Source organism: Mya arenaria, chromosome 11, assembly GCF_026914265.1.
Source record: "Mya arenaria isolate MELC-2E11 chromosome 11, ASM2691426v1".
Taxonomy (NCBI): domain Eukaryota; kingdom Metazoa; phylum Mollusca; class Bivalvia; order Myida; family Myidae; genus Mya; species Mya arenaria.
The window spans coordinates 28,819,534-28,963,712 of record NC_069132.1 but is presented as its reverse complement, the minus strand read 5'-3'; the positions used below and the strand labels follow the sequence as shown (position 1 = coordinate 28,963,712).

The 144,179-nt window shown below is 35.3% G+C and overlaps 3 protein-coding genes and 2 long non-coding RNA genes across 10 annotated transcripts in view; 3 read left to right on the top strand and 2 right to left on the bottom strand.

Annotated features, from left to right (window-relative positions):
• LOC128207451 (uncharacterized) overlaps window positions 1-4,611 on the bottom strand; it is a 7,280-nt gene extending 2,669 nt beyond the window's left edge. The window contains exons 1-4 of the long non-coding RNA XR_008256703.1: window positions 4,472-4,611; window positions 4,057-4,138; window positions 3,148-3,278; window positions 1-2,100 (exon numbers count right to left, since the gene is read on the bottom strand). The exon at window positions 1-2,100 is cut by the window's left edge and continues 2,669 nt beyond it. This is a non-coding gene — a long non-coding RNA (uncharacterized LOC128207451). The remainder of the gene's footprint in view (window positions 2,101-3,147; window positions 3,279-4,056; window positions 4,139-4,471) is intronic.
• A 1,273-nt stretch (window positions 4,612-5,884) lies between these two features.
• Window positions 5,885-12,482, top strand: LOC128207664 (uncharacterized). Of its 3 annotated transcripts, none has more exons than XR_008256745.1 (4): window positions 5,885-5,905; window positions 9,365-9,476; window positions 9,775-9,898; window positions 11,486-12,482. It is a non-coding gene; the product is annotated as an uncharacterized LOC128207664 (long non-coding RNA). The 3 variants fall into 3 exon arrangements; XR_008256744.1 differs by lacking the exon at window positions 5,885-5,905 and adding an exon at window positions 5,947-6,007; XR_008256746.1 differs by lacking the exon at window positions 5,885-5,905 and adding an exon at window positions 5,954-6,007 and having other exon boundaries at window positions 9,365-9,447.
• A 13,043-nt stretch (window positions 12,483-25,525) lies between these two features.
• Window positions 25,526-132,690, top strand: LOC128208159 (guanylate cyclase 32E-like). Of its 3 annotated transcripts, XM_052911573.1 has the most exons (22): window positions 25,526-26,141; window positions 45,914-46,100; window positions 112,157-112,287; window positions 113,557-113,729; window positions 114,467-114,613; window positions 114,863-115,035; window positions 115,240-115,381; window positions 116,026-116,177; window positions 116,783-116,882; window positions 117,487-117,559; window positions 118,014-118,128; window positions 118,453-118,779; window positions 119,103-119,174; window positions 119,568-119,733; window positions 119,990-120,139; window positions 120,929-121,100; window positions 124,063-124,203; window positions 124,916-125,039; window positions 126,106-126,349; window positions 128,201-128,299; window positions 129,027-129,118; window positions 129,548-132,690. In XM_052911573.1, the coding sequence occupies exons 4-22, from the start codon at window positions 113,612-113,614 to the stop codon at window positions 130,100-130,102; spliced, it is 3,162 nt and encodes a 1,053-aa protein (XP_052767533.1). In that variant the 5' UTR covers window positions 25,526-26,141; window positions 45,914-46,100; window positions 112,157-112,287; window positions 113,557-113,611; the 3' UTR covers window positions 130,103-132,690. The 3 variants fall into 3 exon arrangements, with proteins under 3 accessions (XP_052767533.1, XP_052767531.1, XP_052767532.1); XM_052911571.1 differs by lacking the exon at window positions 45,914-46,100; XM_052911572.1 differs by lacking the exon at window positions 45,914-46,100 and having other exon boundaries at window positions 129,489-129,637.
• LOC128208160 (uncharacterized) lies at window positions 28,374-35,680 on the top strand. 2 transcript variants are annotated; one of them, XM_052911574.1, is made up of 10 exons: window positions 28,374-29,044; window positions 29,632-29,724; window positions 29,950-30,051; window positions 30,366-30,473; window positions 31,112-31,195; window positions 31,715-31,808; window positions 32,125-32,449; window positions 32,760-33,282; window positions 33,895-34,081; window positions 34,484-35,680. In XM_052911574.1, the coding sequence occupies exons 1-10, from the start codon at window positions 28,667-28,669 to the stop codon at window positions 35,203-35,205; spliced, it is 2,616 nt and encodes an 871-aa protein (XP_052767534.1). In that variant the 5' UTR covers window positions 28,374-28,666; the 3' UTR covers window positions 35,206-35,680. The 2 variants fall into 2 exon arrangements, with proteins under 2 accessions (XP_052767534.1, XP_052767535.1); XM_052911575.1 differs by lacking the exon at window positions 28,374-29,044 and adding an exon at window positions 29,084-29,445.
• Window positions 36,639-38,026, bottom strand: LOC128208161 (P2X purinoceptor 7-like). Its single transcript, XM_052911577.1, has 3 exons — window positions 37,736-38,026; window positions 37,136-37,366; window positions 36,639-36,925 (listed from the first exon to the last, which is right to left on the bottom strand). The coding sequence occupies exons 1-3, from the start codon at window positions 37,930-37,932 to the stop codon at window positions 36,775-36,777; spliced, it is 579 nt and encodes a 192-aa protein (XP_052767537.1). The 5' UTR covers window positions 37,933-38,026; the 3' UTR covers window positions 36,639-36,774.
• Window positions 132,691-144,179: the final 11,489 nt, after the last annotated feature.

Below are 144,179 nucleotides of genomic sequence, written 5' to 3'. Positions count from 1 at the left end.
ACATTTCTAGAGGCTTACCATGTGCTCCAATATGTATGGAACTTAATAACCATGGTTTTATTGAATTTATACTGTCATATAGGGTAATGTGCAATATAGTTAACAGAACACTCAAAAGTACAATGAAACATTTAGGTTAGAAGTTAAAATATAATAAGACAATTAGCCATAATTGACCAAGTCAGTATGGAAATTAACAACAGAACAAGGTAACTAAAAAAAAATATAGATTAAAAATAATAATATATGATTTGCATTCATTTAATTCAAGTTTAAAACAAACTTTTAATAATGAGCTAGCTCAATTGTTACTAAGCAATGTGCTTTATTGCTCCCCTCAGAACCAGACACATTATTTGTTTCAATAATATGTTCACAAGCTTTTATTCACTAAAATATGTGCCTAAGTATTAACTTTTTACATGTTATGCCTTATTTGTTGAAAAGTATTGCTGGCTAAGTTGTGATTTATGATGAGGAAACAATACCTCTATGAATAGCAACTTTTAAGGTTTTTAATACTTGACTTAGTGACTCCTGTTTCATATTACCTACATTCATTCTTTAAGGAAAGCTTGGGAAGAGAATATGGCCTATAAAACTAGAACATAGTTTTTTTCTAAAACTTGACCAAATTTCATTCATATGAAGTGGAACTTGAGGCCACTCTAATCAAACACATTTTGACCAATAAACAAGTTTCACCTAATATTATTTAAATGTTGACGAGAATAAATACTGACAAATATCATGAAAAATTATATATATAGTTTCTGAAGCATTTACAGTTTATATTATTAGAACAAACAACCTACATGCTTTTTGTCCAACCTGAACAGTTATCAATCTCTACTAAGATTTTTTTGGTAAACATATTCTGGCCAGTATAAATAAAGACCAAAGAGACAAGAGCTGTCACAGAGACAGCGCTCTCGACTATTCCGCTGCTTTTCAGTGTAAGGATTGAAAAGTTTTGGCGAAACATGCATGGATCACTGTTAGATTAGATTTCAATGCAATACATGCGGAGATATTAACATAAATGTGGTTACATGCAAAATTTTAACCAGAATTTTTATCTAACTTGATTATTCAATTAGGTTGGGTGGTTGTATAAAGTCTCAATGCAATTCATCCAGTAGTTGCTGAGATATTAACCTACATGTATGTGTGCTTACATGCAAAACCTTAACCAGAATTTCTGAGTGAAATAATAAAGGCAAGTATTTGCATTAAATGCAAACTGTAGTTATATAACTTGGAAAATTAAGTAGGTTGGATGGTTGAGTACCATTGTATCAAGTCTCAATGCAATACCTCAAGCAGTTGCTGAGATATTAACCTATGTGTGCTTGCATGCAAAACCTTAACCAGAATTTCTAAGTCAAATAATAAAGGCCTATTATTTACATTAAATGCAAACTAGAGTTATCTTACTTGTTTAAATAAGTAGGTTGGATGGTTGAGTACCATTGTATCAAGTCTCAATGCAATACCTCAAGTAGTTGCTGAGATATTAACCTATGTGTGCTTGCATGCAAAACCTTAACCAGAATTTCTAAGTCAAATATTAAAGGCCTATTATTGGCATTAAATGCAAAGTAGAGTTATCAAACTTGGTTAATTAAGTAGGTTGGATGGTTGAGTACCATTGTATAAAGTCTCAATGCAATGCCTCAAGTAGTTGCTGAGATATTAACCTATGTGTGCTTGCACGCAAACCCTTAACCAAGGGGTGACGCCGACGTTTGGGTGAGTAGTATAGCTCTCCATATTCTTCGAAAAGTTGAGCTAAAAATGAGTCCCCATACTAAAGTGTTAACACTGTATGAAACTGTTAATAAAAATGAAGGACAGACTATGATCAATCACAATAGTTCAACATGAGCACTTTGTACTGTGTTGAGGTAAATGTTAATCATCCAACTTATTTAAGGGTGATCTATTTTCAAATCTATAATGTATTTGTCTGTTAAAAGTTAAAATTGGTATATCATTCCAATTTTAGTGAATCTTTATGTGACGGATGTCTTGTCCATTAAGTTGCCTTCAATGAAGATTTTGAAGTCAGACTGTCTCTTGTTGGATGTGGGGAGTTTTCTGAAAGAAAAAGGAACATTAAGCAATACATAAACACAGTTCCATTGTTGGCTTCAAATATTGAACTATTAAGGAGCTTTTCATTCATTTGTGCCATTGGCTTCAATGTTAAAATTTGATAGTTACCCCATATAAGTATCATTTGAAAGGGCTTTGCATACTGATTACTTATATGTAAAATCAATGACAAGAACATATTTTCACCTTGAAAAGTTATTGCTGGCATCCCAAAATCACATTATTGTTCATCAGATACATTAAGTTATTATCTATCTTGCAAAAGCTCTATGGTTGATTTTGAAATATGATAGTTCTTATACATATTATATCTTAATATTGAAAATTAGCCACACTTTTTGTGATATAGATTTTATATATATGCACATAAAAATATGTAACAAAAAATATACAAATAAATAAGAAATGATAAAAACACACAAATCTTAGTTTATTTTACATTGATAGATAGATAGTTCATATAAACTTTGCTAAACACAGAAAGAAAATAATTGTTTCTATTACAGGATTTGAACCTGGACAATTAATTTTAATGTGAATGAGCATATTTGAGCATGATCACAACTGTGCATTACACCAAAGGATAACATTGAAAACTAACAAAGGGCAACTACTACAAAAAAAATCTTGAGTTATGGTTTCTGTGCACTGCACTTCTGCTAAATGAGATCTATCTGTACATATTTGAAGTTTGAGATCAACACTTCAAAGACTTTTCAAGTTCTGCTGCAGACAAAAACTCAGTATGAAATATAACAAAGGGTTATTACAAAAAGAACTGCAAACAGAGTTATGGTCCCTTAACACTGCACTTCTTCTCAATAGGGATCTATCTGTATATGAAGTTTGAAGTTAATACCTGGGGGATTTATGCTCAAGATTACATTCCGTGCACACGCACACACACGTGCACAATTACACAATTACTGTATCCACTTTGCCTTTTGGCAAGGGATAATCAATAGATTAGTCCTCATCATCACGGTCTTAATCAAACATGATGAACATAATCTGGAATAAAAACTGTACCTAGATGAATTTGTAACAGGTGGCGATCATTCATCACTTTCCTGTTTCCTGTTTCTCATTGTGTCATTCCTGTATCTCATTGTGTCTTAGTTGGTTTAGTACAACTCTGGCCTGGTCCACAATTGCAACAACTGAAAAACAACTGAACAATTAGCAAAAGAGAACTTATACCTTAAATGTACATAATATATTGCTAATAAAAAATTACTCATACTGTCAAACACTTGTTTCCATGAAAAACTACAGCTATCACCTATTGTAATAAGAGGTTTCACTGAGAGTGATGTTTGCTTTTAAGCATACAGTAACCAATTAGGCAATAATTTTAAAACTGCCAAGCACAAAATAAACATAAGAAAATAATCCTTAATATACCAAAAACAGAATAGTGTTTTGTTAAATTAAAGTAAAAAATGAAAAAAAAATTATGAAGAGAAGAAAAAAAAATAAAAAAATATAAAGATAATAATCAAAGGTTTACAATTCTTTGACTACCATACACAATTTAATGATTCATATGCACAGCTATTTTTCTTATCACGTCCAATATGTGCATGAAGTTTGAAGTTAATACCTCAAAAACATAGAAAAGTGAAAGAAAAATAATCAAAGACCAATAACTCTAAAATACCATAAACAAAAATGTTTTTTGCACAGCACTTCTCCTCAACATATTTAATATGTGTTAGAAATCTCAGAAGCATTTGGAATTATGGATAAAAGAAGACTTGTCCAAATGAACCCTAACCATCAAGTTGTAGGAGTATAATAGCAGAGACAAATCATACATATGTCTTTATATTTAATATGTCAATGTATGTTTGAACAGAATAATTATGTTAATTCTCATTTCTTGGCTTACCTCATATTTATATTGTTATACATAGAATTAATCCAAAGAGAACTTACCATTCACTGACACGATTTCCTCATTATACACAGGAGTATCTTCATACTTTTAGAATCTCTCCATTTTTCTTCTCCATAGGAACTGCAATGCATAACACATAAGAAAGGAAATCAAACAATTGCATTTTTTAAAACAATTTGTAGAGAAAAATAAAACATGACTTCAGACACATGCAGAATTATTTGCATTTATTTTAAGCAAGTTACAAGAGTAACTGTACCCTATGCCATCTGAGTAAAATCTGCATGCAACAAACATGTGCATGCAAAATTGCATGGACTTTCATTTATTTGCTTAACAGTTTCAATTAAACCTAACAACCTGACCAAATACTTGAAATATCTTATACTTGAATACATTATGTTATACTAGTAAATGACATTGAGTACATGTAAATATGTGTTAAAAATCTACCTTTCAAATCCAATGTTTTCTTTGCATTAAAACGTTTGTCTGTTTGCCCTTAAATTGGTCCCTCAAGAGTATCTGGTCTGAAATAAATATAAAATTCACCTACTTTTAAGCTAAAATTAGCTATAATACTAACTTGGCTGATCTTAGGAAAAATGAGTCTTAAAGCTGCACTCTCACAGATTGACTGTTTTAACATTATTATTATCTCAGAGAATCAATGCCTTTAATTGCTAACAATAAAACAGATGTCATGTATTGAGAAATCTGCTTATTATTTCATTTTTCTGAAAGTGTTCAAATTTAAGTCACAGAACAACAATTATGAACGTACATATGAAAAACAGCTATCTGATATTTTTTCAGCAGTTTTAAATCATAGTTCACGGACATAATTTATGCACTAACATTGCATGATTCATTCCATGATGAAAAAAAAAGTTGTCAGAATGGTAAATCTGTGAAAATGCAGCTTGAATAACAATCCCCAACAGTTCCTCCCAAAGACTTGTTTAAAAGGGGCTGTAATCTGTTTAATGAAATAGCGGAAAAAAGAAAATTGACGAAAACTGACATAAACTTGGTATCTATGTGTACAATGCATTAAAACTTACTAACTGAAGTACCACATAATTTACAATAAAAAAAATTCGCCAATATATTACAAGTTAGGTATAAAGATTAAATATTCCAACTGTTTAGGATAAGCCTTCATAGCACAGTGGATACAACACTGGACTGCAATTTTGGCGACACCGGTTCCAACCCATTCTCTGACTTGATATTTTTTTTTACATTTTGCATTTTGGTTATTTTTTTTTACCATTATGATATCAAAGATCAAAAGATTTTTTGAATAATTGTCCTGAGATTCTTTACAGAATTTTTTTTTTTTTTTGTGGGGGGGGGGTCCCACCCCCTTTCTGTATCCGCTAGTGTGGGTTACTCCCGTAAAATGAACTGAATTTAATTTGGTGCAAAGCTCTAATAAAAATTTGTGTATTCAATTAAATTCATAAAACTAATTAATGTAAACAAACCATTTGCAACTATCCCTGAATAACTTTTAAATGATAGTGATTATTTTCATTTGCAAGATAACTAAGAAAATATAAAATAACACTTGAGTGTCCTGTATGGTATCCCGATATAGTCAATACTTACAACTTACATGTGCAGGAATCAGGAAGGAGTTCCATTCTACCAACTTAATACCATTCTAATTTGTCGTCTTCTTAACCGGATGCTTGAATTTTTGTAAACAAACCCAATGAACCCTGCATCGTTCCACTAGACTTTCTCGCTTAATATTTACGCTCGAATGTGCCTGTATCGAAGAAAATGAAGACCAGTCCAAAACATTGCGTCATTTAGTATTTAGCACGCGCTAGAGAGATTCAAAACATCGAATTTGACCGACACTTAGTCCAAATAATTGTACGTTGACGGATTTTTTTTAGATTTTTGATATGGCAAAGGGATTGGAAGAATCCCGTATAACACGTCTAATATTTTAGACTAGACCGACACTGAACAGAGGTAAATGGCTATTTTCTTTGAAAATATAACACTTTCTAGTTCAAAGGTCACAGTTTAACGAGTATATTTAATTGATATAACGAAGTACTCCTTAAAGCTGCACTCTCACATACATGTATTTTGACAACTTTGTTATTTTTTATTTTTGTCTTGTAGTTTGAATGAGCCAGTTTCTGTGTAAATATATGCAAATAAGTGATATAAGCCTGCTGACAAAAGATCAGATCGCAGATTTACATATTCCGTTAAAAGAATTGTTTTATGGCTAAAAGTGCTACTAACAGTTGGAAGAAAAATGCTTAAAACATCATTTTCTTAAAGCTGCACTCTCACAGATTGAACATTTTGGCAACTTTTTTATGTTTTGTCTTGGAATGTACTCATTTTGGCGAAAATCCATGGAAAGCAGTTTTATACAGAACAGAACAGAATATTTATTTAGATACAAGCATATACAGCTTATGATCATAAACATTAGGAATATTTAGTAATGCATGCACATACAATACATATGATAACATAAATGGAGTAAACAAAAAGCAATTGAGCAAATATTAGCAAAGTTAGAGTACATATTTTAACATAATTTTCATGAGAGTAAATTTCTTATCCCGGAACGTTTAAATAAGCATCTCTATGTTCATTTGCTTTAAGAATAAATATCGCTAATCTGTGTAGCAAAGTCTTCTTGCTAGTGTTCAATAGTTGCACAAGTTTAAACACACTTGGTCTATTAAAATAAAAGCACGGTATATATATTTATAAGACTGCTGACAAATATAGATCGCAGATTTTTATATATACCAGTTCAAAAATTGATGTTTTGTTCATTTTTCTAAAACGTTTATTAACGATTTTAGCCATAAAACATAAATTTTCAAACGGAAATATGAAAATCTATGATCTGGGTTTTCGTAAGCAATCCTATATCATTGGTTTGCAGATATTTATACAAAAATTTGCTCTTTCCAAGACAAAAAATAAAAAAGTTGTAAAAATGGTATATCTGTGAGAGTGAAGCTTTAACTTAAATATATATGCAATCCAATGTTTTTTTAAGCAGTCTTGTGTCACTGTTTTTCTTGCACTTATGCATTAATTGGCTTGTATAAAGACAAAAAATAAAACAGTTGTCAAAACATTTAATCTGTTAAAGTGCAATGTTTATTTAAATATACTTGATGCTTGCCTCAATCATTGCCGCTGACAGATCATCAGATGACAGCACCAACATCCAACAATGCAGCGATATTTTTAAAGTCTCTTTCACATCATTCTGTATCCTAATATTTTAATTTATTTAAGATAGTTGCTTATCAAGATGTTGAATGCATATTTTACAGCCTTTTAGGCTTTAGAGTGTATTTAATGTCATTTTCAGACAGAAATATCTTGATCGAAGCTAGGACCAAGCTCACAACTGGCATTAGTGAGTCATGCCTGTCAAAACTAATTTTGGGGTACATGCATGTGTCTTTTAAAGTAGAACAGTAGACATCAACTTTACAATGTACATGAATACATTGCATTCATGCTTTAGTTATTTATGTATTCATGTACATTGTAAAGTTATTGTAGATGTAGATCGTGTCGATGAGAACCAGCCGTTCAGTTAGCTCAGTTGGTTACAGCGCCATGATAGTGTTCCAGCAGTTGTTGTTGGTTCAAGCTCCACACTGGGGCACTTCTCCTCCCAGGTTTACTTAAATGGTGGCAGTGGTACATGGCAGGAGTGCCTCCGTCAGCTTTAAACTACAGTCGAAACTCGATGGCTCGATATTCTAGGGACCAGCCAAAATACTTCGAGCCTCGAGAATATCGAGCCAAGCGGGATTGCTTACAGAATGTTATTTTTTTATTATTCGTTACAAAAAGTCTTGTTTACCTCGTTTGTTATTGGCTATGCTATCTCCGCAAGAGAAGAGTATTAATTGGACATAGTTACACCTCGTAAAGTTCGTAACATCACTTATTCGATACTTAGAAAATATTATTTGATTGTTTTTATTAATTATAAAAATTATGCGAAAACAACAAACAAGTAATTTTAAACAGTGGGTAACAAAAACATAGCTTATTAGTTATATCAGGATGCATTGAAATTTATACATGTATAACAATTAGGGAAAGAACTTAGATAAAGTGATGGCATGTTTATTCAAACTGTTACGTCATTCAAATTTGATAATAATTATAATAAATTGAATTAATTTTTATCGATTAGCGCCGTGTGCTAAATGAAGCCAACAAAACAAATCAAGGTGTGAGGTTCTTACCTGAACCCGCGAAAATGACATCGACCCAAGCAAACAAAATTGTGAAATTCTTACTTGGAACCGCGAAAATGACTTCGAGCGTGGAGAAATATCGACCCTGAGACAATATATCGAGCCATCCGATCAAATTTTATATGAACAAAGAGTTAAACAAAATCAGTTCTTTTAATCTGGTTCAAGCCAACGAGGATATCGAGCCATGAGATATCGAGCCAACGAGTTTCGACTGTAATATATATATAAAGGGTTAATGGAGAGGAGTGGAGTGTATTGTGTGTCACTGTCAGTGTGTAAGAACCAGCCGCTCCGATGTGGAAATACTTGTACCATAATTCATGGTTTTTAAGTTTATTGTTTAAAGTTCCATTTTCTAGTTGTTTTGACCTTAAAGGTGCACTCTCACAGATTGAACGTTTTGACAATTTTTTTGTCTTGGAATGAGGCAATTTTTGCGAAAATCCATGGAAACCAGTTATTTAAGACAGCTGACAAAAAATTAGATAGCAGATTTTTATATTTAAGTTTAAAAAGTAATGTTTTATGCATTTTTCTTAAACCATTAGTAATGGTTTAAGCCATAAAACATTAATTTTCGAACGGAAATATGGAAATCTACGATCTGATTTTTTGGCAGCAATCATATATCATTGGTTTGCAGATATTTATGCAAAAATTTGCTCTTTCCAAGACAAAAAATAAAAAAGTTGTAAAAATGGAATATCTGTGAGAGTGCAGCTTTAAATTTTATGATTTAATGACAACTGCCTTGAAATAGATACCTGATTTAAGCATTATGCCAATTTTTATAAATTTCTATTATATTTTACTGTGAAATAATGTAAATATATACATATAATTGTTTGTGTTAGTTTAAATTTGCTTGATTTATCATTAACCTAATTATATATTATTTCATTTTTTTTTTGTATTAACCCAATATTATGTCATATAATATATCTATGGGTATATAATACCAGGGTAAAGACATGTATACAAATCACTTATTATTATGTATAGATAGTTTTTATTTCCATGTAACTCATTTGCCTACATACATTTTGGAAAATGTGGTCCATTACAGATAAAACCCAGATGTATACATGGCCTGGATTTCCATATTATGCTGCCCAGAATAAAAGACGATGCAGTCCAGATAAAAACATTGTATGGCTCAATAATCTTTACCAAACTTGGTAAAAAAAAACTTTGTCATATTATGAGAAATACCTGTTTTTTTGTTAATTATGTTCATTCACAGTATATGCAATTCACCAAGCAACACAAGACTTAATGTCCACTTGACACATTTCTAGTATATTTGGCTTGTACATAAACATCACTTTTTCATAAGAGAATAAATCTCATGTAGGACATTTAGATTGCTCTAGAAATAATTGCCAAGATGTTTTGCATTTGAATCATGTTTAAAGCATACCCAACATTATTTGCATTTATTGTGTTCATGATTGTGTTGTATTCTTCCTTTTTAAGATGCATCAGATGAAGTCTTTGACTATCTAGAAAGGGATTATGTAAGCTAGTACTGGACATGAAGACAGTCACTTGGAAATGATGATTGTGCAACAGCGGTTAAACATATGCAATACATCATATGGTAATTTCTTTTCACCTCAATGAATATTTAAGTGACCTACCCACAAATAAAGTGATTCTCTAATAGTTCCAATTTCCACTTTGATTTTGTAATCTGGTATTCTTCATTACTACTACCCGTAACTGGTATCTAAAAATAACATTATAATATTCATCAATAATATCATAAGACCATGTGAATATTCAGTAATTTATATATGTAATCAATTTGTTTTTGTGTATGTGGTGTTTATATGTTGGAGTTTGTAGTTCATTGTCAGTGATTTTTTTATTGTGAAAAACTCCATTTTCCCCAAAATTAAAAAAAATTACATTACATTCCGGATTAAAATAGCAATGAATTTCTTGAATTATAAACAAAATCTTGACAAGTCTTACTCTTTCACAGCATAAGGTATGCATAAAAAAGTTAAAAAATGTATATTTGCCATTATATAAGCAATTTTAGCCTGATTTTGTATTTTTCCCAAAGTTGACTTTTTACCGAATTTGCGAGGTACATTGTACAGGCAGTAAAAAGAATTCATAAAAAATCACTGATTGTTGTTAAGTGTTTTTTTTATGAATGTTGTTCAAGTTTCGTCCTTGGGGTCAAAGTTGTCCCAACCAGAGTTCCCCTGTTACTGATAGACTTCTAGAACAAAAATTGATACACATTCAAATCAGGCAATGACTTCTGCAGTAATGTATGAATTCCTTAGAAACTGATGTCTAAACTAAAAGGTATTTAGTTTCAAAGATTATGAAACAAGTTGTTACAACAATATAATAATCACCTTTTGGCAGGATGTTAAGCAAGGTTTTGCCTTGTTGAGGAAATCGTAGACCTCGTAGTACCCTTAAGGAACCCACTTGTCTGACTTAGTGCCTACAATCCAAACTCACAATGTCTTCCTTAACAACCACTTTATAAGAAACCAAGGACATCCTTATCAAATACTTCATTTACAGCAGCCAATGACTTCCATAAAAAATGATGACTTCCTAAACAATCCTTGGCTTCTTTATCAACCAATGATTGCCTTAGCAACTACCTTCATCCATAGCAACAAATGAATTCCCATTCAACCAATGACTTCCTTAGCATCCAATTCCTTCCCACGCATCCATTAACTACCTTTATAGGCACCAATGCCTTATTTAGCAACCACTTTTTTCCTGAGCAACAGCCAACATTCATAGCAACCAATTACTTCCTTAAGAAATCATTTACTTCCATAGCAACATTCTGGTTCATTACCGTAACATCCATTGACCATGGGAACAACCAGCTTACCATACTTCTCATTTCTGTTAACAAAGAGCAGCCTTCTTTGAGGAGTCCTTATCAACCATCAAATAACACAGCAACCACTAACCTGCTAAGCAAATAGCAACACCTTTCATAACCAGTTGTTACCTGACTGACTTGTTCATGGTCATTTTAATCAGGTGATCAATTAAGGGCCATGCTGGCCCTTTTGTTTTGAATGTACATTTCCTTAGCTTATTCATTTAATTCAGCAAATGTATAAACATAGTGTACAATTCTGGATACTTTCAAGTTTTGTCATTATTATATATTATCAATGTTTTAATTTTCAAACAGGTGACCAGACAGGGAGGAAACTAGGGAAATGGTTATCCACCAACAGCCCAAGTGCTTGGTTGATAAGAGGAGCCACAGCATTAAACATTACTGCACAAAGTGGTGTGCTTTGCTAACACTTATGATTGTGATTTGATAAAAAAGCAATGAATGAACGCTCATTATTCATAACTATAACTAAAACATTGATGTCAAAAGTTGTCAATTTTCAACATATATAGTATTTGAGATCCTGATCTATAGTTGTGTGCAATGGATTATCAAAGAAAAACAAAAGAGTGGGCAACAAAATGAATAGCATAATGCACCAGTCAATTGTAACCACATCCCGCGCCCAGGTCCGGGGACTTTTGACTTTTGGTCCAGCCTACCCCAGGTTAAATTCCCTGAACTGATCCTGAACTAAAATCCCTGCCAAATTCCCCCGCATCCAACATACCATTGGTAAGACAAAACCACCGCATTCACACCCAGTATACCCCCAGACGGGGGTGGTGGTGGTTACAATTGACATGTGCATTACCCACTACCCATTTACACCAGTAATTCATAATTATATTTGATAGACATGCCTCTTGTCGAAGGTTTTGAAGGGTATGAACGTAAAACTACCTGCCTATGGCCTTTCAAGATTTTATAACATTGTTAAACTAAAGAAATTATTATTAAGTTTATACTAGATCTTTGTTAAGAGTGACTCCTTTGATAATTCTGGAGAAAAACTATTAGGATTAGGTTCTGTATTTGTCCATAATTTGTCATATGACATGTAAGCAGGAGTTCATTCCTTCAGAGAATTGTGAATCTTATATAATTATGTATTTGACATCTTATGAATTTTATCACACTTTAACCTAGAGGCAGTTCAAATAAATACTGCTATGATTGAACCAATACTGAATAAGGGGAAGAATTCCAAACAAGACAGTATACATCTAGTATCATGTTTGTCTGATAATTTTGAAATCATAGTGATTAAATCTAAAAGGATGTTAAAGCTGCACTATCACTGATTAATAGTTTTCACATTTGCTTTGAAAAAAATAATTAAAATAGTCTGACTTTTGCATGAATGCCTTCAATCCAGTCATATAAGATAACTCTCAATGAAACAGAATTCAATTGTCTGAAAAACTGCCAAAATTTTCATTTCTTCTCAAGCATTACTAACCATTAAACATAGAGTTTTAAATGGTAATAGGAAAAACTGTGATTTTGTATGCAGTCTCATATAACTGTTATCAGACATGTGCACAAAAGTTTTTCATTCCAAGTTAAAAATAATAAAAATTCATATATCTGTGAGAGTGCAGCATTAACAATGAAAACAATTATTAAAAATGGTATTTCCAACTGTGTATAATAATGCAACAACAATTTACCTTCTACTAGCACATTGAATTACAAGTTCTGCTTTTTCAAAGAAAACAGGCATATGGGAAGTACCATCACTTCCAGCGATATTTTTGTTGTAGCTTTTTTTTATAAGAGACATTTGCAAAAACTGTTCATAGATTGTGTTTTAAGGTGTATGTTTTATAGACAGTACTCCAATTCTCTTTAATATATAATATATGTTTGTTTCATTTAAGGCTTTTGTGTGTTTTAGGCCTGTTTCAGACCATTCCTGATATCGTATTTTCATATAAACCCGGCAATCATAATTGCATACCTCTTTGCAAAAGAATAATAAACATTCACAGAAATTAAACAGTAACGGAATTTTTCGAATTTTTCTCAACATAAGAAGAGACTTTTGTATTTTGGCCCAGCTAATGTTATTATATTGTTGACTAACATAAGCTTACAAGCAAATTAACAGGCAGAATAGATAAAGAAAAGATGAGCATGTAGTCTTGTTTTGCATACAGAAGTAAGGGGCTTAGCTAGCCCTTTTTATGTGGATTCATAATTGCTAGGTGGGTCTCGGGGCATGCCCCCTCAGAATATTTTGAAAAACATGGTGCATTCTGGGCGTTTTGAGGTGCTTTATTTTGTACTGGAAAATAAAAATGACATTTAAAGGATCATGTAGTCAAGTACGCATACTGCAACTTTGGCTGATTTTTTTATGTTTTTATCAGAATCATGTGGATTCATCCGCATACTAGTGTTATATGCAGCTTCACGCCTGGTATCTCAGACAGACATTTTTAGGCTTATGTAGATGTTTGCAAGGCAAGGCTTGGCAAACCAAAGCGCCTGTCTCATTATATTGGTTACAAAGTGCTTTTGCATGTTGTTTGCAATTATGCATTTTGCGTGACTGGTAAATATCTGCAATATAAAAACTTAAAATTCATTGATGCCTAGGTGACCAAATTTCATTTCATTTGTCAAACATTGTGCCCCAAAAGCACATTTCACATAAGTATGTAGTTTTTTTACTTAAGGTCTATTATACTGTAATATAAAATATATTTAAAAACAGTAATTCTGGTAATTTTATTGCAAAATTTGACAAAGTAATTGGCAAAATGCAGAATTTTTCAATTTTTTTTCTAACAAATTTACCTAAAAATCATATTTTACAAAATACATAGTTTGTATATTTCAAGTGTCTTATAATGTTATATAATATCTGTTTTAAAAAGTTATTTTGGTAATTTTATTGCAAAATTTGGCTAAGTCCAGAAATTCTCATTTTCATTTAATTTTTAAAACATTTTGCCCAAAAATTATATTTTGTACAATGTGATTGTATTATACTTATAGTATATTAAATGTGGTGTCTGATATAACACAAAACCAACAAAAAAAATCTAAGCATTTTTCTCCCATTTTTCATTTTCACTGGACAAAGAATAAATAGAGGTGATGAGGTGTTGAAACTCTGCTTCAACACCTCTCTATTCAAATTGAGAATAGTGCACGTCACCACCATGTATATAGACTATAACAGGGGTTCAAATCTACAGATAGAGAATAGTCCACGCTACCACAATGTATATAGACTATAACAGAGGAGTTGAAGTAAAGTTTCAAAATCTACATTGCATAGAGAACAGAGGTGTTGAAGCACTGCTTCAACACCTCTGAGAATGAATAGAGTATAGCGCACGCTACCACAATGTATATAGACTATAACAGAGGAGTTGAAGTAAATCTTCAAAATCTCTGGCTGTATACATTGTATAGAGAACAGGGGTGTTGAAGCACTGCTTCAACACCTCTTGACAATGAATAGAGTATAGTGCACGCTTCCACAATGTATATAGACTATAACAGAGGAGTTGAAGTAAATCTTCAAAATCTCTGGCTGTATACATTGTATAGAGAACAGGGGTGTTGAAGCACTGCTTCAACACCTCTTAACAATGAATAGAGTATAGTGCACGCTTCCACAATGTATATAGACTATAACAGAGGAGTTGAAGTAAATCTTCAAAATCTCTGGCTGTATACATTGTATAGAGAACAGGGGTGTTGAAGCACTCAACACCTCTGAAAATGAATAGAATATAGTGCACAGTATATACTGGTATAGAATATAACGCCAATGTACGTACTGTCACGGTATATCGTCCATATCCATATAGTGTATAGGTCTATGCACTGCGTTGACATCTAAGATCTCAATCTCAACTTGGTCTAAGCATTCTAGATTTAATATTTTTTTCTAGATTCAAATAATTCACTGTTTAAAGGAAAAAAGACGAAAAAAAGAGGCCATAATTACGAACAATCTCAAGTTCAGAATCAGAATAGCGTTTTTTTAGATTTCAAGAAATCATCTTTATTAAATACGCTTTTCCAAATTAAATGTGAATAATTGTTAAATGTTGAATACAAATAGTAATAAAATAGTACTGAAATGTCATCATCAAATCTCAACAGTGAGGAAAGGTACACTGAAATAACGATTTAAACTTGTGCCGCTTGAGTCTGAGTTCAAGCTTGAGACTAGTTGTTAAAGCTGCACTCTCACAGATTAAACGTTTTGACAACTGTTTTATTTTTTGTCTTGGAACGAGCCAATTTTTGCGAAAATCAATGGAAACCAGTGATACAAGACTGCTGACAAAAATTAGATCGCAGATTTTTAAAATTATGTTCAAAAATTGATGTTTTATGCATTTTTGTTAAACCGTAGTAACGGTTTAAGCCATAAAACATTAATTTTTGAACGGAAATATGAAAATCTACGATCTGATTTTTTTTGTCAACAATCTTATATCATTGGTTAGCAGATATTTACGCAACAAATTGCCCTTTCCAAGACAAAAAATAAAAAAAAGTTATCAAAACGTTCAATCTGTGAGAGTGCAGCTTTAACTTACTCGAGAACTCCGACATCAGAATGTAAACAAACAAAACATTCACTATGTGATCGTTCGGCATGTTTTGAATATCTGAAATACCTTCTACCAAGAATATTATCTAGGATATCATTTCGCAAAAAAACCCAGATTCATTGCAGAATTTCGAGATTTGATGTTAATACAAATACCCATATTCTATGGGTTAAGTGCAAAAACGAAACAGGACATAAGACAGTTCTGCCTTAGGAGGACAATATTTCCTTCGAAAAAAACCCACAATCTTAAGTTCATTATTCAAATTACGAAATTTGGGCATAAGACCTATGCCTTTTGCACAATAAAAATAAAGGTTTTCAAGCTTTCTTTTTCGAAAACATGAATGAATTGTATATAAGTTATTTTAACTTATTTCTATTTAGCTCGGTTATGACGAAAGCTGGTAGCTTAATAATCTCACGTCTTTTTCACGAGAAGAAACCAGTACACGGATGGCATTCAATACAGTTCTAAATTGGATCTAAGAACGATGTAGCTAATCGGATTGCTCGATATAAATAACGGACTTATACAGTGAATGTATTCAATAATGTATGATCCTTAGATTGACCTAAGTTGCATATTGAATACCACCCTGATGTCCATTTTGACAGGCCATGAGAAAGATTCCACGAATGAGATCGACCCAACAACCTCTTAGGTGAGCGGCGGACACCCATACCACTAGACCACACTCACCCCGTGTCTTTCTGAATATTGTGAAATTTAGTGAGATAAGACAGAATGCCACTTGGGCGTACGGTTAAATTGTGGCTAAACTTAAGTGTACATAAACATATAGCCAATCAACGAAACTATGACACTTGCATTATTTCACCTCGCGACATTTAATGAACTGTGTCAGGGTTTCTTTCATCTGAAGGGCAATGAGTAATTTCGTACGTATGAGTTATTTTCAACAGTGAAATACAACTGTCTAAAATACCTCCAGGTTAAAAAAGATCCTAAGATTCTTGAGCTCCTGCCATAAGACCGCTTCTTTTACTTCACTTAGTAGTACTTTTAAAAAAGTTACTTTTTTGCATTATTCTCCTGGAAAGCAAGTATGACAAAGTGTATTAATAACACACGTTATTTGACGATTTAATTAGAAAACAAAAGTCCGGAGTGCTTTAAAAATATGGAATGCTAATGAGTTTTAATGTCTTTTCGTGAAAATGTATTTTTCTGCTATCAAAATGGGCCATCCGTGAGGAGTTCTATGTGTTACATACTGGTACAGGGAGCTTTATGCATTGCTTCCTGGCACTGTTGGCTCCTTGTGTTGTGTCATGACACAGGGAGCTCAATGCGTTGTGTCTTGGCACAGGAAGCTCTGTACATCGTGTCATGACACAGGGAGCTCCATACGTTGTGTCCTGGTACAGGGAGCTCTGTGCATTGTGTCCTGGCACATGGAGGTCTGTGATTTGTGTCATGGCACATGACGCTCTGTGCATTGTGTCCTGGTACGTGGAGCTCTGTGCACTGTGTCCTGGCACTTGCAGCTCTGTGCAGTGTGTCCTGGCACATGGTGCTCTGTGCAGTGTGTCCTGACACATGGAGCTCTGTGCATTGTGTCCTGACACATGGAGCTCTGTGCATTGTGTCCTGACACATGGAGCTCTGTGCATTGTGTCATGACACATGGAGCTGTATGCATTGTGTCCTGACACATGGAGCTCTGTGCATTGTGTCCTGACACATGGAGCTCTGTGCATTGTGTCATGACACATGGAGCTCTCTGCGTTGTGTTTTGACATAGTTGTATGCGTTGTGTCAAGTTAATTGTGTGTTGCATCCTGACACAAGGAATTATATGTGTTGCATCCTGATACTAGTAGCGTTATATGTTGCATCATGTCACAAGGAATTATATGTGTTGCATCCTGACACAAAGAGCTCAATATACTGCTTTCTTACACAAGGAGCTCTATATGATGCAAGGTGACACAAGGAGTTATGTGTGATGCATCCTGACAATTGGCTCTGTGGTGCGTATAGACAAAAGGAGCTTTATATGTTTCATTCTGATACAATTACCTCTATGTGTTGCGTCTTGCAACTTTGACTGTAGCCGTGCTATCAGGTGTGTCTTGAATGTACGGCTTGGACTTGAGCTTTCAATCGGCTGTTTTATTGTTGACTAATGAAATCGGCTTTCTTAACGCTAATGACGTAATTCGATGGCTGTCAAATATGATTGAAAGTGAAAGTAGATATACCGCAAAAACAACATTCAGTTCGGATAAATATGCTCATCGGATTCATAACAATAGCGATGATATTTCAGCTACTTTTTGTAATACATGCGCAAAGATTGCATGTCAGTCAGTACATATTTATGTAATGTTAGTAATATGTGTTTTGAACCCTGGGTGAGCTCATCAGCCCAGCACGTATGAAACGACAGTGTGTAATCCATCTGAGCAATGTCTGTACAGGGCCATTGACAAAAAGACAGTTTGAACTTAACCAATGGGGGCTGAATTATTTTGGGAACGTAATTTCAATAACTGGTATTTTAAATAAATTATATTTTATTTTTTATTTTTCTGTTGTTTTTTTCAGTGAAGAAAAACAGTTATGAGTCAATCTGGATGTGGATGCTGAAAGTTTGCAGGCTGGATTTCAACAATAGAGTCATTTGGATTCGTATTCCACTAACTAATACCCGAACATAATCGAAAATAGTATCTTTTTACCGTATGCAAGAAGCGAAACAACTAATTCCAGGTTTTGTAATATATAAATCTAATAATGATGCGATAACAAAAACTCTACTGCGATACCGGTCTCTGAGGTCGACTTTTAAACATTCCATTATTCCATTTGATCACCGTTTTGAATTTAAAAACTTGCAGCCTGCTTTACTCTCTCAAAAAATGTATTGCCCTGGTGGTCGTTTTAGAGAAAGTTTAACAGGAGAATTCCGAGATAGCTCATAGATAATAACACGATGAACTATTCAGTCAGGGAACGTCGTTAATCAAACTGTCAAATAACGAAAATGCTGACGATAAAAGCCAGTGTAATTCGATGAATGTCTAATTGCCTCGAGTTGAAGTTCGAAATTCTAAATATGCTGCTGAAGAATGCCACACATGCTCTCAAAGTATGATTTTGGCTGAGAGTGTAATGGTACGACATCGGGAGCTCCCCGCCAACCCCAAGCACCCATTAATTTAAATGGCCTCCAATTTTGCCGAAACATTTACGATTGATATGTTTATATTGGGCCTAAAGGAACAGAAAAAATAACTACACTGCGGGCGAAGTTTTAAGTCAATTTCTGGTCAGACATGGAGTAAGTGAATATTTCGTCCACATTATTACGTGTCTGCTTAGTTAGAAACGGAAATAGATTTCAAACAACATGTTAACGCGGACGAGTGAAATTTTTGATTCTCTTGTCCTCGTTTAATTATTTTTGTCAAATCATTGGCTATGATTTAATATAGGTTAGTTAAAGATGCGGTTGGTTACATGGCTTGTCATTGTAGTTTCCATTGAATGTTTGTATAAATAGAGTTTGAAAAAAAATGCGATACAGATACAACACTTCAATTTGCCATGGGAACTGTTACAATTTGCCATGACAACTGTTACAATTTGCCATGACAACTGTTACAATTTGCCATGACAACAGTAACTTTTGCATTTCTTCCTCAGGGAGAGGAATTCACATCACTGTTTTCTTATCCCTTACCCATTATTGTAACTTGACAATTGCACAAAATAAATGTACACGCTATATACGTTTAAGACAATAAAATACCGAGTAGGTTTCCGTTCTTTCGTACACAAATAAAACAAGCAAAAACCCTAAGTATGTTTTCTCATATATCTTCCACCTGTAACGATACCGGTTGAACAGCGTTTGATATATTACGACAGAGGAACATATTTTTCACCAGCTTTAAACTGTTGCTGGGTCAAATGCTGATTTATTTTTAGAAAACCGTTTACGTTACGTTAATAAGACAGCAGGTTATTCCGAACTTGAGCCTGAGTCGAGGTATGTGTTCAATGCTGCCCGATAAACATGGCATGATTAAATATTTCTGAGGAAATTGTGTAAACAGTTTATATCTAACTATGAAAATGAGCACATAGTTGTTTGTTGCTTCAAGTGAATATGTTGAAAAACTGTATTATTTTGTGAGGCTACGTGTTTCTTGTTAGGTGTCTGTTTAATCAATTATGTTAAGGACTTGTTTATCATACCTTTGCCAAGGATCATGGTTAAATGTTAAGCTGTTGGGCTTGTTCATCAAGCGTTAACAACGAATTATGGTTAAAGGTTAACCTTTTGGGCTTTTTCATGTTACCTTTACAACAGATCATGGTTAAATGTTAAGCTGCTGACCTTGTTCATGGTGCCTTCACAACGGATCATGTTTAAATGTTAAGCTGCTGACCTTGTTCATGGTGCCTTGGCAACGGATCATGTTTAATTGTTAAGCTGCTGACCTTGTTCATGGTGCGTTCAAAACAGAGCATGGCTAAATGTTTAGCTGCTGACCTTGTTCATGGTGCCTTGACAACGGATCCTGGTTTAATGTTAAACTGCTGGCCTTGTTCATGGTGCCTTCACAACGGATCATGGTTTAATGTTAAGTTGCTGGCCTTGTTCATGGTGCCTTCACAACGGACCATGGTTTAATGTTAAGCTGCTGGCCTTGTTCATGGTACCTTGACAACGAATTATGGTTTAATGTTAAGCTGCTGGCCTTGTTCATGGTACCTTGACAACGGATCATGGTTAGATGTTAAGCTGCTGACCTTGTTCATGGTACCTTGACAACGGATCATGGTTTAATGTTAAGCTGCTGGCCTTGTTCATGGTACCTTGACAACGGATCATGGTTTAATGTTAAGCTGCTCGCCATGTTTATGGTACCTTGACAACGGATCATGGTTTAATGTTAAGCTGCTGGCCTTGTTCATGGTGCCTTGACAACGGATCATGGTTAAATGTTAAGCTGCTGGCACTGTTCATGGTACCTTCACAACGGATCATGGTTAAATGTTAAGCTGTTGGCCTTGTTCATGGTACCTTGACAACGGATCATGGTTAAACGTTAAGCTGCTGGCATTGTTCATGGTACCTTGATAACGGATCATGGTTAAATGTTAAGCTGCTGGCATTGTTCATGGTACCTTCACAACGGATCATGGTTAAACGTTAAGCTGCTGGCATTGTTCGTGGCACCTTGACAACGGATCATGGTTAAACGTTAAGCTGCTGGCATTGTTCATGGTGCCTTCACAACGAATCATGGTTTAATGTTAAGCTGCTGGCCTTGTTCATGGTACCTTGACAACGGATCATGGTTTAATGTTAAGCTGCTCGCCATGTTTATGGTACCTTGACAACGGATCATGGTTTAATGTTAAGCTGCTGGCCTTGTTCATGGTGCCTTGACAACGGATCATGGTTAAATGTTAAGCTGCTTGCGTTGTTCATGGTGCCTTCACAACGAATCATGGTTTAATGTTAAGCTGCTGGCCTTGTTCATGGTGCCTTCACATCGAACCATGGTTTAATGTTAAGCTGCTGGCCTTGTTCATGGTACCTTGACAACGAATCATGGTTTAATGTTAAGCTGCTGACCTTGTTCATGGTACCTTGACAACGGATCATGGTTAAATGTTAAGCTGCTTGAATTGTTTATCGCGCCTTTATCAAGGAGCATGGTTAAACGTTGAATTGTTTGGCTTAATAGAATTTGTAGTTGTATTGTTAGTGGTAGTTCTGCTGCTGCTGCTTTGATGTTTGTGTTGTTGTTATTAACTTAAGTGATAAGTTAAGTCAGGAAAAAAACGTCGCTTTACCCCGATGAAGTATTTGGACTACCATGAATTTAGGAATGATGTTCCATCGTTACAAATTTGATGTAATGCCCAACCAGACAACACTATATTTCATCATTAGAGCACTTTAAGATCGTTTTCGTATTTTAGATAAGTTTCCGAATTACTAAGCCGATGGAGAAAGCGATAATAAGATTATTTGGAACATATTTGTCAGACAAATTAATGGAATGTAAATCAAATGATTCGAGTTCGGTTAAAGATTTCAAAGATAAAGATGTTCCTTGGTAAACCTATTCCAAATCTCATCATCATGGGATACTAATCATCGTCCGTTCGTTTACATTACTTTGATTAAAACTCAGTAAATGTATAGGCATTTAAATTTATGACATATTAGTGTTCAGACATAGTAAACATGAACAATTAGTTTCCATTTGATATGTTTAACGGCTTGCTAGCTCTGGCATACATAACAAACGATCAGTAATGACGATGTCGCCACCATGGACATGCATGACAAGAATATTTGATCCACCTCGGTTTCTTTCCTTCAAAAACAAAAACATATAAATCCACTTATTTGAAAGGAATTATCGAATTCATATTTGCAATAGAATTTACCATAAAAATGGTTGAAATAAGTTTCCTTTCCTTTTAATAACACTTGAGTGCGTGAGGTTCTAATCTTCTTTAATAGACGAGTTGTTTCATAAGTTTTGATTTCTTCTGTTTTATAGTGTGGTTCGTATTCATGGCGTCTCATTTGTTGTACCAGTATGGTTTAAACTCTTCATATGTTATACAGAACAAGAGGTTGAGCACTCATTGACTTGCTTTAACCGCGTAGATGCCTTACTTATTATTCTTCCCTGCCCGTGCCGAGACAGGTACTGCAACACTAATGCACCAGTCAATTGTAACCACGGCCCCTCCAGGTCCGGGGAATAGCGGGGACTTTGACTGTCGGTCCAGCCAAGCCCGGGTAAAACCCCCGCCCTGAGGAGACGAACTGATGGTTAAATCCCCGTCAAATGCCCCCCACCCCAGGGACCCAAAGTAAGGCACATTCCCCGCTATATTTGGCATGAATACAAAACAACCGCATTCATCCGGCACTGCGGGGCCACCTGCAAGGGAAAAACACGGCTATCCCCTGTATACCCCCGGACATTAGGGGGCCGTGGTTACAATTGACTGGTGCATAACTAATAATGATACCATTTACAACTCTTTTTTTGTCATGAAAAAGCCATTTTTGCGTAAATATCTGCAAACCAGTGATATAAGACTGCTGACAAAAAGCAGATCGCAGATTTTCATATTAAAGTTAATGTTTTATTCATTTTTAAGTATTTATAACATATGACAAGTGAGAAACTTAGGTTAAGAACATGACTTTTGATAGGGAATGACTTAAGATAGTTTATAAATACAGCCCTAGCTCACTTTAAAGATGCATTCTTACTCCCAAATAAGATTTACCACAATTAATAATATTGTTTTAACAGTCCTTAAGGATGAATAAATGTCGAAAACAATGGTTCTTATGAAGGATACCGAATTTAACTTGAAATAAATGTGAATAAAACACGGTATTTCTACCTTAAAAATGTATAGTAGATCTCAGTAAATCTTTTAGCATTCACCAATCATTTAATATCTTTACGCTTTCTGCTGTTAAATACACGGTTACAATCTACAATTCAGTAATTAATATTTCCATAATTGCATTAGTTAGTAAATAGTTGAAGGTTTATCACTCAAAATATATGTTTGTTTTACATGTGTATATATTGATTTTGAATAAGAGTGTCACTTTAAGGTTTGTCTCTGTTTTTCAGCTGCTTCATATATTTTAGATAAACAGCAACGTAGCTCTTATATTTCAAATCGAAACTTTTGTTATGTTTGCATTAAAACAATATGTCAGCAATAAAATTGCTCCGAATCATATCTTCATAGAACCGAAACAAATACTTCCTATCAATAGCCTTTCAGATGTATCGACATATATTCCAAATGACGTCAATAAGAAATTCGAAGCGACTTTTTTAGAATTATAAATTAATCCCTTGCATTAAGTGACTCGTAAGGATTGGTCCTGTGAAAACCTAACCGGAATCAACAAGGTGCTTCCCAAGCCCTTGCAAATGGATCGGCAATTGTGTGTCTATGTTTGTTTAACAAAGCCCATGTCAGGGCACTTTTAAGTGCCATTCCAGCATTATAGAACAATTTTGTTTCTATTCAAACAAAGTGATATACGTCTGTGGTCTATTATAAAAGTTATATTTAGATACTTTAATAACTACTCACATTTTCCGTCGGTTCATTTCAATCCAACGCTGGATTCAAACTGGACATTGTCAATTGTTTTTCGCCATCTTACAATGTATGTTGTGTAAAAAAACTGAACATGGATAGCGGGTATTCGCTATCTTTTAATTAATTTGCCTTTTGCAATAGTTTATCATGCAGATTTTACTAAGACCGTGGTTGGTTATCTATATATTTTGTTTTGTTTCGGTTGATATAGTTCTTAACTGTCTACTAGTATTTCCAATGGTGCTATATTGTGTGTCCTATGTTCCTGTGTTTCGAATACTAAGCTGTGTGTGTCTTTTGATTCAACACATTTAAGCGCATTCGGAGTTCCTCGGCCATTTTTCTCGAAATCAACCTCGGACGTATTTGGACGGTTTACATACTCAGAAATCCATATGTTTTAGTCCGTTGCAAGTAGATCGCGAAGTAATTTAATTTAGCAGTAAAAATTAATATTTTACTCTTTGCAATAATACACTCTACTGGCAATCGATTTAAACTTAGATCAATAAATACAATCTAAAACACTACATTTCATTTATGATGTTATCAAAAAAATTACGAACTACTTCAACTGATGTACCTGCATACATCCGAGGTTGTTTTCGAGAAAAATGGCCGAGAAGTTCCGAATGATTTAACCGTGATAAGAGCAGAGTTTTTATGAAATGGAAACTGTAGGCAAATGTCCGCCTGTCAAAAGCGCCTGTTGATAAATCGAGAACTAACCCGCGAACAAAGAGTAAGCACGTTAAAAAAATAAAAAAGGCAAAACTATGTACACAACAAATCATCAGCAGCTCTTAGCAGGTTGAATATTAATATGTCATGTCACTTTCATATATACTCAGCACGCTCATAATCATGCATATACATTTAAACAAAAACAATAAAAACCAAGAAAGCGTCCCCCCCCCCGACCCCCCCCCCCCCCCCCCAAAAAAAAAAAAAACAAACAAACAAAAACAACAACAACAACAACAACAACATTTGGCCAAAAATCACTACCTCATGCTTGAAGCATTAATTTTGTATATCTTCTGAATAATGTACCCAGCAGAAGAATTAGTATGCCGGATATTGTTTTCTATCATAAATGTATAAAATCCATATTTTCAAGCATAATTTACACTGACCGTATTGGAAATGTCATTAAATTTGAAAGTTGTCTCGGATTGAATGAATAGATAATTGGTTTACTTTTGGGGTTTTAAAACGTCAATATCGAGTACAAGGCAGAAAACTGATACGAAAGTAATATAGATATTAGGCAAACATTGTCATCTATGTCACTTACTTCTTCAACTTTCAAAACATTACCGTCAAATTCATGTAAATAATTGAAACAGATTTATTTTGAAATTAAGGGATATATTGACAGTGTGCATTACTCAATGTAGTTGATAAAAGGAGGAAGTTTAATGTCAATTACTCGACACGCAGTTTTTATTCGCATTATTTATAATGCTGATATCTATTACAGATAATTAACCTTAAACAAAAAAGAGATTAAAAGATATCGGAAAGTGTTATACGAAATATACAACTGTTTAGTCGATATCATTCATTTACGCGTTCTAGTTTTTCATTTTATATGAGAAGGAAAAACATGTAACTATTTAAGCAAATTTACACAAGGCGAATTACAGAAGCTTTAAGTGTATTTGATCACGCAAAAATATCTTAAATAAAAAACACTTTCAGTGTTTTCATATGGTGTGATTTACACAGTAGTCATGCAATGTGGAGATTTCTATGAGGCTAAATTATGCTAATTTGTTAACAAAACTTATTAGAACCAGGATAATGCTGTGGGCATCGGAGTTACAGACACGATGAAGGAGTTCAGTGTATTGTTCACGTCTGTTCTACCAGTCCTCATTGTTTTAGAGTTCTGGGTAAAAAATTCTAATGGCAGCACAACGTCTCTTAAAGTATCGTTTTTAGCCTCAACAAGTGGAATTAAAGGAAAATCGAAATACTTCGCGGGTGCATTTTTTACAGCTTTGGATTATATCAACAACAATAAGTCGATATTACAAGGGCATCGCTTGGATTATTTGTTTAACGACACGCGCGCGAACTCTATTGACGCAATCAACATTATGACGTCACAACTGGGAAATGACACAATTGGATTTATCGGCCCTGATGAAATGTGTCAGTGTGAGGCTACTGTGGCAGCCGCATGGAACCTACCCATGATTGGATATGTAAGTCACATGTTTTGAAATACTTAAAATTATCACTTAATGATACAATGCAGGACGCTTTATTATTATTTTTTTAAATTATTATCATTATTATTATTATTATTATTATTATTATTATTATTATTATTTATTATTATTATTATTATTATTATTATTATTATTATTATTATTATTTATTTTTATTTTTATTTTTATTATTATTATATAAACTATTATTAGGATTCCGATTCCAATTCCGATTCCGTTTCTGATGATGATTATGATGATGATGATGATTATGATGATGATGATATAATAATTTATTATTATTATTATTATTATTATTATTATTATTATTATTATTATTATTATTATTATACAGAACAACGATGTGGATGATTTGCTTTATACATACACCTCGTGAAAAGATATTTGGTTAAAATCATCAATTTTGCACTCTTATTCAAAATCAATACATACACATAACAAACATAAATTTTGAGTGATAACCTTCAACTATTTACTAAATAATGCATTGATGGAAAATATTAATTACTGAAAACAAGATTGTAACCGTGTATTTAACATCAGAAAGCGTACAGATATTAAATGATTGGTGAATGCTAAAAGATTTACTGTGATCTACTATACATTTTTAAGGTAGAAATACCGTGTTTTATTCACATTTATTTCAAGTTAATTTCGGTATCCTTCATAAGAACCATTGTTTTCGACATTTATCATCCTTAAGGACTGTTAAAACAATATTATTAATCGTGGTAAATCTTATTTGGAAGTAAGAGTGCATCTTTAAATTAACTACTTCTATTACATTTAAAAACGGCACTCTCGATACTAAAGAACCAAAACGACGAGTTTCCTTTTATAACTCAATTTATAACTGGAATCTAGTTTAAATACGTTTCTGACAGCATCTTTTATCGAGGTCATATTGACGTCTTTAATTGGATTTGCTACCGAAAAGCAATGAACCGTATACACATGGAATGTGGCTGGAACGAAGACTGATTGTAGGAAGATAATACAAGATAATACAACATAAACATGTCCGGATATCACGCAATGAGGATAAACTTTGAATTAAAATGAAAGAGCATGTACATTGCCACAATAATGGTTTTCTTCTTAGTCTAAGGTTGGTAGTTTAGGTTGGTTCCGTATTTTTTTACCCTTTAATAACTTTTATATGAACTTGAAGAGGAAGTAATTGAAAACATGCGTTTTTGAAAGCGCCACCATGAGCATGATATTCAATGTTGATTGTATTAATTAAAGAAAGTATTTAAATAAAACGCTGATATTGAGCCATTTTAAGGCCTATATAATTTTCTGAGCCACCTCAATATTATGAATGAGAATGTCAGATTAAACAAAAATCCTAAGCTGAGAATACGAAGGCCATTATAATCTTCTCTTTTTGATATCCTCCAACAAACCTTTTTTTAGTTTGATAGAACCAGAGATATTGGATCTTTGATAGAACACCATTATTTGATGTAAAAAATCATACATCGTCGAAATTCTGACAAATTGAAATTGGTGTCCTTGAAAAGGGTGATGCCCCCGTCCTACATGTCATTGACGTTCAGGATGTGTATGCATCTGCCAGTCCTCTACGCAGTGTTATCGATAAGTTCACCCCGTGCGTAAGAGAGCTGAATTTCAGCTTTTCACTTGATTTATGAATGTTGTATATGTTAGTTAAAGTTAAATGTATTTAAAACGAAACATGTTTTAAGATTTTGAATGCGGTCGTGTGGTTTTGATGATCACTACGTGGCATGCGTGACAGCAATGGTTACTACTTGTAACGAATAGCAGGGCTTCAATGGACAATATACATGCAGAAGTTAACAAAATGCAAATCATGGAATAAGGCATAGCTCTTTAAAATATGCCTTGATTCTTTGTTATCCCTTGAATATAGGAGATGTTTCTGTCTTGAAATTGTTTATGTAACTTAGATATAAACAACCGGCGGCAAACTTTTACTTTTTCCCTTGGCAAATTTCCAGATGTTTGATCTTTTCTTCTGCATAATAATTGCACAAGATTGCATGGAGACGCAGCAATTAACATTCCGTCCATCCTAATAAAAGAGGAAAGACAGTGGCATGTCATCTGTGACATTTGCATAAAAAAGGGCCACACGTATTATTTTGAAATAAAGTTAATAATCATTTAAATTTTACATGAATCAAAACAAAATCAAAAGAGAATGTTATTTAAAGGTACTATGCAGTGACTATGTCAACACCGTTGATTTGGCTTAAGATATGTCTATTTATAACGTCTGAACTGAAAATTCCGAACTTTTGCGAATATTTACGATGTAGTAGCCGACTAATCATATTCGCATATTGTACTTTTCCGATATTGTCCATCATCGGGAAAGTCCGGTTTCTCATTCGTAAATTTTCGTCGTGACGTCAGAGTCGTTACTCGTCTCCGCCATATTGTTTATTTACATTGAAAAGAACGACACGGATGTTAGTTTAAGTGTGGAATATTAATTAGTGTAAACAATGGGACGGTCTCGGTGTTGTGTTGGGGGATGTAGCAATGTGCCAGGAAATGGAATTAGTCTGCACACATTTCCCAAAGAAGAGAAACTCCGGAAACAATGGATTCGTTCAATTCAGATGACTGGGTCTGAGTGTTCAAGGGCCGGATGGCAAGGTCCCTCGAAAAACGGTTCCGCAAATGCACAGCTTGTGTGTTCTGAGCATTTTGAGTTGACAATGTTCACGATGACTACCAGAACTAAATGGAGTCTCGGTCTAGCCTATAGAACTGCTTTAATAGACGAAGCTATCCCCACATTATTTGGCGACAAAGTTAGGAAAAGCAACCTTGACCAAGTCCAAGCAAGACCGGTAGTGCGCAAACGAGAAGTGAGGAGGGTATGTTGCACATTTTAATATGTTAACAGGTTTATTTGACTTAATCAGTCAACATTTCAATTTAGCCCTTCAACTTGGATGGTTAGTATTTGTAAATAGACCTGAGCAGAACACTCTTTTTAAAATGTATACAAATTAGTGCATACTGAATGTATGTGCAAAACATGTATGTCAGGACTTATTTGTAATAAATTTTTTTATATAAATGAATCATGAATAGACATACATTCATGAAAAAGCAAGATCTGACTGTACGATATGAAAACGGGTTATACTGCTACCGTTTGATTTAATCTGTATCTTCCAGAGGCTCTGTAAATAAAGGATGATGAACGCATTGTGTTTATTTTGCTCATGTTTTTTAGGCATATTATAAGATTAAAATAGTTGTAAAGTTGCAAGTATGGTTCATAATTTGTCTTTCATTTACTGGATTATATTGCGGATATATAAAAAAAACTTATGGTATAGAAGTATTAGTGAAAGAACCTTGAAGATGCTTTATAAATGTTTTGACTTTTAACATCTCAAGTTTGAGTAAAGGGTTATTGTATATATATACCTATAAAAAATCGCTTCCCCTTCAGATACTGAGTGACTACAACCAGAAAGGCCAAGTTGATAAATCAACTGCTGTAACGTATACAGATGCTGTTCCAGATTTATCTCCTGTTAATCTAGTATGTATTTATATTAGTATTCATTTGTAGGATGTTTAAAATTTCAATGGATTTTCTAGAGTTGTTTGGGATTTTTCCCTCTTAAATCATATACACCCACCATGAAATCAAATTGCAGTTTCATTTATGGAAATGAAGTGTACATGTGTGTAATTGTTTCCTTAAAAACTATTTGTATTGAGTATATATTATCAATACTAATGGGCACTTTGTTCCTTTCATTAGGGTGACATGACCGCCAACCCTCCATCCACTGAGTTTCCAGTTGACGCAGTTGAATTAGACATGGACATGGAGTTGGACAACAGTAAAAGAACTGTCATGCAGGTAATATTTATTCAAACACTTATGTGATGATCATTTAAAGGCACTTGTCTTTAAAAAGGAAGGATTATAGGGTCAATTACTGATATTTACAGTGGTCGAAATTAGCACAAGCCAGCAAGGCCTGCACTGTTAAAATGCTTTCTGGGCTTGCTCAAAGTCTGAGTTTTATACAGCAGAGCTTGTTCAAAGATGTAATGCCAAGCAGTGATATGTGAATTCGGGCTTGTGCATCCAAAAGCCTTATTTCGATGACTGTATTTAGTGTGCAATAAATATTTTGATATCATTTTCAACTATCAATGTTTTTTATGTAGAGCGCTGAAATACCACCTCCCGTTGACCAGTCTTCAACAGTAGCCTCAGCCCTTAACCTTCAACAAGACCTAGAAACTCACAGTACTGATGCTAAGATCCAGTCAAAGGTACATATAGAAAATCGTTGATTTGAAACAAAGACACCAATAAAAACAAACCTAATTATTATCAATTCGAGATGCTGATTGTAAAGGGACTATACACCAGATTGGTAAAGAATCTTAGCACAAAGTCAATAATTTGGTACAATGTTTTACCCTTAGATAACACAACTGTAAAAAAAAATGGACCATAATGCAAATAAAAAATCGAGGTAGAGACTAGTTTCGGACTGGTGTGGCCAAAATTGCAGTCCAGTGTCATATCCACTGTGCTACCAAGGCTTACCATGAACAATTGAATATCTGAGCTATATACTGAATTTGGTAATATCACGTGATAACATTGGCTAATCAATCATGCATAAGAATGAACTATGTGATGCATTGTACACATTGATACCATGTCTAAGTCAGTGTTCAACAAGTTTTCTTCTTTTTTTGCTATTTCATCATACTGTGTATATCTCCATTAAAGAGAATGTCCTCATTGTTATGTTATGTTCCAGTGTATAGTAAAGCAGCTTTGGCAATTACTTTTTAAAGAAGTAAACACCTTTATTTGTAAGTTGTACATATTAAAGGTATTCATATATGTTCATGTGAACATTTATTGTGACTGTTGGCATTACTATGTATTATTTCAGAAATCTTGTGATGATTCCCTGAAAAGGAACATGGGTAAACTCAAACATACAGAGATGAGATCAATGAATACCAGCAATAAGAAGGTAATGAATAATTTGATTATTGTTATCATTTTCTTTCGGTTTTAGCTTATGAGTTTATATGGAGGGTGTTACACAATATATATGTTTTAGTAGCACCCCTACACTTTCATGAAGACCAGCTTGTGAACTACGATGTCTTTTTGTAATTGTTGAAAGCTAACAGATAATAAAATATTTCCTATACATATGTTTCGCTTGCATTTAAAACTTGTTATATGATTTCAAATACAAACAAATGTCTTGATCTTGTATTTTAAGCAATTTAGCCATATTTCTAAAAAAATATAATTAAGGTTTTCATAGTAGTTAGAAGGTGCCATTCTAACCAAGATTTTAGTGCCATGTGCCTTTTCCGCAGCACCCTGCCCTTTTAAAACTTGAAATTACCACAAGCACAGCTGACATGAAGCCATGCTATGTTACAATTATAGAAGATAAAGTCCAAATAATGCATATTATTCCAGATAAGCTACAAAAACTATCTGACTAAGACAGTCTACAATTTTTAACATTTTTCAGGCCTCATGTGCATGTCCAAAGTGTTGTGTAACAACTGCTGTCCGGGGTACCCAAGTGAATCGCAGGCCACCGCCAATTAAGCGAAAAACTAAAGGTAATTCTACTTGTGTAATAAAATCCATATTATGCAGCTGTCAAATTGCTGGAGGTTGAAAATCTGACTGCTTAAAAGTTTCATTTCAAAGTGCAGAAAGGTTTGTTACATTGATCAAGCTTTTATTTCTAATTTGGGATCAAAAGCTGGTTGTGTTCCACAAGTATAATTTCTTCTTACCTGACATTATTTTGTAAGAATTTGTTAGGTTTTCCAGATCAAATTTCACTTTAGTGATGGCATATTATGCAATTATGAATAAAGCAATTGGACTCAACATATATATATTTACACATTTATCTATTCTTCAATTCAGGGACAGAGACTGTGATGGAACACCACATCACATACTCCACCTCAAGTACCCAGTACTGTGACAGTGACATTGCTGATGAAAAGAGCCTGACACCTGCCTGTTCTGAGGTCCCTCCTGCTCCACACCTTCTGGCTTTTCCATTACCAGCCCCAGTCCTCGCCTCAACTCCTGCACGGAAGAAGGGCAGGGTTGTTGTTGAATCAACACTCAACAAATCCTTCATGTCCACATCATCCTGGGGATATACTGATGATGAAGCCATAGATCCGGACTATGAAACAGAAGCCTCAGTGTACAGTGACTCAGAAGATGATAACCCAAGGCAGTAAGTTATGCCTTCATAAATAAACCTGTTAAGTCTTTGTCATATATAACTTCAGTATTAAAGCGCATCTTTATCATTATGCTATATCATTCCCACCAAAATATTAAGCCAATGTGAGTAGTCAAATATGTTGTAAATTATCCACATAGTGCTACTTGAATTGATTCAAATTACTTCCTTAATCACTGGTGCATTCAATTTTTTAGCATTTCTTGATTCCTCATTTGTCTGCAATTGACAATTTATAAAAGCATAATGTATGCTGTCAGAACTGAAGATTAATTGACATAAGAACATTCATCTTTTTCAGGGCAGATGTACATAAGCAGAGGAAGTTTCTTGTTTTTGAAGACAATCTTTTAGAACTGTTCAACAGATGTGAAATGTGCCATCTCCCTACCAAAGGCAAAGTCTGCAATGTCCAGGGATCAGCTATGGCCATCAAACAAGTTTGTGAATGTGGACACACCAGGCGATGGGAGTCACAGCCCAAAGTTAGAGGTGTTCCTGCTGGGAACATTCTTCTTAGTGCTGGCATTTTGTTCTCAGGATGTTCACCTTCGAAAGTGCTGCGAATTTTTGAGTTTATTAATGTATTAAGTATTAGTCTTTCAACTTTCTTTAGTCATCAAAGAACTGTATTGTGGCCAGCAATTGAGAGAGTGTGGACAAAGTGTAATGACCAACTGATAAGTGTCCTTCTAGACCGCGAAGAAGAGCTTGTGGTTGCTGGAGATGGACGTTCTGACAGCCCGGGACACTCTGCAAAGTTTGGTGTATACTCCATGATTGATATGCACACCGGGAGAGTAGTAGCCATTGAACTTGTGCAGGTTTGTTAATATTAATAAACTTTTCAAGATATTCAGCCATTTTAAGTCAAGCAACATTGGCTGTCAAATGAGTGGTTATTATTGCATCATGTGTCTCTCCAAATGTTTGAAGTTATCTGCTTGGGGACATTGCCATGTATTTTGGGTCTGAAGCAAGATATAACATGACATAATAGTTGATCATACGATGCCTTCTGTTGTGTGTAAGACCAATGCATGAATGCCAAAGGTTGATGTCAAACAGAATTGGGGATATTTTAGAATAACTAGTAATTTTGTTGACTTTTCAAGAGATGTATTCATTATTCTTGAGTAAGATTGACAAAATATTGCATATGATTTGGCAAGAACAAAAACATTCTGTAACTTGATAACATAATAGTGAAGGCTGGTGCACTAGTCCTAGTTTCTCAAATAAGATGATGGTAAATAAACATACAACTGCCTTTGATTATTACCTTTTTGCCTAGTTTACATGAGAATATATTGAATTAAAGTCCAGGGTGTTTATGTAAAAAATGTCTTCACTGGTTTAACAGTTACATTGTATGAATATTGATACCACGGTGATTTAGCAACATGATAATTATTTATTTCTGCTATCTTTTTCAGTCCAATGAAGTGAAGTCAAGCTACCATATGGAGTTGGAGGGCCTTAAGAGAGCAACTGACAGTTTACGCAGATGTGGCCTGTCCCTTGCAGAAATCATTACAGACAGGCATCTGCAAATACAAAAGTGGATTAGAGAGAATTTACCTGGGACTGTCCATTCCTTTGATGTGTGGCATATTGGAAAAGGTAACACATATTTTGTTCAGCTGTGGAAACATACATGTATTACCGTATCTAGGGTTAAATCATAATGATTGACCTAGATTGTCAGTCTATAAGTCTCATGAATGCTATAATAGCATGTTGGAAAGCCCACCTACTTCTGACAAGTGCTAAAGATGAGCAATTGTTATTGTTCATTATCAGACAAAGTGTGGTTAATTTCAACCAAATTTTGCTTAAACAGTCACAATGGGGAACCAAAGGATCTCATTTCAAAACATTGTTCATTTCATAAAGAAGACTTTATTCTTTAGTGATCATTTCAAAACCAACATGTGATAAAAAACTTAAACCCAACATTTGGCTTATGATACTTTCCAAAAGTTTCATTTAGTACATATTTCACATACTCTTACTATGTTTCAGCTGTGAAAAAGAAGCTCCTTGCACTGTCCAAGGAAAAAGACTGCAACATAGTCTGCAAGTGGATGAAGAGTATCACCAATCACCTTTATTGGTCAGCCGCATCATCCCAGGGAGAGGAGGGCTCCATGATTGCAGCAAAGTGGACATCAGTGGTCAACCATGTTCAAGACATTCACACTGGACATGGTGACCTCTACCAGCAGTGCACCCATGGTCCCCTTGAACCCCGAGAATGGTTAAAAAAGGGCTCAAAGGCAGCTGCCAAAATGGAAGACATTCTGCTAAACAAGAGACTGTGCAAGGACATCAAAAAGCTGTCCACAGGATTTCAAACGTCAACACTGGAATCATTTCACAGTGTAATCAATCACTTTGCACCAAAAATGACAGCATATTCCTTCCACGGACAAATGTGTCGCCAATACTTGGCGGCCCTACATTTCAATGAAAATGTGCAAAGAGGTAAAAAAATATCAAAAAATGGAAAGTTCAACCTGAAGATAGTATTTCCAAAATATAAGGATGACTTTTCAGTCAAGTTTGTGAATGATGAAATGACCTTTGGTTATGTAAAGGAACTTCTTGACATGTGTATAGAAATATGTGGTGAAAAAAACAAACTGTCAACCCCAGCCCCACCTCCCCTCACATCAGGGAAAAGAAAGCCAACCAAGGTTGAGGTAACAAGGTGTTTAGGAAAAAACAAAAGGTTGAAATATTAGTGTAGGGGAAATAAGAAAAAACATAGATTGTGACTGTTTGAATATATCCCAAGATTTGTCAACAATTTGGCATTTTCCTTTTTTAACACTACATGTATAACCTGTATCTTAATTGAATATTATTTCCTGTAATGGTGGTTGTTTCTGTATATATGCATGTATAATCTAATGAATCTTTGTGACAGTGGAATGGTTTTTTTGTATTATACTTTCACTAAAGTTTTGAATATTGTTACTTAAAAATAACTTTATAGTATCTGTGTAATATTAGCAATACCTTTTTTTTCTTATCCAGCCTCTTGATCAGGTTTCAAAAGTTTAGATTGATTGTTTTCCTTTGTTAAGTGCATGTTTGCCATTCTAGTCCTTGTTTTCTGTTAATTCAATGCCAGAGAATTGTTGTACATATCATTTGGTGCTTTTATTGTTTGAAATAACAATCATCCTTAATATAAATTACAAACCTAAACCCATACCACATCTTATTTTTCTTTTAGTCCCCTACCGGTTTCATCGGACGGGGCTCAAGGTTTACCCTCAGTCCGCCCACAAAAATCTCAGTCAGGCAATAACTCAAAAAGTATTAAAGGTCAATGATCTTAGTAAGTGGAGAGGCAATATGCATGTTAGTTTAATTTTTTTGTCAGACAAAGTTATGGCCCTTGATTTTAAAACTATAGCCAATTTGAACCTGTGATAGGGAAAAAAAGAATCAAAGCCAAGTTAAATGAAACATATGTGGAAAGAGGGCAGTGTGTAGATAATACACATTTGTTTATTTTTTTCTTCAGGTAAATGTATGCCGAGTTATGGCCCTTGACTTGAAATATAAAAATATAGCTGTTGATGGAAAAATTATCGGTCCTTGGAATACTAAAAGAGTTCTCTAGCTAAGTTGATGAAACTTGGTATGTGGATAGATAGTAATATGAAGATTATGCACGTTAGTTTATTTTTTCATCAGAGCGAGTTATTGCCCTTGACATTAAAGATATAGCCAATATGTTCCTGTGATAATTCAAGAAGTATCAAAGCTAGTTCATGAAACTCAGTTTATGGATAGTGGGCAATATGTCAAATTAGACAAAGTGATCAGTCGATTTTACAGCTAAAACTGTTGCATTGCGATGGATAAAGTTTAATGTAGTTGCCATTATGTCCCTATCACATGGGCTGGGGCGACTCAAACAACTTTGAATTATTTGAAGGATATATGTTAAAGTGCTCTTCTTCAAATTACTTCCACTAGTAAATAATTTGTCAGACAGACCCTTTAATTGTTGTCATTACAAGCTTTACTCATTTAACTAAGGAGTGACCAAAACATGACAACATGGAACAAATGCTTCATGCATATATGATGGATATTGAATATTGGCATGGCCTTGCACTAAGGAATCATTTTCGTAGTTCAAACAAATGCAAAAGTAATCCAACCTGTCAAACATTTTATTTCAATTGATTCATCACAAAAAACACAAAACACTTGTGGTAAAATATTGGAATAGTAAAATTGAAATCTGACACATAAGTAGCAAACAATATGTCGCAAACATCTGTCATGACTGCCTATAAGTCCTGAAATCCCTCATACTGCTGTGATGGAAACTGCGCCCTAATCCTTTGAACTGCACATGATGGAAGTACAACACGCACCTCTCTTCCCAAATATCCCCAACACCATCTGACAAACTGGCGATATGCCACATATCTCTGTTGCCTGCAAAATAAGATGTCAAACCAATGTGAAATTATACAAGTAACTCCCAATTATAGGGGGTTAATTTTTATATGCGGTTATAATATTGATGATATTAAAACAAAATGAAGTTCTAAGAATATCATGTGATAGCATTCTAGTGACTGACAGAATGTAAATAAACTTTGAACCACATGCATTGATTATTTCTTTTATACAACTAAGACTTACTCATTATCTTCCTGTTGCGGCACTCCATACTGCTGTCTGTACTGGTAGTATGCAGTCTCTAGCACATAGCGGTCCAGGCAAACAGTGCCAAACCCGGGGTGGTCTGTTATACATTCAATGTCATGGCCTTCTTCATTGAACACATCCAGTTTGAAGTTTGTTTGTTCAACATCACGGCAGCATACCGATTCCCGCTCTGTATGCATAGCAATACAGCTATTGCATCTGCACCTAAAACAATTAAATCATCAAATAAACTACAAAATTACTATAATCAAGTTCTTTTGCTGGATATGGGATTATAAATGATAATCTAGATTAGAAATTTGATGTACAAAATAATTTATAAACCAAGCAATAGTTATGAAAATATTATAGTACAGATAGTCACGTTCATGTATTTTCAGACATTTCAGTTTTGACAAATGTTGAATTACACGACATTCTTAATTGTCACATGAATTACAAAATATAAAAACAGTGACACTGAATGACTTAAAACCAAACTTGTATTCAAATTGAATTTGCATTTTAACATTTTTGGGTATCGATTCCGCATAGATAAAGAAGTTCAAATTAAGTTTAGTAACTTTAGGTTACCAGTTCGTGTTGCCAATTCGATTTCCATCATCTCCGTCGTGAAGATCTAGACGATTAATGTCGTCTTCAATTAAATCATCCCTATTTAATGGTTCAAACTGATATGGAACAATGTTATTTTCAGCGTCATACGAGCTAGTATCCGAAAAATCAATCGATTCATCTCCGTCAGTTGTGTAATTCTCGCTGTCAGACATTTTGGATTCACGACTGTGACGTCACAGTCTGATCATCGACTTCGCACTTTTCCGGAAATATTTCCGTCATTTTCCGTACAGGTATGAAATGTAGCGTAATATACCGTTCGGAAACAGGTAAAATGATCGTAAATTTTCGTAAGAAAATTACCAATCAAAATATGATGCCGAATAGAACCTATACCGAAAAGTTTAAAATAAGGCTGCATAGTACCTTTAAGTTGTTTGTCGTGTCTTTTCCAGGTTTTGTGGACGTTCTATCGACACAGCAGTGTAAAAACAGTGAACATTATTATCATGACAGTAGTTTCCGTGTTATTCAAACGCTAGCATAACCCCCCTTAAAAGCTCGCTGTTCCGTGCATGACGCTGATATTATTCTTAACACTGTTGTTTAAAAAATTGCTTTTTCAACTCAAAGTTCTATGAAGCTTGAAGACGTTTAAACCTAACAAAATTTCACCGTACATTATAGTCCTTGTTTCTAGCATTGATTATTTCGATAAACGCTCTTCCAATAGTAATTTGAAAAATTGCTATATTCTTAAGTATACCATTTATAGCATAACTTTATACTCTTTGAACGCGGGAATATACTTAGTTACTGTTAAGATTAAGTTTGACTGATTTCTGAAGATCTTTTGATTCAAGAATCTTTGAACATTTCTCTTCATTTGGCTTAAGTATGTCCTAAGATAAAACCTTTCGGATAAGTATGATCCCTGATAATACATTTGACGACATAGATATATTACATGAATGTTTAAATCTGTATTTGCCAATACATGTATATATTTTATGTTTTGCATTCCTTACTTTTCAATGTAATGCTGGACATTATTATCATAATTAGATAAACAAGACAAAAGCAGCAACAACGTGTGTGATGTGCTTTATATATAACATCGTGAAAAGATATTTGGTTAATTAACTACTTATATTACATTTGAAAAATGATGGCACTTCCGACAATTAAGAACCAAAATGAACAGTTTAATAACAATTTATTAACTAATATCTAGTTTAAAAATGTTTCTGACAGGATCTTTCATCGAGGTCATATTGACGTGTAAACGTTGGATTTGCTACCGAAAAGCAAAGAACTGTATAGACATGGAATGTGGTTAGAACGAAGCCTGATTGTAAAAGATAATACAAGATAATACAACATAAACATGTCCGGATATATCGCCCTGAAGAGGAGCTTCGAATTAAAAATGGAATGGAATGGACTATATATACATTGTATGGAATGGACTATATATACATTGAATGGAATGGACTATATATACATTGAATAGAAATGTTGTTTTTTTTCTTCTTTTTGGTTGGTTTGGTATTTTTTGGACCTTTTAAATACTTCACCAACTTGTAGTGGAAGTAATTGGCAACATGTTCTCTTAGAGCGCCCTTAAAAGCAGTTTATACAATGTTTGAGTGTATTAATTAAAGAAAGAAATCTAATAAAATGAGGTATACATTTTAAGGCCAATAAAAGTCACGAGATCACTATTGAATCAGAATATCACATTACATTGAAAACTTTAAACTATGACGAACATCATTTATGCGTTGATATTTTTTCCATGTAGCATAACAAGCTCGTTCATAACGCATGATATTGTGACATGATGCAGGTACATATTAATAGTAGCGGTTTGGAATGTGTGATTTAATTATTCTTTAGAATACGTTTGCAGACATATAAACCGTAAGGTTTATTGAAAGGAAACAAAAACAAAAGACAGAAAACATTTGTTGTATAGATACGAATGTCATGATAATCTTCTCCTTTTGATTTCCACCAACAAACTCATTGTTTGTGTTTAATAGAACCAGATATATGGGATCTCTTAAAGAACACTTTGTTTTTATGAAAATGAATATTATTTAATCCAAACAAATCATTCGTCGTCAAAATTCTGTCAAATTGTTTGTGGTGTCCTTGTAAAGGGAAATTCCTCCGTTCAACATGTCATTGACGTTCAGGATGTTTTCATCTGCCAAATTATAAACAGTGATCTCCCTTGGCGAGCAGATATTTTCACCAAATAAGAAAACTAAGTATCTGGAATTTAGTTTACGTATTTTTATCATTGCAGTCTTATTTTTTTAATCTTTAAAATAAGTTAAAGTTGTATTTGTTTAAGCACGTATTTAACTGGATTCCAAAGCTTCAGTTAGTTGCAGAACTCGAATAAAATGCAATCATGGAATTAGTTATAGTACTTTAAAATATGTCCTAATTTTTTGTGATCCATTTGATATTGGATATAATTTCTATCTTAAAAGTGTTAATGTAATTAAATTTAAAACAGCTCGCGGCAGGCTTTGACTTTTTCCTCGGCAAATTACCAGATGTTTTATCTTTTATTCTGCAAAATAATTGAACAAGATTGCACAAAGATGCAGCCATTATCATTCCGTCTGTCCTAATGAAAGAGGAAAACCAGAGACAGTTGCATGTCATCTGAGACATGTCAATCTTACCATGTGGATAGAAGTCGCACTAACGAAGAAGAAAACCCACGCGTGTTCAATTTAAATAAATAAAAATGATTAAGATTAAACACAAAATCAAAGAAGTACATTAATTAAGTTATTTTTCCAATTAAAACTGCGATAAAATGTATATAATCAAAGTGACTTTCCTTTAAGGGAACACGTTTTGTGGACGTTCTACCGTCATAAAAATGTATCTAAAGTTTATATAACATAACTGTTTTTGTTCGTATTATTCAAACGCTATCAAAACACCCAATAACAGCGCGTTGTTCCGTGCAAGACGCTGACGTTTCGAAAGAACGTTTTCAATTCCATGTTCTTTAATGCCAAAAGATGCCGAAACCTATCCTGTTTTCAAAAAGAAAACTAGTTATTGTTTTAAATATCCTTAGAAAGTCTGCAGCTATGACTAAGTTTAATTGATTTCCTGAAAATACTTTGTTTCTAGAATCTTTACACATTTTTAAAATGTGACGTGAGTATTTCCTAGGATAAGATGGATCTGTGATAATGGCTACGACGACAAAGAGTGTTCATGAGTGTTTAATTCTCCATATGTCGAAGTATTGCATATTTCCGAGCATTATTGTCCTCTTGTTATTTTATCATTTCTTCATGCGTTCTAAATATGTGACTTGGTATGTATTTCTTATGGAATGAACATACTAATTTTCAAATATAAATGGAATTAAACTATACAGATAATGTAGTTAAAGACATCACATCTTCAATGTAACTAACGCTCGTTTGAAAGCGTATCTGTATACGTAACACACCATTTAATTGTTATTTAAATCAATCTTTAAGTCAATATATACTCAATTACTGATAATATCATAATTCTGGGGTGCATTTTGTGTGTCTGAATTGCGGTCTATTGTCCAGAATGTATTTTAAAGGCACCAGCGCCGTTGTACACTTCCCGTCGAAAGTATTCCAATACTATCGACTTTAATGATGTTAAACTTTCAACCTTAAATAAACGTTCATGTACAGACCCGTTGGTATGAAACTCAGAGTTTATTTGCACACACACTATCTCCTTCAATGGTGTATTTGTATGTACATGTATTTGTATTTGTATTTGTGTTATTTCAATTTCCGTTCAAAGGTACTGAAAGATTGATTCCAGAATCAAGATGGTCGATTTATTTTACGGAACGCTTGACTTGTATCACGTTTTATGTAAACAATACTGCTTTTCTATCAAAGGAAGGAATAAACAAATGGATGTGTTTCTCACGTTAATTTCCTGTTGATTTACCTTTGATTGGGTTTTGTAAACATGGATTATGCAAAACAGTTGAACGTTACTTACTTTTGTCGATGACACAGTCAAAGACAAAATGGACAGGTAGATTTAATTATACAAGGCATATCATTTACTTCTCATTTGAAAATAAGGTCACAGAATGCGTTGCCTTAGTAAAATGCACTATTTGAATTAACCATTTAAAAAGTATTTGGTTTAACCAGTATTTATTTTGATAATATAATGATTATACACATATAGTAGTTAGTTGACTTATCATGATAATCGGTATTTTTAAGTATAAATTAGCAAGAAAAAGGTGCTACTATCAATTTAGGTACACATTAACAAAATTGAGTAGAAAGATTTTTTTTTAAGTCTCTCTCTTCTGTACATCGTTAGAAGAACTATCATGTGGTGTGAAAAGAAATACCAGAGTTGACATGCTGACAATTTTAATTAAAAAAATAAACAAATATTGGTATTTCTACAATGGATGGCGTAATGAAGAGGGATTGATATTTGTTTATATATAAAATTACATACATGTATAAAAACATCGTGTTCTACAGAAAATAGAAATGAAAATATAAAAATGCTTATGCACTCTTTGCAAACGCATGTGAAAATACTAAAGATAATATAAATATAAATGGACCGCCATAAAAAGAGCTTTAATTTGTTCTTAGCTAAACAAAGCCCACTAACGGAACTTCACTAGACTTATTGCTTCTATATTTGGGTATAAAAATATATGCAAAATCCTCTGGATCAGATATGTACATAGTGACAAAACTTTGTTAATGTGTTTGAACAAATATGAACGTGTCAATTTAATTGAGTACCTATTTTGAATTACCAGTCTTATAGAATGAAACCACTTCGTGTTTTGTTCAATTTAAACTGCAAAAAATAAATCGAAAGCTTTGAGACTATTGAATTTCGTTAATAAAACTTAAACAACTGTCCTAGTTTCGTGCCCGTCACTAACTGACTGTTTATACACTCATTATGCACCAGTCAATTGTAACCACGCACCCCCCCCCCCCCAGGTCCGGGGAATAGCGGGGACTTTGACTGTCGGTCCAGCCAACCACGGGTAAAATCCCCACCAAATGCCCTCGCATCACAGGGACCCTAGGCAAGGCCTAATCCCCGCTATATTTGTGCGAAGACAAAACCACCGCATTCACCCGGCACTGCGGGGCCACCTGGAAAGTAAAAACACGGCCCATATCCCCGGCTATCCCCGGTATACCCTCGGACCTGGGGGGCGTGGTTACAATTGACTGGTGCATTATAACTGACGACACTCGCAATGCAAATTCGAACATTCTATCCACTAATTAAGAAATATGTTTCAAAGTATTCGAAATGTACAGGTATTAAATAGTGTAGCAAACCCATCAGAGAGACAAGTGTTTACTTACTGTGAAGGGGAATATAGTAGGAGTCAAGTTAAATATTTGCTTACTTAAGATCAGCCATTACCAATGTATTGTCTTCGTTGGGGCAGCACATTAATCGGTCTCAACCTAATGGAAGAGGTTTTAAAACTGCTCTGTCAATACAATTATATAACAAAGCAAGGACTGACGTTGTTCGGGCAAATACAATGGTACACTAATAACATTTTTTGTAACTATGCCTTCAGCATTGTTATTGGAGACAGCAGCTTAATATGAGTGTATTGTTTTTGGTGCTCTCGTTGATAATATTGCCTTGATGTCATTATAAAAAATGTTCATGTATTATGCCTTCATTCGTTTATGCATTTATGCTTTTAAAACCTCACGGAAAATATTCAATTTAAGCAATATCGAAATGCATCCGGTTTGAAAATTCTTTCTATTTAAGAGCTTAACTGTCAATGCTTTGTTATGAAATCAATTGTCATGATAATAAAGAATAAAGCACAAAAGAAAATCCCTGTTCTTGCTGAATTACTCAGGACATATTGAAATGGACTACGATCTCATATGATGTATCACGTAACATCGGATTGGACTTGAATTGTCGAGGGGAAAAAGAAATAAGGCACAGAAAAGAATTAAGACGTTCTTGTTGTTTTTTACTTTAATAGAAGCCATGTTTCATAATCCCTGTGTAAAATGCATGCATAAATTCTAGTTGCAGAATGGCTATTTCTTTGAGTTATAGCTTTATCTTTAAGTTGTCCATTAAAGCAATAACTTAGCTATAACAAGGGTTTTTATTGACCCCCACACATGTTTAAAATACGGACACTTGTTTGAAATGGGTTTATGTGCATAAATATGGCTTCATTGTCTACTCATAAATTCATGACATTGAATGCATTGGCCTATTTCGATTGTAAATAAGTTTTAGGTATCGCGCTCCAACAGGTCCCAAGGACGCGCTCAACAATGGATAATAAATCAAGCGATGAGTCCTGTATTTCTTTTAGGACATTAAACTTGTCTTCATTTGATAACAAGTTGAATTGACTTCAACGGTTTATACAAAAGTACAGTCGTCAGTTCAGCAGGTCAATCACTCAATCAATCAAATCTTTATTTCCTCCTATACAGAAGATATGCAAATACATTTACAACTTGTAAAGTGCTCTAACATTGAGCAATATAGAACAAGTTAACACAATAAACAAGGAAAACGTATCTAACATAAGTATATATATGTATATATTAAGTTACACATATGTACATTGGATGCTTTTGTTTTTAAGTTTTATATTCTATTTTTTTATTTTATAACGTGTCCACATTGTTATTTGAGCTAACGATTTATTTATTTTTTCTATTTAATTAGTGATTATAAGCATATCAGTAATGAGTATAATAACAGGTATATTTAAGAATACGATACATGCATTGCATACAAGTATTGCTGTGTAATCACCATAACGAATCAGAACAAGAGGCTTTTACGGCAACATGTTTCTATACTGTTCGGTTAAACTGTGTACTTAGATAAGTTGAGGTAAAATGATTATGATTATGGTTAAAATCGGTAGTTGATTAGCAACCAAGTTACGGTCATTATGTTAAGCGCTATTAAATGTCGCTTAAGCAAACTCTAGCAAAAGTATGCACGTATACACCGTAATGTATAATTGTATGAACATTGCAGAAGTAGTGCGTTGTTGTCGGTGTCTATAAAAGGTTATAAAGGTGCTCCGAGAAGTCGCAGAGTCCATTGTATATGTTCTAAGTTATTTAAGCTTTCATAGTCGTGTCCATTCAAAATAGTATTCATTTGTGTAGTAAAGTCTTCCCTGATTGCCAATGTGTGGTAACACTCGCTTAATATATGTACAAGCTCTTCCTGAAAGGTTAAATTACACTTAGCACAACGTCTGTTTCGTAAAATCGAAGGTCTGCACCACAATTTTGCTATAATCCTTGCTGTGTGACGAAAACTACTTTTTCTTGAAATAGTATACATAATAGCAGGTTGTACACATAAATGAAGAATACGAAATAACATAAAATCGCAATCATTGGAAGTACGGATATCCCAGCATAACTTGCATTTAAGTATAACAGCATTGTTAACCATGCGTTTCCAAGTTTGTTTATCTGGGGTGGCTCTTTCTACGGAGAAGTAGCTATCTAGCACAAATTGCAGGTTGTATTTGGTCAACAGCTTACATATATCTGGTATAAATCCTCGTTTGATTGAGTTGTTATCAAGAATGTAAGAAATATATTTTCTCACAAAGATTTGCTTGCTAATACATTTGTTTGGAAGCATTAACAACTTGTGTAAGAACATCAGTTTTCTTTTTTCGACATGGGTGTCTAACTTAGTTAATCCTAGAATAGATTCCGACATATCCGATCTGGTAGAGATAGGCAGTCCTTGTATCTTTTTGGCTACGAAGTGTTGGAGACGGTTAATGGCTAAGGTGTCAACGTTAGTCATAGAGTTCCAGAGTTCGATCTGGTAGAGATAGGCAGTCCTTGTATCTTTTTGGCTACGAAGTGTTGGAGACGGTTGATGGCTAAGGTGTCAACGTTAGTCATAGAGTTCCAGAAATCGGAGCCGTAGAGAGCAATGGGAATTACATTTTTTTTGTAAAGACTTGTGGATACTAAGGGATTCACACCGAGAGAGTGGGCACCCTGGCCCACCATTGAAAAAAAGCATTTCTAGCCTTCTGTAAGTGTTAGATTTATAGACATTGATATCAACGTGCCAACGTTTACAGTAACTATACACAATATACACCATGCATTGCAGCTTATATGGAGATAACGAGATGAGAGAGATGTCGTCGGCAAATGTCGGGCTGCCGCAATTAACAGACATAAGACGAGAGCCATGCTTACTTATCTCTAAGTCGTGTAATAGGCTATCGAGATAAACGAGATAGTAAAAACTGGACAAGACCCCCCTCCCTTGACGCACGCCGCGAACTACGTCGAAGGTATCTGACATTAGTTCTTGACAAACACGTACGGTGCATTTGAGAGATTCATAACTTGATGACCCTTAGTAGTTTAAGCCCTTTAAGACCTTTAAGGCCAAGTTGACCTAATTTGAGGAGTAATGCTGGTTTTATGTGCATTTTGTCACTGATTTATGGGTGTGCGTTCAACCTTACAATGAATTTATACGGATTGAATAGGTAATACAAAAAGAAAAAATGTGCTTATGAACTATCTGACAGAGCAATTCTATGTTACAATTATAATGCTAAATCATGTCAGAGACAAAGGGCCCTTTTCTCCCACCCCATATAAGAAGATCCAAATATTTGGTCATGCTTGAAATCATTATATCGCACCAGGAAAAGATAAAAAAAGTACCCGTATGTAAAGCAGTAAATATATATTCATATTAACTGTATTTCTTTACCTGAGATGGGAGTAAACGCATCTACCATGGCCGCTCGAATAAGAAAAGTTCATCCCAACCCTCGCGCAGGGTGTTCGGTGAAAACTCGGTGAAAACTCGGTAAACTTCGTTTCCGAAAAACACCCTTCGGTCGGGTTGGGATGTACAAAAGGACGACCATGGAAAACACATACTCTTCCATATCTTAGTAAAGCAATGTATACAAAACATTTTACTGTTATATGCACCTAGCTCATATTCGAGGCAGACGTCAGGAGGCCAAAGTGAAATATATTTGCCGATAAACTTATCTTAAAATCAATTTTTTGATAACAGTCGTTCTTTGAAAAGGGGACCAATTAAGACAAACAAATTCAAGGATCCTAAATTTGCAAGTCAGTGGATGAAAAAGAGGGAAAGTAACCAATGAGGACATCCTGACTTCTATCGACATCATGCAATTTGTCTTTAAGGCCTCCGCTGCCCATATTTATCCATATTGTTCATTCTTGGTACAATGTTAAACAAACAGGAAACTCTCAATTATTCCTATCATTTTATGACGAAAAATAGCACGGTTATGTTTAGTTTGCTGTACAGTAAACTTGACGTATTACAACCCTTGCGTTATAAATGGCAAATAATCATACTTTCATAACAGAGAGTTTGTTTGACGAACACTTATCCGAACATTACTTTAAATAAGAGAAATATTTGTATAAAATAAATCTATGCTATATTTTGCACAATGCAGGAAAGCCGCCTGGCTAAGCGGATACCGATTCTGCCAATATTCATGATAAGCTTGGCGGACAGAGGAGCAATTTGTTCACAGCTAGCTTGTTAACACCAGTGGCCAAGTGGGCAAGTGTTTGAAAAAGCTGTTCAAATAGACTACTGGGCCTATAAGAAATATTTGTATATTTACATTTAATTTCTCAATACATATCGAATGAAAGTAAAATCTGGATGTTTGAACATGAGCTATCTACAAAGAGAAATGTATTAACAACGCAAACTGGTTAGAGTAGAAACCAGTCGCATGAATTAAATAATAGCAATTTTGCCAACATGTGGACGCTACAAATGATAGATACTATTTTATATTTCAGCAATTCTGGATTATAGATAAGGACTGTTAAAATGTGTGTTTAAAATAACGGGAGAAATGTTCATACTTCTTTTGTATGCATTTGTTTATGATGGGCATGTGTCCTTCCAGGCACTAGGAACTTGTGAACGATAACAAACATCGTTTATTAACATTGCTATATTTAATAAACAATAATCTGACTGAACTAGATTTTACAGTTCGTTAATCTAGTTTAATCTCAAAATGGTTTCTATCTTCCAACACCGGGCCTTTCAGTGTTTTTACGCTCTGTATTTGCTTACATTCGCAACTGCTGCAAATGATTCAAGCGATGAGAGACAACCTTTGAAAGTATCCTTTCTAAGCTCAACGAGTGGAATTAAGGGAAATTCTAAATATTTTGCCGGAGCATTTTTCACAGCATTGGAATTGATCAACAACAATTATACACTATTAGAAGGGTACCGACTCGAGTATCTGTTCAACGACACGAAGGCAAATTCTCTTGACGCAATAAACGCTATGACGTCACATTATGGAAACGAGACAATAGGGTTTATCGGCCCTGACGAATCTTGTCAGTGCCAGTCAACGGTTGCGGCGGCTTGGAATCTACCTATGATTGGCTATGTAAGTGTCTTAAAAATCAGTTCCAACCTATAGATTAGAGTAGAACATGGAATGCGGGATTGTTGCTAACATATTTTAAATGTTTGTTTGTTCGCTGTTTCGCAAAAATTGTTATTTCGTTCCCTATAATTGTTTATTTATACGAGGCTCTCTGAAGATTCCAATTCTGTAGATATAAAATTGCAGTAGTGACCAAGGCAATGCCGACTTAATTCCATATTGATTGCAAGCGTCTGATAGTATTCTATATTGTGTCACCTTCTGGTAGCTGTTTCTAAAACACGACGCTTTTCCAGCAGTTTTTTTCTGAAAGTACGCGCTTTTTACAGCTCAAAATAATATTTATTTACGGTAGGAATGAAATGGTTTTCGTTACTAGCTTTTTAAGCAATTTTCAATTGTAATTTTAAATGAGAATCACCGTTTTATTTGTTGAAGAAAATTACTTCTGGTGATTTATAACGCTTGAAATGTTGGTGTATAAAGTGAAGAAATGATATGATTGACAAGTTTGGAACCTATTTGTTTAGCCATGTTCAATAAGTTTGTGAAAATTCACGGGTTGCTAAATGGGGATTAATCCCCAAAATCTTAAAAATAAGATTGATACCATTAATCTTTCAGCTAGATATAAATAAGCATTGGAATATACCGCCAAGTATAAGTTTCGGTTTCAGCATGTTGATTTTTTCGCATTTTGTTTCGGAATAATATTTTTGTCTAAAATGAACAATTTAACATTTAGCTTCTTTTATCTGTGTGAAATGTATGTTATAAAAAGGCTTTCTAATTCATATGGAAATCTACGCACTTGTTCTTGCGCTGAGTACTACTTCTCTGCCCGAGAAATCATAAATTGTCGTATACAAATTTATTACCTATAAGTACCTATTAAACATTTTTACGCAAGCGGCTGATTAAATACGATTCAATAAAATGTAGGTATCAAATTCAAATATGATGCTGTACAATAAATCATTGTGACATTGTACATACGTTTTAATTTAGGTCTGTGGGCAATTGGCGTATCATCGCATGAAATTGAAGTTTAGACTTTCAGAGGATATCCAGCCACAAAATTACAATTAAAAAGCCATCACCTTTCACAATAATATACCTGTGTCTTACTACTTTATTATGTATACAAAATATCTACGTTACTTTTGAATTACAAAACGAGGAATTTACTTCTTCTCCTTTGATTTGTGATCTCACATGCTGAAAATGGTTGAGTGTTGAGCGTATCGGACCCTGGATCAGAAAACCCCGGGTTCACTTGGGGCCTCTTCGATGATTAGTACCATAATGGTCATAAATGATTCTTAATCACATATTTATAGCAGAAACAAAATACAAACATTCGTTGCTAAAAGGTTGAACAGAGCTTACGTTTCATTTTCATCATTTGTGACGTAAAAAAGAATCTTACCGCAACCTTTACCAAGCTGCCAGCCAACCTCTACCAATTAAGCTTGCATCAATACATAACTGCATATATTGACACACATGCTCCTCTATCTAACATCCATCAGAACACAACTACAGGTATTAACACACGTGAACCTTTACCAAGCACCCAACCGTTCACAACAGCATGTTTTGTCACATGTGTATGTAAGCTTATTTATACTCGCACTCGGGCCTTGCCCATTCGGCGCGTGCTCCGTTAAGATTTTTTAGTCATTTTAGGTTTTTTTGGAGCATAGTGCACAGACAGAATGTAACCCTGGTTAGAGCTACCCTGGTTCTTCAACGTACACCAGTGTATAGCACTGTCACACGGGACCCCCATTTAATGTCCCTCCCGAAAGACGATTAGTATTTTATAGTGATGCTACGGGAAATCGAACCTGCGACCCCTGGATTGATAGCAAAGTGTGTTACCACTTCACCACGGATCCGCCACGGTTGTCGCTATGCACCTCTACCTTATATACATCCGTACAAAACTGCATATATTGACACACCTGAACCTTTACCAAGCTTTCATCAGAACTCAACTGCATGTATTGAATTGACACACATGGACCTCTACTAAATCTTCAACAGCACACAGCTGCATTTACTCATTTAGATCGTGATTTAAACAATTATTTCCTTATCAAAAATCGTCGACACCATAAACTATACATTTACCTTGGTATACCTGAACCACAACAAAAATTTAGGAATTTAGTTTGTTACTGGAAGTTATATTGCGCAAAGTATCGAATCTTAATGAGTAAATAGTGCATTTAACATGCATTTTTGAAAAGGTTCAGTAAAAACGCTAAATGCAATTCGAAATATACGCGTACAAATTTAACAACACATTATATTTGTGCAACGAGTATGAACAAATTATGCACTTATGCCATGTATATTCAATATTTACATATATATATATCAACATCAAAGTTAATGGAAGTTGAAAAATAATATATATCTAATATTTATGTGAAACGCACCAAATGCTTAAATTAGTGGAATGCGCAAACGAAGTCCCTTACCATGGCAATGTGATGTCCATTGGGGTTTGAGATGTCCTCTGCATTTTGTGCGTGATTTCTGACGGCGGCCACGTCATCCGTTCACAATGATACAATAAGGAGCACCATACAATACATACATAGGGTGGGACATACTGACTTAATACATGAATGTTATCGCTGCCAAATATATACCTCTAAAGGCTAACCACACCTTTAACATTCTTGTATTGAACAGCACAAAAACCTCGTGCATTTCCTCGGATCCTTCCGCCAAACGTCTCCGCTCTGAAGCAGACACATATTTTCAATTTTGAAACGTAAACAAGTATATATATGGAAACACATGAGCCTCTATCAAACAGTATACAACTGCATGTATTGACACACGTGAACCTTTACCAAGCACCCATCAGTCCACAACTGGATGTATTGACACACGTGATCCTTTACCAAGCACACATCAGTAAACAACGGCATGTATTGACACACGTGATCCTTTACCAAGCACACATCAGTAAACAACTGCATGTATTGACACACGTGAACCTTTACCAAGCACACATCAGTAAACAACGGCATGTATTGACACACGTGATCCTTTACCAAGCACACATCAGTAAACAACGGCATGTATTGACACACGTGATCCTTTACCAAGCACACATCAGTAAACAACTGCATGTATTGACACACGTGATCCTTTACCAAGCACACATCAGTAAACAACGGCATGTATTGACACACGTGATCCTTTACCAAGCACACATCAGGAAACAACTGCATGTATTTACACACGTGATCCTTTACCAAGCACCCATCAGTAAACAACTGCATGTATTGACACACGTGAACCTTTACTAAGCACCCATTAGTAAACAACTGCATGTATTTACACACGTGAGCCTTTACCAAGCACCCATCAGTTAACAACTGCATGTATTGACACACGTGAACCTTTACCAAGCACCCATCAGTCCACAACTGGATGTATTGACACACGTGATCCTTTACCAAGCACACATCAGTAAACAACGGCATGTATTGACACACGTGATCCTTTACCAAGCACACATCAGGAAACAACTGCATGTATTTACACACGTGAGCCTTTACCAAGCACCCATCAGTAAACAACTGCATGTATTGACACACGTGAACCTTTACCAAGCACCCATCAGTCCACAACTGGATGTATTGACACACGTGATCCTTTACCAAGCACACATCAGTCCACAACTGGATGTATTGACACACGTGAGCCTTTACCAAGCACACATCAGTAAACAACGGCATGTATTGACACACGTGATCCTTTACCAAGCACACATCAGGAAACAACTGCATGTATTTACACACGTGAGCCTTTACCAAGCACCCATCAGTAAACAACTGCATGTATTGACACACGTGAACCTTTACCAAGCACCCATCAGTCCACAACTGGATGTATTGACACACGTGATCCTTTACCAAGCACCCATCAGTCCACAACTGGATGTATTGACACACGTGAGCCTTTACCAAGCACACATCAGTAAACAACGGCATGTATTGACACACGTGATCCTTTACCAAGCACACATCAGGAAACAACTGCATGTATTTACACACGTGAGCCTTTACCAAGCACCCATCAGTAAACAACGGCATGTATTGACACACGTGAACCTTTACCAAGCACCCATCAGTCCACAACTGGATGTATTGACACACGTGATCCTTTACCAAGCACACATCAGTAAACAACGGCATGTATTGACACACGTGATCCTTTACCAAGCACACATCAGTAAACAACTGCATGTATTGACATACGTGATCCTTTACCAAGCACACATCAGTAAACAACGGCATGTATTGACACACGTGATCCTTTACCAAGCACACATCAGAAAACAACTGCATGTATTTACACACGTGAGCCTTTACCAAGCACCCATCAGTAAACAACTGCATGTATTGACACACGTGATCCTTTACCAAGCACACATCAGTAAACAACGGCATGTATTGACACACGTGATCCTTTACCAAGCACACATCAGGAAACAACTGCATGTATTTACACACGTGAGCCTTTACCAAGCACCTATCAATAAACAACTGCATGTATTGACACACGTGAACCTTTACCAAGCACCCATCAGTCCACAACTGGATGTATTGACACACGTGATCCTTTACCAAGCACACATCAGTAAACAACGGCATGTATTGACACACGTGATCCTTTACCAAGCACACATCAGTAAACAACTGCATGTATTGACATACGTGATCCTTTACCAAGCACACATCAGTAAACAACGGCATGTATTGACACACGTGATCCTTTACCAAGCACACATCAGGAAACAACTGCATGTATTTACACACGTGAGCCTTTACCAAGCACCCATCAGTAAACAACTGCATGTATTGACACACGTGAACCTTTACCAAGCACACATCAGTAAACAACGGCATGTATTGACACACGTGAACCTTTACCGAACATCTATCAGTAAACAACTGCATGTATTGACACACGTGAACCTTTACTAAGCACCCATCAGTAAACAACTGCATGTATTGACACACGTGAACCTTTATCAAGCACACATCAGTCCACAACGGAATGTATTGACACACGTGATCCTTTACCAAGCACACATCAGGAAACAACTGCATGTATTTACACACGTGAGCCTTTACCAAGCACCCATCAGTAAACAACTGCATGTATTGACACACGTGAACCTTTACCAAGCACACATCAGTAAACAACGGCATGTATTGACACACGTGAACCTTTACCGAACATCTATCAGTAAACAACTGCATGTATTGACACACGTGAACCTTTACTAAGCACCCATCAGTAAACAACTGCATGTATTGACACACGTGAACCTTTATCAAGCACACATCAGTAAACAACGGCATGTATTGACACACGTGAATCTTTACCGAACATCTATCAGTAAACAACTGCATGTATTGACACACGTAAGCCTTTACCAAGCACTCACCAATACACAACTGCATGTATTGACACACGTGAACCTTTACCAAGCACCCATCAGTAAACAACTGCATGTATTGACACACGTGAACCTTTACCAAGCACACATCAGTAAACAACTGCATGTATTGACACACATGAACCTTTACTAAGCACTCACCAGTGCACAACTGCATGTATTGACACACGTAAGCCTTTACCAAGCACTCACCAATACACAACTGCATGTATTGACACACGTGAACCTTTACTAAGCACCCATCAGTAAACAACTGCATGTATTGACACACGTGAACCTTTACTAAGCACCCATCAGTAAACAACTGCATGTATTGACACACGTGAACCTTTACTAAGCACCCATCAGTACACAACTCTATGTATTGACACACGTGAACCTTTACCGAACATCTATCAATAAACAACTGCATGTATTGACACACGTGAACCTTTACTAAGCACCCATCAGTACACAACTGGATGTATTGACACACGTGAACCTTTACTAAGCACTCATCAGTACACAACTGGATGTATTGACACACGTGAACCTTTACTAAGCACTCATCAGTACACAACTGGATGTATTGACACACGTGAACCTTTACTAAGCACCCATCAGTACACAACTGGATGTATTGACACACGTGAACCTTTACTAAGCACTCACCAATACACAACTGCATGTATTGACACACGTGAACCTTTACTAAGCACTCATCAGTACACAACTGGATGTATTGACACACGTGAACCTTTACTAAGCACCCATCAGTTAACAACGGCATGTATTGACACACGTGAACCTTTACTAAGCACCCATCAGTTAACAACTGCATGTATTGACACACGTGAGCCTTTACCAAGAAACCAATAGTACACAACTAGATGTATTGACCAAGTTTCCATCAGTACACAACTAGATGTATTGACCAAGTTTCCAACAGTACACACTGGATGTATTGACCATGTTTCCATCAGTACACAACTAGATGTATTGACCAAGTTTCCATCAGTACACAACTAGATGTATTGACCAAGTTTCCAACAGTACACAACTAGATGTATTGACCAAGTTTCCATCAGTACACACTGGATGTATTGACCAAGTTTCCATCAGTACACAACTAGATGTATTGACCAAGTTTCCAATAGTACACAACTAGATGTATTGACCAAGTTTCCAACAGTACACACTGGATGTATTGACCATGTTTCCATCAGTACACAACTAGATGTATTGACCAAGTTTCCATCAGTACACAACTAGATGTATTGACCAAGTTTCCAACCCATTAGTAAACAACTGCATGTATTGACACACGTGAACCTTTACTAAGCACTCATCAGTACACAACTGGATGTATTGACACACGTGATCCTTTACTAAGCACCCATCAGTTAACAACTGCATGTATTGACACACGTGATCCTTTACTAAGCACTCATCAGTACACAACTGCATGTATTGACACACGTGAACCTTTACTAAGCACACATCAGTACACAACTGCATGTATTGACACACGTGATCCTTTACTAAGCACCCATCAGTTAACAACTGCATGTATTGACACACGTGATCCTTTACTAAGCACTCATCAGTACACAACTGCATGTATTGACACACGTGAACCTTTACTAAGCACACATCAGTACACAACTGCATGTATTGACACACGTGATCCTTTACTAAGCACCCATCAGTTAACAACTGCATGTATTGACACACGTGATCCTTTACTAAGCACTCATCAGTACACAACTGCATGTATTGACACACGTGAACCTTTACTAAGCACTCATCAGTTAACAACTGCATGTATTGACACACGTGAACCTTTACTAAGCACTCATCAGTAAACAACTGCATGTATTGACACACGTGAACCTTTACTAAGCACTCATCAGTACACAACTGGATGTATTGACACACGTGATCCTTTACTAAGCACCCATCAGTTAACAACTGCATGTATTGACACACGTGATCCTTTACTAAGCACTCATCAGTACACAACTGCATGTATTGACACACGTGAACCTTTACTAAGCACTCATCAGTTAACAACTGCATGTATTGACACACGTGATCCTTTACTAAGCACTCATCAGTACACAACTGCATGTATTGACACACGTGAACCTTTACCAAGCACCCATCAGTCCACAACTGCATGTATTGACACACGTGAACCTTTACTAAGCACCCATCAGTTAACAACTGCATGTATTGACACACGTGAACCTTTACCAAGCACCCATCAGTACACAACGGCATGTATTGACACACGTGAACCTTTACCAAGCACCCATCAGTACACAACGGCATGTATTGACACACGTAAGCCTTTACCAAGCACTCACCAATACACAACTGCATGTATTCACACACGTGAACCTTTACTAAGCACCCATCAGTAAACAACTGCATGTATTGACACACGTGAACCTTTACTAAGCACACATCAGTCCACAACTGGATGTATTGACACACGTGAACCTTTACTAAGCACCCATCAGTTAACAACTGCATGTATTGACACACGTGAACCTTTACCAAGCACCCATCAGTTAACAACTGGATGTATTGACACACGTGAACCTTTACTAAGCACTCATCAGTAAACAACTGCATGTATTGACACACGTGAACCTTTACCAAGCACCCATCAGTCCACAACTGCATGTATTGACACACGTGAACCTTTACTAAGCACTCATCAGTAAACAACTGCATGTATTGACACACGTGAACCTTTACTAAGCACCCATCAGTTAACAACTGGATGTATTGACACACGTGAACCTTTACTAAGCACCCATTAGTAAACAACTGCATGTATTGACACACGTGAACCTTTACTAAGCACCCATCAGGAAACAACTGCATGTATTGACACACGTGAACCTTTACTAAGCACCCATTAGTAAACAACTGCATGTATTGACACACGTGAGCCTTTACCAAGAAACCAATAGTACACAACTAGATGTATTGACCAAGTTTCCATCAGTACACAACTAGATGTATTGACCAAGTTTCCATCAGTACACAACTGGATGTATTGACCAATTTCCAACAGTACACAACTGGATGTATTGACCAAGGAAAATTCTGCGTTTCATGTACAGTCAAACATCGTTGGCTCGATATCGCTTGGCTCGAATTCCTCTTTGACTCGAACTTGATGTAAAGGGCCGTTTTTCTATTCTGAAGGTAAGCTTTTCCGCTTGGCTCAAACTTTTCGAGGCAAGAGGTATTTTCGCCGCATTGGAATTCGAGCCAACGGGGGTCGACTGTATTCTTTGGTAGACTGTGTATGCTATTTATATTGTTTAATCTACAAACAGCATCTTTAGAAAATACTCAAATATCAACTATCGTAAAATGAACTAACATTTTATGAAATCTACAATGTTCCTATCATTTATCTTATATTTTCTTGTGTAATTGAATGATGCACGGATTGTATATCAATTCATACAATCTTGATTCTTTTTTGTTGAAATTGCTGTAGTAGACATTATTATACTCTAGATATAATCTGCTCGAACTAAAACCGAACACTTTCCTTGAATATCATTCAGACAACATATCTTACCAAAAAATTCTGAAATTGCAAAAACGAAATCATTAAGGCAAACATTTAAATTCCAATATTTTAAATTACAGACTAAAACATTCCATTGGATGATTTTAAATCATGCAACAAAAGTAAAAATCAATGTTCTTCCTTGTTGAATATAAATTTGTCAAACCGCCTCAACCTTTCGTGCCGTTTACATTTTAACGTCTCCTTGTGTATTCTCAGGGGGATATATGTTAAAATGGTCATAGGATTCCCATACCGTGTCAAAGAAAAGTATGTCAGAGGAAAAGACTTTCCCAGTGAATCATATTTGGGTCATTGTTGCCGAGCGTGTCTTTCACAAAATTGCCAGGAAAAAGCCAAACACGCAACGGCTGATTAATGCCTTATTCCCTTTTTCTACGTATATTAATTGACGTTGTATATGTCCTTATTTCTTTCTATGATGAAGGATATGCTGTGCCATTTCCCATTTCTTTTGTGTTGTTGTTTTTAAAAAGATGTGGATTCACTTTAGCTAGCAGGTAGATAATATTGAATGGGAAACATTTAATAACTAATATAAAGAATATTGAGAATAATAAAGGCTCTCTATGTCGAGGATGGCGAAAGCGACTCATTATATTCCACTTTATTAAATATTGAATGATCTTTTTCAAATACTTGCATAATTTGTTTTTGCACATTATTGCAAATTAGAAATAGCGGTGTTAATGACATAAGGTATCATCCCATCAATGATTAATGTACACTATAATCATAAACTTCAGGAACAAGCCCTGTAAACAAACATTTAAAAAAAAACCTGTTCAAGGACACAAGTACACAATTGGAAACACAGCACCCCATTGGAAGCAAGCCTAAAGGCTCATTTAGGCAATCCCAGGTCTAACACACATCTTATTCTTGTTCAAATGTTACGTAATATTGTTTAAGCCATGCTTTTTTTTCTAAGAAGATACGGCCGTCCCATTTTACTGACAATGTGCACGGTAGACACACAATAAACACACAACACAGACAGACCACACGTCCATCAGCTAAATGTTGGTGTAGCACGAACCAACCGGACATTAATATCCTAACGTGTATCGGCAAAGTGTTTATGTTTATATGATTAAACTGCAACAAACGATGGCATAGCAGTGTAGGACCTTATTATTCCCAGATCATTTTCTTCACAGGTCTGGGAAAAATAGGATCCTATTCTTCACAGTTTCAAACTGTGACATATATGATTGACCAAAATGGTGGTAAGCAGGAGACTCATATTCTTCACAGATTTTGTCGATGGCATTGCTGTTTGATAAATTTTATATTAAAAATGTTATAATAAAAAGAAATAAAAAAATAATAGAAATACATTATTATTATTATTATTATTATTATTATTATTATTATTATTATTATTATTATTATTATTTTTATTATTATTATTATTAACAATAATAATAATAATAATAATAATAATAATAATAATAATAATAATAATAATATTATTATTATTATTATTATTAACAACAACAACAACAACAACAACAAACTCAACAACAACAACACATATCCTTAAAACTACTCCGTATACAAAAACAATAAAACATATTCTTACAACAACAATAACATCAACACCACCACCAATTCTTAAAACTAAAATTTTCTCTTTATTTATCTTGGTCGGATTGTGTCCCCGTGGGTGAATTATTACACTATCGTAAATGCTCGACCATATCAGGCAAGCTCGGAACAGAACTATCTTTAAACCAAAGATCTTCTAGCACTGCGGTATTCACTGCTTATATGAAATTTATCCGCCGAAAGCGTTGGAAATACTTTTTCCAGTACATCTGTCTATGCCGACACAGCTCACGACTACACACACAATGTCTATCTTTACTAGGCATACACAAACTATTACGGTGCCAACAAGAACCAATACTATTCCTACTTATACCACTTATACCCGTACAGCAACAACATAAAAAACAAAACAAAATAACAACAACTATACTATCTCTACAACAACCGCCACTGCGCCCGAAACTGCAGCCAACTATCAGCAACAACAACAACAACAACAACAACAGAAACGACAACAACATAATCGACGATTCTTTACTAGAATATTTACGCATACATGTATATCAACAAAATATATCTGCAATACTTGAAATAAGAATCTGTGACAAATGTGACTCAGTTGTAAAATTTACTTTTTTTGTTAAAAAATGATGCAATTTTGTCCTGTGAGGAATGTGATTTCATGTTACATAAAAAAACCGGCTTCGATCACAAATTTCCCAGGAGCTGTGACATATATGTACGAAATGTGTGACAAATGAGATCTTATTTTTCACAGCTGTGAAGAATAGGTTCCTATTTTCAGACAGGAACATGAATCTAAATAAATTCATAACGCGAACTTAAATGGCTGCGTACGTCTCACAGGCGTAAACTTTGATTTTACTCATTTCTCCGAAAACGGATAAGTAATACAAACGAATGTCTGTTGGAATAATAATTATTTTACTTGAACCTTATTGAAGACGCAACGTTTACTATGATCATTCCTTTTAAACATTATGAGTCATGGCCGTAATATTTTGTTGCATGATTGTAATATATCATCATATTATATCTATTTCATGGGTATTTTAGCAAGGAATTGGTAAAAAAATCCCTGAAAACGGCCACTCTAAAATTTCTATAACCAAGAAGTCATAAATATTTGTAAACGTTGTTTTTAATCATGGCCCAAATCATTGAAATTACAAGTAGACGTACTTTGATGCTGGTACTGGAGAACAAAGAAAAAACTAAGACTTGCGGGACAAACAGACAAGCGTAGAGCGAATATGTCATAAATTCAACGATGTCCATGATTATTTTTTTGCGTACCCCTTGCATGTTAAAAGTGTTGTCATATCTTCCACGATGACCACTGTTATTACTTGTGTGTACCTTTTGAATGTTAAGTGTGCCGTCATATCTTCCACGATGACCACTGTTATTACTAGTGCGCACCTTTTGAATGTTAAGTGTGTCGTCAAATCTTCAATGATGACCACTGTTATTACTTGTGCGCACCTTTTGAATGTTAAGTGTGTCGTTATATCTTCGAGGATGACCACTGTTATTACTTGTGCGCACCTTTTGAATGTTTAAGTGTGTCGTCATATCTTCGACGATGACCACTGTTATTACTTGTGCGTACCTTTTGAATGTTAAGTGTGTCGTCATATCTTCAACGATGACCACTGTTTCTCTTGTGCGTACCTTTTGAATGTTTATTGTGTCGTTATATTTTCGGCGATGACAACTGTTTTTTCTTGTGCGCACCTTTTAAATGCTTATTGTGTCGTCATATCTTCGACGATGACCACTGTTATTACTTGTGCGTACCTCTTGAATGTTTATTGTGTCGTCATATCTTCGACGATGACCACTGTTATTACTTGTGCGTACCTTTTGAATGTTTAAGTGTGTCGTCATATCTTCGACGATGACCACTGTTATTACTTGTGCGTACCTTTTGAATGTTTAAGTGTGTCGTCATATCTTCAACGATGACCACTGTTATTACTTGTGCGTACCTTTTGAATGTTTATTGTGTCGTCATATCTTCAACGATGACCACTGGTATTACTTGTGCGTACCTTTTGAATGTTAAGTGTGTCGTCATATCTTCAACGATGACCACTGTTTTTCTTGTGCGTACCTTTTGAATGTTTATTGTGTCGTTATATTTTCGGCGATGACAACTGTTTTTTCTTGTGCGCACCTTTTAAATGCTTATTGTGTCGTCATATCTTCGACGATGACCACTGTTATTACTTGTGCGTACCTTTTGAATGTTTAAGTGTGTCGTCATATCTTCGACGATGACCACTGTTATTACTTGTGCGTACCTTTTGAATGTTTAAGTGTGTCGTCATATCTTCAACGATGACCACTGTTATTACTTGTGCGTACCTTTTGAATGTTTATTGTGTCGTCATATCTTCAACGATGACCACTGGTATTACTTGTGCGTACCTTTTGAATGTTAATTGTGTCGTCATATCTTCAGCGATGACCACTGGTATTACTTGTGCGCACCTTTTAAATATTTAAAGTCTCGTCATTTCTTCAGCGATTGATGACTGTTCTTTTTTCTTGTGCGTACATTTTGAATGTTTACTTTTTCTTTTTGTTAATTCCAAACGAATATCGAATATCCATATTGATGAAAATTCTTTGAAGAATTGATAAAGATATATGAACTTGTAAATAAAAATAATGAAACTTTGGAAACAAAAAGGTTGTTTTCAGACACTCAAAGTTGACAGCTCCTTTACAAATGAACCAAAGTCTCCAATGTATTAGTTTTATTACTTATAGCATTTTAACAAGCTGTTTTTGTTTGTCTGAAAGTTTCTACACTTTTACCGAATCCCAATGGAGTACCAACATAATGGAGTAATGCGATCAAAAATTGCTAACTGATTTTTTTTTCTGTTCGTCTTTTATCAAAAGTTAAAAGCTTTTGCTTCTGTGGGCATTAATCAACTATTTAGAATCGTCCTGTCTAATGCAATAAGGTCTTTATTTACCAAATGAAAGTACCCGTATGTGGTCCAGGATGCACTCTCTATGTAAAAATAAATACATCGAAAGCATGACAGTGTATGTCTGTCCGTTCTTGCCGTGGATATTTGTTTAATTTCTATAGTATTTGAACGTACAAGGCGCTATGTATTTTAGCACTAGTGTAACACTCTGTTTTAGAGATTATATATTGAAATGATATTTCGGCCATTTAGTCAAAACGTCTATTTACATATTTTGAAATCGCGTTTCCTTTCTTAAAAATAATACGATACAGTGAAGGACCAGCATTGAATGTTCTAAAAAAATATTACATACTTCTGAAAATGAAAAAATGATAATCATTTGAATACGCTGTAATATGTTTTCTATGCTAAGATTGGTTTTTCAATTAAATGATGACCTTTTTTTGGCAGCTTAATCCATTTGTATCTGCAATAAATATATGCTGGTGAAAGCGACGCTCTCATTTTTTCAGTAATTAAAAATAAAAATAAATATCGTATACCGACAATAATGTACGGTCAATACTGTCCGACTCTACGTTCAATAATTCCATGCAAGTTCCGTTTTTTTTTGACAAAAAATCATATATCTCAACCATGACAAATGTTTTTCTTTAGACCTTTGTCTACATATGTCTAATGCATCTGTGTCCTCCGGGGCATCTTTAATTTCAGTGCAGAATACTTTTCGTAATGGTAGACTTGTTAGAATAATTCCCCTCTGATATTCAAATCCCAAATACATATTGGTTTTCCTTAACGCCAGCCTTGGATTTGACACTGACCAATTTTCATCAAACTATTGTTACATAGGTAACAGACGCATCGAATAGGCAGATGTAGCTGACAGTGTGTACATATTGTCCGCAAATGATTTCCCAAAGCTGTATAAAGAAACTATATCAACTTGTACAGGAAGAAACTCTGAACCATATTTTTTCGCAACATAAAGCCGATATCAAAGTCAATTGGTCATTTAAAAACATTACGACAAGTGGTTACACGTGTATACACTAGTTCCCCCCGCAACCCCGCCCCCGTGACCTCCTGGTTCGTGGGCCATTCCAAGACGGTTACCCAAACACTTGCTAATGAATTCATTTGAATGCATGTTTGGTCTAGATGCAGGTTCATAATGTGTTGGGCATTCGCAAAGTTTTGCTTCTGGGCATGTCCCTGTAGTTAACATTGTATCAATTGTACATGATAGTTCAATGGTAATTACGAGTTAGTAGATGGGATTTGTTACCCTATATGAAATATAATCATGTTTGCATGACAAATGGAAAATGCTAAGTAAAGTATGATGCTGTTGACATTGTATTGTAGTTCTAAACTTTGCCTTTTTTAGCTTAAAATGTAATTATCCACGAGAGGACCGTTGGGATCTTACGAAATCAGACTATGCGGGGTTATGTTGAAAGCAACTTTAGCTAAGGGTTGACATAGATTTGGTCGAGCTGCAACCTGCCTTACGATGTCAACCTACATACAAATTCTTCCGCAAATCCCCAAATATCGATTATTAAATCAGCAGAAGATGGAATGTACAATTATATCTTAAATTTAGCTCTTGTGTTATTAAACGATGCACCGCTTATGTGTCGACTCGAACACTCTTGTTACTATTTAATTCAATGTCTGCTGTAGACATTTAGATTAAGTCTTGATGCGAATCAGACAGATAAAGCTGAATACTTCCCCGGGATTGACATGTAACATATTGCGGTTATAGCGGCGATCTGAAATTGCAAATTCGAATTTTATTCAGACAAACACTGCCAGGCATTTAGATAAAACACATAACAGGTTGCAAATGGACGGTTTTTTTTAAATGTGTAGCAGGAGTCAACTTCATTAAATTTCATTATAGATTATCCTATAGCAAAACACGAACAGCATTTCTTAGCATTAATTTACACTCCATTTTCTATATGCATTCTTCTCAGGAGAATATGCGATGTTCAATGCGATCACAAAATAGTTAGGGTCACCTTATTGCTGCCCATAAAAGATTGATAATGCAAACTTGTATCGTATTTAGCAACAAATACAATGATATCAACAAACTAGACCCAAAAGCAGGCGTCAGACTCTATCGCTAAAACTCGCGGTAAACAAATCCGAAGTAACTCCTGGACCCATGGGACTTTAATCACGTCCTTGTTAAAGGAAATTAGACGGATGGGGAAGTAACGCACCCATCAGCGCTTACCAGTAATGTATAAAATCAAAATGTGTCAGATACACCCCTTCCACGGAAATGAGGTTTGAGTCTGATTCATTGATGCTTACAGAAACGGATATATGAAATTATGATAATAACTTATAACTTCATGTTTTTGCTATGAACAGAAGCTAAACTAGTAAGGTCATGTATCATAACACTGTCGTCTGATGATGAGAGATCAGTTTGCCATATTGCAAATCGTTTAGGGAACTGCCAGTCGCTACATGTACTATTAATAGTTTTATTTGACTAATTATAAACATCATTGAATTTGTTGCAATGTTTCAAACGTTTCGTTTCATATTTCTTGTTTCAAACGGATACGTGCTCTAGCTCATTTTTCACTATCATCGCCAGACTGATGTGGCCCAAAAAACAATTGTCTTCTAAACTTAAACCTATGTAGGACACGTTGCCGGCCAATAGGCCGGTAGGTGACTTGCCGTTATGTTTAAAGTTACTGTTCGGTAGAGTTTTTCTTACCACAAAAAGGAGGTCATGGCTCAAAAGTAGGTTAATGCAAATGTTTGTTTTATTTTTTTGTGTTTTTTTTGTGTGTGTTTTTTTGTTGTTGTTTTTTATGCATTATCATTTTTAACTTATTTCACTTTAAAAAAAAAGATTTACGTACATACATAAACGTAAACCTTAATAATTGTTTTATATTAATTGCTACGTGGCCACAAAACAATCGCTAATATGCTATAATCTGTATCTAAATCAAATAAAGTCAAATGAGTTAAACATGCATCAAGAAATATTGTGCGCTTTTCAATTACATTTTTATACAGAACATGATAAAGACATCTTTATTACATTTAAAAATCCGCATTTCCGTGTCTGAGTCTCAAGCGAAGACTGGTCTCTCTCACACGTGCTTAACTAGGAAGAGCTCAATGATAAAGATACTCGCCAAAGGTAATCATATATCAATTTGTTGGTGGTCACTAAGCTTGAGAAGTGGGTTTTCTACAGTTTTTCCTGTTTTCCACAAATCATAAAACAACACTCTCGCGGAACACCGTGCCAACGAGAATGACGTAGCATAAGTTAGTGTAACGTTCTTCGTTGTTAATATTAAACGCTTAAAATGAACCAAAGCCGTAAAGTGCTTTGATTTATTTGTTTTGCAGCATCAGTTAAAATACCTCCGCCTAGTTTTCTTAGTTTAAGTATAGAATGTTTTGTATTTATGTTATTAAAATGAATTTTACAAATACTTTGTATACTTTTACAAATACTTCACAAATACTCACAGAAACATATCATGGGGTGCTAATTTTTGCCGGTTTTCACCATTTGTGTTTCGTTTGAGCTTGAAGATTGATTAATAACAATGTTGTTATTTTGAAATAGCTGTTATAAAGGAGTTTTCATTGAGTACGAATGCACTGTACACTATGCACAGTGCAAGGAAAATTAGATGTAGATTCGTTTTAAACAGTATACTAGGGCTTTACAAAAAGGTTCAAAGATCATTATATTAGCATATACAAAATGTCAAGATCAGCATTGTTCCGTGTAAGGTCAGAAGATCTTAAAACTTAATAGACCAACAGTATTTTAAGTCGAATTAGTTTTGAATTAGAGTCTCAAGCTTCGCGGTTTTAAAGACATTGTTAGGTTAAAATATACTGGCCATGGTAGAGGTTACAATGTAGTTACTTACTTCTACGCGTTATTGGTAAACATGGACAATTTTGTGTCACTTTGTGCCATTAAAAATGACAAATAATTGGAAAGAACTTAGTAGTATTCGTTTCAATCATTGCGCAAATTAGTTTAGTTGTAATTAAGTTCTACTTACGAAACATAAATACATTAGTACCTATGTCCTCGTAGAAAGTGCAACACGTGTATATTTGTTTAATTGTTTTCGAGGGTTGATCCAAAATTTCTCATTATGGATCAAACCGTGTATTCATAAAATAAAATATACATATATATGCAACTTAAGCAACGGGGAGAAGTGTTGAATTCGAAACTAAAACTTATGATACGCTTTCATTGTATTGTTATAAATCATTACCAATAAATCCTAGCGTAAACCATACATTAACATTAGGTGTTCATACGTATTACTTTTACATGTAGTTCGAAATAAACTTATTAAAAAACCTATACATATCTCAAACCTTTATTCCTGAGAAAACCCTCTTCAGTCTCATCACCAAAGTAATTATCCGCAAATACTTTGAAAAAAAAGAGGAATGTTCTTTAACATTGACAGTGATGAACGTAAATGTAAACTATATCACCAGATATAATCGAATCTGAGCATCACTTTCTTCCTTCCTGATAAGCATTCACAGATACAAAAGAATATATCACTTTTTACGTGTTAAGATTTAGGTTTTATATATTTATCTCAGAAATGCATCTATTTTTAATATTTAGAAAGACGTGTGAGTGGATTGTAATTTCTTATTAGTGTTATTGACAAACACAAGCGATTTATATAATTGAAAGAAAATTTGATTTATAAAACATATCATAACAGAACAGAATTTATTACACGTAAAATTTACAGTTTTTTGTGTTTCATATACATATAAAATACATTACATATCAAGATATCTATTTCTGAAATGTGTCAAACACAGGATGAAATCGCCTAAAATGAGGATTTGATTTACATCTCAAAATTATGAAAATTATCGATAATTAAATCAGCAGTAGATGAAATGTACAATTATATCTTAAATTTAGATCTTGTGTAATTAAACGATTCACAGCTTATCTGTTGACTCGACCACTGTTGTTACTATCTTATTCAATATCTGCTGTAGACATTAAGATTAAGTATTAATACGAATTAGAACGACAATCTGAATAAGCTCCCTGGATTGTATTGAAATAAACCATATTGCGGTTATAGCGATGTTGCAAATTGCAAATTCGAATTTTATTCAGACAAACACTGCCAGGCATTTAGATAACATATAACAGGTTGCTAATGGATGTTTTTAAATTGTGAAGCAGGAGTCAACTTCATTAATGTTCATGATAGAATATCATATAGCAAAACACGAACATCCTTTCTTAGCATTGGTTCACTTTCCATCGTCTATGAGCATTCGTTTCAGGAGGATAAGCGATGTTCGTTGTGATCACAGATTGGTTGGGGACACCGTATTGCCGCCCAGAAAGGGAAGGTCTTCTTGAAGAAGAAAAAACCGGGAAAAACTTAATATTTTTAATGAAAATCCCCAAGGATAAAGCCAGGCCCCTGATTAAAAAAACTCAGTGAGATAAGATTGATAATGCAAGCTTATTGATAGAACGAACTCATGTGCCAAACAGAGTCACTAAATGACAGTAATGAGTAAAATAAATTTTCCCACTTTTAAGCTTCATTTGAACAATAACTATCATTAATATGAAAAGCAATCAGAATTGAATTAGTTAACAAGGGTTTTACTGGGTGGGTTAAAAACTAATACGGGCCAAAAGCCAACATTGTATCAGCGCTTACCTGTAATGTATCAAATCAAAATATGTTAGAAACATACCCTCCTCGGAAATGAGGTTTGAGGCATTGTTGCTTACAGAAACGGATATATGAAATTATGACAATTACATATAACTTCATTTTATCTGCACAGAAGCTGAACTAAAATGGTCAAATTAGACGATGAGGTCAGTTTGCCATATTGCAAATCATTAAGGGACCTGCCCGTCGCTAAATGTACTCTTCGTGATGTTTTATTTGAGAAATGATAAACATCATCCAACTTGTTGCAATGTTTCAAACACCATCAGTGATAAACAGTGTCGTCAGTGTGACAGTGGTATAGTATGATGATAAACTAGTATGGCGCTTGTCAAGTTAATTTAGATTAATATCAAATTATGTTTATTTGCCGATGTACCGATGAATTTAACATGGAGTTTGTGCTCATTTTTGCGCGATTCCGCCAAGACTTGTGTGGCCCAATAAACAGTTTGTTTATAAGCTAAAACATACGTAGAATACGTAGCCGGTCGTGGCATTTTTCTAATCATGAACAAAGGAGGTCATTGCCGGAAACAAAGATGGCGGCCTGTCAGTATTTGTACCAGACACCACTAAATAAATTTCCTATATATACTCCAGTCAACTGTCCTGTACCGCACACGAGAAAATACTGATCTCTTGTGCTTCACGACCCCTAACATCCTATATGTGAGAATGTTTCAATTCGGTACTAAACATTAAAATATGTCAGAAAAAAGTTACGTTCCATTTAATAACAATTTGTTGTACTTGGCAACTGTGCATTCGATAAAGTGACCATATCCGGCGTACGAGTACAAACATGCGGTGAAAAAATCAAAAAAAAATCATGTAGATCCAGCATATCCAGCCTGGTTTTGAAACCACAAACCTTTCAGCTTCTAAAACATGTATAGATGGAAACTAATCAATGGTCTGAGACCGTGTCAAATCATAACGGTTTTGTTTCTTTTTACACAAGACCCCGCCGCCATGAAACAATTCTCAGAATCCCTCTTGTTACTAAGATTATTGCGATTATTTTAACACCCCATACATGTATCTCGTGCCGTGCCCATATTATTTTAAAACGGTTGTTAGATTGAATCATCGCTGTAATAATCTATAAACCACAAAACTGCAATATATCTTTTTCATTACTGCGTTAAGCAATCACATATAAAATACGTTTATCCAAATGTATTCACACCATTACCGAATCCCTAAACACACAGCGTAATGGAACATTGCCATCAACAATGGCTAACTAGGTTCATCGGAATGTAGAGACCGAGGAACGACCGTACATCATCCGGGCGATAAAGCAATACGAATACGAATACGAATGTTTATTTGTAATGAAAGGCCGCCAGCCCAAAATACAGACAGATTTGTGTTATAAATACATAATAACAACATGTTTATCCATGATAATAACAAATCATATCACAACGAAAATTTCAACACATAAATTGTAACTTCAAAAGTAAAATATATGAAATTATAGAAGCGTTTAAACCATTTATCATGAGATTATTATTTTACATGGCATTAACAATAATTGATCAAACATGTGTAAAAAGTGGTAAATATAATACAAAGGCAAATGGGACACAAAACATAAGATATTGAATAAATATTATGGTATATACAATAGTAAAAATTTGAGCTAAGAAACGATAAAAATAAGGAAGATGACAAAAGAATACTGCCTTTTAATATAACTTTTGTCTCTCGCATTACAGAGAAGATATCCGAGCCATTGACCTTTTTGTTTGTCGTCTATGACAGAAAGACTTACATAATGTCAGTCCGCATTGTCATCTTATGTGATAGCCCGAATCAAACGTTTTCAGCAACTATCCTTAATTATGTTTCACTTTCGTCGATTTTCGTCACATTATATCATTTTTATATTTGACCGAAATACAACTCTGCCATTAATGAACTGATGGAAATCTTCCCGCTGATTCTACTAAATCAGATTGCGTCTCGTTGTCATTTTATTTAGACATGAGATGAAACACCTAATATCAATATTAAATTTATCTTATGTAAATAAATTTAGTAACTTGTCAATCAACATTGTCTGGCTTCTGTTTGCGACCACTGTACATATTGCGCATAATTATTGATAGCGGGTAAACGTTTCGAATTTTGTTTGGCATCAAAACTCACTGCTATCAAGTCATTTTCAGATCGCTGATGTGCGTTAAATTGTCTGCTCATTAATCTTGAGAATAATTCCGTATAGCATCGCTGACGTGCATTGCAGTCTTAGAGTTCGTTAGAAACAGGAAAGTAAAGAAGGGAAATAACTCTGCAAACTAGTATCTGGGCCAAGGAATCAAACGCGTCTTACTTATTTGTCTGTAGTCTAACAGACAAAGACAGACAAAATGTCAGTTCTCATTGCTGGATGATGAAATAACCCGAATGTGAGACTGCGTGGTATGAGGTCTTCAACTATTGCATTTTTTTGTTAATGTTTACTTTAGTTTTGCAAACTATTTTTGCTCTTGCTCTCTGATATCTGTTTGAGAAAACATTGCAAAATATTAAATTAGCATCTATCTTTAATTGTTCAAATAACAGACAGATCCTGAAGCCAAATTTACAGACAGCTTTTGAAATCGGTAAGTGATATAGGAACGAATTAATGACATTATGATATATTATCAGCTGGTGCTGTTGGTTTATTGCTTATTAAATCAGATTGTGTCCGCTGGTGCCACTGGTGAAGATATGAGGACAACCATTGAATATCATTACTGATATCATCTTGCATAAGTCAATTAAGCAGATTGTCCAATCTCGTCTCGCCGTCTGGCTGTTTTTGACATCCTATGTGAAGACTGCACACAGTGATTGATGACGTGTAGCGGGTTCCAGTACTTGGCACTTTCAGGTCACTCTGTAGCGCAATTAATCTATTTGTTCGTAAATCCTGAGCAATTCCGTAAAACAACTACTAGCTATATAAAGTCAATATCGCAGACGTAGTAAACATGCATGCCCCGCACTTACATTTAATGTTGTCATAATTTTTAGTTTTACAGAGACTGAGAACGATAGTCTTTAGTTTACATAAACTTAGCCATGTTGAAGACCATTTTTACTTTAGGTGCTCTGAATTGTATTCCTCCGTCTGCAGATAGAGTTGGGATCTCTAATTATAGAAGTACTTGGGGTTTCCCTATAAGTTTATCATTATTTGTTTTATTGTTAAGTTCCCTCAAGTTAATGCATACTTTGATAAGATTTACCTTTTGCGTTTTTTTCTTTATTTAGGATTGTTGGGGAAAAAGTGTGAGGTTTGTGCACTTAAACTGGTTTAAACCCCCAGTAAATTTACATTTTACTGACCATTCCAAAGCGGTACCTAACAATCCTTGATAAACACACCTATTTTATATATGAATAGAAAATTAAAGAATTCCTATTTTAAACGAGATTATGGCAATACCTAGAAGGGCAAATGTTTGAGAAACACTTGGAAATTTGATGACTCTCAACCATTTACGTTATTACTTTATTCGGGATTGTTGGGATAAGATTGAGGTTGTGCACACAAACTGGTTTAACTCCAGTAAAATTACATTTTACTGACCGTTCCAAGGCGGTACCTAACAATCCTTAATAAACATACTTAGTTTTTTTTTTATATAAAGTATGTATGCAACGTGCTGTGTGTGGAATTTTGTGCTGTTCTTTCAAATTTCTTGTCTGTGATTTTTTGTTTTTTATGTTCTATGTCTTTGGCGTTTACACTGTGCCATTAAACCTGGTTTATGTTTAGACGTTTTGCTACTGAGCTTGTTTCTGTAGTTTTTCGCATAAATAGTGAAAGTTATTTGTTATTGAGTAGGTTAAAATCAAGGGAACTTACTCCGCTTTCTAGTGTTTGCTTTAACCATTATATATTTTATAACGATTGTGAAGGAAGCTATGATAGCATTTACTAAGTCACTCTCGTTGGCACGATGTTGCGCGAGAGTGTGGTCTTGTGTTGTTGGGGAAACTGGAGTACCCGGAGAAAACCCACTTGTCCGGCTTGGTGACCACCAACCAAACTCACATGCGCCAAAGCCGGGAATCGAACCCGGGTCGCCTTGGTGAGAAGGGAGTGCGCTAACCACTGCACTTTCTAGTGTTTGAAACAAGCAATTAAAATCACTACAAAATATGATAGGTTACTTGGAAAAGATTATTTGTTTTCATTTCTTTATATTATCTATATGAAGAAATACCATGCAGCGTTTTATAGTTCTTCTAACCCACGCATCCAAACTCTGATTGGAGAAATGTTATTGCTTTGTGTGTAACTTATCCCAAATCACGGTGTAAATTGAAACTTTAGAGAATCAAGCAATTACATTAAAAGGAACAAAGCATTACAAGTTAAAGAAGAAATTGAAAGCTTTAATCGAATACATTTTTACGCGTTTAGCATAAGAAGTTTCCTTCTTTTGCTAACGACTATTATTCATTTTTCGAAATGATTAACGGTTCTTTTTACTCAATATTCAATGGAGTATATAACAATATTCAAGAGAAACGAGAACACGAATAGAGCAATAATAAGCACAAGTGTTCCGTTTAACAATTTATTCATTTTTAGCTGTTTTTTTTTTAAATAATTATGAACTTTATGACGTAATGTTAACAATGGTTCTGACTCATGTTTTATCTTACTAAAACTTTATTAGCATGAGGCGTTCATGGTGAGCTAGTTTGACCACCCGCGTCGCCCCTCGTGAGTAATCAATTCTTACCACATATTCACAAACGTCCTGAGTCAAAGTTTCAGACTCCAGACTCACGAGTACAAATATAATTTTTATAGAAAAAGTTTGTAACTAGAGCATTGTTTTGTAAACCTTGTTATAATGGCTCAAAAATATAGGTTAATGCAAGTGTTTGTTTGTTTTATTGTTTTTTGTGTAAATATTTGTTGTTGTTTTTTAGGCATTTTCAATTTAAACTCATTTCATTTAAAATCAAAAAAGAATATGATTTACATACAGACATTAAAGTAAACCTTAATAATTGTTTTATATTAAAAGCTACGTGGCCACAAAATATCTGTATCCAAATCAAATAAAGTCAAATGAGTTAAACATGCATCAAGAAATATTGTGCGCTTTTAAATTACATTTGTATACAGAACATGATAAAGACATTTTAATACATTTAACAATCCGCATTTCCGTGTCTGAGTCTCAAGCGAAGACTGGTCTCTCTCCCACACGTGCTCAACAAGGACGAGCTCAATGATAAAAAGGTAATCGCCAAAGTAATTCATATATCCGTTAGTTGGTGGTCACCAAGCCGGACAAGTGGATTTTCCACGGGTTTTCCTGTTTTCCACATAATACAAATCAATACACTCGCGGAACACCGTGCCAACGGGAATGGCTTAGCCTAAGTTAGTGTAGCGTTGTAAATATATAACTGATCCAAATCCGTAAAATTCCTTTGATATATCTGTTTTGCAGCATCAGTTAGAATACCTCCGCCTAGTTTGCTCAAGTTAAAGTATAGAATATTTTGTCTTTATGTTATTAAAATGAAATTTAAAAAAAAAAATTGTATTCTTTTACAAAAACTTTACAAACATTCGCAGAAATATAGCTTGGTGTGCTTATTTTGCCGGTCTTGACCATTTTTGTTTCATTTTACTTGTTAATTAGTTAATAACAATGTTGTAATTTTGAAATAGCTGCTTTAAAGGAGGTTTCCTTGAGTACGAATGCACTGTACACTATGCACAATGCAAAGACAATTAGATGTAGATTCGTTTTAAACTGTATACTAGTGCTTATCAAAAAGGTTCAAAAGTTATTATTTTATCATATACATAATGGCAAAATCGTCTTTGTTCCGTGTAAGGTAAGAAGAACTTAAAACTTAATAGTCGTTTTTTTTCAAATTAGACTTTCAATCTTTGCGGTTTTAAAGTCATTGTAAGGATAAAAAATATACTGGCCACGGTAGAGGTTACAATGAAGTTTCTTTCTTCTGCGCGTTATTGTTAAACATTGACAATTTTGAGTAATTTTGTGCCATTAAAAATGACAGACACTTGGAAAGAACTTTGTAGGATATGTTTCAATAATTAGGCATATTAGTCGAGCTGTAATTTAGTTCGACTTACGAAACATAGATACATTAGTACGTATGTCCTCGTAGAAAGTGCAACACGTGTATAGTTGTTTAAGATGTTCGAGGGTTGATGAAGGAGAAAACTTGAATGCATAAAATATACATAAATGCAACTTAAACATCGAAGTATTTATTGACAATTATTGACAGATACTTTGAAAAAAATAAAAGAGCGTAAGAGATGAATTTTCTATAATATTGACTGTAATGTAAACTATATCAAAATATTTAAATTGAATTTGAGCATCACTTTCTTCTTTCCGAATAAGCATTCACAAATACAAAATAATATACCAATTTAAAGATTGAAGTTTTATACAATTATTTCAGAAATGCATCTATACATAATGTATTTAGAAAGACTTGTGGGTGGATTGTCATTTCTAATTAGAGCTGTTAACATTCACAAGCGATGTATGTAATTGAAAGGAAATTTGATTTATAGAACATATCGAGATGTCTATTTTTGAAATGTGTCAAACGCAGGATGAAATCGTATAAATGTGATTTGGGTTACAGCACAAAAAGTAGGAAAACAATTTCAACAAAATGATGAAAAATTCATGCAAGACTCAATAAAAATTCATCGCCCAAATGCTTTGAAGCTGACAGTTGTTTTTTAAAACTCATCGAATTCGGTAAGTCATACCAAATTACAAAAGTGGCTCTGAAACCAGCTATATCTAATAAAGTTTTAATTGTTATTTTAATCATATATCATCAAACTATTTCCCATTTATAACAGACGCATCGAATAGGCAGATGTAGCTCACCGTGAGTACATTTTGTCCGCAAATGATTTCCCAACGCCATATCAAGGACTATATATCATCTCGTACAGGAAGAGACTCTGAACCATATTTTTTCCGCAACATAATGCCGATATCAAAGTCAATCGGTCATTTACAAACGTTTAGACAGGTGTGAGATTGTACGTGTATACACTAGTCCACCCCCTTCCCCTCTCCAGTGACCTCCTGGCTGACCATTCAAATACTCTAGCACATGCAAATGAATTTATTTGGGTGTGTCTTTGGTCTAGCTGCAGGTTCAGTATGTGTTTGGATTCGCATAATTTTTGCTTCTGGGGTTGTCCCTGTGGTTACCATTGTATGAGTACCAATTGTACATGATAGTTCAATGGTGATAACGAGTTAGTTGATGTGTTTTGTTACCCTACAAAAATATAACAGAAGGTTCCTGAAATGTGAATTATGAAGTTGTTGGCTTTGTCTAATAGGTCTAAACGTTGCCCCTGTTTGCTTAAAAAATAACTATCCACATGAGGACCGTTGTGATCTTACGAAGTAAGACTATGGGGTGTTATGTTGATAAAGGTTGACATAGATTTAGTCAAACTGCAACTCTCCATACGATTTCAACCTATATACAAATTCTTCCGCAAATGCCCAAATATCGATTTTTAAATCATCAGTTGATGAAATGTACAATTATATCTTAAATTAAGCTCAAATGTTCTTGTGTCATTCCACGATGCACGGCTTATCTGTCGACTCAAACACTCTTGGTACTATTTAATTCAATATCTGATGTAGACATTTAGATTAAGTCTTGATACGAATCAGACAGACAATGCAAAATACTTAACCAGGATGGTATTAACATAAATCATGTTGCGGTGATAGCGACGATCTGAAACTGAAAATTCGAATTATATTCAGACAAACATTGCCAGGCATTTAGATAACACATAACAGGTTGTAAATAGATGTTTATTTTGCAGCAGGAGTCAACTTCATTTATGTTCATTATAGAATATCAAATAGCAAAACACGAACAGTATTTCTTAGCATTGGTTCACATTCCATCGTCTATGTGCATTATTCTCAGGAGAATATGCGATGTTGTTCGGGATCAAATACTGGTTTTCTTGAAAAAAAAAACGGGAAAAACTTTATTAAATATTTTTTAATGGAATTTCACAAGGATAAAGTCAGGTCCCTGATAAAAAAACTCAGTATGATAAGATTGCAAGCTTATTTAAAAAAAAAACTCACGTGCCAAACATAGTCACTAAATGACAGTGAACTATACTAATGATTCGCCCGAAATTGCAATTATTTAAAAAGTATATAACAAAAGTTCATGAATGTCAAATAAATAATGTATTTTTATATAAGCGTAAATGTTTTTCCCATTTGTAAGCTTCATTTAAAGCAAATCCATCATTTGTATGAAACACAATGAGAATTGAATTGCTCAACAAGGATTTTACCTGACGGGTTATTTACTTACTGCCAAAAGCCAATATTGTATTTAGCCACAAACACAATGATATCAATAAACAAGACTCAATAGCGGGCGTCAGACTCCTATACTCGTGGTGAACAAACCTGAAGTGACTCCTGGACCCATGGGACTTTGATTGAGGAAATGAGACAGATAGGGAAGTAATGTACCAATCAGCGCTTACCAGTAATGTATCAAATCAAAATATGTCAGAAACAGACCTTCCCCGGAAATTAGTTTTGATTCATTGTTGCTTACAGAAACAGAGGTATGAAATTATGAAATAACATATTAGTTCATTTTTTTGCTAAGAACAGTAGCTTAACTGATAAGGTCATATATCATATCACTGTCTGATGATATCTGCCATATTTCAAAAATAGTTTAGTGAACTGCCAGTCGCTACATGTACTATTTATAATGTTTTATTTGAGAAATGATGAACATTGTTCAACGTGTTGCAATGTTTCAAACGTTTCGTATCATTTTTCTTGTTCTAAACGGATCTGTGCTTAGCTCATTTTTTTCTCGACGCTTGCCAGACTGATGTGGCCCAAAAAAACAGTTTTCTTATCAACTTACAACTATGTAGGACACGTTGCCGACCGAGAGGCCGGTTGGTGGCTGGTCGTTATGGCTCAAGTTACTGTCCGGTAGCCTTATCCTTACCACAAAAAAGGTCATGGCCGGAAACAATAATGGCGGACTGTCAAAAGTGAGGCTAGACAATGAATTAATTTCCTATATGTATGCTCTAGTCAATTGTCCAATACCGCACACGAGATAACATTGATCTTTTGAACTTTACGACCCCCAACATCATATACTCCAGAAAGTTCCACTTGTGTACTAAATATTTATTAACGTAAGTTCAAAGAAGTTTCATTTTATAAAAAAATATTTGAACTTAACCATTCTGGAATATATCTTATCTATAACTGCATTAAGCTACCTCTTATATTATATACGAACGTGTTAACACCATTTCCGAATCCCTAAACACACCGTAATGGAGCACTGCCATCAACAATGGCTAACTGGGTGCATCGGAATGTTTTCTTCCATTAAAAGTAAGAGCCCTGAGAACGTACGTACATCATCCGTTCGATAAAGCAATAAATCAACCAGTCATAAACAATAAATAAGAAAAATTTCAACACAGCATTGCCTTTTAACGTAACTGTTGCCTCTCGCATCTTAGAAAAAAGATCGCAATTGGTGTATGTCGTCTGCCAGACAAAGACTAACAAAATGTCAGTCCGCATTGTCGTCGAATCAAAGGTTGTAAGCAACTATCTTAAATTATGTTACACTTTTGTCAATTCTCGTTACATTATATCATTATTATATTTGACCGATATACAGATCTGCAGTTAATGACCTGATAAAAATCTTTCCACTGGTTCTGTTAAATCAAAATGCGCCACGTGGTCATTTTATTTTGACATGAGGTGAAACACCTAATATCAATATTAATTTTATCTGATGTAAATCAATTTAGTAACTTGTCAATCAACATTGTCTGGCTTCTGTTTACATCCACTGTACAGGTTGCGCATAATTATTGATAGCGGGTAAACGTTTCGAATTATTGGCTTCAAAACTCAACTGCTATCAAGTCATTTTCAGATCGATGATGTGCGTTTAAGTTATCTGGTCATTAATCTTGAGCATAATTTCGTATAACTTGGCAGACGTGCATTACAGCCTAGTTCGTTAGAAAGAAGAAAATAAACAAGGGAAATAACTCCGCAAACTAGTATCTGGGCCAAGGAATCAAACGCGTTTTACTTATTTGTCTGTAGTCTGTCAGACAAAAATAGACAAATTTCCAAAATTGCGAAATGTTAATTCTCTTGCTCTCTGATGTCTTTGAGAAGAAACACAAAAGATTAAACTAGGATCTATCGTTAATTGTTCAAAGAACAGACGGATGCTGGGGCCAAATTTTACAGACAGCTTTTGAAATCTGTTCGCGATATGCAAACCAATTAATGACGTAATGCAATATTATTGTCGGCTGGTGTTGTTGGTTTATTGCTTATTAAATCAGATTGCGTCCGTTGGTGCCACTGGTTAAGATATAAGGACAATCATTGAATATCATTATTGATATCATATTGCATAAGTCAATTAAGTAGCTTGTCCATCAATCTTGTCTCGCCGTCTGGCTGTTTTTGACGTCCTATTTAAAGACTGCACACAGTGATTGATGACGTATACTGTCAAGTCACTCTGTAGCGCATTTTATCCTTGTGCACACAGTGATTGATTCCAGTAATTGACTGTAAAGAATGTAAACACTGCACACAGTGTAAAGACTTGTTAAGACTGCATACTGTGATTGATGACGTGTAGCGGGCTCCAGTAATTGGCACTATCAGGTCACTCTGTAGCGCATTTAATCTATGTGTTCGTAAGACCTGAGCAATTCCGTATTTCTACTACTAGCTGTATAATTATAGTCCATATCGCAAACTTAACGACCCTGCATGCAAGCCTAATTTCTTAGGGAAAGGTCAAAAATGAAACTAACTGGGCCAAGAAATTAAAATCACTTGGAAAATATTATTTGTTTACATAAAGTTATATTCTCTATATGAATTCCATGCAGGTTCTTCTTTTGCACGCATCCAAACTCTGGAAAGACAAATGTTATTGCTTTGCGCAAAACTCAAACAACAAAATAAATTTAACTTTAGAGAATCAAGCAATTATATTTGGAGGAACAAAGCATTACAAGTAAAAGAATAAATTGAAAGACTTAATCGATTTAAAATTTGCCTCGTTCAGTATAAAAACCTTCTTTTTTTGCTAACGACTATAATTCAGTTTTCGAAATGATTATCGGTTCTTTTAACTCAATATTAAATGAAGTATTCAACAATATTCCAGAGATGAGTGAACATAAACAGCGCAATAATATGCACACATGTTCCATTTACCAATTTCACTTTAATGAAAAAATAAATAAGTATAGGATTTACGTACCGATATTAAAGTATCCGTTTTTAGTTGGTTTGTTTTAATAGCTACGTGGCCACTAATTTCCCAGTTAAAAAAGAAATACTATCGCTAAGATGTTTTTATCTGCATCTATTAATCAAAGTCAAATGAGTTAAACATGAAAACACATTAAAATTAACAAGTTTTTTGCGTCAACCAATAATGTGCACTTTTAAGTAACAAATATTTTATACAGAAAATGATGGAAACATTTTTTATTACATTTAAAAATCCGCATTTCCTAGCCTGAGTCTCAAACTAAGACTAGTCTCTCTCACACGTGCTCAACTAAGTCGAGCTAAATGATAAGGATAATCGCCAAAGTTAATAATATATATATAAAATCAAATCTGTTAGCTGGTGTTTACCATGCCGGACAAATGTTGTTTTTTCCTACGGGTTCTACGGTTTTCCCTAAACACAAGCCCACACTCTCTTACAACATCGTGCCAACGAGAGTGATTTAGCATAAGTTTATGTTACTTTCATCACAATCGTTGTTTAAGCTGCACTCTCACATATTGAACGTTTTGACAACATTTTATTTTTGTCTTGGAACAGCCAATTTATGCAGAAATGCATGTACGCCAGTCATGTAGGACTGGCGACAAAAACATACATCACAGATGTTTATAACATTATTTAAGTTCAAAAATGATATTTTATTCATTTTTCTTAAACTGTTAGTTAGTAACGGTTTTAGCCGTAAAACATTTTTTGAACGGAAATATGAAAATCGGAGTTCTGATATTTTGTCAGCAGTGTTTTATCACTAGTTTGCAACCATTAGCTCACTCCAAGACACAAAAATAAAAAAAGTTGTAAAAACGGTAAATCTGTGAATGTGCAGCTTTAAATATATAAAGTTTAAACTGAACCAAATCCGTGAACTTACTTTGATATATTCGTTTTAAGCATCAGTAAGGATACCTCTGCCAACTTTTCTCAAGCTCAGTCCAGTCCAGTGGCTAATAGTAAAATTATGGAATATTTTGTCTTTATGTTATTTTAATGAGTTTTAGATATATAAAGTTTACTTTTACCAATACTCGCGGAAACATAATTTGGAATGAGTGTTTACGTGTTGTACTCGCCAATGGGAACGCCGTAGAGATTGAGAACGCTTCTGCCGAAATCGACCGCCAAAGCACAATTTAGTGGATAATTCGGCGGTTCACTGGCAATAGATTAGAGATAGTCTATACCAATATTAAGTTGGTTTATATCGAATTAATGGTTAAATTAAGCAAAAGTGAAGTAAAAGTAAACCATTAATATCAAAGAATGTGTTTCATTTGAACTTGTTGATTGGTTAATTACAATGTTGTAATTTTGAAATAGCTTTATTATAGGAGTTTTCATTGAGTACGAATGCACTGTACACTTTGCACAATGCAAAGACAATTAGATGTAGATTCGTTTTAAACTGTATACTAGTGCTTATCAAAAAGGCTCGAAGATCATTATTTTATCATATATAAAATGTTAAAATCGTCATAAGTGATACTTATATACGAACGGTATTTTAAGTCGAATGATTTTCTAATTGGATGTCAATCTTTGCGGTTTTAAAGACATTGTAAGGTTAAAATAGATGTTGGCCATGGTAGAGGTTATAATGTAGTTACTTACTTCTGCGCGTTATTGGTAAACATGGACAATTATTAGTAATTTTGTGCCATTAAAAATGACAGATAATTGGAAATAACTTTGAACGATTTATTGCAATAATTGCGCATATTAGTCGAGTTATAATTTAGTTCGACTTACGAAACATAAATACATAAGTACCTATGTCCTCGTAGAAGGTGCAACACGTGTATAGTTGTTTAAAATGTTCGAGGGTTGATGAAGGAGAAAAAAGATCGTATTTTATTTCACGAATGGCGAAGCCAATCGTGAAAATGTAGATTATCTATCATCACGAGTGAAATTAAATACGATCTTACACTGAAATAAACAATTTTTCTGTTTCTTTTATGCTTGTTTTCTTAGTTGTATTAGTTTTTTATATATATTTTCGAATTACCCCCTTTTTTGAAAAGGGTAGTTGTTACGCCGCTTTTTAATGCATAGCTTTTATGAACAGTAAACAATGATTTTTTTTAAGTGCACATATGTTCCAAATAAATAATGAAATCACTTTTATTCTAAGTTGGGCATGAATACATAACCAAATTACTACGCCGCTATTTAAAGGATGAAAATTTGGAAGGTCAAATGTGTAAGCAAAACAAATGCGAATACTCAATGGATTTTAAACATTCTTCTTAGTTTAAGACTGCATGTGTTCCATAGTAAAGTAATATTCAGTCATCTTACCGTCAGAGACCAGCCTGTTTCGCTTGAAAACAGGTTTGTTTTACAGATAGAGAGTGAATCCCACACTAGTTTGTTGACAAATTTTGAAGTGTGGCTGGGGTAAAAAATATCGGAAAATTTGTTGTGTGAATTTTCCAGGAAGCTCATTTTACGTACTACAACGGCAAACAGTTCAAAATACATTTGAACGATGAAATAAAATTATATTTCTGTTCGAACAGTTGTTTTTGTATGTAGTTTGTTTGGTATGAAAGCAAATGTTCGAACATTCAGCTTCAAAGATCAGGAAAATGTTTGAAAAACGGGATATCTGGTAATAAACGGTAAGCTGTTAATTTCCAAATATATATTTATTTAAATTTATAAAACATTTCTTTAATTTTTGAAACATTATTTTGACAACAATTACTGGTTCGAAGTCCAGTGTTCTGTTTTGATCAAGGCAAGTAACTACAAAGGAATTTAAAATTAGTTCTGAAAGTTGATATTTTCACTCCTTATTTTGCAGTGAAAATATCAAATTGATATTTTCACTGTTGTTATTTCACTGTTTAAACCCCATATTTCATCGTAAAGCATGAAAGAATATCTGATATATTTCTTTGAAACACTTCCTTTGTTGAAACACTGATTGGCTATATTTGTTATGTATAATTGTAAGTGTTGCCGGGGGAATCCCCGATCCCTGGTAGCACATACGTTTCGGGGAAAATAAAAGGGACTTCATTGAAGTCTCAAAAAGAAAAAAAAAATAGGTGTACATTCTTTCTACTTTTAAATGCAGTTCGGAATAAACTTATTAGAAAATAAATAAAACCTATACATATCTAAAACATTTATTCCTGTGAAAACCCTCTTCAGTGTCATCATCAAAGTTAGTATTTACACATACTTTGAAAAAATAAGAGAGGAATTTTCAATAATATTGACAGTGATGTAAACTATGTCAGAATATACAAATTGAATTTGAGCATCACTTTCCTCTTTCCGAATAATCATTCACAAATACAAGATAATATATCAATTTGAATGTGTTAAGATTTTGGGTTTATACATTTGCATGAGAAATGCATCTATTTTTAATATTTAGAAAGACTTGTGAGTGGACTGTCATTTCTAATTAGAGCTGTTAACATTCACAAGCGATGTATATAATTGAAAGGAAATTTGATTTATAGAACATATCGAGATGTCTATTTCTTAAATGTGTCAAACGCAGGATGAAATCGTCTAAATGTGGATTGATTGATGTATGTATGTAATGTAATAGCACAAAAAGTAGAAAAAACAATTTCAACAAAATGATGAAAAATGCATGCAACACTTAATAAAATGTCATCGCGCAAATGATTCGAAGCTGACAGTTCTTCAAAAAAGAACCTCATCGAATTCGGTAAGTCATAACAAATTACACAAATGGCTCTGGAAGTCCAGCTATATCTAATAAAGTATAAATTCGTTATACAATCTAATATACATAGTATTGATTTTCCGAACGGAAATTGCAAGGAAATTAGGTTGAGCCTAACCTTATCAGCATCCCTTTCCGAAAACGAACACTTTGTTGTTATATGGCTTCAGGAACGTAAAGGTTAAATCACATTTGTAACATGGACTATCTCGTTTTATTGGTTAGGACATAACATTACTTATTAAACATTAAATAAAGACTACCACTATATCATGTGTAGGGTTTGCAATTTTGCGTTCAAATATGCACGTTAATAAAATCATCTTTGTCTTAAAATTCAAAATAAGTAAAAACACTTCTATAATCTGCAAACAAAACTCTCAATATGATGTTAGGGAAACTCCCCAAAGCACTATTCATCTGACAAAACTTAATTTCGATAAGAATATAGATCTACAGTTAAGGAAAGGTATTGTATATAGGACACGATCTGAAGGTTTTTGTTTAACCGACTTTTGTCCTTGAACTCATTCTTTCAAATGTTTGATTGCTATGACGTCATAACTGCAGTAATCATGTGATTAAAATACATAAGCACATACCTGAAATTAGGGATATAGAATTCCACCTTTTCGGCAACTTGGAGTTCATGTTCTAGAAGTAAAATTATTGCTCATGTCTCTTTGAGCAATCTGTTAATATACAATTCTCAATGTAATTAAATCATTATTGAGACAGTTTGAAAAGAAATATCTTAAGTGGTACAGACAAACAATGTCTAGGAATATCATACTGAATCAGGTATATAACAAATAACACAAATAAAATTACCAATTTCAAAAGCTTGTTATGATTACTACGGTGAAATTGAAATATTGGTTTAAACGATCTATACTTGAAGGTTTGAATTGTGTCAGTGTAAATATAATTACTATCGAAGTTAATGAAAACGTCTGAGACACGATAAGCAGCATATAAAGTCACCCATGCTATGTGAATAATGTGCAAATTTACACGCCAAAGAACACATGAAGTCTAAGCAGTTTTGTTTAGTGTTTTATAATAATGCCTTTCCATGCAACATAAATGTAAATAAACGTCTATTAAAGTGAAATTTAGTCATAATTTCCCCTTAATAAGCTTTGTGGAACGAAGAAAATCAATCTTAAGAAGTTACATCAAACAATGAACTTCAATCATCCTGCAGACGGTTATTTGGCAGATGCACGGCTCGATTTAAAATTTTTAACATGTTTTACATAATTATAGAACTCGAAATTTATTTCCAAAGATATTATATTTAATATTTGCATGGTAACAGTTTATGGATGCAATGATAGAGATTGCGAATGCTTATAGAAATAAAAGCTTTTTCTTTTCTCTTTTTCTGTAAATGCAAATTTTACGGTTATTTAATGCGATTTATTGTTGAAATTGTTTCCATTAATCTATGAATGATGTCGCGTTTAATGATATTGTAATTGTTATTTGAAAATAACTTTTAAATGCCATCATGCTCGTCTGTTTCGCGGTTAATACACAAATTCCGCACCTTAGAGATAAACTACATCATTGTTAAGCTTGATGTTAAATTATAAGCCCTTGTGCATAGGGCTGATGCTGCTTTAGGTGTCATTATGTAAATAAAACGGAAATGAAAGGAAAACTGTCTGGTTTGATGTCAGAATGCCGACTACGACTGTTGCTTGTCGTTTACTCCTTTTGCCATTCAAGAAGATCACGAAATGCATATGCTCATTTTGCCATTTAATAAGATCACGGTATGTGTTAATAATTTGCCATTAAATAAGATCACTGTCTAATATTGAAAGTATCTGTGTACAAACCAATAAAGAAAAAATAAAATTAAATATATGTAAACGCTGTCGAAAATCCGTTAGGACAAAAAACGCATTAAATAAGATCACTGGACGTTTTAGATCATTTTACCATTAGGCAACTTCACTCTGTGTTTGATCAGTTTGCAATTAACCAAAAAAACTGTATTTGTTGATCTTCTTGCCATAAAACAAGATCACCTTATGTGTTGATCATTTGTCATTTAAAAGATCACTGTATGTTTTGATCATTTGTCATTTAAAAGATCACTGTATGTCTTAATAATTTGCCATTAAATAAGATTGCTGTTTGTGTTTGACCATTTTGCAAATATAATAAGATCACTGTAAGTGTTGATCATCTGCCATTAAATAAGATAACTATATATTGTGGACCATTTTGTCAAATGACAAGATCTCTTTATGAGTTTGATGATTTTGCAATAAGACTAATAACAGTTTGTGTTTGACCATTTTACCATCAATTAAGAACAATGTATGTGTTACACAATTTTGCCATTAGACTTAGACAACTTTCTTGTATGTGCTTGATCATTTTAGCTTTAAAAATCACTGCATGTTTTGACTATTTTGCCATTAAACAATATAACTGCATGTTTTTTTTTTATCATTTTGCAAATAAAAAATAGTATTGTTCGTTTGGGACAACTATTGTTTATTGTGGTTTTAAAGTTAGATTCTTTGATGAAACGTTGTTACAATGTGCTCCACATTCAATTGTACACCACACTAAAAAGGTAAGAAGATTTTATACCACGTAGTCCAAAAAAAGTAATAGGATGGCCAATACCTTATATAAATCATATTGGCCAAACACATTTGTGATCTGTGTACGTTTGATCTTTCCGGCCAAAATAAAGCAGGCGGTAGCATTGTCAGTCACCAAAGTTTAAAAAAAAAAAAACAAAAAAAACATCACAAACACAGTTAATAAAGAGAAACAACTTTTCGTCCATTTTAAAATGTATTTGAGTGTTTTTTTGACTCGAACAAGTAATTTTGTCACTTTGCGAAAGTCATCCTAAAAACACGGGTAAATAATGTCTTTCTAGGCATATCGAATGTCTAGCAGATGTCAAAATTAAGTGTTTATTAGAATAAACTATTAGCTAAACATTATTTACTGCTTATGGAGCATAGCATAGCTTGCGAGGAAGATGTAAACCAGTGCCACATTAATACACGAGCAAAGTATAGGAGAAGGCATTACTTAGTTGTCTTATAAGGAAATGGAATCCACAGGGACAACCCTAGTGAGCCGCCAACAATTAAATCAATGTCATGTTTAAAGGCGCAAAGATCAAGGCCCAAAAAAACTAAACGGGAGAAACATCACGTTAAATGACAACCAACAAAACGCATTTTTCAAAAATCCATTTTGGTAACTTCATCGGCATGATCAGAGAAAACTAAGTAACAACTCGCTGTGGGTTTGAACTCTTTAACAAGCCTAACTCTAGTTACAATAAGTACAAATCTGAAAATGCAAATCCGTGGTCTAGTTGTGAAGGCGTCTGTCCCACGAAGCGGGAGTTCGAATGTTTGAACCGAACACAGTGCTTGTTCTGATATGGCCAGTGTCTGACTCACCTGTTCGTTTTATGGCTTGGTACCGAAAACCCTTCCTGCTCGGCGTTCGGCATATATCATAGGATATCTAGAGTACGGTTGTTCATAAATCAAATGTCTTCTAAGCTCAGGGGCTGTCCCTTAACCAAAAGGGTTGATACTGTTATAAAAATGCATTCTATATTTAATAATATAGAGGCCCAATCGGAGCAAACATCAATTTGAAGACAATGAATTATTAAACAAAACCACCATATCAACTAACATTAACTTCAAGTTTACTCAGCGACTTGATACAAAAACATCGCTTGCCAATAAATGAATCGAGTCGGTGCAACATTTATGAGTACTCCAAAGAACGATACAGTCAAACACCGGTAGCAAATAATAGGATAAAAATAAAGAAGTTATATAGCTTTATAATGATTGCATTATTACAAAACAGGGCTAACAAGATACACGAGCTGAACATACATGATGTAATTACAAGTCTTGGCCTCGAATCACACACTAACAGCAAAATATCACATTTCGTATGTTGATTATTTGCGCCTTACGCAAAAAGTGACTGGCTATAAACGTTATTTTCGTATACCACGAGCATGACATAGCACTTCAAAATTAGCACATGTAAGATATACGATATGTCCAGAGAGATATGCACACCTATTATTATAGTTGGTATCACAAAAGGAAACCCACATAAACTCAATTATATCATAACGAGTTGATATCTTCAAATTACATTGTACTCTGACATATCTGGTGTTAAATCCTGCTCTCGTATATAATGTATATTTGAAGAACTACCAGACTACATTATCATTATAGTAGTCTGCTGCTGAGATATAAGGATGATAATAGGACTATCTGAATGATAAAATAAAGACACTCTGGAGGAACGTCTGACCTGATGCAACTCTATCTTCAAACAAATTGGTATCCGACTATGTATATGTCAGAGTTCAATTTTAGAGATTTATTACGTTTTTTGTGTTGGTTGGTGCATTCGTCAGAATTGATCTACGTCAAGTTATATGGATAAATTGGTAGATATCCTTTATATAGCACTAGATATGTACGTATAATTAAGAACTGGTTGAAATTGGCAAATATAAATAATGTTCTTGAAATGTATATGAATTTTAAAACTGCATCGCAGTATGAAGGATATTTGTATATGTAACCAAGAAAGTACCACTTTTATATGTGAAGAAAGTGAATGTCTGTTCATACATTAAGACTTCATATTGAACGATATGCTAGAAATAATATTCCACGTAATGAACGTTGTGGTATTTGTTATAAACAGATTGATATTGAAGATTAATTCTATTTTGTGTGTACATTCCTAACTTATATAGTTATTAGGCAGAAACACACATAACGTTATTATTATTTTATATTATGTTTAAATACCAACAACTTTTAAGATCTGCAATTATGTTAGATAATCATTATGTATTCGTTATGATTTTCTTAATAATTAGTATTCATACTCTTCATCCTGTTACCATACTCTTTCGAATATGGCTACAATATTGCATTTATATATTTATGTCATAAAAACAATACTGTACTTCATGCCTTGTTAATGTATGTCAAATTTATGCTTATTTTTCCACTTTCAATGTACAAACACTTGAAACATGTTCTATTCCATGTGTTTAAACGACGTACTTGTGTCTAAATTAAAGTATGTTCTGTTCTGTTAAGCGTATATCAGTGTTATGTTTAAAAGTTTATTTAAGATTAGTTTAATTAATGCGAATTAACAGGGGCTCGTATTAACACTTATTAGGTTATACTGAAACTGTGTTTTTTTCGAAAATGATTATCATGGTTTAAAGTTAACGGTCTGGTAGATATTGCTATGCTGAAATGTTTCCATGAAATAAACTTTTTAATTGCTTTATTAAAAACAACTTTTCATATTGGCTTTAGCCGAAACTTAATAAAGTACCAAAGTTACTTTTGCATAAATCACACTCTCAATTTCTATAAAATGATACTTTTGGAATGAAACATAGATGAAAGGACAAAGATTTTGGCCTTTGTCCTAAATTTAAATACCTTTTCTCAGTCTACATTCCAAACCTTAAAATGGGCCTCGAAACAACCATCTAGTACTAAAGCATTATAAAAATTTCCCTTTAGAGGAATGGTTGATGTATCCAACTCTGTTTTAAAATATCTTTTTTCCTATCATTGGTGATATAAATATATTTCCAATGGCAGAGGTATATTATTTATTAGCCAAATGTACTTAAAATGATGAAGATATCATAGTATACATTAAAGGCTAGTTTGTTTTAGGATTAAATGATTAAAAGACAAAAATAAAAGTGCGTATATAACTTTGATGTAGTCTCAGATAATATCTGATAAATACCTGACAGTTTGACAGCATGGCAGCATGAAGTTAGCAGCCTGGTAGGAAAGCAGTCTGGTAGAATTTACTCAGCAGACTTAACATGCTAACAGTGTAACAGCCTGACAGCGTGAACTGAGCATCCTAACAGTGTAGCAGCCAGGTATCGTAAAAAGGAAAGCACATTACCTCTGAGGCCTAACAGCGTGAATTTAGCATTCTGAAAGCCAAGCAGCGTTAGGTAGGCAGCGTTACAATCTCACAGACAGGCCACGTGTACCTAGCAGTATAATAGCCTGGGAGTTAAGCATAATGAGTATAACAGAATGCAATGTTTTGCACCAATTACACCAATAAATTCATGTAAACAAAGCCGTGTGTCTTGTGCGTCACTTACAGACATGTTTTCTAATGAATAATTTTATGCTGCCAGACTGTCACGCCGCTAGTCTTCTACGTGGACGTTGCAAGACTGCTAATTTCACGCTGCTAGACTGCCACGATTTCATTCTGCTAGCTATACGCTGCCAGGCCGCCGGAATGCTAGACTGCCATACTGCTAACTTCACGCTGTCAGGCTGCAAAACTGGCAGACTGTCAACTTCACGCTTACATGCTGCTAGACCGCCACAATGCTCAATTACGCATCCAGGCTGCCAGACTGCCAACGTCTCGGACTTCTTAAACACATAATCGCCTTAAATTCTGCTGTACCTCTGTTTCCATGTCAACTCACAGAACGAAGTGGTCGGTTTTTCCACATATCAGTTAATGGGCTTTGTCTGATAAAAGCATTAAAATGATGCGTCATTAGTTATACGACCTCTCCTGAGAAAGTATCATTTACACGTTCCCTAAGATTGGTTCAGCATTATTACAAAACGTGTCAATCACACACTTTTCATCAGTATTGTATGACACATAACGACGGAAGCCTGGGAAACATAATAGAGCACAGAAACATGGTTTCGTATATTAAATGCGTTTTGGAGACATAAACACTAATTCATACTGATATAGCAAAGTTATGATTGGAAAACACTTTTACCCATTCTAATGCTTATTTTATTAATTAAAATAGCATCATAAGAAACATACGGTATATATACATATACATTTGAAGTATTCCTTTGGCTGTGTTAATTTATTACGCCATAATTCAATGCATATTCGGACTTTTCACATTGGATGACCAAATTGTTTATATGTAAATCACTCCCAAGTTATTTTTGTCTATTTATTTTCGTTATAATCCATATCACATAGTTAATATACACATAAACATGCTTTATGAGTAATCGTGATTATGAAATGAATATTGGTTAAACTAAAAATCTTGTAAATTAAAGTTAGATTGTTAAAGCTGCACTCTAACAGATTTACCGTTTTTACCACTTTTCTTTTTGTCTTGTAAAGAGCAAATTTTTGCGTAAATATCTGCAAACCAACGATAAAAGATTGCTGACAAAAGATCAATGAGCAGTTTTGCATATTTCAGTTCAAAAATAAATGTTTTATGGCTTAAACCGTTACTATCGGTTTAAGAAAAATGCATAAAACATGAGTTTTTGAACTTAAATATGAAATTCTGCGATCGATTTGTTTGTCAGCAGTCTTATATAACTAGTTTCCATCCAAAATTGGCTCGTTCCAAGACAAAAAATAAAAAAAGATGTCAAAACGTTCAATCTGTGAGAGTGCATCTTTAAAGGGTACTCAGAAGCACGGAATACATCCATATTATGAACAAAGTGAGGCAATGCGACAGTATGTGTTTGAGAAGCACAGTCTACCTCCCCATTTTCAGAAACCACTTCGTCATGTATCTATTGATATTGAGGACAAGAACATTAATATCAAGGGACGAAGTATGACACCCCTTTTATAAATTGCTAACACATTTGATATTGAATGTATGGCCCCGTTATAACATAAAGCGATTGTTCTTAAATAAAACAGAAAAGCTAATCATTCTTATTTGGAGGATGTTTATTTATTCATTGATAAACTGATCTTTTAAATGTAGAGTGCAATTTTAATCATCTATTTCTAAGAAACCTCAGGTCTAGCAACTGTTAATGTTTACATGCAAAATATTTACATGCTAATGGAAAATGTAATTACTTTCAAAGAAGCCCAAAGCAAAGTAACTGCACTGCTATTAAACATTATGCGTTTTTCCGAAAAGTACGTCTGGTCCTCCCGGTCCAAAGTATGCAAAGGCATTTGCAACGTAGGCCGCCAAAGTTTGTTTTTTTAAACAACAACATTTTATATAGAAAACAACTTGTAGTCCATTTTTAAAAATATTTGAGAGTTTTTGACTCGAACAAGTATTTTTGTCATTTTGCGGAAGTCATCCTAAAAACACAGGTAAATAATGTCCCTCTAGGCATATCGAATGTCTAGCATATGTCAAAATAAAGAGTTAATTAGAATAAACCATTAGCTAAACATTATTTACTGCTTATGGAACAACCGAGCATAAAATAGCTTGTAAGGAAGATGTTTAACAAATGTCACATAAATACACGACCAAAGAATGCAATAAGGAAGATCATAGTTTCCTTTTAAGGAAATAGAATCCACAGGGACAAACCCATTTATACGCCAACAATTAAACAAATACCCTGTTTAACAGTGCAATGATCAAGGCCAAACAAACACTAAACGGGAGAAATATAACCTATAATGACAACAACAAAAAAAAATCAAAATTCTGTTGAGGTTTCCTCACTGATCGGAAAATAAACTGTGTTATAACTCGCTGTGGGTTTAAATCCGTTCACAAACGCTAAACCTCATTTTAAGTTGTTGTCTTTTTCAAAATTCTGTTGAGGTTTCCTCACTGATCAGAAAATAAACTGTGTTATAACTCGCTGTGGGTTTAAATCCGTTCACAAACGCTAAACCTCATTTTAAGTTGTTGTTTTTTTTCAAAATTCTGTTGAGGTAACCTCACTGATCAGAAAATAAACTATGTAATAACTCGCTGTGGGTTTAAATCAGTTCACAAACGCTAAACCTCATTCTAAGTGCAAATCTAAACATGTAAACCGTCACCGTGGTCTAGTGGTGAAGACGTCCGTCTCCTGGAGATCGAACGTTTAAGCCCTTTACGGTGCCAGTTCTGATTTTGCCAGTTGCTGACCGATCCGTTAGTTTAATGGGTACCAATTGCCTTCCTGCCCGGCGTTCGGCATATCTAATAGAAAATGAAGAAAACATGATCATAATTCTAGTAGTCTGCTAAGCCTTGACCGAAAGGGTTAATACTGTAATATAAAGCATTATATATGTATTTTCATAAAAGCCCCATCGGGGCAAACATCAACTTGAAGGCAATGAAGTATTAAACAAAACCACCATATTAACTAACATTAACTTCAAGTATACTCATCGACCTTATACAGATTTCACCTGCCAATGACTGAATCAAGTCGGGGTAACAACTTTGACTCCTCCGAAGAACGATACAATTATACACCGGTAGCAGACAACAGGTTAAAACCTAGAACGTTATATGGTCCTAAGAAGGATTATATAAGGATTGCATTATTACTAAACAGGGTTAACAAGATACACAAGATGAACATATATGATGTAATAACTAGTCTAAGCCTCGAATCACACTGTAACAGCGAACTAACAAGTTTCGTATGTCCATTGGTCGCGCCTTACGCAAAGAGCAACTGGCTTTGAACCTCATTCTCGTTTTCTTCAAATTACATTGTACTCTGACATGTCTGGTCTTTAATCCTGCTCTCGTATATAATGTATATATGTAGAACAACCAGACTACATATTAATATAGAAGTCTGCTGTTGAGAGATAATCAGGATTATAGGACTATCTGAATGATAAATTAAAGACACTCAGGAGGAACGTCTGACCTGATCCAACTCTGTCTTCAAACAAATTGGTATCCGACTTTGTATATGTCAGAGTTCAATTTTAGAGATTTATTACGTTTTTTGTGTTGGTTGGTGCATTCGTCAGAATTGATCTACGTCAAGTTATATGGATAACTTGGTAGATATTTTTTTATATAGCACTAGGTATGTACGTATTATTAAATACTGGATAAAATTGGCAAATATAAATAATATATTGTTAAGACCTGTATATAACGTCTGCTCTATTCTGTTCTGTTCTGTTATGTTCTGTTCTGTTCTGTTAAGCGTCTATCAGTGTCATGTCCAAAAGTCTTTTTTAGAATAGTTTATTTTTTTTTATCTTATGCGAATTAACAGGGGCTCGTATTAACACTTATGAGATAATACTGAAATGATTTTTTTTCAGAAATGTGTATTATGGTATAAAGTTAACGGACTGCTAGATATTGCAATGCAGAAATGTGTCTATTCATTAAACTATTTAAATTCTTTATTATAAAATTTTTCACGTTGGCTTTAGCCGAAACTTAATAAAGTATCAAAGTTACATTTGCATAAAGGACACTCTCAATTTCTATGAAATGATACTTTTGGAATAGAACATAGATGAAATGACTCAAGTGTGGGCCTTTGCCCTAAATTTAAATTCAATTTCTCAGTCTTCATTCCAAATCTTGAAATGGGTCTCAAAACCACCATCTTGTTATAAAGCATTATGGAAATTTCCCTATAGAGGAACTTTCTATCAAACTTTGTTTTAATATATTTTTTCCTATCATTGGTGATATGAATATATTTTCAATGGCAGAGGTATATTATTTGTTGGCCAAATTTACTTGAATTGATGAACGTATCGTAGTATGTACCTAAGGCCAATATGTTTAATGATTAAAGACTGTAGAGAAAAAAGTGCGTGTATAACTTTGATGGATTCTCAGATAATATCTGATGAAAGCCTAACAGCTTAACAGCATGGCAGCATGGAGCTAGCAGCCCTGGCAGGGTGGCAGTCTGAGAAGAATTTAGTCAGAAGACTCAACATCCTAACCCAATGCCAGCCTGGCGGCGTTTAGATGGCACTCTGACAGCATGACAGCCTGGCAGCGTGAACTGGGCAGCCTAAGAGCGTGGCAGCCTTGCATCATAAAAAGCACAATAGCTATCCAGTCTGACAGCGTGATTTAGCATTCTGAAGCCGATCGGCGAAAGGTTGGCAGCGTTAGAGTCTTACAGACAGCCCACGTTTAGTTAGCAGTATTATAGCCTGGTAGTCTAGCATAATGAGTATAGCATAATGCACGGTTTTGCACCAATAACACCAATAATTTCATGTGAACAAAGCCATAAGTTTTGTGCAACCTTATAGGCGTGTTTTTTCTAATCAATTACTACAGACTGCCACGATGCCATGCTCCTAACTATACGCTGCCAGGCTGCCGGAGTGCCAGACTCTCAGACTGCTTACTTCACGCTGTCAGTCTGCCAGCCTGTCAACTTCACGCTACCAGTCTGCTAGACTGCCATACCGCTAATTTACGCTATCAAGCGACCAGACTGCCAACTTATCGGACTTCTTAAACATTTAATCGCCTGAAATTCCTCTTTTCCATGTCAACTCACAGAACGTAGTGGTCGGTTTCTCCACATATCAGTTAATGGGCTTTGTCTAATAAACACATTAAAATGATGCGTCATTATTTATACGATATCTCCTGAGAAAGTATCATTTACACGTTCCCTAAGATTGGTTCAGCATTATTACAAAGCGTGTCAATCACACACTTTTCATCAGTACTGTATGACACATAACGACGGAAGCCTGGGAAACATAATGTAGCACAGAAACATGATTTCGTATATTAAATGCGTTTTGGAGACATAACTACTAATTCATACTGATATAGCAAAGTTATGTTTGGAAAACACTTTTACCCATTCTAATGCTTATTATATTAATTAAAAACATACGGTATATATGCATATACATTTGAAGTATTCCTTTGGCTGTGTTAATTTATTACGCCATAATTCAATGCATATTCGGACTTTACACATTGGACGACCAAATTGTTTATATGTAAATCACTACAAATACAATAAACAATATTTAATAAATAACAATATTTTAATATAAGAAAACATCTTTGCCTAAATTATAATTCAACTCACCAGGATGCAAAAGGGCAAAACGGATAAATGTCAGATATTGTGGTCTTCATTGTTAAGTCGTCGAAAACCGACCGCTCCCTTCAGCGCCCGACGTCCGTCCTCCCCCACGATAGCTTAAAACTGGCGTAATCACTAAAATCTAACCTCCAAATATTTTTGTCTAAGACAAATATCTTTTTTTGGCAAAACTGTTTAACTCGTGGTTTTTCTTCAAAGTTTATCTCAATGCTATTAGATCTAAAATTCTATAATGCTTGGAGAAAAAAGGTTGATACTTGTTTCTCAAATATTTCACATTTTGTCTGTTCAAATGATTGGACTGAAAATGAATTTGTCTACGATGAAAATAAGATTACTTTACACTTTACAGACTTTAAATGTTGTACAGACATTGGACCCCCTCTTTTGCCACTAAACATAATTATTCTACACCAGTGTTGACAGTGCACTGTTCAAAGTGTCGAACAACTGAATTTTGATCCACTTGGTTTAGAGGGTCATTGTAGCCCTGGAGTAAAACTGACTTATATGGTCGATAGTGTAGTGAATTATGTTCTGATTCCCCATTGTATGCATCATCATACAAAATGTGTCAATCACCACACGTTCCAACATACGACACAACACTGATGCATTATGGAAGGTAGCAACACTTATCAATAAATCTTCTTTAAAATGCGTTGTTTTGTGCACTAATTCCACTACCAAAAATGTATATTTACATGCACATATTCTTGAAACGAAGATCTTCTGAAACACGAATTACACATGTAATATATAACAGAAGTCTAGCTCTTATATCGATACTGTGCTTGGTAAATGTAAAGCTTAACGTTTCAAGTTTTATTCCAACATCAAGTCATGTAACATGAATGTGATTTACACATAAAATGGTTATGCAATGTTTAAAAAAACGGCAAGAAAACAAACTCTGGGTGAAACAGTTACAATGATATGCTGTACAAATGTAAAAAATAATAATAATAGAGCAGTTTTAGAGTATTTTGGTGTACAATCTAAAATTATACAGGGAGAATCAGATCAAATGTTGCCAAAAATAATTTTACAAAATGATGCTAATATTAACTGAATTGTACAAAATATCTTTTTTTATCATTGAATTATCTTCTTTTTTCTATTAAATATTGTTATTCATCACCTAACACATTATGAGTACATATATGACAAACAAGTTTATGTTTTTCAACACCGAAATAGCAACCCTTTTTCTATTGGTAATATCTGATTTAATACTTTTGAATTTACACGTTGTATAAGCTAGGGGAATCATTTTTAAGATATTTTTCAAAGCAATACGTTTTCTTACACAATCGATATAGACGAACCATTTTGGTGAATTGAAAATAACAGCATTCAAGTTGACCCTCCAAACAGTCCAACATTAGCATTGATTTAATGGTAATCTTTGTACAGAACATACAATAATGTATTGGAAAAGGATACAAAAGTACACGTCAATAGACGCATGAAAACGTTTACAAATGATTAAGAGCGGGAACGTGAGGGTTTTGCGCCTCAATGACATGTCAACAGTAGAAATTTTGTTTTGACTAGAAACTACACGAAACCCAATATTTGTTTATGATTATACTTAATTATCACTGAGATAGACCTTAAGTTCACTAAGTACCAAGCAATATATGTTTCCCAAATCATGTAGATGACAGCCTAAAAATAAGATTGTTTTGCTTAATTTACAAAACTGTCAACTCCGATATTTTTTCATGCAAGTTATGTTTATTCAAAAAAAAATTCGTCATAATTCATATCACATTGTAATTATTTTCATAACATGTTTTATGAGTAATCGTGATTATGAAATGAATATTGGTTTAACTAAAATCATGTAAAACAAAAGCTATATATAGATTGTTTAAGTGTACTCAGAAGCACGGAACACATCCATATTATGAACATAGCTGAGACGACCAGGAGACAGTATGTGTTAGAGAAGCACAGTCAACATCCCCGTTTTCAGAAACCATTTCGTCATCTATCCATTGATCTTGAGGCCACTAAACACCAGGCCCAAATTTCTCGAAACTTCTTAAGTCCCTTATAACAGGATTAAGTTAATCTCACTATTTTTGTTGTTCTATAATATGCGTTATATTTACTTCTTTAAGAGTTTAAAGAAATTATTTAAGAAAACGCTGTATGCTAATAAAAAGAAACCATTTTTCATTTATCAAAATCCATTATAAGTATGTGTTTTGGCTAATTGAAATAAGCGACTTAAGCCTGTTAAGCTTAAGAAGTTTCGAGAAATTGGGGCCAGAACATTAATATCAAGGGACGAAATAAGACACCTCTTTTACAAATTGCTAACACATTTGGTATTGAATTTTTGGCCCCGTTATAACATAAAATGACTCTTTTTAATAAAAAAGATACGTTAATCATTCTTATTTGGTAGGATTTTTATTTATTCATTGACACACTGCACTTTTACATGAAGAGTACAAATGCACTCATCTATTTCTAAGAAACCTTAAGTCTTTTCACTGTAAATAGTTTCTTGCAAAATATTAACATGCTAATGGAGAATTTAATTACTTTCAAAGGTGTCCAAAGCAAAGCTATTGCACTGGTATTAAACAAAACGTGTTTTTTTTTTCGATTTGTTTTCTTCCTCCAGGTTTTGATAGTGTTTTATCCGAAGTAATTTTACCCAAAGAATTGTAGGAATGAACATATGCTGCTTATATGATTAGGGAAAAAACTTTCAAAAAAGGTTTTAACAATTAACAGTGTGTGAATACCACGTGACGTGATGAATAATATCATTTTGCTCTAAATGAAGGCTTAAAACCATAAAAACTTTTCATTGACTTCCCCATTTTGAATTGAATAAAGGCCAGGCTAGTCCGAGCCCCGCATCCGCTTCATTACCAGAGTTTGATTATGTGATAAGTTTACTCAAACAGTTCGACAAACCTGTTTCCAAAATAATGTTTTGACAGTGCTCCATCAAGCGGCGATTTTGTGAAAAGGTTTGTCTAAGTGTTTTCAGAAACTAAACTATCAATCCAACTCTGGTTATAGACCGAAGGCGGGGCTCGGTAAGTGGCGTAGTCTGTGCTATGTTTCATTTTATATGATGAATATCTTTGTTTAGAGTCTTCATTCAGGGCAAAATATTGCCTTCCGACGTAGCATTTATGACGCAATTTATCACGTGGTAAACACACACTAATTAACAAGGAACTAAGGTACTTTTAAAACAAACAAAAAAAACATAAAGTGACGCGGTCGAACAATCCTTTAATCCGGCTTAAATGATCTTCTATTTGCAAAAAGTACACTATTTTCTTTGGCACGTGAAATGTTTACAGTTCACGGCAATAGACTGCTCTATGCAGTCGTGTCTGCATCTCGAATAAAATATCAACAGCAAGGTTGATTAGAAACCAAGAAACAGACGAAACATACGTTTTTTATGGTGTTGTTAAGTTCACAATTGAGAAATAGCTTGAGTCCACCGACTTTATCAAAACATGACTTAAAGTAAAATCAATGTACAGATCATCAGAAGTAAGAAACAAATCATTATTATTAAACTTGTAGTCTCATAAGAATTGAGACAGTTCATTGACACTACTGCTGTCAACATCTCCGTGTTTCAAGAAAGAGTTGAGAGTCTTTAGGTGCGACAAGCATGATATTACCTTCTTACAATTTTGTTCACAGGCAAGAACATTCGAAACCAAAAAAATAAATTGAGTTGCCCTTAGCTGAAACCGATCAGTTTCTGTCATTACTTAAGAAAAGATCATTTAAATTGATTGATTATTTTTTTATGCAATTAGCTAGTTTCATAACACTAACTGATAAACACTTATGTACTAGAATATGAACATTGCTTTCATTTCGCAAGTTTATTGCTAGTGTAAAGTTATTTAAATGACACCCGATATTGGCTGAGGACGTGTTGATTGACTATTTGTTGTAGATAAAGCAAGGTAAGGTGTTTTGTCAACACAGTTCCATTTTCTGCGTAGTTATCTATAATTACCCTTTCCCCCTCGATACCATTACCAAGATGAATTTAGGATTTTTAAACGGCACAACATCATAATTATACAAAGGTTTAGTGTCAGATGAGTTCCCTGTGCTACAAGGTACCCGACAAGGAGGGAAAAGTTCCCCGACCATGTATCTACTTTATATCGATGGACTTATTCGTGAACTAGAAGCGAGTGGTTTTGGACTTTGTATGTATGACTTTAATATATGTTCACCAACTGTCGCAGATGACATGGTTTTAATGTCCTTATCAAAATCTGGCATGGACAATATGCTTCAGATTTGTTCGAATTATTCAAGGAAATGGAGATATTTCTACAACGCAAATAAATGTGCTATTGTCGTATTTAATGATCGAATTCCAAAGGTTATATGTGATCGAAAATTTACGCTAGGAGCTGAAAGTATAGATAAATCAAAGTCTTATACGCATCTGGGAATACTGACTAATAATTGTTTAAGTTCAAAAGAATCGATGAAAAATGCGTGTATAACGTTGAGAGGTGTATATCTGAAGACAATCAATAGCGGTATCCATCCCAGATCAATATCACCAGTTACACTTAGGACAATATACGAATCTGTGGTCATACCGAAGGCGTTGTATGGATGCGAAACGTGGACACAATACTGTGAAGGTGATATGCTTGGCTTGGAGCGTGCTCATCGATTTTGCATAAAACACATACAGGGATTCCATCGCAACACAAATACAGAGATTGCTCTTAGTGCCCTTAATATTACTTCGGTAGAGACTATTGTTGATTACCGGAAGTTGCAGTATTTTGGACAACTATGTAGACTGCCATGTATGTATCACGCAAAACAGATATTTGTGTATAGACTTACGAAGTTTCAGTTTTATGACGGACAGATAGTGGGATTTATTCCAGATATATTTCGGTTGTTAAGGAAATATTCACTGGAACATATTCTTATTGAATACTTGGCGTCTGGAATTTTCCCATCAAAATTAAGTTGGAAAATAATTCTGAATACAAATGTGATAAAAATGGAGAAGACTAAAATAATGGATCATATTAGAGACAAACATGGTGATGTGACAAGAGATATTCTGCGAATTGACGACTGCTCAAATTTATGGATTATATGCAGGAACACTCCAAAATTAATAAATGTATGTGCACAACTTTTAAGATATTTTGCTTCTGTACTCTCAAGACAATACCGACAGATTTGCAAAAAATGTTCACTTTATGTTGAAAACCTTAATGTGCATTTAATGTTCATATGTCATGAGAATGAGGCAAACCAAGTGAAACTGTGTGAGTCTGTGCTGGATTCATGTACCATTGATGCCTTTACTGAACTAATAAGGTATCCAATTGAGGAACAGTGTGTTCGCATATTTAAACTAGCGACTGAGAACGATGGTGAAAAATTAAATAATGTCAGGGTGGCATATTTCCTGAAACAAGCATTAAATAGAAACGTGGCGAGTGTGTTATAGCTTAAATAAAAAAAAAAATTGACATTGTGTATTTAATGTCTACTGAGCATTAATTATTGCAGCTATTGTTCTGTTTCACTGCAGTATATACATGAGCTTGTTGATAAAATATGAATTCAGTTGCATGTACGTTATTTCTATGACATGCACACTCTAATTGTTTTTGTTGTTGCGTAAATGCTTTATTTATCATTGAAATATGTGTTGTAAATACGTTCTGCTCTTCATTATTGGAGGAAATAAAAGTATATCTAAGTATATCTATCTATAATTACCCTTTCCCCCTCGATACCATTACCAAGATGAATTTAGGATTTTTAAACGGCACAACATCACAATTATGTCCCGTTATGTAACCCCGGCTCACTAATTATTTTGTCATATCATAAAGTAGATCTGACGATACATGATCTTAATTTTCGGGACTTAAGTATGTAGGCCAGCAACAGTTATGTGTTCACTTTTCAATGACCCCGTTTGACATATATCATATTTTGCTGGTCGATGATATCTTTGTTGTTTTTTCAGTGTTTATATAATTATCTATTTATTTATTTATTTTTTATTTTATTTTTATTTTATTTTTTGGGGGGCATACCAATTACAATGGTAATACCAATAGCAAAACCACCATCATAATGTTACTGCTTTGTTCATGTAAACTCTCTTAGATCCTCCAAAATATGGCTATCATGTAGAGGCTGTATGTCCCTCGACGCGAAACATTTAATACTTATAGTATAGTTCGAAAGTACTTCCCTGGATTGTCGGGCAAACGTCCAAACATGTTATACCATACTCCGTGTTCAGAAGGTCTTATGCATATGGCGATGACTAAATCGAATTTCTGAAAAAGGCACGTAATGTCCGACCAGCGTGATTGTGTCATAAAGGTGTCCGACCAACAAATAAGCTAGTTGTCTGGTAGCCTCATTAAGCTTAACGTTGATGCCTGGACTGGTATTCAATATTGGTCTTAATTGGATCTTAGAACGATGTAGCTAATCGGAGTACTTGTTATTAATAACTGTCCAATAGTATGAATGAAGTCAATGATGTATGACCATAAAATAGACTTAAGTTGTATATTGAATACCTCGAAAATATATCGTACAAAGAGTTATTGTAGTCTGTATATGTACCTCAAATATTTAATTGGTAAATCACATCGTCAAACTATGATCTATTTGAATATTTATATAGAACAAAAGATAAATTACTCAAAAGCCTTTTTATGAACGAAACTGATACTCTTCCGAGGGCGTCATTTAAGCTTATTTCTGCCATCGTTTGAGCCTGTAATAGTAAATGCATTTCTTAAAACTTCAGCCAGCAATATTACGGTAGTGATTGATGATAAGTTAATGGGACAACTCATACTATATTTATAACATATCGTGAGTCTGAAGATTGCTATTTTGAACTTCTTTAGATTGGTTTTAGCTCCATGAAGAAATCTAAACGGGTTTTGTTTTTGAAATGTGCTGAAAGGTAGACGGTATACACTAGTCATGAAAGAGAAAGGCAAACTTCTATGTAAATCCACCATACATCCATTTTGCTATTTGTCGAAGTCAAAAACAAAACTAGATTAGTCACAGCAATTCCTAAAACACAATTAGAAGAGGTAAATTGCTGTTTTGCAACACCACAACAGACCACGCACGCATTATATAGGTGTATCCATAAAAGACTGGAACACCGTCTTGGAACACTAAAACGGATATCGAAATTAAAAATAAAACGGCGCGCGTAAATATATGACAACCGTCGCACAACCAACAAATGACACTTTCCGTTGTATGAGTATTTTTATGGTTAAACATAATTTGTCATTCAAAATATTTACATATCCGACTAGACGTCTAACTCATTTAAGCGTTCACGCTATATGACCATAATTTCTAAACACGGCTACCAAAACGAGTGCTAAAGTATCTTGGTGTTCTGGAAAAATAAGTAGAATGTAAAAATGATTGTCGGTATTGTGTAGATTCAGACGTTTATGTGTATGAAATTGGAGGCTTGCATAATGTGATGGGTAATTACTAAACTTATTTTTCAATATATTACTCATTTAAGCGTTCACGCTATATGACCATAATTTCTAAACACTGATGCCAAAACGAGAGCTAAGTGCTAAAAATGATTGTCGTTATTGCTGTAGATTTAGACATTTATTAGTATGAAAAAGGAGGCTTGTACAATGTGATGGGTAATTACTAAACTTATTTTTCAATATATTAAATTAAATCAAAATTACAGAGGCTTGTTATTATGAAAACGACTAGCAGTAAACAAACTCATGGTTATCCATGACGCACATTGCGTGAAAAAAATGACTCCGATACATGCTTGCTCTATATTATGGCAAAAAAGGTTTTTATACAAGTTGTCTCATTTTGCCGGTGCCTTTGCTAGTGACTTTGGAAAATGATCGAGTATGCGTTCTTTCACGTTTGTGGGTAAATTTATGACGGTAAAAGGTGTGACTTTTTTCGCTGTTTCTGGAAAGTAAATAAGCATACAATGATATGTGTGGTCATAAAAGTCCCAAATAACATTTCAACACATTTTGGATATTATCTTATTCACATATTATACATAAGTATAATTTTTGGAAATGATACATCTATACTAACCTTCATCAAAATATATTAGGCACAAGGTTAACATAAATAATGTATTGATATGGCAACATTTCTACAACTATCCCCCTGCATTATTTGTCATGTTTTTCCTAAAGCTCTTACCATGCCATTTCAAAGAGTTTATTGCTCCTTTTTCAATGGAAAATAACAATAAGCTAATGGGACTCAGAAAACACAATTATCTTAAATGTGTTAGCGGTTTAATATTTCATGAATATATAAATTACAATCTGTCTCAAAAGCGGCCCCGCAATATGATATATAGTGTAAATTAAGCTCTTTCCTAAAATGATGTAAATGCAATAAATTGGAATATTTGCCACAGGCACTGACACTTGCAATTAGTTTTTGGACTCAAAATGGTAAATTACTAACTCAGAGAATGGAACGAGCTGTTTGACAAAAATTTATAACAAATGTAACAGATTATATGTTTATTTTAATCAACGAAAGTACAATAGTTGTCCATAAAGCTTAGCCACTTCTGAAATGTGTACTTCTGGTGTTCACCAGATGAAATAGTTATACTATTTCACCTAAACAATGCTGTTGTTTTTATTACATACTTAAGATATATTTAATTCGAAAACAACGCCAAATTGCAGCTAAATAACGTCATACATTAAATGTCGTAAATAAGTTTTTTACCGAGTTCTATGTACGTTTACGTTCGTATCTCTCACTTAAACGCGCTAAAATATCAGAAACAGTTAATGTATAATTTAAACAGTGAGTTATCATATTATAATCCACCGTCTTTTTTATATAATTGACTTAAAAGCATGACATAAAGGTGGTAATTTGAATGTATTGCAAGTTTGTTTGTTTTGTTTTTATCAAGTGATTCTTGAAAATATGAAACCGCCGAAGCCTTTTATGTGGGCCATCGACAGTGTTGCAGCTACCATTACTTTTACGAAACAGTTTCAATCAAACCGAGACTGTCGATTCTATTTGTCCATGTAAAGAGTGTTAACGAAGGATTTCTCTTTTATTTATGTATTGTCATACTGCAACTTTTACATTTAGAGTACACATTTAACCATCTATTTCTCAGAAACCTGGTCAGGTCACTGCGAATATTCTCTTGCAAAATGTTTACATGCTAATAGAAGATTTAATTACCTTCAAATCAGCCCGAAACAAAGTTACTGCCCTGGTATTAAACAAACTTTTTTTCCACAAAGCTTTCTTCCTCCAGGTTTTGATGGGGCTTTATCCGAACAATTTTTACCGAACAAATTTTACCCCAGGAATTGTAAGAATGAGCTTATACTGCTGGACTGGTATTCTATACTGGTCTTAACTGGATCTAAGAACGATGTAGCTATTCAGATTGCTTGTTATTTATAACTGACCAAAAGAGTGAATGAAGTCAATCATGTATGACCATAAGATTGACTTAAGTTACATATTGAATACCACCCCTGATATGGAAAGAGAAAACAAAATGATATTTACAATTAACAAGGAACTGAGATCCTTGTATAAAAGAGTATAAATGGTATTCTATTTACAGAAAGTGCACTATTGCTTTTGGCACATGAAATGTTTTAAGTACAGGACAGAAGACTGCTTTATGCTGTCGTGTCTGCATCTCGAATGAAATATCAACAGCAGCGTTGATTAGAAACCAGGAAACAGACGAAACATACGTTTTTGTATGGTGTGATTAAGTTCTCAAGTGAGGCATAGCTCGAGTCCATCGAGTTTTCAGAATATGACGTTCACTTAAATCTATATATAGATTATTAGAAGCAAGGAATAACTCATTTTTATAAAAAAAAATGAAGTCTCGTTAGAATTGAGACTTTTCATTGACAGTTTTTGTTAGAACAGCGCTGTTAACATCCCTGTTTTTAATGAAAGCGCTGAAAGCGTTTATATGCTGTAGGTGCAACAAACCTGGTTTTGCCGGGTTTTTTTTAATTCTGTTCACAGGCAATAAAACTCCAATCCAAAAAAATAAATTGATTGGCCCAACTAAGTGCCTGTCATTACCTAAGATGATGTAAATTGATTTGTTTAATACAACAAGCTAGTTTCATAACAGTAACTGATAAACCTATACGTACTACGATATATGCATATTGTTTTCACCTCGCAATTTTATTGTAAGTGTAGAGTTAATTAAATGAAACCCAAAATTTGCTGCGGACGTTTTGACTATTTGTTGTAATAAAAAGGGCAGTGTCTTTTAGTCAACACATTTCAATTTTCTGCGTTATTATCTATAATTTAATTCCCCTCGATACCCTCGTATTTAGGTATATACAAAGTGGTCATTTTAATTTGTTCTGGTCTAAACCCAATAACAACATATGTCCCATTTGGTAACCAAATGCACAAAGAGTGATGTTTTCACTTTTCAATGACACTAAGTGGCGAGAACATGAATCCCTAAACAATGGACGTAATGAAACACACTTTCAAAAATCACGATCATATTTAGCATTGGATTTTTTTCCTAAACCAAGTTTAAACTAGTTTTATTTAATCAATCAGATACACCAATCATTCCTATTTTTGTTTTTTGTTTTTGTTTTATTTTTAAACTTTTCGCCATCTTGCAATTTCACAGGAAGCGTGAAAACTCGATCAGCTATTTATAGAATATGGTTTCCCCCTTGAAATGCTGTCTTGCTAATGAAAAATATTATTTCCAATTTACTTCTGAAGCCAAGCAATTGCACTAGTATTATAAATCAAAAATCGTTTTCTTCCTGGTTTCGATGCAATTTATCATTAATTATTATAAGATTGAGAATTATAGATTTTGCTAATATTACGATAGGGAACCATAAATATGCTTAAACACAATATACAACATTGATATTAGAAGAAAGGAAAAAAATCGCAATTAAAAAGGCATAATATTTTTGAAAATATGGCAGATGGCTATAATTACGCAGAAAAAGAAAATATGTATTTCCTTAAGACTATCCCGTTGCTTGTCTCGGCCGACACTAGATCCATTATAATTGTATGACATACATCATATTTTGTTGGTCGATGAAATCTTACAGATTCTGTTTGTTGTTGTTGGTGTTGTTGCTGTATATTTTATTTATTTATAGATTTGTTATTCTGTTATTGATATTTTTTATTTTTTTTTTATTTATTTTTTTTTTTTTTTTGGGGGGGGGGGGTATTAGAAAAACACCATTAGGTTGCTAAGAAATAAGTACGTTAAATCTTTATTTTCGGTAATCACGCAATAGCTCTGTTTCTGTACTTAAATTGTCAGGAATTTGGATGTCATTTGGTGAATTCACTCTTTTGAAAGTTTTGTATTTGTTAATTAAGGCATTGATTGCATTAAAAAAACAAAGATATTTGATGGACGATCTGAGGACATTACCGTTAACAAAAAAATAGTTTTATATACATTTGTTTGGCTTAAAGTATATACCATGGCTGAACATAGGTTAAAGTGTCTTTATAAATCAGGTCACACACTTAAAGGTCAAACGGTTCAAAATAAAACCAAACTGGCAACGACACAACATACAAACCCCACACTATTTACGCTGACAATGACTGACATAAGGTAGTTTTCAGTCATAAATCGAATACATCATTCTTATTATTTTCAGACCACTCAATACAGTCAATTGATTATAGATATACCTTATACCTTATATACCTTATATATATATATACCTTATAAAACACTTTTTCTTTGGCCTAAAGCAACACAACTGTGTAAGGCCCTATAATATGGGTCTCTATAAGAGGCTGTATATCCCTCGACGTGAACCATTGTTATAGTGTGAAAGATGGATTGCCGGGCAACCATACAAACATGTTATACCATGATCCGTGGGTAGAAATCTTATGAAGATGACGATGACTTTATAGACTTTTTGACAAAGGCACATTATGTCCGACTAGCGTGACTGTGCCATCAAGGTATGCAGCTAACATATACGCTAGTTCTCTGTTACATGACCACTGAACGCTAGCTCCACCACTTACCGTCGGTGCAAAGAAAATGAGGATTTTAATGAATTTGGAGGCATGCCGCATATGCTACGGACATTTATGGGTTCATGGTTTTCTCTAGGACACAGAGCTCCAATTAGCACTATTCTCACAAATTAAAATACGGGTTACAAGTCAAAACAATAATGCTACATTTACTCCGGGCGCAAAACATACTAGACAACGCCGCCACTACTCGACAGTGCCATCTCTAGAGCAGGAGCGCCGCAAATTTTATAAATATTTGCATTTTCCTTTTTTAGAAGTGCATATTAGTTTTGCTGTGTTTCAGCACAAGTACTTTATACAACAGTTATATTTGCAGCCGTCAGAATGTTCTTAAGGTGTGTGCGAGCAGATCATAAAAAAATCATAAGTCCGGTTCGGGAGAAAAGCTCCTGGCACCACATTTCGCATAGTATTGTAATGAAATCGTAGCCGGCCTGCAGTAAAGGTGTTCTTGCACGGTAATACATTCTCCGATTTTCGAAATATGCCCGTTTTATAAAAGAATGACAACATATTAATTATTCCCTCGTGTACAGAAATAAACACAAGGTACAGCTGCACCACGGAAGTGTCGACAGCTCATGTTCTTTGCACCACCGATAGGTCGTGGAGCTGGCGTTTAGTGACCATGTGTTAGCCCAATTAAACTAAACGTGGATGCCTGGTGGTATCGTTTGGAAGGAATTTCCTTACTAAACATTACTACGTAAAGTAAATTAAAGTTATTAAAGTATACTTGCTCTTTATCTCAACTGAAATTGTACGTAAATGACATTTTCGATGGCCAAGACATGCGTGTTTGTTAATTTATTGTTCGGTAAATATTTTACAATGTTTTTTTTCTGCATATGAAACCCTTTCAAATTATATCGAAATAACAGGCACCCGAAATTATGTGACATTTCTTCTAGGCTAGCCCCTGTAATCTCATTGTTTAAGTTATCACGCAATTTTCTATACAATATGGCCAAATAAGTAGTACTTCACTGTGGAGTTATTATAATAATTACCTAGATACATATGCTGGCACAAGCTTTATGTCCTTCGATGGGCACTCGTTAATTTTTTAATATTTGTTTGGTGCTTCACTGTTTTATGGCTAGGAGAGGATTTTTAAACTATAGCCAGAACAGCTCGAAAAATATTCGACAACATGTTTATTTACTCTTTTTTCTATTTCAATTTTGTTTGACCTCTAGGTTAACATCATTACATCAGTATTATTAATTCTAAAGTAGACTGTTTCGTAAGCCAGACAGATCGCTCAAGTTACTCAAGAGTTATCGCCCTTTAATTATATAGGATACCTTAAATAAGTCTTGATTGATCAATAACCTTAGAATCATGTGTCCAATCATCACCAAATCTTGTCAAAGTGTGAATGGGCATAGTATTTTAGATTAGTTCCTAAAACAAGCCATATCACTGGGTCACTCGAGAGTTACTCCCCTTTAATTTTAGAAAAATGCCTAAAATCAGTTTTGTCCGATCAATAATCACCAAACTTAAAATAGACAGAATATTTCGGTCAGGTTCAATAACCAGCCACGTTGCTTTTGTCACTCCAGAGTAATAACTCTCGAATTGGTATACTCTCTATTTATTATGTCCGCTCTTTAAATTTAGCTTATGTACAACCAATTGTCACCAAACTGGATGTTCTTACGGAGCACTGTCAAACATTATTCTGGAAATAAGTTTGTCGAAGTGTTTGATGAAACTAATCACCCTATCAAACTCCGGTTATAAAGCGAAGGCGGGGCTCTTGAAGCTGCAAAGACTGCCCTTTGTTTTGTTTAAAATGGTATAGTTAAAGAAAATATATCTTTGATTTAAGTCTTCATTTTAAGCAAACTGTTGCCTTCCGACGTAGCATATACGACGTAATTTATCACGTGGTATCACGTGGTATACACACACTGTCAAGTGTGTTATCATGACGCTCCTACTTCATTGTAGGCCCCATTGTGAAAATGTTTGTCGAAGTGTTTTAAGAAACTAAACTCTCAATCAAACTCTGGTAAAATACCGAAGGCAGGCCTCCGTAAGCGGCGTAGACTGCGCTATGTTTCATTTAAATGGTGAAGAAATAGTGAAGTTATCTTTGTTTAAAGTCTTCATTCGAAGCAAAATATTGCCTTCCGACGTAGCATTTATGACGTAATTTACCACGTGGTATATACAAACTGCTTGAGAAAGTGAGTTGTACTGTCATTGAAACGCTATACTTATCAATAGTAGTTGTGTATTCTAGAATTGATTTGAGAAGTGGACTGTTAAACACCCACAGTCTCACTATTATATGTTCTGTGTATAAGCATCGACTTGTAATAGAGACATTTAATACCCGAAAAGTCGATTGATATCACACAGCGCTATTTGAATATCTAAAGAGAAAGACATATGATAAATTACTCACATGAGTTTTTTTCCAACGAAACTGACAGTGACACTCATTAAAAAAACGTCGATGACACTTATTTCTGTCACCGTTATTGCCCGTCACTTTCATTAATCTAGTTTAATATGATTATTTCTGGAAACTTCAGCCAATAATATTACGGCAGTAAATTATGGGACAATTCAGATTTGATTTTATAAAACATATCCTGAGTCGGAGATAGCTCTTTCGATCTTCTTTAAAATTAATTTAACTCCATAACAGAATGTTATATGGCAATGCACTTTCTAGCCATTTTGTGATAGATTGTGTTTTTAAAATGTGTTATAAAAATATATTGGTATACATTAGCCATGAATGCGAAAGGCAAGCTTCTTTGTAAATCCACCATCCATCCATTTTGCTATTTGTCGTAGTCCAAAACAAAACCACAATAGATGGGTCACAGCAATTTCTTAAATAAAATTAGAAGAGGAAATTTGCTGCTTTGCATTATCAAACAAGATCATAGTAAGTCTATTATAATAAAGCGTTAGTAACTCGAGGGGTGAATGCGAAATGGTTCTAAGCGACATTAAATAAAGAAGAAGATAAAACCTTGTCGCGTTCATCCTCGAACTGTAGTTTTCATTGACTTTTCATAAAAGATCACAGTCTTTCGGGCAGCTTGGTTTGTGCTTTTCCACTGCCATGTTTCAAAAGGATTTCTCGCCCAGAATCTATTTGTACGTTAAACATTTCAACATTTCGGTCAAACATTTATTTAGAAGCACAAGGGAACGACACTCAACGACAGACACACACCAACGTAAGAGCACCGCAACAGACCACACACTCATTTATATAGCTTTATCAATAAAAGACTGGAACACCGTCTTTGAACACTAAAACGGATACCGAAATTAAAAATAAACCGGCGCGCGTAAAAATAAGACAACCGTCGCACAACCATCAAATGACACTTCCCGTTGTATGGGTATTTTATTGTTAAACATATCATTTTGTCATACTAAATATTAACATATCCGACAAGACGCCGAACTCATTTAAGCGTTCACGCTATATGACCATAATTTCTAAACGCAGCTACCAAAACGAGTGCTAAAGTGTCTTGGTGTTCTGGAAAAATAAGTAGAATGTAAAAATGATTGTCGGTTTTGTGTAGATTCGGACGTTTATGTGTATGAAATTGGAGGCTTGCACAATGTGATGGGTAATTACTAAACTTATTTTTCAATATATTAAATGAAGTCAGAATAACAGAGGATTGATATTTTTAAAACGACAGTAAACATATTCATGTTCATCCATGACGCACACTTCGTGAAAAAAATGAATCCGTTCTATAATACTTCCTTTGTATATTGGCAAATACGATTTTTAGGACTTATACGACTAGTTGTCTCTTTTCGCCGGCGCCTATGCTAGTGACTTGGGAATGTCGGGGTGAGATTTTTCAAGTTAGTAGGTAAAATAGATCATAGTCAAGGGGTTGATCTTTTTCGTTGTTTCTGGAAAGTAAATTCAGGGTGTGATGGGGTGATATTTTTTCTTCGTAGGTGATTGGCGAAAACAAAGGTGTGTTTCTAAATTTAACAAAGAGGTACTTTAAATTTATAACGTAACACAAATAATGAGCTGATTTTTATTTGCAATTTATAATAGTGCATTTATAATTGAAAACGCAAGAATGGAATATACTATGAACTTTGCTACATGTATGCATGTATATAAGTTATAAATACTTATATTTAAATAACGATGCAACACAGTTTGGATATTATCTTAAACACATGTCATACATAAATATATTTTTTTTGGAAATTATACGTCTATACTGACCTTTGTCAAACTATATTAGACACCAGGTTGACATAAATAATGTATTGATATGGCAACACTTCTACAACTATCCCCCTGCTTTATTTGGCACGTTTTTCCTAAAGCTCTTTTACCATGCCATTTCAGAGAGTTTACTACTCGTTTTTCGATGAAAAATAGTGATTAGCTAATGGGACTCAGAAAAACACATTTATCTGAAATGTTTCCTGAACGTATAAATTACAACTTCTCTAAAGAGCGTTCCTGCAATATGACTAATAGTGTTAGAAGCTCTTTTATAACATGATTTGAATTCCAAAACATCGGAATATTAGCCACATATAAATCTAGCGCAGATCATTGAGAATAAGTTGTTTGACTCAAAGGGGTAAATCAAAAACTCAGAGAATAGAACGATCTGTTTGACAAACATTTATAACAAATGTTACAGAGTATATGTTTTCTTTAAATGTACGAAAGTCAAAGTATTCACCAAAAGCTAAACAAATCTGTAATATGTACTTCTGGATGTCAACAGGTGAAAAATTAATACTATTTCACTTAAACAAAGTTTTTAATGCATAATTGAGTTTCGTTTAATTGGAAAACCACGCCAAATTGTAGCTAACTAACGTCATACATTAAATGTCGTCATAAAGGTTTCTATACCTTGTTCTGTCAATCTGTGTACGTTTGCGTTCGTTTCTCACAGTTAATCGGACTAAAATACCGGAAACAGTTATATAAAATAATGAGTTTATCATATTATAATCTACCATCTTTATGAAACGACATAAAATCATGACATAAATGTGGCCATTTGAATGCATTACAAGTTTGTTTTTTCATCAAATGATTCTTGAAAATTATTACCGCCTGTGGTGGTATTCAATACTCAGTTTAAGTAAATATAATGGTCATTCTTTATTGACTTCATTAACTCCATCGGTCAGTCAATAGTTAATAACAAGTAATCCGATTAGCTACATCGTTCTTAGATCCAATTAAGACCAATATTGAATACAGGCCCAAAGCCAGTGTTGTTGGGTGTCAACAGTGTTGTAGCTACCATTACTTTCAAGAAACAGTTTTAATCAAACCGAGGCTGTCGTTTTTATGCGTCCATGTATTTTGTGTGAAAGAAGGATCTCTCTTTCAGAAATGCCACGATTCAAAAACAGGCGATCCAGACGAATCTCTGACAAGACGAACGTTTGCGAGAACTCAACCATCAACTGCCAAAGTTTCCAAATCCATCATATCCATTCTTCAATATTACGAATGGAAACGGTAATTAACATTTTAAGACGTAGTTGAAATCATGTTGCTTCAGAATATGCTAAATTTGCATGTATAATTGTACTTGTGTTTGTGACTTTTATCTTTAATATAGCGGTGTAAAATTTCATTTGTAATCTATTCTGTGACGTTAAACGAAATTTACGTTTCTTTCAAATTCAGTTTGTTTCCACCGAAATAATAACTTCCCATTGGTTAACTTTCTTTGTGGTTTAACCTAAATCCCTCAATATGATAACTTCGACACATCAGTTTCCTTCCTTCAGGACCAAACAACACAGCGCATTTCGTTTGTTTTTTGCTAACTAACCAAATACGGTATTTTAAAATGAGAATATGCGGATAAAAGCAATTGGTGAGAAAAGCGGGAACCAGAACGGCTCCACTCTGAATCTATATTTGCGTTGTTTGAGAGTTATGCTAGTGGTTGCTAGAAGGTCACTATAACGACTCCTCCATATAGCAATATATATTTTTTTAAAAGTGACGCTAGTGGTTGAGAGGTGCTGAGGGTTGAGCACAAGACCGGCTTCTCACTGTATTTATATTTTCATTGTCACCGAGTGACGCGTGTGTGATTACGAGGTGGCCACAATGCCGACTCCTACCTGAAGAATTATTTTCATGCAAATGTGACGCTACTGGGTGAGATGCGGGTGAGAGGTTTGCACAAGAACGAGTCCTAAATGTAGCAATATTTTCATTACAAAGTGACGCTACTGGGTGAGATGCTGGTGAGAGGTTTGCACAAGAACGAGTCCTAAATGTAGCAATATGTTCATTACAAAGTGACGCTACTGGGTGAGATGCTGGTAAGAGGTTTGCACATGAACGAGTCCTAAATGTAGCAATATTTTCATTACAAAGTGACGCTACTGGGTGAGATGCGGGTGAGAGGTTTGCACAAGAACGAGTCCTAAATGTAGCAATATGTTCATTATAAAGTGACACTACTGGGTGAGATGCGGGTGAGAGGTTTGCACAAGAACGAGTCCTAAATGTAGCAATATTTTCATTACAAAGTGACGCTACTGGGTGAGATGCTGGTGAGAGGTTTGCACAGGAACGAGTCCTAAATGTAGCAATATTTTCATTACAAAGTGACGCTACTGGGTGAGATGCGGGTAAGAGGTTTGCACATGAACGAGTCCTAAATGTAGAAGTATTCTCATTGTTACAAAGTGACGTAATGGTTGAGATGTTGGTGAGAGGGGGCTACAAGATCGACTCCTTCATGTTGGTATATTTTCATTGTTACAGACTGACGCTAGTGGTTGGTGCAAGCTCTATATGGAACGAGACTGCAGAGAGCCTCATGGACCTGATGAAGGACAACAATATCCTCTTGCATAGGGTTCTGTACTTCCGAGAGCCTTACACACCAGATTCAGAGATGTACAGAATCGTAGACACGTCGCACAAAGAAACAAGAAGTATGTTTCACAATGCCTTATTAATATCCGTATGTTCTATATTGGTGATTTATATTTATTATGTAAACATATTTACTGTTTCAGCTTAAGTACATACACTATTTATGAAACAGAATGTTATTGTTTATGTTTTAGCACGTCAAAAGAAAAATGTTTCAAAAGTGTTATACAAATTCTTAAAGATACCGCAATCCTCCGATCAGCGGACGTAGGTGATACGTATTCCTACAAATCATTCACGAACTATGTTGCCATTTATCTGCCTCAATTTAAATTTAAAATAGACAATCGACACTAAAAAAGTCCTGATGCTCAGATCATATATGTTTAGAAAGCAACTATCAAAGTTTTCTTCCAATTTAAACATTTAAAACATATCAAAAACTGAAAACAATGTGATTCATAGGAATCAAATGGTTTAAACACTACTTGTTAGTAAACAAACGGTCAGTGCAATTATTTGTTCTCAAATAATTTCATTTGCAACAATTCACATCATAGTATAACGTTTTCCAAAGACCTCTTTATTTCTGATGTTCACATTCATTAAGCGTTTAACCCTCGCGTGCAAGCCGTGGTGTACATGACTCAAAATGTTTCATATAGTCCATGCTTAGCGAAAAGAGCATCGTAGCCTCCTTTGTCGTCCTTAAAGAGTATCGCAACACATCAGAGCAGTTTAGAAATGAAGTATTCTACGAACCTCTTTAACGTTTTTCGTGTATGTACATTTCCAGTATACGTATTCCTGGGCGACCACCATGGTTTGATAGACTTTAGTCGTCTCCTTAAAGCATTTCTAGAGGACCGAATCTCTGAGTATGTGGTTATTGCTGTAGATGAGAGATTGTACACTGAAGATCCAGTCTCGTACCTGCTGAAAAGTAAATAGTTCAACTTGGCGTATCTTTTATAAAGATTTCTGTACATAACATACTAATTAGCCAATGAAAGATTATATATTATTGATAAATTTCAGTAATTGTTGTATTATATATATATATATATATATATGGTATAGAAGCTGTTATGTATTACCAAGGACTGTATATCTGCTTCTGGAAATGTCACTGCTTTAATCAGTTTCATTTGATTTGGATTGTTAAACATATACTTGTTATTAACTTTGAAAGCCCCGTTTGAGACGGACCTGACCCCTTTCAACATCAAGCCGTTTGAGACCGTCCTTCTCCTGGTGCCGAGACCGCCCCTCAACACCCAATGGGAGGAGTTTCTAAATGACGTCAGACAACGTAACTCAGAACCACCAATTAACGGGCTCAAAGGATCATACAAAGGTTTTTCGGTAAATATAAATGGTATTTGTTTATCTACTCCAACTGTTACAAAATTTACGTGGTCTGCACTCAACATTTTCTGTCTGGAATGATATATAGCCTTTCGAAATATGCCAAAATATACATTGTTCAAGTCCATCTTATTTTAAGTACCAGTAATTACTAGAATTAAAACTGTTAACAAAGATCAATACAAAGTATGTCTATTGTAGATTCAGGTTCCAATTTACGCCGCCTATCTGTATGATGCAGTGCACACATATGCTCTGGCGCTGCACCAACACTTACAAGAGGGTGGTGATGTAAGGAATGGAACAGCGATAGTGTCCAATATTCGCAATAAAACCTACACTAGTAAGTATTTTACATATTAAAGGTTGTTAACCGCTTCAAAGGGCCATCACGGATATAAAAAAAAATATATTCACATTGTCTTTTTTATGTATTAAACATTATATTTAAAGTTAAGGAACATTTTAGTTTATGCTTTCCGGTGGTTAATAGAGATTTACAAACAATTATCCTCTCTCTATTTATTCGCACCGTGAACAACTAGTATCTCAATGAAACAACATCTTTCAAAATGCGATTTCCTTGTATGTATATTTCCTTGTATGTATATTTCCTTGTATATTTCCTTGTATGTATATTTCCTTGTATGTATATTAAAAAAAATAATGATTTTGAAAGAAAAGGAAACATTATATAAAACTAGTGTAATTTGCACTACGTCTATGCTTAATGGTATAAAGAGCATTATATAAAACTAGTGTAATTTGCACTACGTCCTTGCTTAATGGTATAAAGAGCATTATATAAAACTAGTGTAATTTGCACTACGTCCTTGCTTAATGGTATAAAGAGCAACATCAAAACCAAAGACGGATTTGAAAACAAAAACTGAGTTTAAGTTTGTTGAACAATAGAATTGGTCATTCGGAACGCTATCGTGGTGTTCATAGTTTGTAGATGAACAAAACGATTGCATTTATGTTCAGGTATCCTTGGCTACGATGTGTACGTGGACAGGCAGGGTGACGCCGAGGGAAACTACACGTTATTGACGTTCAACGTGCATGGGCAAAAGGGAAATGTGGAACTCCAGCCGGCTGGGAACTTTAGAATGACACAAGGAGGAGTTGGCATTCCGGTGAGAAAATTGTTCTTGTTCAATCGCCATTTTCATTTAATATCGTACTTGATTTGTCTTTTGATATTTCGACATTTTATTGAATACGGAAAATGATAGACAAGTATACTCGTTCTGGAACAAATTTGAAGAATCAAAGTACAAACCATACATCTATGGTTTTTTTGTTTCTTTCATTATATGGAAGAAGAGAATACCTAAACATATCGTGGTCAGATATCGTAATAGGACATTCTTGGTGACCTGTTTTATGTCTCATCCGTCTTTAAAGAATAAATAACGAGCATACTTCCTAACACTTTCTAATCTTATTTCCATTATTAGATTCCATGCATTAGCGAATGCGTTATGTTAATAGGGTCTACATATTAACATCCTTTCTCATCCATAGAAAATTCCATGCTAGAGATCGCTAAGTGTGGCATGTTGCTACACTTTTATTTTAAAAGAAATACAAAGTCAACGGACCGTTAATTGGGTTAAGATGAACAGCAAAAACATTGAAATAAGATGATACATCACACTCGAATGCATCACAATTACGTGTCGTGTAAAGAAATAGCTAACAGATAATTAGAAGATAATTATTTATATTACACCTAAAGGAACTGAATTTGTTCCGGGAGATAAAGTGGAAGAACGGTGAACATCCTCCAGACGAACCACGGTGTGGCTTCAAGGGCGAGAAATGCATTCAGGAGTCGGGTAAGGCCAGCCTCTCTGTATACCAAAACAAGACTGACATAAAATGATTTCCTTGTTCGGTCGAACAGATTTTTTTATGCATAACAACTCGTAAATGTTTACTCATTACAAAAATGTTTTGTCAGTTGTCAGTTGTCTGCTAAAGTTGAAATTATTGGTGTTTTTATTGAACGTGATGAACACAATGATCGTTCAATGTTTATTTTAACTATATTTCTTGTATTGTGTGTCACTTGTTGATTGTCTGTTTGACTGTAACCTTTAATCCTTGTACCATGTATCTATAAAACAAGGCTGAAGCTCGGATATCGCCTGTAGTCTACATTGCTTTATTGCGACACCAATAATACTTTGGAAGCTACAACAGTAAACAACCATGAGAACCCATATGACAATATTTCAGACAGTTCTTAATTTTCAAAAACAAATCATTCCATGATTCCAAAGGAACAGAAAATAATAAAACAAAAACTACACTGTGTTCAAAATGTGACGTCATCCTTCTCTCATACAGAACGTTAACGCGAGCCTTATCATTTTCATTTATTTCATTATCGCGTCGGCTTAACATTTAATGTTATTGCACATTTTGTTTTAATTTCAGTTACCCTGGAAATTGTTTTGCTCTGTATTGGCGTTGTAACTCTGTGTGGGATAATTGGGGTGTTTCTGCTCAGGTATGTTTACATTATATTTCTTACAAGTCAAATGCTTCAAGTAAACATGTTTTAGACAATCCGGCTGTAATGTTATTAAACTGTTTCAAACAAATCTACTGAGACATACGTTCACGCAAGCACTTCTACTCGGGTCTTATGTTTTAGCATCAGAACCATACGGAAGAGAACTCAAAAGAAAGAGACAGCATTTTCAGATTGACATTCATCTGTTAACCATCAGAACATCTCATTCACAGCAAAAATAGTAACAATGTTTTGTTTGTCATTGACATACATCCCTGAAACCAATATGGCAGCACATGCCTTCTAAATTGTGTTCCACATATAGAATGCGTTTAAAGGATATGTTGCAATTGAAAATATACAAGAAAACGATAAAGAAGAAGACTTTGCTTAACCGGGTTTTAAACCTATAACAAACAGTAAATGTGACGCCACTATTTTGTTTCAGACATTACCTGTACGAGCAAAAGCTGGCCAAACTACTTTGGAAAGTGGATTTCAAGGATATTGCTCCTCTTGTCGACTCGCCGGACGATGCTTTCATGCCACCGATTTTGAAAAAGGTATCTAGACAATACTTTTATGAACAATTTATGCCCATTGAAATGTGTACAATGTTTCATAACAAATCATTAAACATGCATGGTATCAAATGATTGTATTTGTTTCCATCTTGTACAATATTCTCGGCCACATGGGTCTATGACCTACTGGTTGATAAATGTTCTGTTCTTTCCAGTGTTAACTGCAACACTTTGTATTAATATTATTACCGCAAACTGGCATAATTCCTCATTTACCAATTACTGTCAATTTACAAAGGCATAGAAATAAAACAACAACCTAAATTTTGACAATCTGATAATAAAGTTATTCTCAAATTTCAGCGGAAGCGGTCAAAAGGTCATCCCTTTAAGAACATATTTTCCTTCGACAACGAGTCAGAAAAGACGAATCTCCTTGCGGAATCCAAACACGAGCGCTCTACCGGCAGTGACACCTTTAAGAAATGCCTCGTGGGAACGTATAGGGGCACTGTTGTGTCAATCAAACACGTCACAAAAAAGAACGTGGAAATAGACCGTGACCTGAAGAAGCAACTACAATTACGAAAGGAGCTCAACCATGACAATATAGCACGATTCATTGGCGCATGCGTGGAGACGCCACATGTATACATTCTAACACAGTTCTGTCAGAGAGGGAGCCTCCAAGTAAGATGCACGCGTTTTAAACACTTGTTATAATGTAATGTATATATACATGAAAACATAAAGCTATAACTTATAGAGTGAGACATCTTTAATAATAGTATATCAAACAATATGGGTTTCTTCATAACAATAAAATTGAATTTACTGAATTAGGATTGAATGATATAAGTCTTGTTCTCTCTCATTAAACTTGCTCAACGTCTTGCATAAGGTAAATCTTCTTTTTATCTTTAATAAAAGGCCTTAACATACGAACACAATTTGAAAAATGATTTTTGTCTCTTTTTCACTTATGATAATGCTAATCCATACTTTAATTTCAGGATATACTTCTGAATGAAGACTTTAGCCTGGATGAAATGTTCATATCCTCCCTGGTTTCCGATTTAATAAAGGTAACGTTATATCCGTATAATGGTTTATTACATGGAAGGCATATATAGGATTAGCGCGACGTCATTTAATGAACAATATACTGAGTTACAAATATCGGCTATTATTTTGTACAGACATAAGTTCTCGACTACATTTCTTTAAGGATGAAATCCCAATTGCAGAAGATACTGCTAATTTTTAATCGAAATGAACACTTACGTAAAATGTAAATCAACGTATTGATCGCATTTCTTCTTGTGTTTATAGTGTATGAACCCTGTTGGGCAAGCGAGCAAGTAACCAAAATGCGATCAATCCTTAAATACAACAAAATTTAGAATTCGTATATAAAATTGAAGGTTGTTGTTCTTTATGATCCTATTAAAACGTTAACTTTCTTCTGTCGTTTCCAGGCTATGGTCTTTATTCACGAAAGTGAAATAAGTTTCCATGGTAATCTAAAATCCAGCAACTGTCTGGTCGATTCCCGCTGGGTGCTCATGGTGTCTGATTTTGGACTTCACAAACTGGTCAATGAACGATCTGGCAGTGGCACAGACCTCAACAAATATTTTCAAAGTATTCTAATTTTGATATGTACATGTATACTTGGTTTGCACTTTATGTACATGGTGCTATCAGAGAAAAATAGCTTTTACCTATAATTATAAGTATTTGCTATTTTCGATTTTATGCATTTGCTTGGATCATTATTTTGCTTCGTATTGAAGACATTTTTTTATATAAATTACCTGACTGTCAATTCTCGGTTGGCCTCCATCAACATTACAAATGAGACCATTTTAAACTATTGTGTAATAATGTGTGTTAACAGAACTGCTATGGCGAGCCCCGGAACTTCTGGGCAGCTCCAGCAGGGACACAGTGGGTTCACAGAAGGGAGATGTCTACGCTTTCGCATTTATACTGTATGAGATGCTAGGACGGAAGGGACCTTGGGGAGATTGTGAAATTTCTAACAAAGGTATAAGGATTTTAAATACGTCAACGCAAATGTATAGATGTATTCAAAACTAAAAAGCACCGAGTTGGAGCTTTTAATAGCACAATATAGTCATACCTTAATCACTTATTCAAAAACAACTGTATACAAAAAAAGACTTTTAAACACACCTATCAGTGTACATGCATTTGTTATGTTCCATATCAGGCGCTAATATAACGTTCATTTGTGACGTCATCATCGAAAATGTGTTTTGTGAAGACATTCACGTTGAAAACAAAGACAATTTTGACCATGAGATAGGATAACAAAACAAACTTAATCTTTAAAAGTAGATTAAAGAACACTTTAGAAAATAATACTGTGTAAAAAGTTATGATTGCCTGCTGACGATGATCGAAATCTCGCTAAAATGAAAACGTCCCTTTTCCTCTAAAAACTCCTCTAAAAACTCATTTACAAAAGTGTTTTCTGAATGTGTTCACTATTACGTCGCATCACGTTTCTGTTTACGCTTTAACCACGTGGTATATATACCGTGTTAACGAAGCTTTTTTAAGTGGGAGTGGGAGTTTTCTACTCGTGTAGAAGACTATTGTCCGCCTCTAACCTGAGAGGTTGAGGGTTCAATCACCACCAGGGTTACTTCTAATGGAGACACCAGACTGGTTTCTACGCAGGAAACGGCTTAATTTACAATCCAGCTTTAAAATATTATAAACTAAAATAACATTGTTTATTATTGATAATTATGATGCCATTTTCTGTAGCAAAAAGTTGAACATTTAAAAGTATGTGATACATTTCCAGAGATCATTGAGATGTTGAAAACTGAAAATCCCTCCTTTCGCCCTGACGTATCAGCGTTGCCGTGTGAAAGTAACGTTATTGAATGTATAAAGGACTGCTGGACCACGGATCCTGACCAGAGACCTCACTTGAAGGACATCAAAGGAAGACTGAAAAATATGCTTCAGGGAGTGTAAGCATACAATATCGAACCATTAGGGAGGTTGAGAAACAAGACTTGTACGTTACAAATAGGTAGACTTGTACCACATGCACATACATGGATGGCGTAGTGTACCACATGCGCATATATCGATGACGTAGTTAACCACATGCGCATACATGGATGACGTAGTGTACCACATGCGCATACAGGGATGACGTAGTGTACTACATGTACATATATCGATGACGTAGTGTACCACATGCGCATACATGGATGACGTAGTGTACCACATGCGCATACATGGATGACGTAGTGTACTACATGTACATATATCGATGACGTAGTGTACCACATGCGCATACATGGATGACGTAGTGTACCACATGCGCATACATGGATGACGTAGTGTATCATATGCGCATACATGGATGACGTAGTGTTACACTTGCGCATACATGGATGACGTAGTGTACCACATGCACATACATAGATGACGTAGTGTACCACATGCACATACAAGGATGACGTAGTGTACCACATGCACATACATGGATGACGTAGTGTACCAAATGCACATACATGTATGACGTAGTGTACAACATGCACATACATGGATGACGTAGTGTACCACATGCACATACATGGATGACGTAGTGTACCACATGCACATACATGGATGACGTAGTGTACCACATGGATGACATAAAGAATCACATGCACATACAAGGATGACGTAGTTCACCACATGCACATACATGGATGACGTAGTATACCACATGGATGACATAAAGAATCACATGCACATACAAGGATGACGTAGTGTACTACATGCACATACATCGATGACATACTGTAACACATACACATATATGGATGACGAAGCGTACCGCATGCACATACATGGATGACGTAGTGTCGCCCATGCACATACATGGATGACGTAGTGTACCACATGCACATACATGGATGACGTAGTGTACCACATGCACATACATGGATGACGTAGTGTACCACATGGATGACAAAAAGAATCACATGCACATACAAGGATGACGTAGTTCACCACATGCACATACATGGATGACGTAGTATACCACATGGATGACATAAAGAATCACATGCACATACAAGGATGACGTAGTGTACTACATGCACATACATCGATGACATACTGTAACACATACACATATATGGATGACGAAGCGTACCGCATGCACATACATGGATGACGTAGTGTCGCCCATGCACATACATGGATGACGTAGTGTACTACATGCACATTTATCAATGACGTAATGTACCGCATACATGGATGATGAAGTGTATCACATGCACATACATGGATGACGTAGTATAGCACATGTACTACATGCACATACATCGATGACATAATGTAACACATACACATGCATGGGTGATAAGGTGTACTGCATGCACATACATGGATGACGGACGTAGTCTACCACATGTACATACATGGATGACGTAGTGTCGCACATGCACATACATGGATGACGTAGTCTACTACATGCACATACATCAATGACGTAATGTACCACATACATGGATGATGAAGTGTATCACATGCATATACATCGATGACGTAGTGTACCACATGCGCATACATCGATGATGGACGAAGTGTACCACATGCACATACATGGATGACGTAGTATAGCACATACATGGATGACGTAATCTACCACATGCACATGCATGGATGACGTAATGTACCACATACATGTATGATGAAGTGTATCACATGCACATACATCGATGACGTAGTGTACCACATGTACATACATCGATGATGGACGTAGGGTACCACATGCACATACATGGATGACGTACTATAGCACATGCACAAACATCGATGACTTAATCTACCACATACACATGCATGGATGACGAAGTGTACCGCATATACATACATGTAAGACGTAGTGTACCACATGTACATACATCGATGACGACGGACGTCATGTACCTCATACACATACATGGATGACGTAGTGTACCACATGTACATACATCGATGACGACGGACGTCATGTACCTCATGCACATACATGGATGACGTAGTGTACGACATGCACATACCTAGATGACGTAGTGTACCACATGCACATACATGGATGACGTTGTGCACAAAAAGTAGACTTACACGTACCCGTATGAGTAGTGTTTTGCAACCTCCCTTTTGAATCCATACAGTATACTAGTATATTATTACAGAAGAGAATAACGTTTATTTCGCTTTAAGCAGTTCGCATAATATAAACAAAAAATCAGTCAAAACTGGCTCTTGATCATTGGTAAAGTGTATCGTATGCATATAAACCTTATATTGGCCACAATGAGGAGTGCTTGTTATGCAAATATTTATTTTTACAAAGTTCACGATACAAATTGTTTGACTAGTCAGCGGTTCAAAACTTACTTGAAATGCAAGACACTATCTCTGTTTTCTTAATTTGACACAATATTCGTTTATCTAAGTCATATCAAGCACACATTGATTGAAAACAGGCATCATCATGAAGTATTTTATTTTTAATGATTTTATTTCTATGTTAAACATAATCGCTTATAAACGTTATCAAGGTTACTCGCCTATATATTAGTCTGAAACATTTGCATTGCCTTCGAAGTTTGAAGAAACGACTGTTTTCTCTAGATGAAGACATATTACTATTAGAATGGCCATTGACACACATTGTTATATGTAATACGTTACGGTAATGCTTAGATACACGTCATTTGTGTATAAATTGTTAAAAGGCGGAAAACTCCTCCGCATTCGATGATGACTTTATTGAGATGTATTGTTTGGAAGGAAATATTGTGTCTGTAAAATAGATAAATATTGTTTGGAATGCTTCCGGAATAATAAAAACATCCGCATCAACGATCAGTACAGATGTTCCGTTTAACCCTGTAATAGTTTGTTATAACAGTTTTTATAAGTAAATGTACTATCTATTTCCAGCAAATCAAATATATTTGACAACATGCTGGATATGATGGAGAAGTATGCCAATAACCTGGAAAGTCTTGTCGCTGAAAGGACTGAGCTACTCTCCGAGGAGAAGAAAATGACAGAGAACCTTCTTCTGAGAATGCTCCCGAGGCGAGTAATACTCTTCCGCTTCAGATGGATTAGAGTGGCTATTTATTTTATGATCATTTTTGTTCAATGACAAATTAAATTCGGGCATTATTCGTATAGAGTTGTCATTTTACTGTTTTAACTTCGTACGACGTGGAAATGCATTTGCTGTTAAAGTATAACATACTAACTAATACTCTCTCCAAAATATATTTTATGATAATAAACTTAAAAGAGTTTGACCATTGCGCGAGTTCGGTATTGACTTCATAGACAAAGGATCTGGCTATTAACATCTGACTTCGACTCTGGCAATATGTGTTCGTTCCGAGTTAAAAATAACGAAAAAGAGGGCCGTTTGAATGATTTGAACACGTCATACTTGCTCATGTATTCCATTCGTCGCCTTGTCAAATTTACAAAAGCTGAAACCTGTTTTAGAAAACAACCTTCATTTTCAGCCAATTAAAATGCAGATAGGCAATCATTAAGTAATATGCTTAATCAAAAAGAATTTGAACCTTCGCGGGTGTTTAAAGGTCCGCCTACTGCTACTCACTTTATACGCAGATTTAGCGTTGATAATTTGTCAATGAGATAGTATCCTAAGACAGTTAGATGACCATAAAGTAATAGTTTAATGATTAAGAATGGGTAAAGTTAGCGTATTGAACGAGCCCTTCTAAAATGGTACTTCATGTCATCTAACTATTACTTATAATTCTATTTTCAGATTCGTTGCGGAGAAATTAAAGAAAGGTGAACCAGTAGCGCCCGAGATGTACGATTCTGTGTCCATCTATTTCTCGGACATTGTTGGCTTTACCTCTTTGTCAGCGGAGAGCACTCCGATGGAGGTATGCATCATTTGTACCTTGATATACCGGACTGTGATGTGACCGGTCATTTGTACCGTGATATACCGGACTGTGATGTGACCGGTCATTTGTACCGTAAAATACCGGACTGTGATGTGACCGGTCATTTGTACCGTGATAAACTGGCCTGTGATGTGACCGGTCATTTGTAACGTGATATACCGGACTGTGATGTGACCGGAGTGCCGTCTTAAGAAATTAAATTTTTACATAATTATTCTGGTATCTCTGTCAATATCTGATATGTCTCATACATCTTAAAAAGTGCATCCGTTTCAGACGTCTCTATGTTAAAGGCGATATACACTAGTGCCGTCTATCAAAATTAAACTTCTGCATAATTATTCTTGTATCTCCGTCAGTATCTGATATATCTGATTCATCTTAAAAAAAGTCCATCCATTTTAGACATCTCTACGATTAAGGCGATTCGCACAGAGCGTTATAATTCCATACTACATTATTTCTAGGGTATCAAATTATTATCGCTAAGTGGACGATACAATTTGACAGGCGAGAGAACCCAGATCACTTCGTGAGAAACCTTATTTGGATCAATTTAATCGTAATTGATCAGAAGATTGTATTTAAATTTATGTTTTATCTAGATGTGCTTAGGCTCTTTAAAGCTGCACGCTCACAGATTGATAGTTTTTATTTAAAATTAGTTTTTGTCTTGAAATCAGCTGGTATCAATGCCTTCAATTCAGTCATTCAAGATTATTCACAATAGAACAAATATCCATTGTTTGGAAAGCTGCCGAAAAACTATTTTTTCTTAAGGCGTTAGTAACGCTTTCAGCCACAAATATCAATTTTCAAACATAAAATATAAAAAAGACCTGCGATCTTATATTTTGTTAGCAGTCTTGTATTACTGGTGTTCAGACATATCTGCAAAATTTTGCCCATTATAAGACAAAAAAAATTTTGGGTCAAAACGGTCAATCTGTGAGAGTGCAGCTTTTATATCTGGTGAAATATGTTTGCAAGTGAATTTGGCTAGTTGAATTTTACATACAGCGCATGATATTGTTATATTAAGGTTGTGTGTATGCTGAACGACCTGTACACCTGCTTTGATGCAACTGTCGAGAATTATGATGTATACAAGATAGAGACAATAGGGGACGCGTACTTTGTGGTCAGCGGGCTGCCTTTACGAAACGAGGATCTTCACGCTGGGGAAATTGCTTCAATGTCACTGCATATGCTCAGAGAAATCAAAAACTTTAAAATAAGGCACCGTCCCAATGACACATTAAAGCTTCGGATCGGCATCCACTCAGGTGAGATTCTACACTGACATTCGGAGCTCCTCGGCCATTTTTATCGAAAACAACCTCGGATGTATGCCGGTACATCAGTAGAAGTAGTTCGTTAAATTTTGAATTATATCATTAATTAAATGTAGTGTTTCAGCTTGTATTTATAGATCTAAGTTTAAATTGATTGCCAGTGCAGTGTATTATTGCAAACATAATTAAGATTCCCAAGAGGTATGTCATTAAGTTGAACAGCTGAATTGATATTACTACGCGATTTACTTGTAGCGTAAGTAAAGTGTACCCATTTCTGGCATTGTAAATCGTCCATATACATCCGGGGTTGTTTTCGATAAAAATGGCCGCGGAGTTCCGAATGTGTTCACTGACTGTTTCAGATCACTTAAATTGTCGAATGGTTTACTTCTTCCGTAATTATTTCTGGCTAGCAGCTAAGTGTTTTGATCCTTATCGTCCATGTTGAAACATTCACATTTTCGTGACGTTCACATAATGGCTTCGTCGTACCGACCATACGTTTAAATATAAATGTTGGCACTTAAACTGACGATTGGCGAGAAAAATGAGTGACAAGTACCAATTATCGTCCTCTAGTGTTATCTTAATGGACGAAAACTCCTGGCCTGTAAAACGTTCATTACAGTTATACTGATATCAGTTTTAAAACATTAGTAACAGGGGTTTTTTTAAACTGATATTATATTATCCATGTCAATATAAATGTACATTTATATATAATCGGTAGTGTGACGCTTTTTCCAAATAAACGTCGATTTCCATTTGATTTTTTATTACAAAATGTGTCTGACTTGTATGGGGTGGGGGTATTTTACCGTTTGCGTTTTATATGGGATATGTATGTATTACAAGTTTGAATCGCTATACTTCACTTTGTAATGGCTATAGAACGATATATTGTTTGTGTTCAGAATGTCCGTATTTCATGTATTGAATATCCGTACCTAGTGAGAAAAATGTCTCTGCATAATAAGAAGTAAGTCTCGAGTAATCTTAACATGGTTGGTAATCTTGCTTATGAAACATATCAATGCAACTATGATACAGAGGCGTACCTTCTCATTACCCATCACCTATGCATCCACGTTTTAGAGCTTAATTTGGCGACCTTCAAAAGGCCGTGGTACGCCCGCTCTATTTTTTTGTGGACTGTCAAAATTGGATTATCTTATGTTTTGTGTTTTTAGTGCGTCTTCAGATCGATCAACGTTTTATAAATGAACAGAAAATTTGAAAAATCCTCCATTATACCATTGACCTACACAAAAATGCGAACTTGAAGTGTATACAACCCTTTACTACTGCCACGAAATCAACAAGAAAGCCTTGGCGGGAAAATAGACTTACTGAAATATACCCTGTCATAATCGATCTACGTAAAATTTATGAACAGAAATTTCGAAAACAATCTTGATTGTCGTTGGCCCACATATAGACGCCAGCACCAAGAACGAATACAGCTGAATTATAGCCAGCACCAAGAACGAATACAGCTGAATTATAGCCAGCACCAAGAACGAATACAGCTGAATTATAGCCAGCACCAAGAACGAATACAGCTGAATTATAGCCAGCACCAAGAACGAATACAGCTGAATTATAGCCAGCACCAAGAACGAATACAGCTGAATTATAGCCAGCACCAAGAACGAATACAGCTGAATTATAGCCAGCACCAAGAACGAATACAGCTGAATTATAGCCAGCACCAAGAACGAATACAGCTGAATAATAGTTATATATCAGTGTACACTTTTTTTATCTCTTTTTACTCTTGATCTCTCAGAACCGGTATGTTGTGGTAACGCATATTTACTTTATTCAACTTATTTTCAGGACCATGTGTCGCGGGGGTGGTGGGGCTGAAAATGCCACGATACACGCTATTCGGTGATACGGTCAACACAGCGTCTAGAATGGAATCAACCGGTGTTCGTAAGTGTAACCTACGACTGTATATAGATGTCATCTAACCTGACATTCATGATAAGGACATGAAATAATCAATTCAAATATTAATGGCATGAAGCTAACCTAAAGGTTTGAGGGTTCGATTGATCAAAGGGTTCGTGGGTTCGAGCCGCAGCATGGGAACGTTCTTTTTATGTCTCAAAAAGACAATATACTGGTGTATATCCAGCAAACGGACTCGAGAGTAATTCTTATAGCATATATTCACAGCTGCCTTCACAATCGAGCGAACATAAATTAAAAAGGCATTTTAACAACATATCGGCTATACCAAGTTGATGGTATTGACCCAATTAATAATGTATGTTTGTTAGTTGGCATGCACCTTTGTAAGGGTTTTCATTTCCCAAAAAATAGTATATTCATTTTTAGGACTGTTATGTGTTTGCTTTATAACACTTTCATATTTGTTTTACTTTTTACTTTATATGTGTTATTCACATAAAAAAATCGACTTGACTTAAAAAGGACTTGTTTTTTTTCTGATCGGATAATAAAACATTATCAAACTTAACCCCAGTTATCAACCACAATAGGTGGGGATGTTTTTTCGCTGTATTCTTTTGATTAAAATCATTGGTCATGAAAGAGAATACATTGAGAATTGTTTACCACAAAGATAAACTTTGTATTTCAGGATCATGTTATTAAATCTATGCCGACTCCATTTTTGTGTTGTTGTTCTTTTCAGCTTTGAAAATTCACTGCAGCGAAACAATCACAGCCCTACTGCAAAAACTAGGCGGGTACCATTTAACAGAGAGAGGTGTCATCACTGCTAAGGTAAACCAAGATATATAAGTTTTTATGCAAGGATGTTTTCACTAGCTGATTCAGAGGGACTCACCCGGCGCGTGCTCCCCTAATATCGTCCAAGTTTGTTTGTCAATATCGGAGAAAATGTAATAAGATACGCTCAAAATGCACCATTTCTGACTTTAATAGTTAAAAATTTAATTGGGTCGTACCCACAAACCCTCCTTCCAACATTTTAAACCTTATTAATTACGGTCATAAGACAGGGGCGCTTGTCAAAAAGGTTGCACCCCTAAGTTACGCTCCCTCTAACGTCAAATTCCTGGATCCGCCCCTGGTTTACATATTTCTTTAGAAATCTTATTTTAAATGATTGGGTATCTTCTTTTTATTTCAGTGGGAATTACTTTCAATATATTCGTTGTCAATTCAAACAAACGTAACTTATTTTTGAAGGGCAAAGGCGAGATGTTGACCTACTTCCTGGACGGTGAGAATGCGACTCATCGTGAACGCAGAATCTCTCATTCCAAATTCTCACGTACAAATTCCCAAAATGTGGACAGAAACTCTAATGGTGACATTTTTGGCTCACATATTATTCACCCCAAGTATTGGCCAAATGCCTCCGGAAATTCAACCAGTGATTTGTATCTATCCCCCGTCCAATCAAGTTGTGATAGCGACAGTGTCAGAGAGAACATCACCAGTGAAGAAAAAATCAGTGATATGTTTGAAGAAGTGTTTGATTCAAGACTTCACACGGACCAAAAGGGTATGCAGATAAGCGGGTCCACAAAACATCCCCGTGCATTAAATTCCACGTACGGGTCCAACAATCCTTTTCAACTGACGAATTGCAGACAAACTGTTCAGCTAGAGAGACCTTATTCTGTGTCTGAGTTACCAAGAAACGGAGCTGAGGTATTTGAAAACGTCCCTATGAAACCCCAAATCCAAAGAAACATGTCTGTTCCAAATCATACAATGCAAGCTGAGGAAAGTGTATGAAACTGTGAAGTCATATTGGCAAAAAGTGCTTAAAATACATTTTTAAGCCATAACGTTTTTATGTCAGGACCAAGTTTCTCATTAATTAAAAGTCTGTTTAACAGCAGGAGAATAATTCTCTATTTGGATTCGAAACCGTTGTTCCTGTTCACAGGACCAAACTAATATGAAAACATACTTAGCTGCAAAGGAAGGCAAACAATTGAGCAACTAGACCCTACTTAGAACAAGCTTCTTTCAGTGGTAGTTTTAAATGCTTACAGCTTATCAAATTTTACAGGTTTTCAATGGGTCATTTGTTCATAATTTTGTTTAAGTTAACAACGCTGTTCACGTCATCGTTGTTAACTTTCAAATCATTACTGCTCTGGACGTGTCATGGATACACTTGTGATCTGCAAGATTTCTAATACGATTGGAGTCAACTGTTTCAGTCATAATTGTTTATATTTTAATTTGAGAGTACATCAGCTAATAGTTCCCGTTTAATAATCACGTTGTTAACTTTAAAACAGTTCTGAAAAATCGTCTCAAAGTTTACCCTGTCGTTCAAAAGTGCACACCGTTTTTATAAGTGAACATCTGAGATTATTATTTAACAACATTTAAATTGAGGTTTCACTCTTCTTGAATGTTTTTCTAATGTTTTCACGCATGTGATACCCGATGTAAATATATGGATATCTTTGTTAAATATTTCATACATTTATTTATTAGTTTTCATATACATTTCATTTTTTATGAATTATTGTCCATGCATTTTACATGTCAGTATGTTGGTGTTTATGTTAGCATGTAGTTTAATAAAGCGGATACAATCATTGGGTACGCATCGTGCATATCATTTATACAGTACGTATTTCTTACTTTTTGATATATTAAACTGTATTATAATATCCATCACATTCAAATTTGGTTATTTTATTGCAAAATTAGACAGTTATTGGCAAACTCAAGAAATTCTCACTTTTATTTATTTTTTCCAACATTTTACCCCCAAAATCACATTTTGCACCATGTGATTGTTTTATAATTTTAGTATGTTAAATGTGATGCCTGATTTGACACAAATCCACCAAAATAATTATGTGCATTTTTCCCCAATGTTTTTATTTTTCCTGAACTATTACTGTCAATAAGGGATCTTTAAAAACTGCAATTATCTTCCAAAGCTTTTTCGAAACATTTCTGTGTTAATATGTTCAAATGTTGAATTTCCTTTTGTTTTTGAATTGTTTATTTTGCTAACTCATAAAGGAGTCAACATTATTTTTAAACCTTTTGTTCCATTGTTTGCAATAAATTGAGTTTTTAAAAAAAAAAACACCTTCATCTCTACGCCTCTATATGTGTGCGTAAAACAGATAAGCCGAACCCTGTTGGCTCGAAATCGTTTGGCTCGAATTCCTCATTGGTTCGAACTGAATGTTAAGGACCGATTTCCTTATACTGGCCCCAATTTCTCGAAACTTCTTAAGCTTAACAGGCTTAAGTTGCTTATTTCAATTAGCCAAAATACATACTGAAAATGGATTTTGATAAATGAAAAATGGTTTATTCTGATAATCATACAGATTATTCCTACATAATTTCTAAAAATTCTTGAAGAAGAAAATATAACACATTTTATAGAACAACAAAAATAGTGAGATTAGCTTAATCCTGTTATAAGGGACTTAAGAAGTTTCGAGAAATTCGGGCCCGAACGTAAGAATTCCCGCTTTACTCGAATTTTCCGAGGCTCCACGCCGGTCCCGTGGATTTCGAGCTAACGGGGTTCAACTACATATATTGTACTGAACACTGCTTCTACAATCATGTGTGTTATGGGGTTGTAAAAGATGTTTTTTAAGAAATTAATTGACACAGGCTTTAACAGAATCAGATTCAAATTTGGTTAATATTGACCAGGGGCCATGATTGCGAACATTCTCGAGTTCAGATTCTCAAGTGGCCAAACTGTAAACCTTCATTTCATTGTAACGTTCTTCTTGTTGAGTATCGAGAAAGAACATTGCTGAATTGCATTGCTATTTGAAATTGTACAGTTATTTGCATTTACTTTCGTAAAATGAATGGAATTAAGAAAACACTTTTCTTAGCCTGAGTCTAAATCCCGACTTGAGACTGGTCGTAATAACTGGTCCATGTGGCTGAAACAAACTTTCAGGGTCCGTATCCAATAAGCATCTTAGTGAAGATTTTCAACTTAGTGAGAATTTCGTAATTTTTGACATAGCGTATTTTAAATACCCGCTACTTTTCATCAGAATTATTCATATGCATATATTGTTCAGACCATTTCCTTGCTTATTTTCATATTTTTGTTGTACAAACATTGACCGTTTTCTTAATATTCAATTTAGAAAAAAGGCTATTTTTCACTAAGTTGATTTTGTTTTACTAAGATGCTTATTGAATACGGCCCCAGAGCTTTCGTTAAGCTATATTTCTCATTACTAAGAACATTTATGTAAGAACAACGATAAACTGTGGCTTTTATTTAGATATTCTGACTCAGGGGCAGATATCTGTCGCGGGGGTTTGGGGAAGTAGCAATTATGTAATACAAATGTGTAATGTTTAGATTATCGCTGACATTAAATACATACATGCTGAAAATATAAATGTGTTTGGTTGATCTTTATGCAAATATTGAGAAAATAATTCAGTGTTTTGTTTGCTCGAAGCGTCTACGAGCATCAGTATGAACTCAAATACTAAATCTTGTCCAAATACCTACTAAAACAGATGTAAGGCTTTACTGGACAATGGTCAAATATTTAATTTCTGATTGGGAGAAATACTTTTTACATACTCTGTACATTTTATCCTAAAGAAATGCACACCTTCAAAAAATAAGATTTACCTTTTATAATTCTTTTAAACGGACATGAAATATATTTCAAACTTATATAAATTTACCAAGTCTTAGTCTAAGACCTTTCAACTAGTTTCAATTTTCATGCCTTGATTAGAACCGCCCCGATTGGTTGACCGTTCCCTTTAGATGTTACGGATTCAAACCCCGACGTCAACAACAATAATATTTGCATTCCAGACCATGCACTCGTGAAGCAATACAAACTTATGACTACATTCAAGACCATGCACTCGTGAAGCAATAAAAACTTATAACTGCAATCAAGACCATGCACTCGTGAAGCGAAGACCACTAATAACTGCATTCAAGACCATGTACTTGTAAAGCGAAGACAACTTATAACTGCATTCAAGACCATGTACTCGTGAAGCGAAGACAATTTATAACTGCATTCAAGACCATGCACTCGTGAAGCGAAGACCACTTATAACTGCATTCAAGACCATGTACTTGTAAAGCGAAGACAACTTATAACTGCATTCAAGATCATGTACTCGTAAAGCGAAGACAATTTATACCTGCATTCAAGACCATGTACTCGTGAAGCGAAGACCACTTATAACTGCATTCAGGACCATGCACTCGTGGAGCAATAAAAACTTATGACTACATTCAAGACCTTGTACTCGTAAAGCGAAGACAATTTATAACTGCATTCAAGACCATGTACTCGTGAAGCGAAGACCACTTATAACTGCATTCAAGACCATGCCCTCGTGAAGCAATAAAAACTTATGACTACATTCAAGACCTTGTACTCGTAAAGCGAAGACAATTTATAACTGCATTCAAGACCATGTACTCGTGAAGCGAAGACAACTTATGACTGCATTCAAGACCATGTACTCGTGAAGCGAAGACCACTTATAACTACATTCAAGTCCATGCACTCCTAAGACGAAGATCACTTATAACTGCACTCAAGACCATGCACTCTTGAAGCGAAGACAATTTATAACTGCATTCAAGACCATGTACTCGTGAAGCGAAGACAACTTATGACTGCATTCAAGACCATGTACTCGTGAAGCGAAGACCACTTATAACTGCATTCAAGTCCATGCACTCCTAAGACGAAGACCACTTATAACTGCACTCAAGACCATGCACTCTTGAAGCGAAGACACTAATAACTGCATTCAAGACCACGCACCCGTGAAGCGAAGACAACTTATAACTGTATTCAAGACCATGTACTCGTGAAGCGAAGACCACTTATAACTACATTCAAGTCCATGCACTCCTAAGACGAAGATCACTTATAACTGCACTCAAGACCATGCACTCTTGAAGCGAAGACAATTTATAACTGCATTCAAGACCATGTACTCGTGAAGCGAAGACAACTTATGACTGCATTCAAGACCATGTACTCGTGAAGCGAAGACCACTTATAACTGCATTCAAGTCCATGCACTCCTAAGACGAAGACCACTTATAACTGCACTCAAGACCATGCACTCTTGAAGCGAAGACACTAATAACTGCATTCAAGACCACGCACCCGTGAAGCGAAGACAACTTATAACTGTATTCAAGACCATGCACTCGTGAAGCGAAGACAACTTATAACTGCATTCAAGACCATGCACTCGTGAAGCGAAGACCACTTATAACTGCACTCAAGACCATGCACTCTTGAAGCGAAGACACTAATAACTGCATTCAAGACCATGCACCCGTGAAGCGAAGACAACTTATAACTGCATTCAAGACCATGCACTCGTGAAGCGAAGACAACTTATAACTGCATTCAAGACCATGCACTCGTGAAGCGAAGACAACTTATAACTGCATTCAAGACCATGCACCCGTGAAGCGAAGACAACTTATAACTGCATTCAAGACCATGCACCCGTGAAGCGAAGACAACTTATAACTGCATTCAAGACCATGCACCCGTGAAGCGAAGACACCTTATAACTGCATTCAAGACCATGCACTCGTGAAGCGAAGACCACTAATAACTGCATTCAAGACCATGCACTCGTGAAGCGAATACAACTTATAACTGCATTCAAGATCATGCACTCGTGAAGCGAATACAACTAATAACTGCATTCAAGACCATGCACTCGTGAAGTGAAGACAACTTATAACTGCATTCAAGACCATGCACTCTTGAAGCGAATACAACTAATAACTGCATTCAAGACCATGCACTCGTGAAGCGAATACAACTTATAACTGCATTTTAGACCATGCACTCGTGAAGCAAATACAACTTATAACTGCATTCAACACCATGTACTCGTGAAACGAGGCCATGTGCTGGTGAATTAAATTGATAAATGCATTTGATACCATGCACTTGAAGAGACAAAAGATAAATTGCATTCACGAGTATGCACTCTTAAAGATAACTGATATGTATAAAAGACCATACACTCATGATGATTACCGATATCCATTAAAGCTGCACTCTCACAGATTGGACGTTTTGACAAAAAAAAATATTGTTATTGAACGAGCCACTTTTTGCGAAAACGCATGGAAGCCAGTTATATAAGACTGCTGATAAAAAATTAGGTCGGAGATTTTTAGATTTAAGTTCAAAAATTGATGTTTTAAACATTTTTCTTAAACCGTTAGTAGCCATAAAAAAATAATTTTCGACCGGATATTTGAAAATCTGCGAACGGATTTTTCGTCAGCAATCTTTTATCATTGGTTTTCTAATATTTACGGAAAATTTTGCAATTTCAAAGACAAAATATAAAAAAATTGTCATAACGGTGAATCTGTTAGAGTGCAGCTTTAAAGACTATGCACTAGTGAAGAAATCTGATAAGTGCATTCAAGATCATTTACTCGTATAGATAGCTGATAAAAGCATTCAAGGTCATTCAATCGTGAAGATAACAGATAAAAGCATGGCAGGTCATATTCTCGTGAAGATAACAGGTAAAAGCATTCAAGGTCATTTACTCGTGAGGATAACAGATAAAAGCATTCAAGGTCATTTACTCGTGAGGATAACAGACAAAAGCATTTAAGGTCATATTCTCGTGAAGATAACAGATAAAAACATTCAATGTCATTTACTCGTGCAGATAAAAGGATTTAATGTCATTTACTCGTGAAGATAACAGATAACTGCATTCAAGGGCATACACTCGTGAAAATAACAGATAAAAGCATTCAATGTCATTTACTCGTGACGATAACAGATAAAAGCATTCAAGGTCATTTACTTGTGAAGAAATCTGATAATTGCATGCAAGGTCATTTACTCGACGTGAAGAAATCTGATAAATGCATGCAAGGTCATTTACTCGTGAAAATGACAGATAAATGCATCAAAGGTCATTTACTCGTGAAAATGACAGATAAATGCATCAAAGGTCATTTACTCGTGAAAATAACAGATAAATGCATTCAAGGTCATTTACTCGTGAAGATAACAGATAAATGCATTCAAGGTCATTTACTCGTGAAGATAACAGATAAAAGCACTCAATGTCATTTACTCGTGATAAATCTGATAAATGCATTCAATGTCATTTACTCGTGAAGATAACAGATAAATGCATTCAAGGTCATCTACTCTTGAAGATAACAGATAAATGCATTCAAGGTCATATACTCGTGAAGATAACAGATAAATGCATTCAAAGTCATTTACTCGTGAAGATAACAGATAAAAGCATCCAATAATATGCAGGGTGAGGATAATTGATAACCTAATTCAAGACCATAAACTCATGAAGATAACTGATAAATCAGACTGTAGAACATATTTATTTTCTGATAATCGTGATGTCCGCTACAGTAACGAATGGCATTCTACATTAAAGGATATTGCGTGCATGAGTTCTATAATCGTCATTGATATGGCTTAATTTGTAATTATTTGCCAGCCTGCGTTCCTATCGTCTTTAATCTTCATCATCTCTGGTCATTTGGAGAACGCCCGTTTACAGAACTTTCTTAAATTAAGGCGACTAAATTCCTGGAGATGAGCAATCTTTGGAATTCATCAACGTCGAAATAAGAAATGTATTGCTTGAGGTATCAATCAAACTTTCGGGATTAAAACAGCTTACGTATACTTAATTCAAGGAGCACTTCAGGCAAATTCAATATGTTAAGTTAATTAATAGAAAAACATGACTATATAAAAATAAAAATAAATGAAAACCTAGTTTGAAGATAAAAAAATCGATAATCCGGCCGATCCAGGTACCGCAGAACATCATATTTTTTTTATAAGATCGTTAACATTTAAGAACAAACAACACTTTTTGAACGTATTACCTTTCTGTACACATGTATACATATCGCATTTTCTTATATTACTGGAACAATGTTGGTTATACCCTAATATAATTCCGAGCTTTTGCTGGTAATAAGACAAATAGTTTGGTAGGGTAAACAAATGAAATCATGTTTTAAAAAAAACATGTGTTGTGTAGCTGCGTAAGCACAGCGGTGATTCGTTAAACCTACAACATCATTGTGTTCAACACATCTTTTTTGTGCTCATTAGTTGAAAATGGACGTAAACGATGAGAAGCGTCGTTTGTTATTCCCTTTTATAGGTTTAAACGCGTTAATTTCAAAACTCGGTGAGTAAATTCCCACATATCATCGATCATGTGTTGTGTTCAATTAAAAAACTAATCTTTCCGAATTTGCATATCTTGATAGAGCTTAAGGTTGATTGCAAAATTTTCGATTTTCATGACGTCGGTCACACAATAATTATATTTCCACGGAAGACCGTCTATCAAGCGCCGAGTACGCCTGTGACGTCAGTCACACATTTACTGTTTACATGGACGACCGGTTATCCAGCGCCGAGAACGTCTGTGACGTCGATCGCGCAATGCTTGTATCAATGAACGACCATGTTTTTAGTGTCGAGCGCGCATGTGACGTCGGTAACGCAATGACACTATCCACAATAGAGCTTGTTTACAGTGCCAAGCACGCATGTGACGTCGGTAACGCAATGACTGTATCCACAATAGAGCTTGTATACAGTGCCAAGCACGCATGTGACGTCGGTAACGCAATGACTGTATCCACAATAGAGCTTGTATACAGTGCCAAGCACGCATGTGACGTCTATAACGCAATGACTGTATCCACAATAGGGCTTGTATACAGTGCCGAGCGCGCATGTGACGTCGGTAACACAATGACTGTATCCACAATAGAGCTTGTATACAGTGCCAAGCACGCATGTGACGTCGGTAACGCAATGACTGTATCCACAATAGAGCTTGTATACAGTGCCTAGCTCGCATGTGACGTCGGTAACGCAATGACTGTATCCACAATAGAGCTTGTATCCAGCGCCAAGCACGCCTGTAACGTCGGTCACACAATGACGGGAACGTTTGTATTAATGTATCATTCCTAATCCAGCTTCCTTTACCCGTGGTTAGAAAGTAAAGAATGTGACGTTCAAAATAAAGCATCTTATGTGCGGACGAGTCTATAGATAATTGTGTACATTTCATTTACTTCCACCGACTGGCATCGAAGTGAAAATAAATTCTTTTGATTTAATAGCCTGATTTTTAGCCTTTCGAATTTTGTAATAAAAAATAAGGGCCTTCTGACGTATATCTGAAGGTAAAGGTAATATTTATTATACGTTGCGTTGCTCATCTAAAATAATAGTTTTAATATATGTTATATACATCAAATACCAACTGAAATAAATGCCCTCGGCATGTAACCGGCTCCACGAGTACAGTGGGTGTAACGCCCTCGGCACGTTACCGGCTGCACGAGTACAGTTGGTGGGGTAACGCCCTCGGCATGTAACCGGCTCCACGAGTACAGTGGGTGGAGTAATGCCCATCGGCACGTAACCGGTTCCAGGAGTACAGCGGGTGGGGTAACGCCCTCGGCATGTAACTGGCTCCACGAGTGTAGTACAGTGGGTGGGGTAACACCCTCAGCACGTAGCCGGCTGCACGAGTACAGTGGGTGGGGTAACGCCCTCGGCACGTAACCGGCTCCACTAGTACAGTGGGTGGAGTAACGCCCTCTGCATGTAACCGGCTCCACTAGTACAGTGGGTGGAGTAACGCCCTCGGCGCGTAACCGGCTGCACAAGTAAAGTGGGTGGGGTAACGCCCTCGGCATGTAACCGACTCCACTAGTACAATGGGTGGAGTAACGCCCTCGGCACTAAACCGGCTCCACGAGTACAGTGGGTGGGGTAACGCCCTCGGCACGTAACCGGCTCCAGGAGTACAGTGGGTGGAGAAACGCCCTCGGCACGTAACCGGCACCAGGAGTACAGCGGGTGGGGTAACGCCCTCGGCATGTAACCGGCTCCACTAGTACAGTGGGTGGGGTAACGCCCTCGCCACGTAACCGGCTGCACGAGTACAGTTGGTGGGGTAACGCCCTCGGCATGTAACCGGCTCCACTAGTACAGTGGGTGGGGTAACGCCCTCGGCACGTAACCGGCTGCACGAGTACAGTTGGTGGGGTAACGCCCTCGGCATGTAACCGGCTCCAGGAGTACAGTGGGTGGGGTAACGCCCTCGGCATGTAACCGGCTCCAGGAGTACAGTGGGTGGGGTAACGCCCTCGGCACGTAACCGGCTCCACTAGTACAGTGGGTGGAGTAACGCCCTCTGCATGTAACCGGCTCCACTAGTACAGTGGGTGGGGTAACGCCCTCGGCATGTTACCGGCTCCACTAGTACAGTGGGTGGAGTAACGCCCTCTGCATGTAACCGGCTCCACTAGTACAGTGGGTGGGGTAACGCCCTCGGCACGTAACCGGCTCCACTAGTACAGTGGGTGGGGTAACGCCCTCGGCACGTAAGCGTCTCCACTTGTACAGTGTGTTGGATAACGCCCGCTCCACTAGTACAGTGGGCTGGGTAACGTCCTCGGCATGTAACCGGCTCCACTAGTACAGTGGGTGGGGTAACGCCCTCGGCACGTAAGCGTCTCCACTTGTACAGTGTGTTGGATAACGCCCGCTCCACTAGTACAGTGGGTGGAGTAACGACCTCTGCATGTAAGCGTTTCCACTTGTACAGTGTGTTGGATAACGCCGGCTCCACTAGTACAGTGGGTGGAGTAACGACCTCTGCATGTAAGCGTCTCCACTTGTACAGTGTGTTGGATAACGCCCGCTCCACTAGTACAGTGGGTGGGGTAACGACCTCTGCATGTAAGCGTCTCCACTTGTACAGTGTGTTGGATAACGCCCGCTCCACTAGTACAGTGGGTGGAGTAACGACCTCTGCCCGTAAGCGTCTCCACTTGTACAGTGTGTTGGATAACGCCCGCTCCACTAGTACAGTGGGTGGGGTAACGTCTTCGGCATGTAACCGGCTCCACTAGTACAGTGGGTGGGGTAACGCCCTCGGCACGTAAGCGTCTCCACTTGTACAGTGTGTTGGATAACGCCCGCTCCACTAGTACAGTGGGTGGAGTAACGACCTCTGCATGTAAGCGTCTCCACTTGTACAGTGTGTTGGATAACGCCCGTTCCACTAGTACAGTGGGTGGAGTAACGACCTCTGCATGTAAGCGTCTCCACTTGTACAGTGTGTTGGATAACGCCCGCTCCACTAGTACAGTGGGTGGGGTAACGACCTCTGCATGTAAGCGTCTCCACTTGTACAGTGTGTTGGATAACGCCCGCTCCACTAGTACAGTGGGTGGAGTAACGACCTCTGCACGTAAGCGTCTCCACTTGTACAGTGTGTTGGATAACGCCCGCTCCACTAGTACAGTGGGTGGGGTAACGACCTCTGCATGTAAGCGTCTCCACTTGTACAGTGTGTTGGATAACGCCCGCTCCACTAGTACAGTGGGTGGAGTAACGACCTCTGCATGTAAGCGTCTCCACTTGTACAGTGTGTTGGATAACGCCCGCTCCACTAGTACAGTGGGTGGAGTAACGACCTCTGCATGTAAGCGTCTCCACTTGTACAGTGTGTTGGATAACGCCCGCTCCACTAGTACAGTGGGTGGAGTAACGACCTCTGCACGTAAGCGTCTCCACTTGTACAGTGTGTTGGATAACGCCCGCTCCACTAGTACAGTGGGTGGGGTAACGACCTCTGCATGTAAGCGTCTCCACTTGTACAGTGTGTTGGATAACGCCCGCTCCACTAGTACAGTGGGTGGAGTAACGACCTCTGCATGTAAGCGTCTCCACTTGTACAGTGTGTTGGATAACGCCCGCTCCACTAGTACAGTGGGTGGAGTAACGACCTCTGCATGTAACCGGCTCCACTAGTACAGTGGGTGGAGTAACGACCTCGGCACGTAAGCGTCTCCACTTGTACAGTGTGTTGGATAACGCCCGCTCCACTAGTACAGTGGGTGGAGTAACGACCTCTGCATGTAACCGGCTCCACTAGTACAGTGGGTGGAGTAAAGACCTCGGCATGTAAGCGTCTCCACTTGTACAGTGTGTTGGATAACGCCCGCTCCACTAGTACAGTGGGTGGAGTAACGACCTCTGCATGTAACCGGCTCCACTAGTACAGTGGGTGGGGTAACGCCCTCTGCATGTAAGCGTCTCCACTTGTACAGTGTGTTGGATAACGCCCGCTCCACTAGTACAGTGGGTGGAGTAACGACCTCTGCATGTAAGCGTCTCCACTTGTACAGTGTGTTGGATAACGCCCGCTCCACTAGTAAAGTGGGTGGGGTAACGACCTCTGCATGTAAGCGTCTCCACTTGTACAGTGTGTTGGATAACGCCCGCTCCACTAGTACAGTGGGTGGAGTAACGGCCTCTGCATGTAACCGGCTCCACTAGTACAGTGGGTGGAATAACGACCCAGCACGCATCTTCCAAGAATGCAGTACAATGTAACTCCGAACTGTTAAATGAAGTGTCTGTAATCCGGATAGACATGTAACATGTGTTCCAGTAGTTGTTTTTATCGACTTAATCACAATAAACAAATAACATTTTACATAGACAAGCTTCACAGACAGGTTTTGTACTTGTACGTTTGCCCTTGGTCGCCTTTTGTCTAATTCTAATCAAATACAGTCTGAGAGCGAAGATGCGAAAGAAATATTTCGTTAATTGTTGTCAAGGGAGATAAGTGAGTAAGGTTTGTCTTTACAAGTTACGATTAGGCTTATTAAAACTCACGGCTCAATTATAAATATAAGTTAATTCAGTAAAAATATACTCGATAAGAAAAGTCGAAATTAAATGTTTCATTAATTCTTAAAATTTTAACATTTGGCCTCTTAGTACTGTAGGTCCTACTAAATTTATCCTAGACGTTTCAAACTGATCACAATGTTGCACATGTCTGAGGATTGTGTTGGCCACTGGCATCTAGTATAAAGTTGTGTTACTATATACTGCATATTAAGGGCCAATTCCCAGCACCGGGTTCGCCCCTTCCCTCTGAAAGCTTACCTAGTGTTTCATCAAGATAATGACAAAGTATTTTGTTCCGTAGTTCCATTATAGACCGTTCCATACGTTGGCATTAGTTTCAAGGACCATTTCTGCAGATGGAAGTCCGTTCAGAACATTTTTTGTTCCTCCACCATCAGGGTAAAACAAAATATCATGTTTATGGTAAATTTATTTCACATTTATACTTGTACATCAAAACAAAAGCGACGTGAGGCGAGCGCTGGTCTGTTTTCAAAGTCTAAAAGGAGTACAATTCAATATTTTAATAATTCATAATGCCAGGGATTTGCCCCTTATATACACTTGAATATTGCAGAGACTGAGTCGAGTTGCCATGATTCTGTAACTTTTATTAAAATGGTTGGAATATGTAAATTTTAAACTATAGCCATTTGCACATCATGCACAAGTCAATTTTGGAAATAAAACAGTTGATATGGTGAACAAGCACATGTGTGTGTTTTTTTTGTGTTTTTTTAATTCTCATCCCCACCCGCTCCTGTCTGAAACACCCACCCCAGCATTGTTTTATTTACTGAAAATTCAGCATTAACAACAACATATTAATGTAATTTCTTTAAATAAGAAAGGATGTTAAATACGACCAATATAGGCATATTTAAGTTATATTAATCATAAATAACAATTAAAAGGATTGAATCTAATTTACATGAAATACCCTTTTCCCATTAAATATTAAAATTAAGATATACCGATTAGCGCCATTTTTTCCAATCAGGGCGAAAATCTAACTTTTTAATGGCCTTAGGTTGCAATGTATTATAAGAAATAAATGCAAATATAATAAGAAAATAAAACAATTGTAATACAAAACTCTTGGAATTAATCTCATATCAAGATAACCAAATGTCGACAGAGGCATGTTTGGACACAGTGGCACTTTGTAGAATCAGTACTTTGAGCACTCATTATTGTTTCAGTTCGTGTTTCTCTGTCGTTATTCAATTGTGTTTTGATTTTTTCTTTCAATTCACCTCAGCGAATTGAAATACTTCTCCCTGTTGTACATTATTACAGTCAATCATCTTCCAATTCCTGCCTCATTGTAACTTTCACTTCGAATAGTGTTCTGCGTAGTTGGCATTGCTCCTCTGTTAATCACTGCAAGAGAAGATTTCAGCTAGACAGAAGGTAATAAAGTGGAAATAATAACATGAATAAATCACCAAATCAGGAACAGTGTTATACTTTCAATCGTATTTCTAACCATTGATGTTATAAACAATACATGTATTTGTTGGCAGCAAAAGAGTATATATGTCAATACTGATTTCAGGAAATTGGAACTGTTTGGTAAAAACAGTGTTTGAAACTCAAAATAATGATGTGAATATTGGTCTAAAATTGGTTGCAAATATGTGTAGAATATCTCTATTGGTTTTAGAATTATAGCCAATGATGTGAAAATTGTGTTTGTAATTCTAAAAAGTGGCATGTTTCAATAAATATTAACGCTAGACTTATACACCATTAGTATTCCAGGCCAATACCTCCTGGTATACATGTACATATTGTCAATGCCAGACTTTTACCCATTGGTATACATGTACATATGGTCAATGCCAGACTTATACCCCTTTGTATACATGTACATATGATCAATACCAGACTTATACCCCTTTGTATACATGTGCATATGATCAATACCAGACTTATACCCCTTGGTATACATGTGCATATGATCAATGCCAGACTTGTACCCCTTGGTATACATGTGCATATGATCAATGCCAGACTTATACCCCTTCGAATACATGTGCATATGATCAATGCCAGACTTATACCCCTTGGTA

What these genes read in the sequence shown, in the direction of transcription:
- LOC128208159 (XM_052911571.1), top strand. Translation starts at nt 25,764, where the DNA reads ATGAAGGAGTTCAGTGTATTGTTCACGTCTGTTCTACCAGTCCTCATT. An exon ending in TGCCACCGATTTTGAAAAAG is followed by an intron (nt 118,129 to 118,452) that starts GTATCTAGACAA and finishes CTCAAATTTCAG; the next exon opens with CGGAAGCGGTCAAAAGGTCA. An exon ending in TTGTGAAATTTCTAACAAAG is followed by an intron (nt 120,140 to 120,928) that starts GTATAAGGATTT and finishes ATACATTTCCAG; the next exon opens with AGATCATTGAGATGTTGAAA.
- LOC128208160 (XM_052911574.1), top strand. Translation starts at nt 28,667, where the DNA reads ATGGGACGGTCTCGGTGTTGTGTTGGGGGATGTAGCAATGTGCCAGGA. An exon ending in GCAAACGAGAAGTGAGGAGG is followed by an intron (nt 29,045 to 29,631) that starts GTATGTTGCACA and finishes CTTCCCCTTCAG; the next exon opens with ATACTGAGTGACTACAACCA. An exon ending in TGTGTGGCATATTGGAAAAG is followed by an intron (nt 34,082 to 34,483) that starts GTAACACATATT and finishes ACTATGTTTCAG; the next exon opens with CTGTGAAAAAGAAGCTCCTT.
- LOC128208161 (XM_052911577.1), bottom strand. Translation starts at nt 37,932, where the DNA reads ATGTCTGACAGCGAGAATTACACAACTGACGGAGATGAATCGATTGAT. An exon ending in CGAATTGGCAACACGAACTG is followed by an intron (nt 37,367 to 37,735) that starts GTAACCTAAAGT and finishes TAATTGTTTTAG; the next exon opens with GTGCAGATGCAATAGCTGTA. An exon ending in CCGCAACAGGAAGATAATGA is followed by an intron (nt 36,926 to 37,135) that starts GTAAGTCTTAGT and finishes CTTATTTTGCAG; the next exon opens with GCAACAGAGATATGTGGCAT.